The sequence below is a fragment of the Lissotriton helveticus genome, chromosome 7, assembly GCF_964261635.1.
Source record: "Lissotriton helveticus chromosome 7, aLisHel1.1, whole genome shotgun sequence".
Taxonomy (NCBI): Eukaryota; Metazoa; Chordata; class Amphibia; order Caudata; family Salamandridae; genus Lissotriton; species Lissotriton helveticus.
The window spans coordinates 526,130,151-526,274,329 of NC_136068.1; the positions used below are offsets into that span (position 1 = coordinate 526,130,151).

Consider the following 144,179-nt stretch of genomic DNA (forward strand, 5'->3'; position numbering starts at 1 on the left):
GCGCTGTAGACCGCTGGGGAACCCGTCCTGGCTATCCCTGTGAGATGGTCCCTACTGGGTATCTCCAAGGTGAAACTAGGCATCCCCGGTGAATGTGGGGGGCCGTTGTAGAGATGAGGCAAGCTAATGCCCAGAGTTGCCGAGTGGGATCCCTGGTTAGAGTAGGCACCGAGGCGAGAATTATCGAGTCCGCTGACCCTGGTCCACGACCCTGCAGCGCGGGAATTGAACCCTTGTCCCGGGCCATTCTCTGCTTCCGGGTCTGCCGCCTCTAACCAGTGAGCCACACCACTCCACTGCATGAAATGTAATGTGTTGTTTAGGGCCAAGCATTTCCCAGGGGTGCTAAATAATGCCACTGATGCTCCATCTCATTTCAAGATGCAGGTGTTCAGTCCCATGACCCATAAGCAGTGGAGCCTCAACGTGTTTTTCAGACCATCTGTGGCAACTTGGCGCCCATACCTATCAGACTTTGTGGCAGCCAGTTTAGCACACCAGGATGAGGCGGGCTTATGAGGGGGCATTCAGTGCTTAAAATGTCTGTAGGTCCACCGAGGAGGTCCACCTATTCACGTCAGCATTTGCGTTGGTCATTTAGGGGGCTTTCAGGGTGGGGGAACTGGTGGCAAAAAACAAGAAGGATTGACAGGGAGGGCTGCAGTTGGCTCACCTGCTTATGTCTGAGGGTTCATTGCCTATCACAAGACCATGCTCAAAAACAGACATGGTTGTCCGGGATACCACATCATCTTACACAGGGCGCACGGTAACACCTGCTGTCCCATAAGCAACCTCAAGGTGTTCTTGGCACATAGGCCTAGGGGGGGAGGTGCCCTCTCCTAGTGCATTTTGATGGCACCCCTTTGATGAGGTTTCAGTTGTCCAGGGTATTTGGGCTGGCCCTGAGGGCGGTGGGGATCGACCCCACGGAGTTCAGCTCTCATTCTTTCAGACTTAGGGAAGCCCCAGAGGCTACAGCGATGGGACTCTCAGGGCAGGCAGTGCAGAGTATTGGCAGGTGGTCCTCAGAATGCTATAAACGCTAAGTTAGGTTGCACATGCTCTAGGCTCTAATAGGGTGGTCAATAACTGTTTTTCCTTTGTTTTTCTCACAGTTTTCTTGTCCTGTGATGGAGGAATGAAGCCTGCTGGGCCGCGTCGATTGCCAGATTCCTCTGCAGCCCGTGTGCACGCCATTGTGCCAGAGCCAATAGAAGTCTTGGTTATAGGGCATTCGAAAGTGCAATGGGTAAAACATGTTTTTCCGCATGCAACTTTGCTGATCGGGCCCGCAAGGTGGGCTTCCATGGGCAAGGGGAGCTCCATCTAGGAGCTTTATCTAGGGGCAATGATTTAGTACAACTGGGTAGGAGGGGCTTTTTTGAGGCTTTGATTACTGAGATGGTATGGTTGGCAAGGAGAGGCCTGCAGGCAGTCCTAGCATGGTCCGACATCATCCCACAGTTGCAATGGCGAGGTGGGTTTTGAAGAGGCAAGACACACATTTAGATGGTTTACCAAGTTTATTAGTAAACAGGAGCGACCCCTGGAAACATCAGCCACTTTCCACAGCTCTCTCTCTACTGCCTACATTCCAGAACGGCATCAGAGAGGACAGGTTGCTAGTAAGCAGAAAGCATTCCATACATTTAATAAAAATACATATGTAACAAGTTAATGAATGGGAAGAATATAACAGTGGGAAGTCGGTATGGGCCCTAAATCACTCCGTGAAGCAGATTAACAAGAAGATAGACAAGTTGTTCAGGTCTCCAAAACTCCAAATGATTCCGCACGGTTGCATATGGGGGAGAGGTTTTTTTGTGCAGAAAGGGGTCCACCTCTCAATGTTTGGTGATGAGAGGTTTCTGGAAAATATGCTGGCATGGTTGACTCATAGGCGGAGCAGGGCATGACCTTCTTGGGGGGAAGATAGTAGGGGAACTATGCTGGCATTTGGGGGTAAGGTCATGATTGGTGGGGCATTTACGGTCCCTAGAAGGCATCCCTTTTAATGGGGATAGGTGGGGGACAGCGGCCTCTAAGGGCCCTCCGTAGGGTGCTCCCGGCAAGTTAGCTAGAGGGTGCAGGGGGGAGTGCACACTTCCAAAAGGCCTTTATGGCCAATCCCCACACGAGCACGTGGGCGAAAAGCTTGCAGCGCAGCCCCCTGGGGGTATTTGAGGGTGTAGGAGGTGCCCGTGGTAGGTAACCTTGTGGGCAGGTGGGCTCCCTGTGCAAGATCACTCAGGGGGGACCTCACAGGTGGGTGGACCAGTCATGACCTCACGCTTAGGCTCAATTTAGGAAATGCAGGGACAATGTTTAGTTGTGGTTAGGAATGACTATGTATAGGAGTCTATGTTAAGGTTAGCCATTTAAACTATGTAAATAATACTGTATGTGGTGTTATGGGGGTTTCTGCTTATTAATGTGAACATTTATATTTTAGTATTTGATGTTTTATGTGTGTAATAAATACAGCTGTGGTAGTTTATGACCCCTAACCCAAAAGTGTCTGAAGGTGTTTGCATGTAATCTGTCGCACAAGGGGGATGATGGGGGTACAGGCCCAAGTGATGGGGAGGAGTCTACAGGGGTGGTCTGCTTTCAAGTCAAGCTTCGGGGGCTGGGACTCAGCAATACCCGCCCATATGTGTGGTGGCACTTAAATTGGCCCCAATTTGATGTTCATCAGGAAACATAAGTACTAATTCATGTGTGCACTTGGACTGGTTCTACCTACTAACACTGTTGCATGTGCCCATGGGTCAGTGCTTTTACAGGTTCAGGGCAAAGAATCCAACCTGCATCTGAGGCATGCCACTCGGCCACATTCCCAATGTATTGGTTAGCGAATAGCCAGAAAGAGAGCTGCACAGTACTGAGGATTACCAGAATTGCCCCTTTCTTCGTATGTGTTTACATCGCAAGGTTTGACTTTAGAATCTGTGACTCAAGCAGGAATTGCATATTAGTTTACCTAAGGCAATGTTTGTAATGCCCTGGTGGTGGTGAGTTTGAGAGCAGTTGTTTGGCAGGAATAGATTATTGTATACATTAAAAAACATCTTTCACCATATATAACAATCTGTACATTTAAGCTGCTGAATATCAATGTCGCTAAGAGTACATTTAATACAATAACAATTCAAAGTTCAAAGAAGTTTATTGTTTCCAATTATTAAAAATTATTACAATATTACATTTACATTACAAAATCACTCGTTAAAAATGTGCTTGTTTTGTACATTATAGCTTCAGCTGGTACAGAAACTTGTTTAATTATTTGTTTATTTATTTTCTGTTATGTTCTTCTTACTTAGCTGATCAACTCAAACCTGTCCATTTTCCTGCAATGTAATGGGTTGTTATGACCATGCCAAGCTTTATCTTTCAAGTGTTGGATATGCCGTTTTCAATGTCTCTTGTCTCCCCGAGCTCCGCCTGTCGTATGAGGGATTGTACTTTTCTCATATATTTAACCCCCCTACAAGCCAACACGGAAGAAGATCCCTCCAACCATCTAATTACAGCTTGCCTGCATGTACGAATGTTCAATTTATTAAAAATATTTTTTAAAAGTCGTCTCCTTAAGTCTGTGAGAGCTGGGCAAACACATAGCAGGTGGGGTATTTTTTCATTTTGTTAACCGCAAAGGCAACAATGAGGGTTCATATAACTACCTTTCCAGGATGGTAGCAAGTCCTTCGAATGCTGTAAGCCCAGCCAATGTTCTATATATCTATGTTTTAGTTTCTCGTTAAAGTGACTTTTTAAATAAGGCTGCGGCTTTATCCCAGAGTATGAATTTATCACTGTCCACCCGTGTCGTCGTTTCGAGATTATCGATTTATCTTCCAGAAAGGATTCCCAATTGACAGCACTATTTGTTGTTTTGTCAAAGCTGGTTCTATCTGGGATAGAATCCCATGTCGATTGGATTCCTAAGCCCCTCAAGGATTGAGTCAAGTAATCTCCCCAACTACCTAATGTGACCTGTTTCTGCTGGTTTTCAATATCCTTCCAACACAGGCTATCCAGTGAGCTTTCCTCTGACAGACGTATTTTATGGCAAAGTTTCGCGAAGGTACCCATACTGCGAAACTTCTAATTCAGTAGGCCAAATTATAGACGAACCTGTGCTGGTGAGGCAGATTTTGGTAGGTTTGAAGCTGCTTTATATACCTTCTTTGCAGATTATTTAACACCCCTGTCTCTGTACCACACCAGATGACCAGTGCGTATGACAATGTGGGTAAGGTGTGGGCTTTCATCACATTTAGCAGATGTGAATAATTTGGGCAACTCAATTTTTTCTGCAATAACCGGTGTGCATAGATCATGGAGTAGGTTTTTGCCTTTAGGTCTATTTTATGTTCTTTATTGGTTGGGCCTCGCCCCAGTTTTAGACCTAAGTATTTATAGGATGCTTCCTCCTTTATTTGGGTACTGTTTGCGTACCATTTAAACGATGATTTTTTCGGGTCTACTAAGCGGACCACTTTGGTCTTTTCTTTGTTTAATTCCAAACCTTCGTGCTCCAAATAAGTTACAAGGTTGTTAATCATTCTTTGCAGCCCTATTGGGGTTTGACTCAACACAACTATGTCGTCAGCATATTGCAGAAAGGGAATTGGGTTTTTTGCCAAATTCGTTGGATGTCCTTCTCCCACCTGCATATGATTGATGATATCCGCCATGTAAAGATTGAATAAACTTGGGGCCAGGACGCAGCCTTGTTTTAGGCCCTGTTTTGTGCTAATCTCGGCAGTAGTGCTGCTGCCGTCTCCCAGTTTAACTCTTGCCCAGGTGTCACTGTACAGGCTTATAATTGCCTCCAATAGGTTCTTCGGTAGCCCCCATGATCTTAATTTTTCCCATAGTCGGTTTTGATTCGCCCTGTCGAAGGCGGCTCGTAGATCTATATAACAAGCGAACAATCTGGTCTTCTTTGTTTCTGCTTTTTCCTTTAGGAGGGCTAAGGTTGTCAAATTTGTTAATGTGCCCGTCCTTGGCCTAAAACCCGTTTGGAACATGGGTATTATATTTGTGTCTTCCATCCAATCTTGGAGGCGCAGTAACAAGCATGATCCATATAGTTTCGCCTCCACATCGATCAGCGATATCAGCCTACAATTACCTGGGTCATTGTTATCACCCTGCTTGAAGATAGGGTGTATTATGTTCCCATTCCAGGACTTGGGCATTTTGTTCTGGCTATAAATCAAATTAAAGAGTGGTGTTAAGTATTCTGCCCAGAACTCAGGGGAATGTTTGAAGAGAGCATTCGGGTGCCCATTAGGGCCTGCTGCACCCTCTGTTTTTAGGCGTTTTATTATACCTTTTAGCTGTTTAGTTGTTACGAGGGTGTCTGAGACTGGTATTTGTTCTTCAGATGTTTTTGAAGGTGTGGTAATCTCGTTACCAATGTTATCTATGGGCCGAATCTCCATGGCCTGTGATGGCACCCTGATTTCTTTCAGCTGGACTTCTTGTGTTCTTAAAAGAGTTTTAGCGTGCTCCAAGTTTTTGGCGCATATTCTGCATTCTTTTTTGCAATTCTGCTTTTGTCCATTCTCCCTGCCTGTAAACATGTTTTTAACGTGCTGAATCCATTTGCTTTCTCCAATTCCTGCCTCTTGTCTTAGTTGGTTGTCCTTTGTCAATTTGTTAATGATGCCCCAACACGACCGACCATTATTGTTTTTACCAGCTATTAGTAATTGTGTCCAGATTTCTTCTTGGTATGATTTTTTAACTTTACTTAGCAGTATCTTGTATTTTTTTCGAATGGCCTTTAATTTTGCCTTATCCGGTTTCTTTCCGGTTTTCATCATTATTACCTGCTTCCGGACTTCACGTGAGATTTTCCTTTTTTCCTCCCGGAGTGTGAGGTTGAACCAAGGCTTCTTCCTGGTATTGATTCTTTCATTGTTCGGTTTTGTGCTAGGCGGGTCTCTGGTTAAAGTGTTACATAAATATTCCCATGTTTTTATTGGGTTTTCTTTTTCTTTAAATGTCATTTCCAACAATTGTTTTTTCAATTTATCCATTATTGGTTTTATGTCTTTTCCTCCTCATTTCAATTTCCGTAGGTTGAATTTTTCAGAATATTGAATGACCGTATTGATTTTTTGGTTTTTATTGGCCAAAATTTTGATTTTAGTAATTAATGGGAGGTGGTCACTTTCTGTGCGCTGCCCGACCCAAAATGTGCTTACCTATGACACCAGGTTATTGCTCATTATTGTGAAGTCTATTGTTGATTTCCGATTGCCGCTTAAGAAAGTTATTGATGCAGGTCTATCCCCGTTTACCTTCCCATTCAAAATTGATAGGCCCAGCTCCCCGAGCTCTTAAGTTATATAATTGTCCTTTACTAGGTTGCTATTAAAATCTCCTGAGATAATCAGGGAATACAATTCGTGTGAGGTTTGTAATGCTTGGATCAAAGTCATTAAGGTTGTAAGTCTTTGCGTCTTTTGTTTCTTTTCTGGGTGTACATAGACATTGAGCACTAATAGGCTATGATTGTGCAAGTTTAGGTTGGTCCTCTCTGTGATTTTTATTGCTTGCAGCCAATTTGCCCCAGTATTTATTTCTTCCACTTGCCATCCATACAGCTGTGTGATGTATGTTGTTAGGCCTCCTCTAAGGTGCCCAAATTTTGAGAATTTTTCGGCTTGGACATGAAACTATGTAACTGGGGATGGATACTTGACTCAAATTCCAAGTTTCTTGGAGTAATATTAGGTCATGTTGTTCCAAGAATTTCGTGGTTTCATGGTCTTGCCCCATACTGTTGAAGCTGTGGACGTTCCAAGAACAAATGCTGATCGTATGTGGTTTCAACGCAATGGAGTCCTCCCCAGCTTTTTGAATTTTCCCCGGTTCCTTTTGATCATAAAGTGTTATCCGTAGCTGTGATTTTTTGTTCTCATTCGGCCTTTTGAGCTGGCTAGAAGCTCTTGTTGCTCAACACCTTTGTGACCCAAGACCAGTCTGTGCTCTTTTCCAGCATGCTTCCTTATTCTTCTGTAGTTGCCTTGCTCCTTGTTCTTTGTGATAATTTTTGTGGGGTTACTGAACATGCACTCTTTAGGCATGATTTCTGGGTATGTCCGGCTTCCTTTTCCGGCCTTTCCATTTTGATGTTTTTCAAAAGGGGGAATGGGTATTTTTCCCGTTGATGCCGCCTCAGTCCAATGCCCCATGGTTCAAAGGTTTGGCTCGTAGTGAGTATCCTATCTACTACGGCTTTTGAAGACCAAGTAGTTAAGGACTCTTCTGCATTCCGATTGTTTGCGTTGGTTTTGAATTCTACAGACAGAAGATCATGCAATGATATTTCCTCTAATTCTAGAATTTCTTTGAAAAGCCGCATTATATTTCCTCTGTTCAAGTTGTCTTGTCCACTAGTTATCTGATATTCCGGTATGAATGAGAGTTTTTCAGGGGTTTCTCCTTGTGTTTTGGCTACTAGTTTTTCTTCCTTTCCTTCTTGTCGTTGTGTATTTTTTGTTATTTTTCCCTTTGCATTTATTATTCTGCCTAGCCCTATAATGTTTTTTGTTATTTCTCCAGTTGGATTAGATTTTCTATTTGGCTGAAAAATGGGTGCAGTAGGCCTACCTGTACTTGACTTATTCCCTTTGGTTTTTAAATCTTCAAGTTTGTCATTCTTTGTATATTTGATGTCTGTGTGTACGATAAGCACTCATCTTTTTGTTGGAGGTTGCAGGATCTCCCATGTCCATTTGTCTTTATTTTTATCGGCGTTCTTGCACTTCCATCTTCGCTGTCTATTTTTATAATTTGCCTTTGGGTGATTTTATCGCCTTCAATCGGATGTTTTTCCTCATTCCTCCGCAAATTCTGGGTCTGCTTGTCTTGTTTAGCTCTTCTTACTTCAGGAGTTGGGGTTTCGTCTATCCGCTGTATCATTACTACCTGATCTCCGTAGTCCTCTTGTTTAGCTCTTCTTACTTCAGGAGTTGGGGTTTCGTCTATCCGCTGTATCATTACTACCTGATCTCCGTAGTCCTCTTGTTTAGCTCTTCTTACTTCAGGAGTTGGGGTTTCGTCTATCCGCTATATCATTACTACCTGATCTCCGTAGTCCTCTTGGCATGATCTCTTTTCATCACCTTTGGCTTGGGTCCAATATTTGTCTTGTTGATGAGTAGTTTTGTGTTTTTGTGTAATCAAATTTTTTCTACCTTGTGTATGATTTGGCTTTATGAGCATGGGGGAGATCTCTGATTCGTTAAGCGAGTTGCATCCGTACTCTCCTCTTGACTGGTTCGATTGATCCGGGGTCTTATCTGTAAAATTTGAAGTGTTTTTTTCCGTTGTTACTTTCTCTTTCTTTGAAGTTGTTTAGTTGAAAATAGGGTAAGTATGATCATTTGTCGGAGGTGGTTCCTTGGGCTGGGTTTTCCCCTTCCTGGCGCGTTTCCTTTGTCTTTTTGTTAACTTTGTTTTTAGATTGTCAGTTGCGCTTTGTGTGTCATCAATTTGACGAGCTTTCCGGTCTGAGTGTTCCTTGTTTGTCTTTTTTTTCTCATGGTCCTGGGCATAGTTTTTAATTTGTTCTTTATTTTCGTACAGACTCCCATTTTCCTCTTCGACCTTCTCTACCCTTCTGGGGCCACTGTTTTTTGTGTTCCTTATTGATGACTGAACTGCCCCTAGAATATCTTTTAGGATGTCGGGTAGGTTTGACAATTAATCTACCAATTTACCGCATACACAGCTTGGCCGGGAGGTGTCGGTGTGATGTGCCATGTCTGCCCTCCTCGGTAGAAGGGTTGCCATATGGTCCAGCCTATTATTTATACCTGAAATGTGCCCAGCGATTAGATTTATTAGATCAATTTGTACGTCCATTTTATCAGACTGGAAATTCAGGGCCCTAATTGCCTGCTCCAAGGTGTTAAGTAGTGTTTCGCTCCATGGGGCCTTATAAGCCTCTACAGCCGGTATTTCCAAGACCTCTGACACTTCTTCTGACCCGCTCACAGAGGAGATCGTGATTGGGGACGTCAGGTTTAGTTTTTTTGGCCATCCTGTTTTTTGTCCGGGCTTCTCTTCCTTTTTATCTGGATTTTTGTCTAGGCATAGTGGTGTTGATTCTAGCATTTCTTCTCTACCCAGTCCCTTTCCCTGATCTTGTGATGATCTATGTCCACCTTGCGGACTTAGTTTAGTCTTGGAGTCTTCTTGTCTTTGGGTTTGAGTGTTCTTTCCTACTTGATTGTTGGATTCCATAAGTCTGTCTAAGCTTATCTCGTTGGGTAAGGAAAAGGAGGTTGACCATATGTCATCTTGTGCGGTGGTGCGCTCGACCCCAGTATTGTTTTCCTTTATAGTAGGACTATTGACCTTGTCCTTATTCCTATTCTCTATTATAATGTCTTTTTTCAGAGCTGGGGAACCGTGATTGTGTATTTGGGCTAGTACCACGATTGACTTGCGATCTTCTGTATTGCCATTTGACTTGGCAACAACTTCTGAAGTTTTTAACTGTGAGGTTTGCAACTGATTTATTGGTTTAATTGGGGAATTGTTCTCAATAATAGTTTTTGTGCTTTTTTCCCCTCCTTCTTGTTATTTGTTTACGGCTGTTCACTGTTGTTTATCCTTGATGCGGGTATGATTGGACTTGGCAGGTGGGCTTGTTCCTGCGTTTGACCATAGATGGCCGCCATAGGGTCCTTCAAGAATTTTTTTTTTTGAATCCCAATGATTTTTTTCGGACTAGTTGTCGACAATTCTGGGGAAGACACTAGTCTCTCTCTTTGCTGTGTGGTCTTCTTCTTTTTTTTCTGATCTTTAGTGGGCCCTGGTCTTTATCTTCATCATTTCCTTTTGTCTCGTCACTTATCTCCTGCCGCACTTTCCCTGATTTCATGGTTTCCTGCTTACTTGCTAACGGACTCCAGGCTCTCTGGTTTTTTCTCTCCGGCTTCGTTTTTAGAAGGTTGCTTCATCACCCTGTTTTAATCACGTGGCCTTCCCACGCGTATCCGCAACACTAATACGGCCTTAATCCTCAGGCTGCCGCTCCGTTCCGGCGGTGGTCTGTGCGTCCCCCGCTCCTCACTGCTCACTCGCTGCTCGTGCCTGAAACCTCCCAAGCCTGTCTGCTCCCTCTGTGTCCTGCCTTGCGCCTACAACCCGCCAAGCCGCCACCTCCACCTGCACCGCCTGCGACCTCAAGCTATGATGCGGTACAGGGTGGTGTGGGGCGGGCAGAGACGCGGCACACAACGTTGGAGTAGCTACCGTCAGGGAGGGGCAACGTTGCAGCAGAGCGGTAGTGTGGCAGCCCAACTCTGCTCAGAGTACAGTGTTCAACAGTGTTTAACGGCCGGCTCTGCCACGCTCGGTTCAGTAGTCAAAAGTCAGGGATGCTGAAGCCACCAAAACTGCCAAGATCTACAAGTCCCAACTGGTTGGCAGAGTGTAATATAATTACTATATTTTCAACAGAGTGCCCCACCACGGGGCATCTAGTGAGGCTTCCAATGAGTCCCTCAAACTGCACCCAGGCTACAACCAGGCTGTTCACAGCGCCGGAGCAGCGTTGGTGGCCTGAACCGTCGCTTCTTCCCTGCTTCAGTCCAGACACTTCTAACGTAATCCTGCAGATACCTTTCAATCTTAATCTTAATTTAATTTTAATTTCAGTTTATCAAGGGGCCCTTCAAAACTTTCAAGGTTTGAGGTTTAAGGTTTTAACCGCACAGCACAGCACAGGGGTCTGCTCACGAAGCTGCAGCAGCTTCGGTTGACAGAGCCGCTGCTGTTCCCTGCTTCCCTGCTTCAGTCCACTCACATTCAATGTAATCCTGTAGGTGCCCCTTTTTTAAATTTTAGAGTTTATCAGGGGCTTTTTAAGGCTTTTCAAGGTGTAAGCAGCACAGCTCAGCACAACTCAGCACAGCTCAGCGCAGGGTTTTGCGGGGGGTTTTGCGGGGGGCTCACCGTTCAGATCTGCTGCCCTGCTGCCCGGTCACTCTCACTTCCGAGCTGCTGCCGCTTTTTCCCCATTGTTCCGTTGTGCTGTTTTTTTCCCCCCAGCGCTGCCGCCGCTCTGTGCGCGGCCCGCCTGCTCAGACCCCCCGTGGGTCTCCGTGGAACCACGGAACCTCAGGTTGTTTGGAGGTGCCGCCGCCGCCTCACTACTCACGGTTCCCGGCTCCCGCAAGATCTCGATCACCACTTCCGACGTGCACTGCTGCTCTCTGCTGCCTCTACCGTCTACCGTCCAGCGAAAATGCAAAAGATATATCACATTTTATTGTGGCTTCAAAATGTACTATAATTCTGTAATTTCACAGGAGTTGGTTAAGACTTTAAACAAGTATAAGCCAATCTAAAAATGTTCTACAGTTCATAACTATACTCTATGTATGATTTAAATAAAAAAGAACGGTTTCTAGTACAGCTGAACATCCTGTTTCACAAAAAAACGGGTGTAAATATCTTTCTTAAATTTAACACTTCAGGACTGTTGTGTAGCACTTTCTTATAGTAATTCATATACTGTATTGTATGTTGTTCCTTTAATGGCTCGTGGTAGTGCGAAGCATAGAACTTATTGGTATGTCTATAGGGTTCCAATGTTAGGCATTCACTTGCAGTTGGTGCCTTGGACTGGAAGCCGTGCTGTCTGATGCTTGCCTGTTTTCTACATTACTGCCTTATTGGAAAAAAACTGTAGACCTATTACTGCCTCCTTTCATCACTACAATTGGCGACGATCTTTGAAACGGAACCACAAAATTCTGCATTTTCATCATTTTCGGGAAAAAAATCATTTTTTGTACAACATGGGACCTGCTGGTCATAACAGCTAATACTGTGTCTCTTTTGGCCCAAGGAGAAGCCTTGCAGTTGCCTTGCAGTTGCAGCATTTGTCAGGAGGAGGCTGCCCACGACTCGCCGCACCCGCTTTGCGGGTGCCGCTTCGACTCTTTGGACCCTGTGGTGGCACCAACTGGGAGGAAGCTCCTGTTGTTTCTGCTGTGGGGGTGAGAAGGGCACCAAGAGGGCTGCGCTGAACGTTCCAGGGACTCCATTTACCAGGAGTCCCTGCTCGACCTGTCACACCTGGTCCGCGTTCGCCGCCCAGCCCCGCCCCCAGGCACCACGTGTTCTATATAACTGACTACCGACCCAGCTGCACAGGAGCGCGCGGGACCGTCCCGAGAGAAGCCCGGGACAAGGGCGGGACCGTCCAAGGCCGTCACAGGCCGGAAGAGGCCGGGCTGGGCCACCCCCCTAAGACTCGTAACACTGATAGGTGGGACTGGTGATGTATATTGTATGTTGTGGATTATAGTTCATAGTTCCCAGCGCTAAGAGTGACATATTGCTCTGCCTACATTCCTTGTCTGTTGTAACTGGTATAACTGTGTTATAACTGCCAAGATGTTGCCTGTAGGGAAAGGGGAAAAAAGTGCAACTAGCTGCACAGGTGGGTCTATAACTAGGACTATGGACGAATTTATAATCAGGGCTGCAAATGTGTTGGAACGCGAGATAGCTTATACTGAGAAGAGATTGTCGACGATCCCTCATTTTTCAAGCGTTCCTCTCACTCGGCACCATCAGGGATGTAGTTGCACCCGAACAGCTACGTCCCAATACCCACCTGGTAGAAAACAGGATGGATTCCAGTAGATCGGTGGAGGCCATAGATCTATCTGATGATTGTTCCACAGTGGCGACTCCCACTATGAGTCCCGTACATGAGGCTAGTACTAGAAAAATTAACACCGCCCCCAGCAAGCGGGGAAAAAGGAAGCGGGGAGTACAAAGGGGCAGGTGTCCGAAAGTAATTAAAACCTCCAACTCTAGCGGGGCAGCTGCTACATCTGTCCAGCCCGCTACAGATGGCACGCTCCACTCTAGTGAGGTTCGAAAGATCCAGCCTCCCGAACTGGCTCAGCACCTGCCACCAACGGCACAGCCTCCTGAAAACTTATTTGGCCAGATTGAGCACTTGATGAAGTCACTGATGCTCCCCCTGTTTGAAAGAATTAAACTAGTCCTCAAAAATATGGGGAAATTAGAAAATATTGTGGAGGCTAACTCCGTTGCTATACAAAAAAGTCTGGACTGTGGGATAGCCCCCAATTACTCAGCCCAGGGAGGGCCAGTGATACTTCCAGGTGTAACCCCTGTATTTAGTTCAAATCTCAAGCCCCCCATTACCCCCTTGCCCACCCCCCAACTTGTTAGCAGGGGTAATACCGAGCCCAGCAAGTTAAATCTCCCAACTGCCAACAGAGGTGAAGTACTGGGGGGAAAAGACAAGAAGGTAGCGGAAGGACCCACTTTGGTGGAAGAGGAACCCACTAAAGTGAGGGAGGCTATAGGTGTAGAGGACAGGGGGATGAAGAAACACCCCAGCATTGATCTTCCCCCAGAATCAGCTTATTATACTGTGGTTCTGTCAGGGGTACCCGAGATTCCACATGATAAGATGGAAAGCCACAGAGAGCTGAAGAATAAAGTTATTTTCTGGCTTAGTAACTTTAGACCACTTCCTCCCCATGTTAATGGTGAAATACTACTTGTAAGGAGGGTGAGCTGGCTGGGTAGTGGACGTAAGGATCAGACAGGGGACTGTATAATTGTTAATTTTAGAGACCCCAGAGCAGTTAGGTTTATCTGTGATGGAAGGGAACACTGTAGGGAGGGTACGATTAAAACGCTCCACCTGAGTTATTTCTATCCTCGATCTACCACAGGGACACCTCTGTTCCCACGGAATTGGCCTGAATTTCCTTTCACCAAACAGAACGACTATTCTAGAAAAAGGGGAGTAGGTGGCGCTCAGAACGACTTTCTAAGCCCTGATCTTACGTTCCAGCTTGGTAATCGTTATGAGGCCCTTTCCTCGCTTGAAGCTAATGACTGACTGGGTTCACACCCGCAGGCATATATGGTCGGGGGGGTTGGCTTGGGAGGTGAGGCTTCTACATTGCTATCCATTAGCCCCACTCCACCACTGGCGAATGTACTTTCTAGCCCCTCATGTCATGTAGTCCCGGCCCCTGAGGAACATCTAGTGGCTGAAGTAACAACCAATGGCCAGATTGACCCCCATAACCAGGGGTCAACCTTGGTTCTTGCCTCCTGGAATATAGCAGGCCTAGAATCAAGGGCGGCCCCTGACGAATGGGGCTCATTTGTCAAGGGAGTGGAAATCTGGGCCTTTCAGGAAACGTGGTCTATTAACCCTGTGTTCCATGATGGTTACCTACATTTCTCAAAACCAGCTTTAAGAGGGCACAGAGGGAGGCCACTGGGGGGTCTTACGTGCTGGGTTAGGCAGCATGAGGGGATTACAGTAGAGGAGCTAGTACTGGACAGCCCGGACATACAAGCCATTAGAGTCAAATCCATTAAAGGTCTTGACTTGCTCCTGTTTAACGTATACGCTAGAGGCCTTCCAGGAGGGAGATCTTCACAGGTTGTTTGCACTCTAGAGACATTCTTGGCCGAAGGGCCCCCAAAACGCCAATCTTGTTATTGCGGGAGATTTTAATACCTGCTTTGAGCCCTTTGATAGTGAAGATAGTAGTCTTAGTGCTGAGGTTGATGAAAGCTGGGGCATTCCCCAACTGAATCTTCCCCCCAATAAAAAAATGGTCAGAAGCAGCCCTTCAATTAAAAGGACTGTGCTTGGAATGGGGTTTAAGGGCAACAAACGGTAGAACAGGGTCTGACGCTGGGGGAGAGGCGACCTTTGATAATGGCCGATCAAAAAGTAGAATTGACTATATCCTAGTGAAAGTCGAGTTCTGGCACTTAGTCAGAGATATGGTCGTCCAAAGCCACCCTGAGAGTGACCATAACCCCTTGGTCCTTACATTGAAGGATATGAGTTTTTGTTCCCCATGTGAACCCGCAGCTGAGTCTGGCCCTAATCAAGTAATTGTGGCCAATGACATGAGGAGGGTACGTTGGGCCAATGTCGCTCTTGACGAAAAGAAAGTGCATGAGATCAGGGCCCTTGTATCGGGGTCGCTAAAGGTATTTAATAGTTTTAAAAACCAGGAGGATTGTAAGGCTCACATAACAATGGTCCATAATGACCTTTTTTTAAGCTTAAAAAATTATTTTATAAACATCAAGCCAACTAAAAAGATTTCCATCTTGAAACCCAACTCATGGTACAATGCGACGTGTAGAGCCGCCCATAAAGAGTTAGTGATAGCAATTAAGGCAAGGAACCACAGCATTACTAAACTATCCCACCTAGTTTATAAATCTTCCTTGAAAAAGGATAAAAGGGACTGGGATGAGAGGCACTGGCAGGATCTTCTGACAGAATGCAAAGGTAGAAATATGACCCGGTTTTGGGAACTGGTTAAATGGGGTAGCGGGCAACTCTCAACAACTCCCATCAATAATGTAGAGCCCCATCGTTGGGTTGCCTTCTTTGAAGCCCAATTCAAGAACAGTAACAACAATAAGGTTCCCGACCCCCCCCCATACTCCAAGACTCGCCTCTGCTCTTTAATACTAAAGAGGTTGAGATAGTTTTGAAGGCCATTCCTAGTGGCAAGGCCCCGGGGCCTGATTGTATCCCGGCGGATCTATTCAAGCAGGACCCTGATCTATGGATCCCCTATATTACGAACCTTATTAATGGGATAGCCAGGGGAGCGCCGATCCCACCATCCTGGTGCGGTGCGGAAATTATCCCTATTTATAAGAAGGGTGATCGTTCTGCTCCGGCCAATTACAGGCCTATAAGCCTTATTGATGCTCTCCAGAAAGTTGTAGCAAGAGTAATCTTGGGTAGGATTCAGCTTTGGATGGACGAGGAGTGCATCCTCTCCCCGCTACAATCTGGGTTTCGTCCCCATATGGGGACACTGGATCAAACCTTTAGATTCGTTATGCTCTACTGGAAGGAGGTACTGTTAGGTAAGGGCATGATCTTCGCTGCATTCGTAGATTTAAAATCTGCGTTTGATTTAGTCCCACGATCTAAACTTTGGGATGTTTTGTTGAATCTGGGAATGCCCAAAGAACTGGTTGCTCTGGTGGTCAGGCTCCATAGGTCCAACTATGCACAAGTCCGCTGGGGAAAGCCAGGGGAGGTCACCGACAAATTTATAGTGGGTAAGGGTGTCAGGCAAGGCTGTGTCCTGGCCCCTACATTGTTTTCCCTTTTTATTAATGGGGTGGGGCGGTACTTCGACAACCAGCAATCGGATGCACCCATGCTAGCAGGCCAAAGAGTTCCCCTCCTCATGTTCGCGGATGATATGCTGATTTTATCCAAGACGAGACAGGGACTCCAACTAGCACTGTCTCGTTTCGAGGAGTTGTGCCGCGACCATGAATTGGTAGTAAACATCGAGAAGACAAAGTTTACGGTCCTTCAAGGGGCTAGGCCAGTATCTTCAAGAGTTTTCATGAGCGGGAAACTCTTGGAGCAAACCAATGTCTTCACCTACCTGGGAGTCACTTTTGGCGATAGATTCTGCTGGTCTCCCCAGCTGAAATCATTGGTGCTGAAGCACTCCCAACTAGCCGGGGTCCTGCTAAAGGAACACAGTCTATCAATTACCAAACCCATTGTTCCTGTTGTCAAGATGTACACCACTAAAATCATTCCCGCCATTTTGTACGGGGCAGAGATATGGGGCGCATGTAACTTGTTCCAGTTAGCACAGGCCCAGAATAAATTCCTGAGATCTATTGTAGGCCTCCCCAAATCAACCCCTCGGATCCCCCTCTTGCCAGACCTGGGTTGCCAGCCAATTGAGGATATTGCCCGGTTTAGGATGCTGGCGTTTTAGAGGAGACTATGGATCAGTCCTGAACTTTGCTTATTCGCCAGGGGTTTGATCGAAGTTAGGGGGTTGGACAAGGAAAACAAAATTGTATGGCTAAGCAGTATCAAATCCCTGCTTAGCAGGATGGGGATGAGAGATTTATGGGAGTGCCCTGAAAAGGCGTCATTTCCAACTAAATCTGCCTTTAAAGCTGCATATTGGAACCTCATTAAAACCGAGCGGTTCTCGTCTCTGACTGGTTCATCTTTAACCAAAGCTTACTGCGATTTTAAAGATGAACCTTCGATGGAAAGCTATTGGGATCTAATAACCAAACCCAGAGATCGCAAGCTTTACCACCAGTTCCGAGTCGAGACTCTTCCTACAAGGAAATTTACTAGTAAATGGTCCCCCGGGGCAAGTCCCATGTGCCCGTTCTGTCCCGAGCATACTGAAGATATTAACCACCTCCTATATGTCTGCCCAGCTTACCAGCTCCCCCAAAGTACGTGGCTCAAACCTATATGTAGATCCTTGGGTACCTGTCTCGCAATGGCCGCTAAAAGGCTATTAAAAACAGGTTGTAATGAGACTACTGTTATTGGGGTGTCTAAATTTTTGAGCTGGGCTTGGGCTATTCGGGGAAAAAAGAGTGGGCTCTTTGAGCTAAATGAATTATTGTATTAATTGGCTTGACTGAATATTTTTATAGGCGCTGCCTTTTTAGTTCTTATATAAAAAGTCTTGTGATTATATCAGATTTAATCTTTTCTTAGTATGGTTCTAAAGTATCTTCGCTATTTATATTTTTAATCATGGATTTTTACTGACAGTTTTAAGATGAGTTTTGACCCTTGTACACTATTGTATCTAATTCTCTGTCTTTTATGATGAATAATCGAAATAAAGACTTTTTTAAATTAAATTGAACAGCTAACACATTTCTTCAGGATACACAGGACTTTCAGACGATTTCCTGAAATTCATCATCTACCATCACAAAAATAAAATCAGTTTCCTAAGGTAAGATTACCTTGATAACTGGATTTGTGACGGTTGGGAATCATCATCGGCTGCATCTTTCAAGCAGCGGCGTAGTTCCAGGCTTGAGTGCCGCCCCGCGATCTGGATGACGTCTTAGGGCATGCCTAGCTGAAGCATATAGGTGGTAATGTCATCACGCAAGGTCAGGTTACGTGACCTTGCGTAGCTGCCATTTTAAAATAGGAAAATATTTCCCAACTGAATAAACAAGAGTTTACCGTAGCTCGTAGGAGTGTCAGAGCTCGAGTTCAACTCTTGCAACGTGGGATATTTTTATTGGCAGCACTTTACAGAAGTAGAAACAGGTGAGATAGTCGGGACACAACTACATTATTTTCCGCTACTATTATCCATTTGGCATTCTTATAGTTTTTGTGAATCGGGACTCTAAAGTTGAACCCCATCATCATTTATTTTATATATACTGTTAACATATTCTCTTATGGAACAAGGGGATCAAGGTGCTGGAGTAGTGGAGCAAACCATGGCACAACAACATTTCACTATCAGTTCTCCTCATCCTTTTTGGGCTACAGGTTCTCAGCCTAGCATCATCTGGTTGGAGTGGAAGGAGTATATTTTGAACTACATATGTGCTGTTGATGAGTCAGGGAAAATGAAACAGTAACAAAAGAAAAGAGTACTTCTCCACTCTTTAGGCCCTGTGGGGTTAAAAACATACTCTCATATGCCAAAAATTACTGATGCTGCGATGGATGTTTTTGAATGCACACTTAAAGACATGGATAAATATTTTGCTCCTAAGGTATGCATAGGCGTAATAAGACATAAATTCTTCCAAAGGAAGCAAAATAAGGAAGAGCTTGTAGATGAGTGACTTGATGACCTAAAAAAATTGGCAACAGACTGCAAGTTTGGTGACCTCCATGACGATTTGATATGTGACTAGTTGGTCATGCATAATAACAATTCACCTATACAGGACCGTTTATGGGTGAATAGAGATGCACCACTAGAGGATGTTTTGGCCATATTGAGGAAATCTGAAATGTCAGGGAGATGTGCCACCGTAATTAAAGAGTCAGAGAAAGACTTGGTGAAAGCTTCTGGAGGTGTTTTTAAATTACAGATTCCTGTTAAAACCCAAACTGAACAAGCTCCTGGACGTTGGTTAAACCAACCTCAAAGGAACTTAGGGAGAGACAGGAAACCAGAAGAGAGAAGATGCTATTGACGCGAACAGCAGAGAACATTTGGCTTTCAGCAAACAATGCCCTGCCTTAAAAAAGAAATGTGGCATATGCGTTCTTTTAGGTCATTTTAGCAAAATGTGCCGTAGGCGTAGTAATGTGAAGTATGTATGAAATGAAAAGGAGGGTACTGAAGAGGACCTTGATGTAGAAGAGAATTATATTAAGAATTTACAAGGGAATTTTGTTTTGAATGTTAGGGACGATTCATTGAAAGATAAATCTATATGTGAGATATCCTTAGGTGGTGTTACTGTAAATGTCTATGCCGACTCAGTATCACCTTATACAATTGTAAACGAAGAAGTTTGGAAAACAACGTTTGTTGGGAAAATTGGACATCATTTGACTGTTTCGAATGTGAACCCGGTAAGTTTCACTGGAGAGAGGATAAACATGCCGGGGTTCAGATGGCTCACTTTCCTTTTTAAAGGGAGGTCAGCCAGACGTAAATTGTATGTTGCTAAGGTTGGACCTTCTGTACTAGACTGGTTAGATCAGAAAAATGTGCACATTATACTGGATCCTAATAGTGACGTGAAACTACTTATAATAGATGAGACCAGTAAATTAGGCAATGTTTTATATAACAAATTTCCAGGTGTCTTTGGTAAGGAATTAGAGGCACTTAAGGGGTTCAAACACAGGAATGTACTCAATGAGAATGCTGAACCAAAGGTGCATAAGGTAAGACCCATTCCTATGTTAATAAGAGAGGAAGTTAACAAGGAATTACAGGGTTTATTATCCAAAGGGGTTAATGAAGAGACACTTCGGAATAGATTTCTCCAGTTGTGGTTGCAGGGACATCTAATGGAAAAATCAGTTTCTGGATTTAATTATGCCATCTTAATAATATTATCGTTATTGAAAGATTTCCCCTGCCAAGAATTAATGAGATGGTGTCTTCTCTGAGGGGGCGACCTGGTTTTCTACCATAGAGCTTTCCACAGCTTATCATCAGGTAATGCTGGAACCGGAATCAAGAAGGCTTACAGCTTTCATTACGCCTTTCGGGTGCTACCAGTTTAGGTGTATGCCTTTTGGTCTTGCAACAGCCGCTGCTGTATTTCAGTGACTGATGCACAGACATTTTGGAGAAATGAAGGGTGTATGTTTTTTTCAAGATGATATCTTGATCTCTGCTAGTGGAAAAGAAGAAGATGACTCTATCTTGAATGAGGTACTGGGGACACTACAAGTTGCTGGCTTAGTTGTTGAACTCTCCAAATATAAATTTGCACAAAGAAATCTTTCATACTTAGGGCAAATTATAAGTGAAGAGGGGGTGAAGCCAAAGCCTTCACTTATAAACACTATTGTTGGATCACCCACTCCCACTTCTAAGGAAGAAATCAGATCTTTTCTGGGTATGGCTGAATATTGTGCTAAGTTTATACTGAATTTCACATCCAAAGTTTACAATATACATTCTCTCCTTAAAAAGAATGTGAAGTTTGAATGGTCAACAAAGTACGAGAGAATTTTCCTGGATTAAAGTTGATTTACAATGTGTGAATGCTCTGAGTAGCTTTGACCCTAACTTAGAGTGCTTGTTAACTACGGATGATAGTGATAAAGGATTGGGCGCAGTTCATTCACAGAGAGGGAGAGATGGTAAGGAGAAGATAATTTTGTTGGTATCCATGGCTTTATCTCCTTCAGAGAGCAAGTACCCTATCATTGAAAGGGAAGCTTCGGCCTGCGCCTGGGCTTTAGAACATTTCCGTGCCTTTGTTTGGGGCAAGCCTGTGGTCATCCGCACCGAGCATCGCCCATCGACCTTTGGTATGCATTCTGACCACTGAAGGTAGTATGGGAGCTTCTGCCAGGTTAGCCAGGATATCCATGAGAATGAAAGAGTATATTTACAAGATCATTTATGTACCAGGTAAAGACAATGCGGTTGCCGACTGTTTGTCAAGGCTACCTATTCCTTTGGAAGAATGTGTGGATGACCCATGGGGAAACTTCAGTATAGCTTTCATTCATGATTCTGGTACACCAGCCATCACCAAAACAGAATGGGTGGACATCTAACATAATGACAATGATTTAAAAATGGTTTCGGGTTACAAGGGTGGCCTAGGAAACACAACATTAGTGGTGATTTGAAATCCTTTTGGGATGTATGTATGAAGTTGTTAATGAGAGGAGACAGGATTATTCCTCCTAAAACTTTACGCAATAAGGTGTTACAATTATGCCACAAAGGCCACTTTGGGATCATCAGAACAAAATTGATTGTTAAAGGCATCTTTTGGGGGCCTGGAGTTGATAAAGATGTCGAAAGGTTTGTGAAAGGGTGCTCTATTTGCTGCTCTGCAGATACGTCTTTTAAAACTTTGAGACCCCCAATGAGTGAGGGGTTAATCCCCAGTCTTCCCTGGGAGACTATTGCAGTTAACATTTTTGGACCTGTGGGGGATTTGAAAGAGTATGGCCTAGTGGTAATTGACCTTTTCACTAAGTGGCCCATTGTTCAGATTGTGGAAAGAGTAGACACACACGTTGTCCTAGAATTCTTGGACAAAATATTTGTCTTGGAAGGGTTGCCTGTTTGCGTGTTAAGTGACAATAGTGTACAATTTATGTCAAAGGTGGATAAGGACTATTTTGAGAGGTGTGGGGTGAAGCACAAAACAACATCATTATATAAACCCAGTGGCAACGGCACCGTGGATCGCTTTAAGTGATTAAGGGTGTGATTCAAGCAGCTATGAGTAAACAATTAGACTGGAAATTAGAAATACAGAAAGCTGTTTGGGCTTATAGAGTTACGACACAAACCACCACAGCGTTATCCCCTTTCATCATGATGAAAGTTTAACCCAAGTTGGCTTTTGGAAGGGAGAGTACAACAGTGGTCCCCTACCAAAGTGAAAAGAGATTTGGAATCTGTACACATGAAAAGTAAAGAATATTATGATAAACGTCATGGTACAAAAGAAGTTCCAGTTATAATGGGTGACTGGGTTCGCATCAAAAAAACGGTTAAAGTCCCCAAAGATGAAAGCAAATTTGAGACACCACAATAGGTGGTGGAGGTAATACGCAATTCCATTAGACTTAGAGATGGCAGAGTTTGGAATCTCAAGAATGTTGTTCTTGATTTTAATCAACAATGTGTAGAGGGCACCCACGAGCCTGAACGTTCCACCAATTTTGAGTGGGTGGAAGACTATTTTGATAATATTATTCTCCAATCTCATTTGGGTTCAGATGGTTACCATGCTTCGGAGGTCGCTCATGGTGGTAAAACAATGGACTTTAATCTATTCACCACGAATGTCACCCCTAGTGTTTCTGCCTCTTCCTTAATGGGTGGGGATGGGTCTTCAGGAGCTGGTAATTCTAATATTATTGAACCATTCAATAGTATACTAACTCTGGTGCTGATATGAGTTACTACAGCAAGAGGAGGAGAGTCCTTCCGGGTTGGCTGAAAGAAAATGTCATGAAACTTCATTCATTTTTTAAATGTTTCCTATGTTGTGCCTTTCCCCTTCCTTTCATTTTTTTTCCTGTATCCGCATTCCCTTGCGGTACCTCATCCATTTCCTTTTTGGTTTTGCCCTTACCTTGTTACTTGTTCCTAAAGAGGGGAGATGTGTTGTGTAGCTCTTTCTTATTGTGATTCATATACTGTATTGTATGTTGTTCCTTTAATTGCTCATGGTTGTGTGAGGCACAGAACTTATTGGAATGTCTATATGGTTCCAATGTGAGGCATTCACTTGCAGTTGGTGCCTTGGACTGGAAGCCGTGCTGCCTATTTTCTACATTACTGTCTTATTGGAATAAAGCCTTTGAACTATTACTGCCTCCTTTCATCACTACAAGGACAGACACTATTTTCTACTGTTTCATTACCTTTATTTTTTTTACCCTAGTGAAAATTTCCTTGGCTGTGCCTCTCATTGGTTTACATGGATCATTCATACCACTGCAGTTGCTTGTGGGAAATATGAACACTGTCTGAGCTTTCTGGCTGTCCACTCTGATGTCAGATGACAGAACACTATACATCACTTGTGAGGACACAATGGAAGTAACATGTTCTGGGATAATGGTTGTAGAGGATCCTGCATCAATCTGCAATGGATACAGAGGCACGTATGAACTCTTTTAACTCATCACGCTTGGGCCACTTGATGGAACTTAAACAAACATTTGCAATGCAATAGGTTTCGCATTTGCGAGAGTTCGAGCTATTGGCATTGTAAATGACGATGCTTTTTATTTATGTGTTTTGAAAAACCTGGAAGCAGTGCATAAACACGCACTTTGTACTTACAGTCCTTGCATATGAGAAGCAAGGCTGGTAGTAAAAGAAGCTCAGTTACTGCCAGACTTGCTTCTCGTAAGCAACTACTACAAGAATAAAGGGCATGTTTACACACTACTTACAGGTTATCAAAGCGCATAAATAAAAGGCATTGTCATTTACAATGCCAATAGCTCAAACTCTAGCAAATGTAAGACATTTTGCATTGCAAATGCTTGTTTTTTACCACTCTTCCTTTCTTAACTGTAACACTATCCCCCACACAGAGTACCACTTTCTTCAGATCATGCGACTCATCATAGTTGCTCTTATAAGTTGCCTGTGTTAACTCCAATTTGTGTTTCGCCTTCTCAGGTGACTAATCATCTTTACTCACCTTAACCATCCACCCCACATTATCCATGGTGCATGGTGTCCGATATCTCGTTGAGGTAAAACGACTACGTCCAGTGGCACCACAAGGAGTGACTCTGTATGCCGACAATATTTTTTGATCTCGTTCTCTGTTAAATTAAGCATCCGGAGATTATTTCTTCAATTAGACATACTTTATTCTCATTCATGCAGGCAGGTACAGAAGCACAACTGATCAGCTGGCCACCTCTTGTCTAACTGCTCCCAGCCTCGCCAGGCTTCGCGTTCCATGTTCTATGGACCTCAAAAGGGCCGAGTGCAAGGAATGAATCCAATTAATCCAGTGAAATACATAACATAACACATCCCCATCCTGAATAATACAAAATGCAAACATAACATATCATCCCCATCCTTTTTTCTTTTAAAAACATAGAAAAACAAACAAACAAAAAAACATCACAGCTAAAACAAAAAAAATATGAATAGCAACCACAATGCAAGTAATGCATGGTAAAATTACAAAGGAAAACTTTCTGAAATATAATCGCATAACCAAACAGGAGGTCTTTTTTCATGCTTGGAATGCCTGGAATCCAAAGTGAGTTCATTTTGAGTGGAAACATCCGAACTTTCTTAATCAGTTTCCAAAATAGGTGATCCTGGAACTGGGGAAACATTGACAGCATTGTCCTTAATGATTACAGGTGAATTTGCATAGGTGTCATTTTCAGAAATTCCATTAAACAACAAGTCATCAAAATCATACAAGTTAGGTACCTTTTCAGAACACATTGAAGGTGCAGAACATTTAGCAACCCTTTTGAGGTTCCAAACTTTTCCATCAGTGAGACTTACTGGTTGTTAATAATTTCAATAACTTGCATAGGTTCATAAAAGCTACTGACCTCTTTAGAGATCTTACCATGTTTTTTAACTCTAACCCATTGTCCAATAGCAATGTCAGCACTTTTCACACCGTGCTTGAAATCATACCATTCTTTTCTTTTGATTTGAAGAGCATCTGCTCTTTCTCTTACATAAACTTCGGATCAATGAACAACATTGGATTTAAATAACCAACCTGGAGTGAACTTTGTTCTTGGATTCGTACCACTCATAAGAACAAATGGTGGATATTCAGTGGCATTGCAAACTGAAACTCTGTCAGCCCAAACCATTTTCAAAACCTGGGTTTCCCAATCACCACTTTTGGCCGAAATTTGAATTGTGTTCTTAATAACTCTATTAAAGCGCTCAACCATGCCATTACTGTTTGGGCTGTACAAAGAGGTAGTTCTGTGTTTAATTCGCAGTTTGTTAAAATATTCCTTGGCTTTAATAGACATAAATGTACACCGTTATCACTTAATAAAATAGAAGGAATGCATTCCATTGTAAATGACTGGTCAAGAAAATGAAGAACAGTATCAGTGTCAGCGTTGTTGACAATTTTGACAAAAGGCCATCTAGAAAATAAATCCATGAGTACTAAGATATATTTCTGCTCAATTCCAATAGGGTCCATAATGTCAATTGCAGTATGTTCCCACGGTGAACTAGGTCTAGTCATGACACCTAAAGGAGGCTTGAGAGTGACCAACGATTTGTCAGCAGCTTTACAGGGTTTACAATCACGTACAAATGCCTCAATATCACCATCCATACCAGGCCACCAAAACGAAGTTTTGACTGTTTGTTTGGAACGGACAATACCAAAATGGCCTTCATGACACAAAGCAACTATTGATGTATGCAAACGTTTAGGGGGAATAACTCTTTCACCTCTCTAAATGTTTTCACCCTGAACACTAAGATCAAACCTAACTTCCAAAATGTTTTAGAGGATGGCCTTTGCTCAATTTCCTTGGCCAAGACTGTGCAAGATGTAATTCGACTTGTGATAAATCATCATCTTTTGAATATTCTTCCTCCCATTTCTCTTTCATAATTCCAGAATCTCCCAAATCCTGTACATGAGCAACTTGAAAAGAATTCCAAATTTCATCCTCACACATATCATGTTGTTTAAGCATTCTAGAAAGAAAATCAGCTATACAATTTTTCTTTCCAGGAAGATACTCCATTTTATAACAATAGTCTTGTAATCTAATTGCTAGTCTAGCAACTCTTGCTGAAGTATTAATAGTACCTTCAGTGGTTAGAACTTTGAGTAAAGGTCTATGATTACTGTGCAATGTGAACTGTTTACCCCATACAAATGCTCGAAAATGATCAACAGCCCATACACATGCTAAGGTCTCTTTCTCAACTACTGAGTATTTCTCCTCCGTAGGTGACAAGGATCTGGACTAAATCTTCCAACAACCCACCAAAAGCACAATCCGTTGCCAATTTTTTCAACTCACTTACGTAATCATCAATAGATTCACTTTTTAGTTGTTTTCTTTGGAAATATTTGTATCGAGTAATACCTATACAGACTTTTGGAACAAAGTATTTATCTAGATTGTCCAAAGCTACTGTGAAAACATTGCTGTCACCACTACCTACAACAGGTTTGTTCATTTGATTGTATTTTTTAAGTCCTTGCGGGCCTAGAGAATATAATAAAATATGTTTGTTATGTTGAGCTGACATCTTGCTGTCTGAATCCACAGTTTCAATATAGTTTACAAAATATTCTTTCCATTCTGTCCATTTCAGAACTGGATCAGAGCCACTAGACCAAAATGCTTCAGGAGGACATAATGAAAAAGTTTGCTGACTCATGTTGCTGACATCAAAAGGAACATGAATAAGGTTCTAGGAAATACTGACTGACACAAATACAGTGGAATTTCTCAGCGTAAACCAAGGCAAAACACTGTCCTTTCTTCACCACCTCAATCAAAGTCAGAAAATGATGAAATGTCCCCCAAAAAAATAAGAATTAAAATCACCTGAATGTAAAGATCGTATTAAGTAATCCAAGGGCTGATGAGGAGTTTCCTTATTTCTTGAAATGGCAGTTAAAATGCATTTAATTTCCAAGACACTCTTCACAAATCGAGGTCGGCCTTCCCAATTCAAAATGGCAGATATGCGTCATGTGACGCACAACGTTCCGTTATCCAAAACATATGATGCGTACACTGAATGCTCCCAGAATCACCCGAAGATTGAGGAGGCAGACGTCAGCCGCTGGCGAGCAGTGAACACTCTACGCATTGCTAGGGAGCTACTGTTTGAACTGGAACATTGAAACGGTAAGGCCTAGCATAGCGTATGTTCAAATTCAGTTCTCGTAGAAAAGTAATTTTGATAATTGCTCACTGGTACAATTGCGTTGTAATCCTCCACAGTATGAATCCGTCAACTCAAATAAATGAGTACATGGGATACATCTATTTCAGCGTCACGGCAACTCTGCCTGCGTTTTTTATATCCTCCGTATTTGGCCTGTTTGAAGTCCCGCTCGTCGCCACTTGTTAAATTAAGCATGCGGAGATCATTTCTTCAATTAGACATACTTTATTCTCATTAACGCAGGCAGGGACAGAAGCACAACTGATCAGCTGGCCACCTCTTGTCTAACTGCTCCCAGCCTCTCCAGGCTTCGTGTTCCATGTTCTATGGAACGCAGAAGCGCAGAGTGCAAGGAATGAATCCAATGAATCCAGTGAAATACATAACATTACACGCTCCAAATTCAAATTATTGCTGTTATCTTATTCAATAATACCTTTAATTACCCAATTGAAGCATTCCATGGTGTCATTCATTACCTTTGGGGTGACCAATCGAAGTTGCTCTGTGACTTGCATCAATTTTACCAATAGATTCTTTGAATATTTCCGATGAAAATGTCCTTCATTGTTGCTAATTATAGTCTGGAGAAAAGCTTTGCTTTGAAAAACCTACTATTAAGAATTGTACTACAACATGTGCATCTGCCTTATTTACTACTTTGATTTCCGGCCATTTGAACAAATGGTAAAACAAAAGCAAACTTAGTAACACCTCCTTTACTCTGCACATGCCAAAAACATCCACACCAATTCTCTCCCATGGGATCAGTGGAGACTCAATGTGATTTAAAGGTGGTTTAAAAGTGATCTGTGATTTAAATTAATTGACACATTTTATGTAATGACTGTTTGATGCATGGCACAGCCCTGCACAAAACAGTTTTCTTTTAGTAATGTTCAATATACTTTAACATGTACATAGAGTAGCTGTTGGTTCCTCTCCAAAGGAATGTTACTCATAATTCTTTATGTCCTTTTATACTTTAAAATCTTTTTTATTTTTTTAAGATGGTGATTTTGTTGTACAACATTGGCAAAAAGTAATAAAATGAGATCTGGTAATTATAGTAGTGCGTTTACACACTTTTACTGATAATGCTCAAAATAAATGTTTATTTATAATTCAAAACTGTCTTCTTTTTGGGATTTTCTATTCACCACAGTATAGTTCATGGCTTCATTGTCCAACAACATCAGCTCCTCCCTTGTCTGTGTTTCTCTTTAGGCTGGGCCTGCGCCTTGTTTATTTCCATTACTTACATCAAGCTTCTGTACTTGCTCTGAAGGAAGCTTAATGACTGGATTGCCTGCATTAGAGAACTCATGAAAAGTGTTGTTTAATTGAACTATATGCATGCTAGCGAACACATGTGTGTTCAAGGTTAGGAGCATTCCGCTTAGTTTCAGGGTGTAATAATTGCGGAGCTGAACAAACATAAAAAGTCTGGGGTAGTCAGAGTGATGCCATGTGGTCTTTGTCAGCAGAGCATGTGGTGAATACAAACTATCTCGGATCTACCAGCAGAGACAGTATTCCAGTAGTGGCAGGCACGGTTCGTGGGTGGTGGGGGGGAGCAGTCATGGCGGGGGGTCACGGTGTGGAGGGAGGTCGAGGGGGTATGCCGGTCACAAATAAAATAAGCTGTTTTATGCAACAAAGCTCGACCGTGCCACACATCCTACTTAAATTTCACTAGCTAACCTTGTTATCTATCTTACAGTTTTATTAATTAGTCCAACATTTAGTTAACTTTCTCAGACTTACGCATTTAAAGCTTGCTTGTTACTTTTATAGCAATTATTTACATATTAGGGGGCAGATTTATGACGGCCTTGCGCCGCCGGTGCGTCATTTTTAACATGGGAAAAAGTGACGCACCGGCGGCGCAAGGCCTTAATAAATCTGCCCCTAGGTTTTTGGCTAAGCACACATTTATTTAGGCCTTCCTTTCAGTTTCTCTGCCAACACACATTTGTTCGCAAGCTGGCACCGTAGACTTTAAAATTAATCTTTGCAAGCCTTTGGCATTTTCATCTTTAAAATTCATCTATGTGTGCCTTTTGCACTTGGAGTTGACAAATGTATGCTTAGTTTATTTTCTGTGCCCATACATATCTCTTTTAAAGGTTAATCTACTAGCATCAGTTAACATTTTAAACAAGAGGAAATGCAAACGTTTTAGAATGGTAGAGCAGGATCACACATATGCTAAAACCTACCGCCTAGATTACATAAGGGTTGCATGGTTGCACGTCCAAAGCGGACAACTTTAAAACTCTTAAACCAACTTAAAGTTCTCAGCCCAGGCTTATCATCCAGTATTTTTGGTCAAATTATTTAATCTCACTGAGCCAACAATTAAAAATGTGTGTTGTTTGACGTAACTGGGGCTCATGTAAAAGCGCTCCTATACCTTCGGGTGGAGTTCACTCTATAATAAAAATGTGAATGCAACAAAACCAAAAACACGTGCCATGGGCCTTTACTGGTGCATCGTTTTGGGAAATGTGCTTCTAATATCTATGCTTTTATACACGTTTGGGCCTGGGATTCCTTTCAAGTAAAATAGAGTGGTTTAAAGCATGCTGGCAAGCTACATAAATTGGTTAGGAAACCGCACATTTGATTTATTTGCTTTCTAGCATACATTTGAAGCGTGCATTATAACATTTATAAGGAGCAAGATCATACATACATTAAAGACTAGCGCTTACATTTACTAGAGGTTGCATGGTTGCGAATGCGCCTATGAGCATGTTGCACTCTCATTTTTGTAGACAGTGAGATGACTTGAAGGTATTGAATCACTTTATTTGAGCACCAGTTACATTAGACAATGACAAATACAATTTTTGGTAGGCATGGGGAGATTATGTAATTTGCCCAAAATTACAGGATGTTGATACATAGAAGAGACTCCTCAACTCCAAAATTGGAAGCTCTGGCCACTACGGCACATCCAAGCCAATACTCACTCCGAGACTTGCTTTCTTCAGCCGTCTGACAGAGGGCACTTTAAGCGCAGCATGCAGAGGTGTAGCAAGGATGCATGTGCCTGCCGGGGGAGGTATCCATCTCTACACTTGGGCTGACCTCCAGCACTTGTTAGCACTGTCTGGGCATAGGTCGCAGCTAATTAGTACCGGTTGAACACCCAAATATAGCAATAAACAACAGAAAGGTGACCAGTTAACATTTGCAAAGGTCATTCCACTGCGCGTCCCTGCATTTTTAGTATTTTTTGAACCGTATGAGCCAGAATCTTATTTTTTTTTAAATCTTGAGATTATGCATCTGATGAACCCTGAGCGGTAAACCGGTAAACTCCGCTTCCTGCACTCCGTGGTAAGCAGAGCTCGTGTAATTCTGAAACACTTTGCTTCGCGCAGCAGAGTGGAGTTTTTTTCCTCGCTCGTGTTCACCAACGTCAAGTTGGCGAGCGCGAGCAAGAAAATCCACCTCCCTGCAAGATTTTTCCTCATTTGCGATCGCCAACATCAAGTTGGAGAGCGCGAGTGTGGAACATAAATCTCCCGGGGAGATTTCTCAACGAGGGGGGGGTCAAGTTTCTCATTGCGAGTGGTTGTGTATGCTTGCGACCGCTTGCATTGAGAAACTGCCCGTTCTCGTTGAGAAAGCTGCTGCTCGAGTAAATAACTACTTGAGCGGCAGAAAAGGTACGCTTGTGCTGTGCAGGGTGCTGTTCACAATGATTGCACAGTGCAGATAAGCACTGCGCAATTACTGCAAACAGCGTTTTTCGACCATATTCCGCTGCTTGCGGAGCTCTGCGTAGTGCGCCTGAGGTTTTTTTGCACTTCGCGTAGCTCCGAATAGTTAAAACTCTGCGAACTCCGCCCAGGGTTACATCTGATGATGGATTATGTGGCAAATGCAACAAATCCATAATAGTGTGAACAATGCTGTTACTGCACATTTTGCCTTTCTCATTAAACCAGTCATAACACTTTTTCAAAGTTTCAGTAACTTGCATTGCAAAATTACTCCCCAAACTAAAATTACAACCAACAAAAAAAACGTATTATTAATCACATAGGCGAAACCTAATGCATTTAACAATGCTTGTTTGAAACAGGTGTGATGTTGAAAAGAAAAGGTAGTGTCATTTCAATGCTATAACACCATGGTTCCCAAACTGTGCGCCGCGGCATCCCGGTGAGCCGTTATGAGGTGCCAGGGGCGCCGCGCTCACGTTGTGGGGAAGTGAAGTTCCGTGCATCGTGGGAGCCTCTCCTTCACATCTAAGGTTAGGTACATTACAAGGGCCTGTTGGTGTTGAAATTGCAATGGGAGGGATCCCTGTGTGGTCCGTTTTGTGTTTGACTTTGCTTTAACTTTAAGTCGCTCCGTGCAGCCCGCCTTTTTACAGTAAAATTATTAATCAAACGCCATGCTGATTTTCGGCCCAACCTCCGTTTTACACTCGTATCACCAGCATTATTTTTACTGTAAAAATAATGCTGGTGATACGAGTGTAAAACGGAGGTTGGGCCGAAGATGGGCATGGCGTTTGATTAATAATTTTACTGTAAAAAGGCAGGCTGCACGGAGTTAAAGTTTAACTCGCGCTCGCTGGACATATGGGCCTTTGAATTCTGTTTGACAGCCAAACTCTGACAGCTCACCTCTACCATCAAGTGTCCTGAGGAGTTTGTAATTGGTGTCGTTTTACATCTTTAACTGGGGGAAGTTATGAGGCTTCGAAACCCCAACTTTTATGCCTGGGTGCAATATGAGTCTGTAGCTTTTAAATAAATAAATATTGAAAGGCGAATGGCCTCTCTGATTCAGCTCCACATGCAAACTGTCAGCAGAGCTGCCTCATACACACCCAACTAACTCATTTTACTCAGGTAGGACCAGACGAGCTTCTAGGCGCCTCAATCTCTGAAAATGACTGCACCTGAAGAAAGGGGGCCTGGATACAAAAGCTAGGATCAAGACGTGTAAAAAGGAAACTATACTGAACCTAAACACACAGAAAATGAAAGTAATCATATCTAAGAGTTCTGAAAGATGTAAACAAAGTCCCATCGCCCTACATTTTGAAATTGAATATATCAGCCCCTTACTTCAAGGACATGACTGCAGGCTGGAGAGTGTGCGTGAACGCCTTGGTGGTCCAGCTCGTTAGATTTATGGCTTGCTAATTAGGGGTGACACAAGGTGAAAAAGAGAAAAAAAATCTTCATTCCAGTAGTACAGGCGGGTCACTCGGAACCAGGGCTGTATCCTATTAACATTCTCCCTACTCTGGGATACAGGACATTTTAACAAAGGATGCTCACACATTCCAAAGATGCTTTCTTAGTCGTGAGCTAGAAGAAGAAACCAGCCCAGCCACAAGCCTGCCACTGTTATCTTTTTATTTTGTTACATCCCAATTACTTTAGGAAGCTGAAAGAACGGAAACCCCTTCTTCAGATGTCCTGGCCTCTATAGGTCTGGGCAGGTAACAAAAGTGGAGCTCTGGAACATTTCAAAGTCACAGGCCAGGTTAGGAGGAAATAGGGCGCCTGGCATGCAAGGTGCCAGACATCAAAATACACATGATGAGGATGGCAGGGGCGAAAAATGGAGCAAACTGACGCTGCAGGCGCAGGGTACTGACCCTGTAACCAGCAACTCTTGGCTTCCGTTAACAGCAGGAATGCTGCACACACAACAGAGGGACTCAGTGCGAAAACCAGTTGCAAGGATGTTTTATGCAAAGGAACCAACATGAAAGCAACAAGCCTCACATCAAGACACTGCTGCGTGGCAATGTTCTTCAAAGGTTTGGCTGAAATCAAGTAACAGCTGAGCATGGTCACTTCCTGAAATATGTACGCAATAAAGCACCGCAAAAATGATGTAGAAAAACAAATCCCCATTTATTTTAAATTGGGGTAAAATAACCGATTCCCAGAGTTCTGCTCTCTTTTAGTAACAGCAGTGAAATAGACACAACGTGGTTCGCATGAACCGGCCGAAAATGCTGCTTGAAGGAGATTGCAGTAGCAGCTTCTCTCCTCAATATAATGTAAGCATCAGCTATACATTAGTCCTCCCTTCTTCCTTGCTGCCAGATGTGTGCTGGTCCACGCAAAGAACTATCTGGCCACGCTACAGTCCCCATCCACAGGGGCATCGTTGTGTTTAGCGCGGCAGATGCAGTGGCTTTGGCCCCAGCTGTGTGGGGCGCTTTCTGCACCCCAACTGTGTGCGACGGCCAGCTTCTATTCTATCACATTCACCAGCTCCGTGCTAGTCAAAAACAATTTTTACGCCTCATCACTTTCATGTCACCATTCGCCGCTAACCACAGGGCACCAGAGGCAAACTACCTCACCCACCATGGCTGGGGCCCAGTAGCCTCCTGAATGAGATCTGACCACCTATTTTAAGAACTGCTTTATCCATTTACAACTAGATTCATCAAAGACCCGTTCTGCGAGTCTTTAATAGCGATTCATAAGGAATCGCTATTAAGGACTTGCAAAACGGGATTCATGTAGGAATTGCAAAAAATATTGCGATTCCTACATGTTCCTTATTTGCGATTAGCAAATTGCTAATCGCAAATAAGGATGCGATTTCAAGGGTGCAGGGGTGTCCAAAGGACACCTTGTAGCACCCCTGAAATGTGAATTTACACTGATGTTGTGCACACACATGTCCAAAGGACATGTGTGTGTGTAACATGCAACTTAGAAAAATGCATTTAAATGCATTTTTCTAACTTTTCGCTATTTACCACGAGGTTTGACTTCGTGGTAAATAGCGGTCCTAAATTGCGAATTCGCAATTTTTAAATGTTTCATGAATAGCATTTAAGGAATCTCTAATAGAGATTCCTTAAATGCTAATCCTCGCAAATTTGCGAATTCTTTATTAGCGATTTTTGCATTTAGGATGATGAATCCCAAATGCAAAATTTGCACTCGCAAAGGGCCAGACTCTCAGAATCTGGCCCTTTTGCGAGCGCATTTCGCTTGATGAATCTGGCTGATAGTCCTTTAAATCCTTATTTACTTCACTCAGGAAGGACCTTGGGTACCATTGTTTTTTTTTTTTTCAAAACCTTTATTGGAGTAAGCATAGAAAAGTACAAGAATGGGCCTACAACCTCACGGGCTGGCCGCTAATAACAAGGCACAGTGCATGTAAGAAAATGTACACCCGTGGATGGTACAGCTCAAGCACAAAGCATTACTCTATAGACATCACAGAACAATTTGTATTTTTATTTTTTACAAAAAGAAACACAAACACTAAAGGCGAATAAATGATACTTAAGGTCAGCCCAAAGAGCGGAGGGGACGGTTCCACGATCAGGAGAACACACCCAGAGCCCGGAGGCTCCAATCAAGTCGGGGAGGGGGGGGGAGGGGAGCAGCGGGGAGAACCGGAAGTATAAAAAACCTTACGGAAGGGTTCCGGGAACTCTAGTCTAGGGAGAGAGGACAATCTCAGCTGTGTTGTCAAGGGGAGGGGTGCAAATATCCCCACGATAATCATTCCACTGGCCCCAAACCTTCGTCCACGCCCTGGGCCTGCCTCTGGCCACATAAACCGTCTTCTCACGAAACATGGACCAGTCCATATTGTCTTCCCTCTTTGAGACCTCAGGGGGCCTGGAAGCGCCCCAGAGTTGCGCGATATCCCGCTTCGCAACCATGTAACCAAGGGTAGCCCATCTGGTCTGGGCCACCGAGTAGTCAGTGGGCTCCCACACATTCAACAGACATCTGCGAGGCTCCGGTCGCAGGGCAACACCCGTAACAGCAGTCATCACCTCAAGCACAGCAGTCCAATAAGCAGCTACAACCGGGCACTCCCAAAGGATATGCAAAAAGGTCGCACTCAAGCCACATCCACGCTTGCATAGCCCATCCGAAGAAAAGCCCATCGCAACCAGACGCGGACCAGTGACATAGACCCGATGAAGAATCTTAAGCTGAACCAAGCGGAGACGGGCAGGAATGGCCACCTCCTTGGGAGAAGAGAGCGCCGATTGCCAATCTTCGTCGTCCAGTTCCAACCCATCGCAAACCCAAGCCTCCCGAAGTCGGACCAGTAAGTCCGTCCGATTATTAATCAATTTCTTGTAAATAAGAGAAATAGTGCTATCGGGAAGATGCCCATCAAGGACACGGTCCTCGAGGGGGGAAGATTCAGGCAGGGCCTCATCAGGGACCAAGACTGAGGCGAGGGCATGCCGGACCTGCAGGTAGCGAAAAAATTCCCTACCACTCAAACCATATTCCGCCTGGAGGGCCTGGAACGACTTCACACAACCGTTCGAGTACACGTCACCCACCTTACAGATCCCAATCACATCCCAGCGGTCGAAACCCTTGGTAGACCAGAGCCCGCCCAAACGTTCGGATGCATAAAGCGGCGTCGCCAACGTCAATCGATCCTCCCACCCCAAACTCACACTCGCAGCCCGCCACACCGTTACTGCAATCCTGGATGGGCCCACAAGATGGCGCCCGGCCGATCGGGAATAAAGCGCTCTAGTAAAGTCCCCACCCGGAAGCTGGAGTCTGTCCATCTCGAATGCAGGATTACGACCCGGGGAAAACATCACGTGATTAATGGCAGACAACTTGTAAGCCCAGTAATATCGCTTGATATCGGGGAGCGCCATGCCCCCGTCATACCAAGGGATGGTGAGCTTTGCAAGCGCTATACGCGGACGCCCATCCCATATCAGTTGCCGTTGAAGACTCTCAATCTCTTGGAAATAGGTCTTAGGAATAGCGTCATAGGAGTTTTGGAGCGCGTAAAGGAATCGCGGCAAGGACATCATTTTAAACAGAGCCGCCCTGCCCAGAGGAGACAAAGGAAGCTTACGCCAACGGGCCACATCCAGGCGCAATCTAAGCAACGGTGGGAGGAGATTACGCTCAAAGCGGAGCGTCGGATCCAACGTAATAAAACTCCCTAAATACTTGAAACCCGAGTGGACCACCTGAATAGGAAGTCTGCTCGGCAAGGGGGGCAAAACCCCCGAAAGAACATATACACAGGACTTGGTCCAGTTAATAACAAGGCCCGAATTGGCTCCAAAGGAAGCAAGAACGTCAAACAGAACAGACAGAGATTTACGCGGGGAGGTGAGATATAAAAGGATATCGTCCGCGTAAAGCGAAACACGGTCCTCAAAGTCCGGAGACCAGCGGATCCCCTTGAGGGAAGGTTCCCACCGAAGCCAAGCAGCCAATGGTTCCATGGCGAGCGCAAACAGTAACGGAGACAGGGGGCATCCCTGACGGGTACCCCTACCAAGGATGAAAGGAGCCGAGACCCTACCATTCACCACTACTTGCGCCAGAGGTTCCGCGTACAGTAACTGGACCCAACCAATAAACTCAGGCCCAAAACCAAATTTCTCAAGAGCCGCCCAAAGATAAGGCCACTCCACCGTGTCGAAGGCCATGGAAGCATCCAACGATGCCAAAATGGCCGGCTCCGTCAGAAGCCCCGCCCTCGCGCCGTGAAGACGACGTAGGTTCAGAGCCGTGTTGCGATGCGGGATAAATCCAGATTGATCCGGATGGACCAAGTCACTAATGACCGTCAAGAGACGGGATGCCAGGAGTTTCGCCAATACCTTGGGTTCAACATTTAACAGGGATATGGGCCTATAGGAGGAACAAAGATCACGTGGTTTACCCTCCTTGGGGATGACAACTATTGTGGCCAGTCTCTGATCATAAGGGAGAATACCCCGTTCCCGGGACTCCAGAAACATGGCGCGAAGTGACGGAGCCACCCTATCGGGACGCAACTTGTACAATTCGATTGGCAACCCGTTCGGGCCCAATGCTTTCCCGGAACGGAGGGAACGGATGGCAGTAGCTATCTCATCAATCGTAAAGGGGGAGTCCAACGCCACACGGTCTAAATCGGAAACAATGGGCAGGGTTATATCACGCAACAGAAGGCGAGAGTCAACCACATCCCTCACAGACACAGGGGTATACACCACACGGAAGTAATCGGCAAACCGGTCAACTATTCCAATCGGGTCCGTTACACTCACACCACTCGCAGACTGAATCACGGGTACCACACGATTAGCTCTCTCCTTCTTATCCAGCCATGCCAGCAATTTACCCGCTTTGTCACCCACATCATACAAACGACCCTGTTGCTCCCGAAACATCACTTTGGCGGCATCTGTGACCATGGACTTATAAGCAAATTGTTTCAGACCCAGGGCATGGAGCTTCTCAGGCGTGACACCAGATTCCAAACCTTCCTCCAATGCAGAAATCTCCCCCTCAAGATCAACCACCTCTCTATTTCTCGCTCTCTTAGCCTCAACAATAAGGGAGAGGGCCTGCCCACGAATCACGGTCTTAAAGGCCTCCCATAGGGACACAGCAGAGGAAACCGACCCCTCGTTATCCAGAAAATACGAGTCCAAGGACTTAAGCAAAAGGGTGCGGGTCTCGGGGGAGGTGAGGTACCACGGATTAATGGGGGCCACCCGGCCCACTGCCTCCACCCCAACCTCAAAACGAAGCCAGAGCGGAGAGTGGTCAGAGATACCCCTGGGCAGGTGCACAATCTCACGCACCGCTGGGGACTGAGCCGCAGGCATCAGGAAATAATCCAGCCGAGACAGACTCCCATGGGCCCCAGAGTGAAAGGTGTACTGAAGCTGCGTAGGATGCAAAAGCCTCCAGCAATCCACCAGGCCAAAGGTATCCAAAAATCCACCAACCACTGCTGAGCCGCAGGGGTATCCCTAGGGGGGTGGCGATCGTGGAGGCCGGAGACTACCGAATTAAAATCACCAGCCAGAAAGAGAGTACTATCAGGGAGGTCCAACAAGACACGGCCCAAATCTGAAAAGGTAGAAGTCTGCAAGCCGGGGGGCACATAAACAGTTAATAAGGAGAGGGCACGGCCTTCATATCGACCCACAAGAACAGCATACCGCCCCCGGTCATCCTGAATAACATCATCAATAGCCAGGGGGAGGGAAGCCCGGACAAGGATACCCACACCCCTGGAACCCGAGGTAAACCCCGAATGCGCTACGAGGCGATAGCCCCACCTATTCATTGCATGACAAACATTGCCTATCAAATGAGTCTCCTGCAGGAAAACAATGTCAGGAGATAAACGTCGTATACATTTCAACACCACACTTCGTTTGATACGATCTCCCAGACCATTAACGTTCCACGAAACAAATCTCAACCCGCTACCCCCCATCCCACCCGAAAAAGCCCAAACCCCCCACCAATGAGCACGACCATGAAAAGCAGTACAGATACAGAATAAAGTCGCCTTGAACACAAAACACACAAACAACGAACTTCCCAACCACCCACCCCCCAGGTAACAAGAAAACACCCCCCACCCTGCACCCCTGCAAAAAGCTAAAAAGCCACCCCAACCTGCAGTGTGCCTGTCGCCCAAGAACCCCTATTCTACACAAAGACCCCGGAGGAGGAAAGGCTCTGTCCCACCCGCCCCCCGATCAAACCAATGACGAGAATAGAATCATACATCAAAACACAAGTGAGGTAGAGGAACATAGGCTTACATCCCTGGAGAAGTTATACAAAACAAGGCATCAGTCAAAGATGAAATGTTCAGCTCTCTACGCCACCTTCAGCACCGCCCGGGTGGGCTTCGGACTCAGTCTCAGGAGGTCGATGAGGCAGGGAGTCTAGCCAGTCATTCACAGCATCTGGCCGATCAAAGAAGAAAGTTCGATCATTATACTCCACCCGCAGCCTGGTCGGAAAGAGCATTGCGTAACGCATCCCCATGTCCCTAAGACGCTTCTTGGCACCACGAAATCCCATACGCTGCTTCTGGACCTGTTGGGAAAAGTCCGGATAAAAGTTCACCGTGGCATTCTCAAAGGCCACCGGGCCCTTCACCCGCGAGGCCTGCAGGATAGCGTCCCGATCTCTATAGTGGAAAAGCTTAGCAACAATAGGTCTCGGCGGGGCGCCTGGCTTGCCCTGGCCCCCCGGAACACGATGTGCGCGCTCCACTGCGAAAAATTTACTAAGGCCAGACGGAGAAAGGTGGTTCTGGATAAGGTCTTCAACCAGGAGATCAACCGAGTGGGGTTCTGGGTTCTCCGGCACACCAACCACGCGAACATTACAGCGACGTGCCCTGTTCTCAAATTCCTCCAAGCGCCGGGTCATGAAATCGTTCACCCTACGGAGATTGCCAATCTCCGTCTGAATATCAGAGACGTCCGTTGTGAGGCTGGATGATTTGATATCCAACGACTTTACCTTTTCGTTCGTCTTGGAGAGATCGGCTCGAATCAAATTCACCTCAATTGCCACAGTGTCAAGTTTGTGGGCCAAGGTTTCGTACTGTTGGCCTATGGATTCCCTCATGCCAGAAATGGCGCCCATAATGTCCTGCAAGGAGGGCTCCGTCGACGCATCCACCACTTGGTCGGACGCAATGGGACCGGGCAGGGCAGCTCCGGGGGACCCTTTAGAGTGGGTATAACGATCCATAACATTAGATTGAACCGGACCCCCGCGCAGAGGTGTCTTCGTCTTGCGCGTCTCTCGGTCCCCTCTGCCCGCCATTTTGAAGATGCGTCACAAGTAAAGTCACCAGGGTCGACGGACCGGGCACCAGAAATGGAGGCCCCGGGACCAAAGGACTACAAGAGGGGGAATCACCAGGATCGAGGCAGCCCACTCCAGGAACCGTGCAGCCAAGGCCAGACAACCTACTCGTGTCCCGGCCGCAGCTCCGGTCCGACCCTCTCACCAGTGTCCCAGTCTGAGGCAGAAACGAAACCGAAACTTAAGAGGGGGACCCACAAAACCAATCCCCCTGCCGTTGTTGTTCAACTCCAAGACGGCCATCGAACCTCACCCAGTCCCGGGCGCACTTCGAGGGCGGAGCCCAAAAGTTCAATTGAACATAATTCAGGCACCCGATGTCCAAATCAGTTTCTGAAAGGTCCAGGTAGATCAGCCCAATGTCCTCTATATGAATCCTCAAAAGAAATCAGGATTAAAGCAGGATATTAAGCCGGGAGCGGCGGGGGTCCGGAGAGCGCTGTGCTCACGCGGCCATCTCGGATGCCCGCCAAGCTCCTCCCATCTTGGGTACCATTGTTAGTGGATCAATTCATAGTTCCACCTCTGTCCTCCAGCTGTGTGTTGCACGGTTCAGAATTTACCGACAGGTGTGTATGATATTTCAGTGTTCCATTCTTTCTCTCATAGAAAGGGATGCTCTCTTTTCTACTCCCTTTCCCTTCGCTGCCAGCTCGCCTACTTCAGTGTTTAAGGCCTCAGAAGGCCTAGTGTGTGGTGGTAGTAGCAAGCCTTATGTAATTTTTATGGAGTTCCTAATTCATATTTAGGCTTCTGCATCCATAGTTTCCTTGATGCCCTGTTCACTCAATGAATGTTGGTGATTGACAGATCTACGTATTTGTGAAAATTAGTTGAGACTTTTCAGACATGGTTCCTTCAGTACACCAAATAGATTTTTATTCATATTATAGTACAACAATAAAACTTCAGGTCATCTTGGCGAAAGGCTAATCTGCCGCCAATGCCCACACACTCATGGAATACTGAAGAAGTAGAATGGAGATAACGGGTATTTATTGTAGCCCCAGATATGAGGAGACCGAGCCTCAACCTCTGAAGCTGGAAAGTCATGTGTCCTCCAAGGCTGTCTGTACACACGATTAAAACCATGGACTTCCAAGAGCTTCATGCAAGACAATGGATTGATGCAGCCTTTTCTGGTATACCCCTTGTTTCCCAACATTCCAGTACTCAATTGCATCTTTACATTTGGATTAATAGTTTATTCTCTCATTATGTGAGATGCTTGAATCCCATTATAGCACATCTGCTCTCCCAGCCTTTAGATGCCCTCCCCTTGTTATACAACCAAAGTGGCATGTAAAGCACAATACAGATTGTGGCTGCGGGCAATAACGCAATATTAGGTCATCGTCCTAGTTGTAACTATGTTCTACCAGGGACAAGTGAGGGTTATGGGATATCAGTGTATTCAGATTAAAATCACTTACAACAAACTTGTGTGATGGACGTAAATTTAAAATGTTCCATGATTCTGTCAGCGGAGATAGTAGACAGTGAGGCATGAAATATCATGGTTAGAAGTAAGCACTAGGTAGTGTTGGAAATGTCTTGTTCACGTTGATGTGTACACAGAAGCTCCTCAACAGCAGTAGTATCAATCGTTAGACGAAGTTTCTGCACTGGAAGAAGTGTTGTGTCTAGATCCCAGAGGAGTTCCACAATGGAGATGAGCCATGACTTGACCGCTACTAAAGGTGCCCCAGAAGAAAGGTCAACAGCAGATGCAGTGGCAAAAGTGGACAGATCCAACCTCTGATGTGGCCAGCATTTGAGGAAAAATGTGCCTCCACAAAATTTACTTCAGGAACCTTTTGCTGAATCCAAGAAGTGTAAGCGGTAACCCTGGTGTACACCCCGGGGCGATTCTTCACAGCACATTTATCTCCCCAGCTCACAACGCCCGCCAGGTACCAGGCACCGTCGGAATCAGATTTACAGACCAAGGGCCCTCCGGAGTCTCCCTGGAAAACAAGACAAACAATGCAATGAGTGTCCCCAATTCACAGTTTAAAAAAAAACCTCTGCAGGCCTGAGAAACAGTAGAGCCAGATTGGTCTTACCATCAAAATATTGAGTTATAAATGGTAACAAACAAAAGTATAATCAGAAGATCAGATATACTGTACTTAACTCCACATCTATGTGCCATGATGATGGATCTATCCTCAAGATTTGCAGTTGTGAAGTTGAGATTAGTAAATCTATCTGCAAACCAATATAATCTTACCTTCGCGGCATTTTAAGTGTCAAAATTCTGACCATGGTGGGGGCGTGGCTAGCAGGCCAACATGGCGGACGGAGTTTGCTAGTGCTCCGGTGCCGCCGGGGGTAGAACGATCCTGTAACCCACACCGGGGGGCTGTTTCTGCCTGAAAACGGCTGCATCCTGAAGCTCTTCACCCCCAACTGCCCCGCTGAAAATCCTGACACTCTGGCGGCGGAGACCCCGGAGTTACGCCGTGGCTGAGGGTGAGGCCTGATATCACGCTGCAGACCGGGGCCTCGAGTGGCAGAAGTGCCCGGGGAGCGAGGGCCGGAAGGTGACGACACGTCGGAGGCTCCGAGACCGGAGGTGGCCCCCGGAGCAGAGACCCCTACTCCGCGACGGCCGAGGAGAGCGGACGACACCCTGGGACCCCGGGTGCCGGGTGGAAAGGCGGAGACTGCGAAACGGCCCTGTGCGCTGACCTAGGGCTCCGGAACGCGGGCGCTGTGGCCCGAGAGCTCCCGCCGATGGTGGCGATCACTGGATGAGGTGCCCCGCTGCCTGGCCTGCCCCCTGCCCGCGAAGATAGACGGTGAGAGGCCCGGAGGAGTGAGAGGGGGGCCTCAGGAGGCCCTGCGCTGGGCGGAAGACCGGGGCCTTGAGAAGCGTTGATGCCCCACGTCCCGGAGACAGCAGACTGGGGAAGGCGGAGGGCCCCCTGGGCTGGAGGCCGGGCCGGCCGAGATGCCCTGACTGCCCAGCTACGGAGCAGTGGAGCTGAGGGTGTATGGGCCTACCCCACGAGGCGGGCTGGAGACCGGGGCACCGGAGAGGCCTGAACCGGGACCGATATTGCCCCCGAAGCACCACAACTGCACCAATACCGACCGGGCCCCAACTCCACGTCACCTGTCCATTGCTGGAGGCTCGGGCGGGGTGCTACCCATTGGATCCTGTCACTGTCATTGGCCCCTGACGTTCGCCGGATAGGGGGGAAGGCACAGCACCTCGGGGTGGACGGCACCGCGGGAGGCCCCGACGCCCCTATAAACTGAGCAGGCCCGGGAGCGCACCACTTCCCGGCGGAGTCGCGGCGACCTTCATCGACTGCCTTGGGCTGGGAGTGCTGGGAGAGGCTGCCAAGAGGGCTACTGGGACGGCAGACGCGCTGCGGGCGGCTGGTATTCACCCTGGGACGCGCTCCTACCGCCAACTGGACACCTGGCGCTTACCATGGTGCGCAAAGGCGTGAAGAACACGGAGGGCAAGGAAGGACCGATCATGGGCCCTACTCTGGATGCGGACCCTGGGGGCTCTGCGCCGCTGACCTCCACCCCCTCAGAGAGTCAGCAGGGCGATAAGTTGGACCTTATACTCAAAGAGATCAGGGACTCCAGAGCTGTGATGGAGACGCAGATGGGCACCCTCACCACTAACCTCTCCTTGCTTAAGGCGGACCATGAGAAACTAGCAGACAAAGTTAAGGATCAAGGCCTATCGCTGGCTGAGATTGCCCCGGCGGTAGCGGAACACACGGACTCTATCCAACTGATCCAGCGTCAAGTCAAAACCCTGATGGAACGCGTAGAGGATGCGGAAGGGCGCAATCGACGCAATAACATTCGCGTTATTGGCCTGCCGGAAAGAAGCGAGGGATCCCGTCCGGCGGAATTCATGGAACAATGGTTCCGAGATAACGTCGCCCCTGAAGGTCTGTCGCCGTTCTTTTGTGTCGAGAGGGCCCATAGGATCCCAACTGGCCAGCCTAAACCGGGACAGACGCCACGTCCGCTCATTGTCCGGGTCCTAAACTACCGGGATAGAGACATGCTGCTAAATCAGGCCAGAATAAAATCGATCATACCGTGGGAGAATAAAAGAATTTCACTGTACCCGGATTACACCACTCAAGTGCAAAAACAGCATTCGTCATACTACGAGGTGAAACAGAAACTCCGGAAGGCGAAATTGCGCTACGCCTAACTGTTCCCTGCGCGCCTGAAGGTAATCCATGACAAGAAGACCCACTTTTTTGAAAGCCCCACAGATGTGGAGGAATGGATGGAGGTGATGGACATTGAGGAACGACTGGACCCGACACAAGACTCCACGGATGGTGGGTCCAGGGAAAACCAAACTCAGGGGGAAAACGGGAGCGGCGCCCGACGCAATCACCCTAAACAGCGTAAACCGACTGCCCATCAACAAAAGCAGGGACAGGTGGAGGCGGTGGCAGCGGTGGGCTCCTTCAGAGATGACCGAGAGACAATTAACACGGACACTGAGGATAGCACAGTCCACTCGGACTCGGACAACAGTATGGTCCTGTTCCCGACGGTAACACCGAGAGCCGCGGACGAACTTATGGACAATGCCCAAGAGTGATGCCTCCTATGGACCAGACCTGAAGGCTGAGTACACCACGATATCCTTTTCTGTGTGAACTGGGGGGGCAGGGGGGGGGGAGGGGCGAGCTGTGTATGCTCGGAAAATATGGGTGGCCCTTCTTTGCTGGCGAACACTACGTGGCCTAACCAGGAGCGGGGAAGAAGACTTAGAGACTGGGATCGCGTGATGCGACTCCTGCATCCCCTGTGCTCCTACGGCCCTTGGCCGCTGTTTGCTGCCTGTCCCGGCACGGGACCGCCCTTGTTTCCCCCCCCTCCCCTGCCCCTTCTTTTCTCCCCCCCCTTCCCACTGGACGTGATTACATACACCAAACATTCCTGAATGACCTCTCCCGGCGGCGCCGTTGAGCCGGCGACTTGACCAGGCATGGCTCCATGGACACGGCCAACGCTTGGCCGACCCCCCAATAGCGTATGCAACGTTACCTGTTTAATTAAGTTACAAAGTTTATGGTTCGGCACAGCGGAGTTCAGAGGCTGCGCCTCCACAGTTGGGGTTTGGGTTAGGGAGGGTACTGTCTCCTGGTTAACTTGGGCGGTTCACTCACTAGAACACAGGGGAACACTCCTGGCGACACCTACACGGGGGTATGGCTGAAGTACAAGACAAGTATAGGCTGGTCACCTGGAATGTGAGAGGGCTAAAGGCAGTGCAGAAGAGACACAGGGTGCATGCTTTCCTGCTGCGACAAAAGGCACATATAGTGTTCCTACAGGAGTCACACATGACACACTCTGAAGCACTCCTGCTGCGGAAGAAATGGAGGGGCACTGTATTCTCTACCACATACTCTGCCTTCTCCAGAGGGGCCACGATATGGGTGCGGCACGGCACTCCATTTGTGGAACTGGAGAGGCGGACTGACGAACAAGGGCGCTATGTGTTGGTGAGGGGCACCTTGGACGGGGAGGTGGTAGTGTTGGGCAGCATATATGCCCCAAATTTTGACCAAGATAAATTCCTAGCTGCCGTGGGCCGGGCACTGACGGACTGGGTAGACGTCCCCTGGATTTTGGGAGGTGACTGGAACATGATCTTAGACATGACCCTTGACAGATCGCACCCCCCCCTTCAGGCGGCGGGGATACATAAACTGTCTGAATGTTTTGGGACATGGCTCCGGGGCTGGGGGTTGGCTGACATCTGGCGCACACTGCACCCGACACATAAAGAATACTCATGCTACTCCCCTGTACACAACCTGCATACCAGACTAGATAGATTTGTGTGCTCCAACTCAGTCGCGACTAGATGCGACACAGCAGATTACCTTGCTAAAACGTTCTCAGACCACCGGTCGCTAGCGCTTGACCTACACTGGGGTAGAGTACCCTCACCTATCCCTACCTGGAGGCTTAACCCTGCGTTACTTGCGGATGGCCTGTTTCGGTCACATATAGCTGACGCCTTAACTGGTTACTTCGATACAAACTGGGACTCTGCGTCCTCGAACCTAGTGGTATGGGACGCAATGAAAACTGTAATACGGGGGGCTGCTATAGGCCGATTGGTAGGAGCCAGACAGGAGATCCATAGTAAACTATGCGAAGTGGAGAGGCGCCTGCGTGACCTTGAAAACGCGGTAGGGATGGACCCTGACCGACAAACTGACCTGCAGCAATGTAATATCGAACACGCTGAACTTCTAGAGACCCTGAGGGTGATGGATTACGGGGCCTATTTGAAACGACAACAGTCAGAGGCGGATAGATCTGGTGCTCTGCTTGCCCGGCTGGTCCGGGATGCCCCTGAGAGCCCTACGATAACGTCTATCCGGAACGCAGCGGGTGACCTGGTACACACTCAACTGGGAATCAACGCTGTGTTTAAGGCCCACCTAGAGAACCTCTATGCTCCCCCCTCTGTTGAGGACAGGGACAGAATGACGGAATTCCTGGGGGAACTGGCGCTCCCAGTGCTGGCCCCTGGAATCCAAGCGGCTCTGGCCGGGCCTATAACACAGCAGGAAATAAAGGTAGCAATTCACTCACTTAACCGGGGCAAAACCCCGGGCATGGATGGCCTACCGGGGGAGTTCTATCAAACATATGCTGATGTGCTGGGGCGCTAGAGGGCGCACTGCGGAATGGCTGGCTAGTGTGTCAGCTCCGCCGGACGGTCGCGCGCCTAGCGACCTTTATCTCCTTAAATCCCCGACAAATGAGGTAAAAGACGGTGTTTTGAGCATCGGAACACGAGACCTACATTGCCCTACGATGCAAAGGCGCTGACTGGGCTGCTTAGGAGTGATCCGTCTGAAATACCGAAGATCACGAAACGGCGCCGCAAAATGGCCGCTCACGAAGATCGCCGGACTCAGTGACTGCGAGGCGGCCGGGTAGAGTGGGGCTGGGAGCCGACTCGGCGCTGTGAACACTGCGGATGCTGACCCGCTTATTTGGCTGTGCGGGGCTTTAAAGCTGAACGGGGCGCAAACTGAGGAGATCTGCCGTGCGTTCCACCTGCGACAAGATGGCGGCGTCCTTGGAACGCAAGAGTCCGGCGGCGGCAAATGGTCAAGCCGAGCGCCGGACGTGATAAAGAACCCCATAATTGCCTGGCACTCTTGAGGATCGTGTATGATAGGAGCCTATGTGGGACACCCTGCACATGCTGCGGGCTGCACAACATTGTGGACCCTTGGACTGCACTCCGGCAACCAAGACCTGGCGAGGTGAGAGAGGCGGGCTGCGCACGACTAAGAGAGCAAGGCGCACACGCTAGATACGCTGTCCAGGGTCGCACCACGGACATATGGGCTCTGAGCATTACCGTACGCCTTCACAGTACGCTAGCGCACCAGAAGTAACGGAAGCCGGTCTTTCCAGCAAGAGAAAGCGGCTCCTGCGCCACCACAAGGGATCCCTAAGCGGGTACACCCGCTGAATTCACAAAGCACTACTTCGCCACGGACCCCATCACACCCGCAATTAAAGTAGCCAGCTGATGACTACGCGTACAGCACGGTGGGGGGCTGCAGCAACCACACATCGCGCCAACTCTGCGACTGGTGCGACGACAGCCAGCAGCCCTAAATTGACCGGGAAAACTACGCCGAAGCAACACCACGAAATGGGGAAACCCGACCGGCAGCAGACCAAGCTCCAATTCGAAACTCGTAAACAAGGGAAAAATACCGCGACTGAACACGAGGCAGTAGAGGGCAGTGAGCCAATGGAAAGCACGGGCATGGAGTCGGTACTGCGGGCGATCCAGCAGAGCCTTCAGGAAATGAACGGGAAACTTGACAACGTGGTGCAGAGGGTGGACAACATGGCGGCGAAAATAGAACAACATGACGGGCGCATTGTGGAAGCCGAACAGCGAATTTCACAGGTGGAGGACGACCAAAAAACCACGTCCAAGACTTGCGGTGACCTGGTAAAAACAGTGGAAAGCTTACGAGCCAGGGTGGAGGACCAGGAAGCCAGGTCCAGGCGGAATAACGTCCGAATTTCGGGGCTGCCGGAATCCACGAACACAGGGAAGATGGAGACCTATATAGAAGCGCTGGTGAGAGAGATCTTTGGCTCTGAAAAACTGTCCTCAGTGTTCCTGGTGGAACGTGCCCATAGATCACTGGCGCCCGAACCAAAACCGGGTGCTCCTCCGCGTATGGTCATCGCCCGCATGCTTAACTACAGAGATAGAGACACGATCTTGAGACTGGCAAGAGAACTGGGTAAAATAACGCATCAGGGCAATACGCTGGAGTTCTATCCAGATCACACCATGGCGGTGCAACTGGCTCGGAGAGAATTTGCTCCAGTTAAAAAGAAGCTGAGGGAACTGGGTTTGGAATATGCCATGTTGTACCCGGCGAAACTCAAGATCTTCACCGGCGGGAAACCGATCATACTCCAGACGGTATAGGCGGCACAGGAATATGTCAGGCAACAGGGGAAGCGACGAAAACAACAGGATCGGAATGAACCGACGAGTGATGTGGAATAAACCAGATTGTTTGCAGATGAATCGAACTACGATACAGTGCTCACATGTAAGTCTCAGCCAGATCTAACTGCACCCGACTGCGGACACTCGAACGGGAAATAGAGACTACGTAAGTAGCAGATGATGGACCGGCGGGGCACTAGCGAACTTAATGTGAGCACGGATCTTGGTAGCGATGTGCCGCGGAACAGACAAACAGACTGTGAGTATCAAGAGTGCTGGAGGCAGTGGGGGGAGTTGTGGGGACCGGCTAATGAGGGTGTGGGGCCGCGGGTACATGGCGGGCACCCTGGCTGGGCCTGCTGTTCTACACCTCGACCAGCAAGAGAGACAATGTCCATGACACGTCCCCTAATATCCGATGCATTAGCACGCATGTATGTGGGTAGGTTGCAAACTGTTAACACACTGTTTCATCGATACTGATTGTCTTGGAGGGATTGAGGGGGTAGAGGAAATTACACACATGACATACACTGTAGCATGTGCATGCGACCGTCCACATCCACTCTGTGGATGGTGATGTGTGAACCTAGTGACACCCCCAGGAGGGTGTACCCCGAAATGTGCTCGATACCAAAGTTAAGGTTTGTTCTGGGATGGCTTTGGCAGAGTTTGGGTGCTGAAGTGGGTGGGGGGAGGGAGGGAAACGTAGGGTCTATCAGGCTACATCCTCTGTGTCTGAGAAGCATGGCGAACTCCTTAGTCGTGCATTGTCATGCAAGTTTTGTTTGTACACAGCGTACTCCACTGTCACTTTTTATTGCTGTAAGATATAGCACTGCGCACACACTTAATGGGACGCAGACTCAGGATCTGCGATGCATGTCTCATCTCCACGTCCACGCTCATGGCTGGTATTAGTACGCTGAAATTTCTAACTTGGAATGTGCGAGGTCTAGGCAATCCGAAAAAGATCAGGCGATTGTTTGCTTACTTTGACCGATTGCACATTGACATCGTTTTTTTACAGGAGACACATTTGGCAAGTGATAGCACATCCACATTGGGTGGTAAATGGGCTGAATCAGTAACCAACTCGAGCTACTCATCTTATTCGAGAGGTGTGAGCATATTGATAAGAAAGGGTACGGGCTTTGAGATTGCGAACATACATAGAGATACAGGTGGGAGGAGCGTGGCTGTAGCTGGCACGATTAGGCGACAAAAGATATTATTGGTAAACTCATATGGTCCCAATGTAGATGACCCGGGGTTTTTCAATGGGATATGGCGAATCATCACCGACATGCAAACAACTCATGTGATCTGGGGGGGAGATTTCAATGTTACAATGCAAGACACTTTAGACAGAGCAGCGCATACGTTGGAACAACATGGGAATGCTAGGACTATGCTAAGGGACGCTATGGAAGACCTACATATGGTGGATTTGTGGAGGACAAGTAACCCAGGGTTGACAATAGCGACACACATAAACGCGGCGAACAACAGCTGGTCTAGGTTAGACTACTGGCTGGACACGCAAGATGTACTATCATGGGTACGAGATATCAAACATTTACCACGAACACTATCCGACCACAATCCGGTACTGCTGGAGATAGCAATCCCGTATTACGACCCGCCGCCCTTTACTTGGCGCTTCAACGCGGCTGCACTGCGGGACCCCATATATGTTGACACCATACACAGAGCGATAGTGGAATACTTTGATCTTAACGGACCGACAACTGAGGACCCAGGTCTGCTCTGGGAGGCCTTTAAGGCCACAATTCGGGGAGTCTGTATCAGTACTACCTCAGGCATCCTCAAAGATATCCGTCAGCAACTACACACACGAGAAATGGCCATTCAAGCACTAGAACAGACGTACACGCAAACGGGAGACACTAAAGTATTGGGGGATATTCAGACACTTTTGACGGAACACAATAAATTTGCAATGGACGAGCTTCAATATGTGACCAAGCGAGCTACAGCTAGAAGGTATGGGGAGGGAGGCAGACCCGGCAGAGAACTAGCAGCGAAAATATGCGCAGGTAAAGCACAGCAGAATATAGCGTCCATCTGTTCCGACTCCGGGGAGGTAATTACTAACACCAAGGGGATCATGGCGGAATTTATGCACACATACGGCACACTCTATAAGGCACGCCCATCACCATCACAGGCAGACTTACTGAAATATATGGAGGATGTTGAAATGGCATGGCTAGCTGAAGGACATAGGAAATACCTAGAACGCCCCATAACGGTGGAAGAGGTTACAGACACCATTAGGCGCTTACCAAATAACAAAGCACCGGGGCCGGATGGCTTCGTAACAGAATTTTATAAGACATACGCGGATTTACTTGCCCCGCACTTAGTGCGACTATATGGGGCGGCACATGAGGCCCAGACACTGCCAGCCTCTCTGAGGGAAGCCCTACTCATCACGTTGTTGAAACCAGGTAAAGAAATAGATAAATGCGATTCATACCGCCCCCTTTCATTGTTAAATGTAGACACCAAAATCATAGCCAGTCTGCTAGCGGACAGGTTGAAGCCACTTATGCCATTATTGATTAGGCCGGATCAGTCTGGATTCATCCCCGACAGGGCCACCACACATAACACTCGCACATTGTTCGCATTGGCGCACTATCTGGCTCCGGAGACGAAGGCTGTGGCAGTGCTGCTGGACGCTGCTAAAGCGTTCGACACTATCGGATGGCCCTTTATCCAAGCTGTTCTGGTGCGTATGGGATTCCCAGTGATATTTCTGGGATGGATAGCGATGCTATACACAAACCTAACTGCACGCATCAGAGTAAATAGGCACGTATCAGAACCCATACAAATATGCAGAGGTACTCGACAAGGGTGCCCGCTCTCGCCGATGCTCTTCGCGTTGGTGCTAGAGCCACTAGCCTGCAAAATCCGGCAACACCATCATTACTCGGCGATTCAAATGCCCTCCAGACCCATCCATATTTCGCTCTATGCAGACGACATGGTGCTGTATGTTAAACATCCTGAACTGCACCTAAATCCGCTCCTACGTGAATACATAAAATTTGGCCTACAATCTGGACTGCAGATAAACTGGGACAAATCCCTTGTCCTATCCCTGACGGACAGCACTCGTCCAACGAAATTGGACTATCCGCTGGAATGGCAAGAGGAACCCACGAAATATTTGGGCATATGGTTCCACAGGGACCCAGAATTGGTCATTAGGACGAATTACGGGCGGACCATAACGTCCCTGGAAGACAAAATTAAAAGATGGAACAGACTTCCTCTGTCATTGGCTGGCAGGGCCGCGATCGTTAAAATGGTGCTTCTGCCGAAATTCCTGTATCTGTTTAACAACATCCCCATAAAGCCTCCACCTGCAGTATTCCGTAATATCAAAACGCTGGTACTTAATTTGCTATGGGCCGGGAAGCAGGCGAGGATGGAACTGCGCACCATGACGCTGCCATATGAGAGAGGGGGCTTCAAAGTACCAGACTTCTACTTATATTACTTATGCGCTCAGGCGCAATACGCACACTACTGGTACCACGAGGTGCCCTTTCTGACACATGTAGCTGTGGAAGCGGGTGACACTGACCCGATCCCACTAGCCAGTATATTGACACATAAACGCGCTATGCTACACGGCCGTGACATCAATCCGGTCAACGCAACCTCGGAGGCATGGAGGCTGATGGGTAAAGCGGCAAACAGCCTCCCACTGTATGCACCCACGCTCCCACTGGCACATCACCCGGCCCTTTCAGTAACGCAGGAGCAGGTTGGCATGGATCTGTTTAAGCGAGCTGGTATTGATACACTGGGGGACCTGTACACTGATGGGGTATTCCAAACAATAGATAAGCTACAATACATCAAGAACCCATCTCCACTTTTTAGATTCAACTACTATAGGCTGCAGAGAGCACTTCGGGAACACTACCCGACACATCCGGAAGAGCCATTGAACCCCTACGATTACTCCTCACGACACCCACAGCTTCTCACCTGGTATCCAAGCTATATGCGAAAATACAGGAGGCAGTGGGGGCTAATACACACAAGGCTAGGGAAAAATGGAGCGCTGGGCTGGCAGAACCCCTAACGGATGTAGAATGGGATTCCTCCTGTATGCTTACGGGTATGCTGACACCTAACGGGAATTTGAAAATCATACATTACAAGTATTTGCATCAGGTATACCACACACCCCAGAGACTATATCAATACGGCCTGAGAGAGGATTCCCAATGCTGCAGGTGTAAACAGGAGGCTGCGGACTTCATGCATCTAGCATGGCACTGTCGCAAGGTGGCGGGATATTGGGAACAAGTCATACAAATTTTGAATGATATGCTAGGGGTCTCCTTGCTATGTGACGCCAAAGTCTGCCTGTTGGGTATTGTTCCGCAACTAAGAGCCTTGAAGCGCAAATTCTGTGTCATTGCACTGCTGCTAGCTAAGAGGAGGGTGTCTCTCCACTGGAACAGCAAGAGAGCCCCGGAGGTTAAGCGCTGGATTGAGGACATGGTTTATTGTAGAGACACGCTTACCACATACGAGGAGGAGTTGCCGGGCAGTTCTAGGCCCAAGGACTATTGGGGGTACCTGCGTGCCTATTTGCTAATACATGGTGAGTCCGAATCAGAGGCGGAAGTGGAGTGAAGTACGTATCTTGCGGTGACACCACAAAGCGAACACTTATATAATACTGGTACTGAGGAGGGAGGATGCTGTGATGCAGAGTGACTGTAGCAAGGGGAGAATTGCAAGTTGGGTTATACACTGTTATGTTTGTTTCCGGTTGGTAAAAAAATAAAAATGTAAGACTACTGATGTATAAGTGGGCGAATACAGCACTGACATACAAGTGGGAGCTCTCAAATAACACGCCGCCGGTCCGCTGGATGTCGGCTGATGGGCCGTGTACAACTAAGGTTACTGATATCGGTTGTGATTACATGTAGCCGGCCCGCTGTGGTTGTAGGCGGATACAATGTATATGATTTTCCTGTTAATATGTGCTGTAAGGCGCAAAGAACTTCTTACACCAATAAACAAATTTAAAAAAAAAAAAACATATGCTGATGTGCTAGCCCCTGTCCTGGAGAAAATATACGCCATTGCGTACGAGGCGGGCCATCTCCCGGCTACCACCATGCAGGCCTTGGTGATTTCTATCCCGAAACCCGATAGAGACACTCGAGATGTAGGTAACTACAGGCCCCTCTCCATGCTCTCCACGGAGTATAAGATCCTAAGTAAAGCCATTGCCATGAGGATCCAACACCACCTCCCTGGCCTGATCCATACTGATCAATGTGGCTTCCTCCCAGAAAGGAGTACCTCCCAGAACTCGAGGCGGCTCCACGCCCTCATGACGACTACTCCTCACGACCTGCCACACGCTGGCTGTATAGCCCTGGACCTCCGTCAGACGTTTGATTCCCTGACGTGGAACTTCATGTTCGAAGTCCTGCATCGCTTTGGTTTCCCGGAAGCCCTTATAAAGTGGATCCGCCTCTTATACAAGGGCCCGACGGCCAGGGCACGCACGGGGAGACACACATCGGACAGTTATGAAATCCATAGGGGCACCCGACAGGGCTGCCCACTGTCGCCATTATTGTTTGTGCTGACGCTGGAGCCCCTGGCTATTGCACTTCGCAATAGAGCTGCGGAGGACGGCATACCGGTGGAAGGCACCGACCATATGCTCTCAATATACGCCGACGACATCTTGGTGTTCCTCCGGAACCTGCGAGGAGACCACTCGTCCCTGGCGAATATCTTCAAACGGTTTGAGGTCATATCTGGGCTGGCTATACATCCAGGGAAGTCCCTGGGCTTCTTCTTCTGAGATGGCCAGCGGCCCCCCCTCATACAGTTCGGGACCTACGAAATCCAAGTGGCGCCATCCACGTTTAAATATCTCGGAATACAGGTCTACCGGGACCCGGAGGCCCAAATTGACGGTAATATCCGTAAGGCCATTACTGGCCTCCGAGGCAGCGTAGGCTTCTGGACGTCCTTACCCCTATCGGTAATGGGACGAGTGGCGGTCTCGAAGATGGTCTTGCTTCCCCGCATACTGTATTATTTTGTGAACCTGCCGGTTATGCTCCCGCGTCAGATATTTACCACACTAAATACATTGCTGGTCAACCTCATATGGGGCTCGGGGAGAAGGCGGATCAGCCTTAAAAAACTGCAATTGAACACCAGACAGGGCGGCCTGGGAGTGCCGGACCTGCGCAGCTACTACTATGCCAGCCAACTCCAATGGCTGACCCGGTGGGTGGCGGGCAGGGACTTGCATCAGATCGCTTACACGGCGGACAAATTAGCGCGTGGAGACCTGCACTCCCTCCTCTTACCCAATGCTAGGATCCCTAGAGATTGCCACCCCCTCCTACGCGTGGCCCTGACCTGCTGGAAGAAAGCACTGTCATACTCGACTGGGACCTCCCCGTATGCGGACAATATACCACTGCTGGGACTCCCGACACCACAGGGGACTCTAACACAACGTAGATTACGACCCTGGACGGAGACTGGGGTGGATAGGGTGGGAGACCTGTTCGGTGACGACACCATGCTGGACCACACCTCGTTTGTACTAGCCACGGGAGCACCTTCCCGCTTATACCTAATACACGCCTCGGTGACGCACTATGTGCGGCGGGCCTGGGCCCCACAACGAACGAAACCAGATCAACATGAATTGGTACACCTCTTGTACCACATGGGCATGGGGGGACACCTAGTGAAATGGTTATACGTTGGCATCAGGGAACACGTCCCTTCGCCGATTGCTACACTCTGGGAGACCTGGGCTGAGGACTCCGGTGAAAACATAACGGACGGGGAGTGGAAAATCATTCTGGGCCATCATAGGCGGGTGTCCAGGAATGTTAAGTTTCAGTTCATACAGGCCATGGTTCTCCACAGAGCTTACCTTACACCCCAGAGGCTACATCGGATGTTCCCTGCCACCGCACATAGCTGCCCGAGATGTCACCAGGACGAAGCACACATTCTCCACATGCTATGGACATGCCCGAAGTTACACACTTACTGGGGAACGATCAAACATACGCTACACTCCATAACTACACTCCAGATCCCTGAGGGAGCATTACCATGCCTTCTGGGGAACAGGAAACGACCCAAGACACGCAAGGCACAACTGAGATTTATGGATCTGGCACTGGTGCTGGCGATCAGGGCACTCACCATGAGATGGAAGTCACCCAGGGCCCCGCAGATAGAAATGTGGCGCAGCGATTTGCTGAAATGGGGCAAAGCAGAATCCGTGGCATTGCGAGATGAGGAGAGCAAGGAACTGCGCAAATATCCTATAGCTCAGGAATGGGATTCAATGTTGATAGAACTGGAGGAGATAGACCTGGACAGTTCGGGAGACACGGTGGGGTGAACTCACATATATGGCGGGAGGGGACCGAGACTCACGGACACCACTGCGACTCACAAAGGCTAGACCAGACCTAGGGCTTTTACCAAATTCCAAATAAATAGAATCACCTGACCCGGGTTGTGGAGTGTATAAGTGAGAACAACCAGGAGACAGGGGGTGGGTGGGCAGATGGGAGGGGGGATCAGTCGGGGCGTGATACTTATGTACGACGCGATCCTGGATTTTACGGACTATATTTGAGAAACATTCGGGATATGCTCTGACAAGCAATTTATAACTAAAATGTACTGCTCCCGCAAGTTAATGGTTATGAACACGGAAAAGACTGATGCATGTAATAATAAGGAAATGTACAGAAATGTATGATATCCTGTAACAGTCACGAATAAAGAGTTTAAAAAAAAAAATTCTGACCATGGTATGTTTGCATTTTGCCATCATTCTGAAATACAACTGGTTCTAGAGCTGGTGTGTCTACATAGGTCCAATACGGTACATTCAACCCACGTTTGTAATATGTAAGAAAACTATTGACTATATGAATGATTTCGATTTCGATTTGTTATATAGATGCATCATATAAGGCTATCCTAACATTTAGCATGCACACAGATGTCTTGGAACCGCATTACACATCCATGGTTCAGAAAGAAGGCTGGGAAACAGGTGGGGAAAGGAAAGCGATCTATAGGGAAAACCAATTTAGGGTAAAGTAAAGATGGGTTTAGGAGGAAAAGAGTGTTTTGAAACGAGGTTAGAGATCGAATTTTGACAATTTTCCCAAGGAACACATTTCATCAGGAACCTTATGTTCTAACCATAGGATTTCATATAAAATACGATATGGATTCCTGGAAGGGAGGTCCTTGGTCTCTTTAAATGAACCAACTAAATTCTAGATAATCAATGACATAAAAGAAAAATCTAAACTGGAAAATGGTGCTGCAGGTGCCTTGGAGTCATCCAGTAACCTTAGGTCTTTTGAGAGGTGGATTCAAAGACGAATCAAGAGCGGACCGGTTTAAACACTATTGGGCACATGCATCATTGTAGGATTTTGAACTTCCTAAATTGGGAAAATTAAGGAATCGCAATTTAGGAATTTTAAAATATTATGCATCAAGACATCCTAAAAGTTTTTAGGATTTCTTAATTTTCGGAAATTGCGATTCCTTAATTGCGAATCGCAATTAAGGAATGGCATTACATTGATTCCTATGGGCCTCTAGCCGTTTTGCATTTTTTTTTTTTTTTGCACTCGCAATTTGTTGATGCATTGTTGATGCATTGCAAGGGTGCAGAGGGGGGTCCAAAGGACCCCCCCCTGCACCCCTGAAATGTATTTTAAAGTGCATGTTTCACACACACATGTCCTAAGGACATGTGTGTCTGTAACATGAAAGTTTAAAAAATGCATTTTTTTGCTTTTTTAAAGATTTTCGCAAATTAACACGAGGGTCAACCTCGTGTTAATTTGCACTTCCTATTTCAAAATTCGCAATTTTTAAAAAAATGATGCATTGCATTTAAGGAATCGCACAAATGCGATTCCTTAAATGCATTCGCATTTTTAGGAAATGCAAAAAATAGCGAATTTTGAAACTCTGTTTCATGCATCCCAAAAACGTATTTAGGAAGCGCAAACGGCCGAATTTACCGATTCGCACCGTTTGCACTTCCTAAATAGGTTGATGCATGTGCCCGTAGATCTTTTGGCACATGACACTAGAAATGGGACCTTGAGGGAAAGTCCTGTATTAAAGGGCATACAGAGTCGGAATAGGTGGCCGTTAGAGGGGTGTGGTGAGAAAGATTATAGAGTGACTGAGTGATAAAGAGGGCAACGCTAGAGAAATATTTAGAGTGCTGATTGGAAAAGAGTCTAGGGGTGCCAGTTAGACACTGAAAATATGTATGAAGAATTCAGAAGTGAGCAGCAGAAAGGATGGGTAAAAGCTGCCATTGACAGCTTCCGCTTCTCTGACCCAGGTCATGGTCTTCCTTGCTCTTGGTTGCGATTTACAAGTAAACTTAGCCAATAAGCAGAGACATTTGGATAAGGCATTACCCCTGTGTAAGGGCTGAAGAATATATCAATCTTAGCAGCAGGCTGCTTTCTTACACACAGATTATGTGCAGGAAGGGGCAACAGCTCAGCCCCTCTTTAAATACACTGAATACAATACACATGTCCGAGGTAGAGCTTAGCTAAGGTGGTGAAAAGAATTCACACCCTCATCTTAGCTTCTGCCCTCCAGAATGTGATACAAAAGCATAGTGACACTCCCACTGTGTCCTAATGAGAAAGCAACTACACCAGTAAGAGGCTTTATGCTGACTGAATAGAACTTGAAAATGTTCATCAGGTTCCCTGCTGTTTGTCCAAGTTGTTTTCGGGTGACAAAGCAGTGTCAGTTAGATTCAGACGGAAAAGCAATCTGCTGACTCCATTTGGCCAAGCTGAAAGGGTTGTATGACAACCATGCATGCCTAAATCACATGGTCTTTACAACAACCGCGTCTTTACCACTCTGCCCTGAGCCTTGAAATTCGACCCTCCTGCTTTGTAATCTACCCACCCAAGCCCTATTACCTACACTGAACCCCTAACCTAAACTCTAAAACCTGGCCCCTTAGCCCAAAAAAACTACAGCCCCCAGTACCACCGCCATGAGCGCTAAATATGGGCCCCAGCCCTGAAAACTGCCCCTTCACCCTCTGCCCTGAGCCATAAAACGTGGCCCCTGCCCTAAAAACTACCCCGATCCCAGCCTGAGCCCTAAATCCAGCCCCATCCCTAAAGCCTACTCCCACCTACCCCCGGGCCCTAGCCCAACTTACCAAGCAGAGTCCCGGTCCTTCCTGCCGCATGCATTCTGCTTACTCTCCCTGCCCATCCGCTAGAACGCCTACTGCCTTAATCACGCATATGCAAAAAAATGATGGATTTAGGCCCAGATCTCTGTACTGGGGTGAATGTGTGACATTGCTCTGCATTCTGTCCATCAATTGTTCTTTTTGCATTTGTCAGCCCGAGTGGGGCGGGTATGCCCAGACGCGGGTCCTGTGCTCTACATGCCAATGGAGTCAGGCTATCCTGGCTGATGAGGGGTGAAACCCTGAAACCGGTCCTAGGATGCTTGTTTCCAGTTCAGGGAGGACCTGACCTGGCATTTCGGGCTGGACTGTTCCCATTGGGCGCAGGGTCAAGACTGATTTGAATATGGCTGGGTTCAAACTGGAATGTCATGGGGATCAACATAATGATGGATTTAGGCCCAGATATCTTTACTGGTGTGAATGTATGACATTGTTCTGCATTCTACCATCAATTGTTCTTTTTGCATTTGCCTACTGCATGCCCCAGACCCATGTTCAGAACAGATGCAAGTACTGTCCGGTTGCATCTAGCAGTGCTTAATCTGAGCCACTGCTTGCAAGCGTGGCCCACGAGCACTCATTTTTAGGAGCTGGAACGTATTTATTCCTAATCAGACTTTTTTTTCTGAGTTTTATATAGCGCCAACTTGGCCAGAAAATATCATGTATGAGAGCACTTTATATGAGCACCAGTGGCATTACACAAGGACACATGTATTTTATTTTGTTAGGCACTTTGCATCAGCTATATGGGCAAAACATATTTTGAGGGCCCTTGTTGGAAATACCTTTTAATTTTAATACCCACTCTATGCTAACTCAATCCCGCAGATGCCAAGCAACCTTGCAGAAGTAGGTCACTCAAAGCTGTTGAAATATGTCTGGCCCAAATAAAAATTACATTCTTACTACCAATAATTTTAAAATAATTCAAAGTGTTTATAAAATTAAAAATAAATGTGCCCTACCCAGGACCCCAACATCCGTTAGGCGATTAAAGGCAAAGAGAGATGCAACTAGAGTAAGGCAGAGAAAAGAAATGTTTTTAACTAGAAATAGACAGCAGATAGAGACATAGATATAGTGGTAAGGTTCACTTTCCCAAGGGGTTTCTTTAGAAGGTGGGGGCCCGAGTAATTGCTCCCTTTGCTCATGCCTTGAAACATCTCTGAAGGGGGGAAGAAGGAAAGTGAAAGGTAGAACAATTTTGGCAAATGGAGAATGCAGGGATGAAAAAGAATCTGCAGGAGAGATCAGCCAGGGGCTGTCTGGTTGTGTTTGAACAAGGCATGAGGGGGTATTAAGACTACGCATCCTGATATTCTTAGCTTTTGAGCAAAACTTTAGTCCCCGGGGCTTATTGTTTTACAAATTAAGCACTGAACCAACTGCTTCCCATATTTCCTAGCATGGTATTCAGACTGCAAGCACTCAACATACACCAGTCATCTGAACATCCATTGGGTCACACAGACTTCTTGGCTGAACAAAACAAGTTAAAACTGACAAAGATCTGCTAGGAGACAGAAGGCCGCTCCCTCTAAAGCTTTCATAAACACGTGACTTTTACCTTTTACCCATCAGAATGGGCACATTTAGGATTTCCAATATAGATGCAGCAGGAAAAGCGAGAAAACCATTACACATTTTCTGCTGTATTATTAGCATTACACATTTGGAAATCACATTACAAATGATCACTAGTATCGCCCAAAGAATGCAGTTTATTTTAAAATATGTCAATTAAAGGAATATATCGTAAAAAAAAATTCATGTTTTTTTTTGGGTCCCAAATGTATTTTAAGGAATGGAGAATCTAAGGGGCATAGGGGGATTTTAGTGCAAATACAAACTGTGAAACATGAACCCCAACCTTGTACCAGACTGCTTACCATTATGATTTAACCACAGGACGTATTTCCATTACCCTGCTTGGCGGCACTCAGATACTTCAAAGCCACTCACCTGGCAAGAGTCTTTTCCTCCAGCCGCATAGCCAGCGCACATCATGTCATTGAGAATTATGGGTTGGCCTGAGCTCACATCTGAACCGATATGGTAGAGGTCATCACAGGTTGATGTGGCAATGATTGGGACCATCACTTCCTGCAAAGTCTTGGGCGATGGGAGAGGAACTGTAGAAATAGTAATTGACAATTTGTTTTTGATTACACAGACCATGTTCATATGATCCTTTAACTTGTCCAGATGTGTACTGAGATAATGAAAAAAACGAGCCCACGGTATTGGGTTCTAAGACCTAGCTCTTGGTATGGTTGCTGAACCAATTTGTCAGGAAACCAAGAAGGAAAGAAAAATTTCTTTCTATAGTTCCCTCACTCACCGGAGTTGCCTCACGGTGACATGCTTCATCATAGAGGGTTCCCAATTCTCTACAAAAAGGGGCGTGCTGCGACAGACGAAATACGTAGGAGCACTCTTTTTATTGAAGGACTATGTGTAGTGCAAAGGAAAATGATGTGGTGGAGTGGGTGTGAGTGAGTTAAAAATACCGCGCTAGTGGGCCTCAACACATTTATTCTGCTCCTAGGTTGGTATGTTAAAAACGGGGTTCAGTCACTGTGTTCCAACCTGTAATGTGGGTTGGATCAGTGAACGGTCGACATGTTTCAAGCTACCCCTAGCTTTTCTTCAGGACCATGCAGGGACCAGCCCTGTATATGCCACTCCTGTCTGCCCTGTTTGGGCTTTAATTAATTAAATAGACAACTTAAAATGCTACTAATAATAAGTGCATGCAATTAGATAGGAAATACGTACGATTGTATTCAATTCAAGTTTTGTATCGGTGCCTAATAGCACTCCATGGTCTCAGAGGGGAGCGGTGTCACCCTTCGGAAACTTTGTTCCATTCTGGTGTTACCGCGTAGAATTACCGAACAGTCGCCCCACCGGACCGCATGTACTGAGATAATTCACCCGCGTGAGCAATGTACATAATTCATAAAGTGGGATTTAGTGTATTCAAAACCCAGTTGTAAGGTAGTTTAGTTGAAAACCAAAATTAGAATTAGCACTTCCTTAAAGAGAAAACATCTATTCTCAGAATGGCTAAACAACTTCATGCCCTCCATGCCAGCAACTTCTGCCATTCCAGCCTCGTCGGGAGTCAGTGCTTTGGAGAAGGTGGCTGGAATCTAGAATGGATACCATGACTTTGGGATAGATTTGAGCAATGAAAACATAAGATGCAGATCTGTGTCCATATTTAATTACAAGACCATGAGAGGAATCAGATCTAATATGGAATTGCCCATCAAAGACCACTTGAGCCTGAAAGTTAAGGCCGCAGATGTGACCCATAACCCTGGCGAAGTGAATTTGGTCAGCGAGAAAGGGAAGTCAAATAGATCATAAAAATCAAGCAGATTTATCTCACCGCTTACTCCTTTAATGTATTTGTTAGAACTACCCATTTCATACTAGTGCAGACCATCATGATGAACTCTTGCATTCCTATCCCATTTTGGTTTCTATACTATATTCTTCACTATTTATCCTTCTTCCTTTAAAATAGTTCTTGCCACCCTTGATCAGTGTACTACAGTATTGTTTGACCTAATTTCCTTTTTAAGGACTCACCATATGAAAGAACTCCCAGTTGTTTTGTGGCCCCAGATAGCAAGCTGACAGGAGCGATCTGGGAAGGTAAGAGCAGTGGACAGGGCAGGGGGGGGGATTTGTCAGACGACGAGGGTAAATTAAAGAAAATAATTGTTTTTTCCTCGTCTGTCGAGAACACCCTCCTCACCGCCTCACCGCTCTTACCTGTGCAGCCGCTCCTGCAAGCTGAATGCAGAAGACTGAACGTATTAAAAGTTCCACCCTAAAATAATCATATTTCTAGGTCAACATCAAATATTTCTTACCATGCAATATTAGGCGAAAAAGGAGTTAGTATGCACACCTTATGTATTAGGCCCCACATGGTTCGGTCTCACCATATCGTTATATCCCAGTCAAAGATTGCTATGTGTTTCTACTCCCACCCCAGGGAGACATCAATTAGCTGGAATGTATCAAATGAAGTCAAATAAAAGCACATGAAATGCATACAAAAATTCAGTTGCTTTCTTCCTTGCTCATAGAATGAAGAGCGTCTATACCCACAAACAGACAACAATGTCTTGTGGAAAAGATTTATTTTTTTATCCCACCACTGAATTTAGATTCCTTCATTGTTAATACAGTTAGTCCATGTCCCTGAAGTGTGTGCATGGACCAGATGACTGTTTCACTGCCATTATTTGTTGTCAGTGGGCTCCCATGCCTTCATTCAGGGAGGAGAAGAGTAAGGTGGTTTCTCTCTCTCCTCGGTGCTTATCATGATTTCACCTTTCCCTTGTTTTTTCCCTGACAAACTTCCATAGTGATTTTGAGCCAAAGGGAGACAATGAAACTGTGGTGTGTCTTCTAATACATCCCAGGAATAATGACTGTCCCCTCGGGCCCCCAGCGAATCCCTCAAACATTACCTGTATCGAGGCCCAGCACTACCCGTGGGCAGGCAGATAGACTTGGGGGGGGGCAGGGGCTTAGCCCAGACCTCTTTAATAAGGGCATCCATCTCACGTAGACACAGCCAATGATCAGTGTAAACCTCCCACTGGATCTGTTCCACCCCAGGTCCAGCACATGTATAGCCCAAGGAAGCCGGGTCCTTCTACGGTCAACATTCCTAATTGAAGGCCTTGCTCTGTGGCTGGCCTGAGCCTCGCTTTACTTCTTTCGGATTGGGCACAATAGCCGGGCAGAATCGGACCACTATGTAAATTAATATTCCTAGAAGAAGGAGGTTGCTTTCTAAGGGGGAAATGGTAGCCTTTGGTTAAGGCGTCTTGGGTTCTTCAGTGATTAACTGGATGCTGTTTATATCTGGTGGTTGGGAAAAGACAGACGTGCTCAAGCTCCTCAAGCCATATTGAGGATGAAGAGCTAGAAGGGGTCTGTGCATCTCTCTACTTTTCCGGCCCCACCCTTTTCTCAGGAAGGGCGGGCGAGAGAGTCAGTAGACCCTCTCCTGAAAGCTTATCTTCTCTACAGCAGTCTGAAGCCTTAGAAACCAACTCTAGCTACTACAAAACCTATTCTAAATTCACAGCACTGGCTACCTTTCAAACTCCACCCACTTGGGTGCCACAACAGATAGCCAACTTAGAGTGTTAATGGCTAGTTTCCTGCTCCAGGGGAGGAGCTCCTCAAAAAAGAAATGAAGACCTATAAGCATGGGTTAGATTGATTGAAATTAACATCCCTGCAACACCCAAAGGCTGCATTGTAATGTATGGTAAGTTACACACCAAGCCAGTCTGCATTGTAACCTTTCTCAAAGAACCAAACAACTGTTGCTTTTGTCTTAACATTGATACCAACACGGATAAATCAATGACGTGGTCATCTCCCAACAACACTCACTTGATGAGCCAATGGCTCCCCAGCCAGTGACCCAGCAGTTTAAACCAGATGGAAATGTGACCGACGAGGCTGGCAGGCAGATGGGCAGGATGAAATCAGTGAAGGCCACTGTGTTTGTCAGCTCCAGCAGCAGGATGTCCCCAGGACCTTCTTCAGAACTGTAGAGCGAATTGACGATGATCTGCTTGACTGTAGAGCACTGCGAGTTAGGGTTGGAGTTCGAAAGCTGGTACATTCCCAGGCAGACCGTGTAGGAGGACTGGGCATTGTTCCTACATGAAAGATAACAAGATTTAGCCAGCATGGTGAATAGAAGCTAATATCACATCAATTAATAATAAAACACTACTAATAATATGAAGTGAAGGTCTGGGTCATTTGGGAATCTGGTCAAAATCAAAAAACAAGAGTTGAGCACAAGAGGTGTGGTTTAACATGTGTATGCTGCACATTTTATCAGCTGGCTAAGAAAATACACAACCACATATTTCACAACACCCATCCAGCCAGCATTTCAGTCTCCCTATCTGATACACAAGGGGGCTTTTATTAGTAACATTCCTTTCGTTCAAAGTCATAAAAAATAGGCTTTAATGAGGCTTTACTTGCCTTCCAACCTTTATTCCACATAGAAATAACAACTAGACTGTATGAAAAGGAAGGGGGCCTTCAAATCAGTCAGCACTTAAACCAACAACTATTGACTTTGGCAATTCTCATTGCCTCATGCAGCAACACCAGCAATATGTCAGACGCAAGGCTTGCCCTTATTTGCATGTGTCCCCCCTACACCATAATGAGAGAAATACCGGACGACATTGTGTGGACGCAAAATGTGCTTCCAAGAAGTGCCGATTATAGAATGATGTTTACTCGCTTTATAAAATTGGACACAAGGTGGTCCCAGCAAATTTACTTTTTTACAATTGATACTTTTCTGATAGAAGCTGTAGGAAATGACCAGCTTTTGCTTGATGGCCCCTCAGATGTCTTACTTGTCTTACCTGTTTTTTTGACTTTAGAACTAATAGTAAAGTGTCTGTGCGCCCCCTTTTAACATGGTCGAATTGCCATACACATAACTGGAATATTTAACTTGTCTATGAGTCCCTAGTATGTGGTACAACATACTATCAAGGCCTAGATGTTAAATGCCACCAGTGAACTGCAGCATCTATTGTGCTTTCTACTGTACTTGCAGTGCACACATGGCTTAGACCTACCTATGTAGCCTGTGACAATGCAAAAGCAAACATGTAATTTGACTTGTCAAAATAAACCCCTTTTAACAGGTCAAACCTTTCATTTTAAATATTAAGGCTACCCGTATGTAGACCTCATACTGCACATGGCAGGTGTACGGCATTTAAAGGTAGTACATGTAGAAATGTAATGTTAGCATGTCCTTACAACGGCTAGGACCCAAAATTTTGTTTCACTGTGTAGAAGCCGTCTTTCTTATGTGATACCAAATACAATAAGCTTCTAGGCCATGTTAAGTTGACATGAGAATCACGGCACGAGATGCTTGTACTTTTCCTTACCCTTAGAGACACAGCTTTAGTAACGCAAGGTTTGCTCAAAAACACATACGTGGCAAAAGAAGATGCTTGCTTCCACAATTAATGTTCTAGCATATCACATTTCGCAATGTTTCTGGGCACTGTTATTATGTTGCAATTATTATCTTGAAAGGATCAGAATAGATATCTTACAGTAGAGTGGAAAGTCCCAAAAGCTGCCCTCGCTGGACATGTGGTCAGCAACAGTAGACTTAGGACCTTAAATGGTAAAATCGCACTGTAGGCCCATAATTATTGAACAAATGAATTGTGCTTAAGTTGTGCTACGTATGATATGAGGCTGCATCCTTTGCGGTTTGAGCCTATATAAACTGTTACATACGTCACATCATCGGACATTCAGTATCTATGCTGTCTGTCTCCATGCCGCACGTATTCTGTATTGTTTGTTAGTCTCCAATAAATTCTGCTATCTTCTGTGCTGACAGAGAACTGTATTTGTGGTATTATTTCATATTTCTATTTCAGCATCCACATTTGGTGTGAGAATGTGGCTCCAGGATCATGGACGACTTCAGTAGCTGGCGGTTGGACTTTGGCTTCCATCGGAGTTCGGAGACCTGAGGTTCGATAACATTTATGTTTCTTTTCTCTCCCGCTCTCTTGGATCCTGGGGGACTGCGTACGCCTGTAAGTTGGACTCGTCATATCTCTGGCTCCTGCTAACTTTCTCTCAGCACAGCTGTTTAGCGTCTACTTAATGACTTCTCTACTCCACTCTCTGCCACACTTTTTGCTCCTTGTCAAGGCCTTTCTGCATGCGCCACTATGTTTGTGTCCTAGTGATATCTACAGGGCTTGCTTTTGTTTTTGCAGGGAAATGTCTCTCGTTGCTATGGTACTTATCACTTTTTTTCTCTGCTTGCAGTGGCCTTTTTCTGGCTCTGATCACTTATCTTTTCTGCTGCTATCACTCTGCCAAGGGTTTGCCTCTGTTTGACGCTCGCATTTCTTTATCCTCCTCCATTTGCAGTCGTTCTTTGACCTCTGAAACTGCTACCGATCTCTCCAACCTCCCTTTAATGTGCAGCTTTTGCTCCACGTTTTATTATCTGGTCCTGGCACCCTCCCCACCTGGCCGGTGACGGCAAACTTCCGCCAGTTCCATGCACACAGGGACTCCCTGGTGCTAAGCAGCACTTGGCTGACGACGTTCCAAGGAGGGCGAACCACTGCACCACCCTGTCTCGCCTGCAGAGAGTCCCCGGCCGATGGGGAAGGGGGACGTTCAAAGTTACTTCAACTGACGGGAGCAGAGGTCGGTACGCTTTGCCAGGTTCAACGTACGGTGGTAAATCTGGATTGGGTTTTTCTCTACCCTTTGGGTTGTAGCAGGTAGCTACATATTTTATGATTTTGGCAGTTTTGCTCCCCTTGGTACAGGAGGCTGTGGGTGAGGCGCCCCTGTGGCTGCACACAGTTCGTGTGCAGATACAATATCGTCTGGTTTGTGGTCAGTCAGGCTGCTCTTTGAGGTTGCAACATTTTTCTTTTTTTTCTTTTTTCTCCCTTGAGTAATACAGTTTGAAGTTCTTATGACCACTGAATCTGGTCCAGCTAACTCCCCTCCCCTCAGACCCTGGCCCCGTATCTCACCCTTTATGAATGCACAGCTGAGTCGGCCTGATTCAACACTGAGGAACTGGCAGCCTCCGGCGGGATGCCAAAGGAGGTCTCCTGTTGTGTCTAGGGTTACGCCTAGTCACAAAGAGGAGGGAGTGTCAGTTGTTCTATTATCTATAATAGTGGGTTTCTCTGCATTTTTTTATTGTGTAGTGAATCATTGCTAATGTCTGTATCTTTCTAGTGGCTTACCATCTGTACCATTGCTAGCTAGCAGCCTGTCAGCGCTATCCTTTTCACTTCTACATCAATAAATGTGTTTCCTTTTGATACATAGTCTTTCAATGAAGTGTGTGCTGCACATTTTAAGATAGCCCCTTCTAATGGTAGTAGTAAGGCTTGGAGGAGATCACTGATCAATTGTGCGTGTTGTATTTGTTGACCTGCTGACGTGAGGAATCCCCTCATTGACCATAGTTGGCCAAAGTCAAGGACCCCCCCGGAAGGCATACTGGCTGTCTGTGTATATGTTTGCTCTTTTTCCTTTAGTCAGTGTGCATGCCCTCGTCAGTGCCACGAGTTCGGCCACTTGTGCACTTTTAGCGGCCATCAGCCTTCCCCCTTCCCGTAGTATGGTAGCGGTAACTACTGCATAGGAGGCCTGCAGCGTCCCTCTGTCATCCCTCAGACAAGACCCATCTACAAACAAATCCCTTTGGGCATCTGGCAGTGGTGTATCCTTTAGGTCCGGACGCACCTTTGTATGCCTGTCTATAGCCAGTGCACAATCGTGAAATGCATCATCTGAGGTCCTCTTGCATTTTATTCCTTATGTACTCTGGAATACCAATAATATTATTCCTGTTTCCTCTGTTAATATTCTGGGATTAGCACACTCACTCGTCACCCACTCTCATCACTTTTCATCAACAGCGCTGCTGCGCAGGGTGCAACAGTGCTGCTTCCATGTTTTTTGTGTATTGTCTGAAATGCATTTTGTGTTCACCTCTTCTGCACTATTCCTTTGAATGACTGGACCTCTTGGCGACCAGCCATAGAGTCTTCAATTCTGTCTAGCCACCCCACTCACCCACTTACGGGATACTGGGAGATTGCAAGGAGACGGAACGACTAATCTTTCTTCTAAATACTTTCCTGTCACCGCTCACTCCGTTCATGGGACGCCAGTAACAAGCATCCAGAACACTCTCTCATTTTTACTTGTGAAAGCTGTGAACTCGTATCAAATTAACTGTCTGATTGCATGATGAAAGGCTTCCTCTGCTATTTGCGAACAGCTGAAGTGTGGCTGAACGGCATTTGATAACGTTCGTCCACCCAGTGTACCGTACATCTGTAGTATAGCGCGACCCCTGTTCCCAACAATCTGTCTGGTACATTTGAGTTGTAACCATAAGGCAAGGAAGGTTAGTGCTTGCACTTCAACATGCACACACACTCTCGCTCACCATGGGTAATTGGACAAGTAAAAATGATTTAAATAGCAGTCAGCCAGCTCCCCCGAACGATTCCCCCGCCTACATTGTGGCCCTACTCCTAGGACTCAGTTCCATACTATTTATACACAAATGGCATGACCTGACAGCTAAAAGACTGGACTTACACTTCCCATGTAACAGGACTTACGATCTGAACAAGTTGTCATATTTGAGACAAATGTTAACATTAAGAGGGAAAAAGATAAGGCCCGCAGAATGGGAATCCTTTCATCAATGGGACTTGGTCTTAAGCGACATGCGTGCATGTAGCAACATAAAGTCAAAGGACCATAGAGAGTTACTAGACGTTACAACAGAATGATGAGTGAGATGGTGAAACAGAAAATAAATGAGGATAGGAGTACGGTAATATTGGATGTGGTAGGAGTATATCCATCCATCCAGGTAGAGAAAGAAAAGCAGGGAGATAAGGAAGACAAGGGAGACGACGATTGAAAAGGGGGGGCCCTCGGCCCCCCCGCACGCATGGCGGCGCGGCGACCGTCGCCCCCCCTTTTCCCTCGTGGTCATTCGACGGTGGGGGCGTGCCCTGGGGGTGCGGCCCACCGCCGATTGGCCGGCGGCCCTCCTGACCCGGATTCAATGTAGTGGTTCCGGGTCAGGGGGGGCGGGCGATAGGAGGGGCCATCCGGCCCCTCGGGAATAAGAGGTAGGGAGCGCCCAGGAGACCCCCTTGTCCCTGGACGCTCCCTCGCTGAACGTTGTGCCCCGCGTTCGGGGCTTCTTTGTTTTGTAATTCTTTCCCTTTTTATTTTCAGGTTCGAGGGAATCCCGCTCGAGCAGCGCTGAAGTGACGAGCACCAGCCGTTTCGAGGACAGGGAGCGTTCGTCACGGAGATCGAGTGTGGAGTGTGGGCTTCGACTGCTTTCAGGCCGCGGAGAGAGACACGGAGCGTCGCCTCGCCGTTTGCGGTCAGCCGAGAGTCGGGGCTTTGAATCCGGTTGAGGGCGTCACGCCGCAGGTGCCGGCGCCGGTAGAGGAAGCGTGGGACAATCAGGTATCGGGTGGGGGCGGCGGTGACTTGCTGGCCAGGACGGAGAGGGATTTGGGTGAGTGCCTGCAGAGGGGCGGCCAGACAAGGGAGAATAAAGCGCCGCTATTGTTTTGGGCAGGGAATCTTGGCGCGAACTGGGAGGAACGGTTGAATCAGACTACTAGCGCGCGCATTTAATAGGGGAGCGAAGCAGGGTCGACCAGGGCAGCACCTGGAGGGGAGACCTTGCAAAGTTTACTTAATCATTGCGCTGGATGTAACACACAGTGTACAATTTTCAGAAAACGAGGTGACATGTCTGAAATGTTTGTACATTAAGGTTTTGTTTAATTATTAAGTGATTATTTGTGCATAGCCTTACACAAAGTGAATTAAGGTCTATGGATCTTTTGAATGCTGCTTGAGGTGTGTGATTGTCACGGCTTTAATTGCAAGCCTCCACTGTTTTAAAAATCGAGGGGTCTGTTTTTTCCTACAATCTGCCCACTTATTATTACAGGCTGGTGATAAGTACATTTAACGACATTAATGGTGCAATAGGTCGTTTGTAGGAGGGATATTGTGGTGATTTGGGGTGATTGTACTGATATAAATTTTTGTGGTACACAGCAACAGTGAGGTGAACTGGGGGGTTCAATTGTCTCCCTGTACTCACACTGGGTTTCCCTAAATCTGTACCCTTGTTTCTTTACACAGTGCTAATACATATCTCACTTTCAGGCAATTTAACGTGATTTTGGGGTGCGATTCACTAGCGGACAGGACCTAGGGCCATCCAGCACTCAACGTGGTGTGGACGGGGACCACTGACCGACCGCCAACGAGGACCGACGGACTGATCGGTAAGAGGGGTACGGGGGGCTAGCACTCATCGCTCCTGGTGGCCGCCGGGTGGGTCTACATTAGGTTTACTCACCCCTTACATAAGCGGACAAGCCGCTAGTGTTGCGGTCGCCGTTGCATGGTGCTGAAAGCCCCCTGGTGACCCTCCATCTGAAAGGTACACAGAGTTGGCCTGTTGTGATATTGAGAGAGTAGGCTGCTGTTGTCGGGGGTAGCATCATGCCGGGTCCACGGGGTGGAAAGAGGGGGTCCAACATGGAGGCTATGATGCGGGCCATGATGCGTGACATGAAAGATATGAAACAGCAGCTAGGGAAAGTAAATGAGCTGGAAGCACGGTTTAATGAGAAGCATGGTGACGCCCCAGGTCCATCGGGTAGGCCTATTCGCAAGAGGGTTGCACCAGTGCCAAGGGGGGATTTTATCACCTCACCTACGAAGTCTAAGTCCAAGAGACCCAGGGATGACACCCCCACCCCAGGGCCAGTAGAGCCGGTACATTCTGTGCCGTCGGCGGTCATGCCACCCCCGCATATACCTATGCCTACACCCCTTGCCCCCGTGGTGCCGGTACCTGTAGGTCAACCAGTAGACGCTGGGCCTGCTTCCCCACCGGTGCCCACAATCCCGGGTACAGGTGTGCCACACCCGGCACCCGCCCTGCCAGCTGTGTCAGTACCACAGGGCATAACCCCTGTGGTACCTGTTGTCCCTGTGGGTAATTGCGAGTCAACGCCCCCTGAATTGGTATCCCAGATAACGGCCTTGATGCCATGGCTCCAAAAAGGGGGAGCTTTTCCGAATTCGGCAGACCATGCAGCAGAAGCGGCGAAGTTTGTGGAAAAAATCAGATTGGCGGCGGTCGCCAACAGTGTTGTCTTGCCAGTATCTTCTCCCCTTGCAGGTCCAAGTGTTCCCCAGCTGGACGGATTGAATGGGCAGCCGCCCCCGGTGCCCACACTTGGTAAGGAAGTGGCATTGCCACTCTTGGGGGACGGTGTTGTACCTTCCAGGAGCGAGAATCTGGCTCAGCATGTGTCATTAGCTGTGAAAGAGATGATTTGGGCGGATAAATACGTTTACATTTATTCTTTGTTGTTAGATAATAGGGAAATGGAGCAGGCAAAAGCACTGAAGGAGTGGATGCTCCCAAGTGAATGGAGGGCGCAGTGTACTAGATTTAGGGTTGAGGAAAATCTCAACAACTGGATGCAAGCATGGGCTGTATTCACTGCAGTTAAAGCGGAGCGTCCTCCAGATTTACAGGCAGCATTGGCATGCTACTCGAGCAGGATTGTGGGGTGGAGTCAACAGTATTCTGGGGAAGCATGGAAGGGTTATGATGTCAATTTCAGGAAGGCATTGGAATTCAACAGATCATTGCCATGGGACACGGTAGATTCCATGGCGTGGCACAAACAGTTCTCCGATACTGCACCTCCCCCTCAGTTCGGTGCGGGCAAGATGTTCACTAGACCGCAGCAGCCCTTTCGGCCCCCCCAAACGAGTGAGGTACCTGGGAAGTTTAGGGCAGGTGGGCCAGAGAAAAAAGGGGTGTGCTGGGATTTTAATAGGCGCACCTGCACAAGGGCCGCGTGTAAGTTTAGACATGCATGTTCCTCCTGTGGGCACCCCTCCCATCCAGAAACTACCTGTAGGTCCAAGCAAGGTAACACAGGTCAGAGGGGTAGGGGAAGGCCAGTATAATTCAAACAGGTCAGGCCCCCCCACACCAGTGGATGTGGCGGCAATGATTCCATGGTTGAACAGATACCCAGACCACACATCGGCCACCCTACTTCAAGAAGGTTTTTCTAAGGGTTTTAGGATCCCGGCCGGGGGATACACAGGCAGTGCGCACTGTAGAAATCAATTATCAGTCAAACACAATCCGGCTGTTGTGGCCGCCAAAATTGACAAGGAGCTTTCATTAGGCAGGATAGCTGGCCCTTTTTCTGAAGTGCCAGTACCCAATTTTGTGTGTTCCCCACTGGGAGTTGTCCCCAAGAAAGAGAAGGGGCAATTCAGATTGATTCATAACCTGTCAGCACCGAGGGGGACGTCACTGAATGATGCCATTGACGAGGGTATCTGTAGTGTTAAGTACGCCTCTTTTGATCAGGCTGTTAACTTATTGCAGGCCACGGGACCCGGGGCGCTGATGGCGAAATCAGACATAGAATCAGCCTTCCGCCTCCTCCCAGTCCACCCGGCGGACCAACATCTTTTAGGTTTCACCTTTGGGGATAGGTTCTACATGGACAAATGCATGCCTATGGGTTGTTCTATTTCTTGCGCCTACTTTGAGATGTTTAGTTCCTTTCTTGAATGGGCCATGAGACAAGTGACGGGCCATCAAGGGGTCATGCATTACTTAGATGATTTCCTCTTCCTCGGTACAGCGGGATCTCAGGAGTGCGCACTGGCATTGCAGGAATTTTGCGTGCTCATGCGGGCTTTTGGGGTCCCGCTTGCGCCCGGGAAGACGGTGGGCCCGACCACCTGCTTAGAATTCCTTGGCATCGAGATTGACTCAATGGAGAGATGTTTTAGATTACCTAAGGACAAGGTGTGCAAATTCAAGACATCGCTACAGTTATGCCTCCGGAAGGAGAAGGTCACTTTGCAGCAATTACAGGAGGTGGTAGGGCAATTGAATTTCGCACTGAGAATCATCCCAATGGCTCGCCCCTTCTCTCGCTCCATCGCCCACGCGATGAGGGGGCTGAGGGAAAAGCACCACCGCACGCGCCTATCGTCTGAAATTCGCCAGGATATGCTTATTTGGATGGCATTCCTGGAGGATTTTAACGGTAGGGTGGTCTGGCCCGGCCCGCTCACAACATCGGCGGAGTTGGGACTATGGACTGATGCGGCCGGTGGTGTGGGCTTTGGCGCCATCCTAGGGAACAGGTGGGTCGCTCAACAATGGCCAGAAGAATGGAAGACATGGGGTCTGATCAGCAACATTGGCTTCCTTGAACTCTTCCCAATATGGGTGGCACTGATGGTATGGCCCGAACACCTATGTAACCAATCAGTGGTGTTTTGGTCAGATAACATGACAGTGGTGGAATGTATCAACCAGCAGGGGGCGCGGTGTCCTTTCATACTTCGTCTGATCAAAGAAATTGTTCTGCGGTGCCTTAAACTGAATGCTAATTTTAGAGCCAAACATGTCCCTGGTGTTTTAAACAATGCGGCTGACTCCCTTTCTCGCTTCAAAATGCAGGTTTTCAGGGAACATCTTCCCACAGCAGACCCCTCGCCAGCACACTTCCCAGCAGTACTTTGGCAGATTGGTGCCCCAGATTACAGGACCTCGTGGTCGCTAGCCTAGCCCCCAGGACCAAGACGGCTTACGAAGGGGCGTTTCTGTCTTATTGTTCTTTCTTGGGGCCACAGTGGGAAGTGCTTTGGGCGAAGGAGGATGGGTTTGCAGCCTATTTAGAATGGATGCACAAGGAGGGGCGCTCGGTGGCAGCGGCGACCAGACATAGGGCAGCAGTATCATTCTTCGCTCAAGCTAGGGGCTTCCGGGATCCCACTAATACCTTTATGATACGTAAGGCTTTAAGGGGATGGCGCCGTATTCAGGGACACCAGAAGGATAAGAGGAAGCCCATTGGGTTGGCCCGGCTAACAGCCTTACTGGGCACGCTGGAGACTGTTTGTAACTCGGAGTGGGAGGTGCTTCTTTTTAAGGCGGCATTCTCCCTGGCATTCTATGGGGCGCTGAGAATTAGCGAACTTGTGACAGGTTCCAAGTCAGACCTACTAGGCGGCCTGCAAAAGGCTGGGGTGACGATAAGGGGTGACACCATGTGGGTGACTATCCAGAAATCAAAAACCGACCAAGAAGCTAGGGGTCACACCATAGTTCTGCAACGGGCCCCCGCCAACCCGTGCTGCCCGGTGAGGCACGTAGAATCACTCCTCGGACTATTGGTAGGTTCAGCGGGCAGGGCATTGCTCTGTCACGCCGACGGGAGCCCCTTGACCAGGTATCAATTCAGAAGAGTGTTCGAAATGGGGGTTAGGAAAGCAGGTCTTGACCCTAGAGATTTTGGCTCTCATTCCTTCAGGATTGGGGCAGCAACTGAGGCGGTGGCGGGGGGCCTCCCGGTGGAAAGAGTGAAGACAATTGGGAGATGGTCTTCAGAATGCTATAAACGTTATGTTCGGATTGACATGCTATGATTACTTGTCACTCACGCCTGGTCTCTTTCCGCTCTCTTACAGTTTCTCAGACCTGTTACGCAGGGGAGGAATTTGTCGTCGGGCACCGCCAATATTCATCGGCACGGAGCGGCGAACAGGAAACAATGAAGAACAATGTCTGGATTGTTGGTCATTCATATGTGAAGCGAGCAGAATGTGTCTTCCTGTCAGGTGACAAGAGGAAAAGGGCGGCACAACTAGGGTTGGACATCACATTCTTTGGCAGAGGGGGGTTATGTCTTCACGAGTTTAGGGGATTCTTCCAAGGGCTGTTAGCACGCCAGCAGTCTCCACCGTCAGTGGTGATACTTCACCTTGGGGAGAATGATTTGGCAACACTGGGCAGGCGCATCTTGATTGAGGAGATTATCTCAACGGCGGGTTGGATAGCTAGGACCTGCCCCGGGTGCACACTAGTATGGTCACAACTCATACCTCGACTTCAGTGGCGGGGGGGTCATTCGGTCAGGGCGTTGAATCACTCGGTAAAGAGGATCAACACACGGTTGGATAGGTTGTTTCGAACCCCCTTGTTACAGTCAATACCTCATGGGTGCATCTGGGGTCACAAGTATTACTTGAAGGACGGGGTTCATTTGACAGAGGAGGGTAATGTCCTATGGTCTGACAATATCTGGGCTTGGCTAGAGGGCTTTGAGAGGAGGAGGGTGTCCTTAGGCAGGGGCTAGAGGGGGAGGCCAGATCGTCGGTTAACAATGCTGGCCTGTGGCGGTAAGGTCATTATCGGTGAGCACATATTTGAGGTCTGAGGGGGCGGGCATCATCCTATGGAGGTTCCCGCCCGGGGGGAGGGGCCTGCGGGCCACTCCCAGTACTCCAGGGGCAAGGTAATATGCAAAGGAGCGCGGGTAGGAGTAGTTCACGCTTTCCTTAGGCTGGTAGCCACCCCGCGCGCGTGGACTCATGACGCCACCGGCGCAGAGTAAGGGCCCTCCTTTAGTGGGTAAATGGAGTTTAGGGCGTAGACCGGGCAACTCCCGGGGTAACACTGCGCCTGCGCACTTCTAGGGGGGAGGCGCAGCTTGTAGGACCTGACACCGGTAGTGACCCTGCCATATGGCCAGAAATGTACAAAAATCAAGTGTAGGATGTTTAGTTTAAGCTAGGAACAACATGTATTAGAGTTTTGTTAAGGTCAGGCTCTCAAACTTGTTGATAACAATTGTATAACTGAATGTCCTGCTGATTTTTGTATTCATTGTTGATTATGCAATTAAAACCTTTTTTAATTTCATACTTTAATAAATACGGCCGGGCGACTAGCGCCCGCCTTCCAAAAAGTAAAACACGTCTCGTGTCCACGTTCCTGGGTGTTGGGTGCCGGATTGGGGGGGAGGCGGCAGCTAGTCGCTGACCATGTGAAAAGGGGGGGCCCTCGGCCCCCCCGCACGCATGGCGGCGCGGCGACCGTCGCCCCCCCTTTTCCCTCGTGGTCATTCGACGGTGGGGGCGTGCCCTGGGGGTGCGGCCCACCGCCGATTGGCCGGCGGCCCTCCTGACCCGGATTCAATGTAGTGGTTCCGGGTCAGGGGGGCGGGCGATAGGAGGGGCCATCCGGCCCCTCGGGAATAAGAGGTAGGGAGCGCCCAGGAGACCCCCTTGTCCCTGGACGCTCCCTCGCTGAACGTTGTGCCCCGCGTTCGGGGCTTCTTTGTTTTCCCACCCACCATCCCTTGGTACAAAGTTTTAAGCAGTGTTATGTCCGGTTTAATGATAAGTTTCGAAGGTACGGACCACGGGAGAGAGTGGGCTGTTGGTGTATTTTGTGATCTGTTGTTTAGGAATTTTTTCCCCTTTGTAGCAAAAAGATGTGAAGTGAACTGTATCTGAAGCTATGTGTCTTTAGGCCTTTTTTCCCTTTGTAGCTATACGTTGATATTGTTATTTTGAGAAACATGAGTGAACCGAATTGTAATTTAATGCCATGTGTCGTTAGGCCTTTTTCCCTTTTAGTTATACGTTGATACTGTTATTTATTAGCCAGTGTAGCTGTCCTTTAGAATTTTTCCATAGGTCGTCGTATTTATTAGGTATGGGGCATGCGGTAAGGTCATTATCGGTGAGCACATATTTGAGGTCTGAGGGGGCGGGCATCATCCTATGGAGGTTCCCGCCCGGGGGGAGGGGCCTGCGGGCCACTCCCAGTACTCCAGGGGCAAGGTAATATGCAAAGGAGCGCGGGTAGGAGTAGTTCACGCTTTCCTTAGGCTGGTAGCCACCCCGCGCGCGTGGACTCATGACGCCACCGGCGCAGAGTAAGGGCCCTCCTTTAGTGGGTAAATGGAGTTTAGGGCGTAGACCGGGCAACTCCCGGGGTAACACTGCGCATGCGCACTTCTAGGGGGGAGGCGCAGCTTGTAGGACCTGACACCGGTAGTGACCCTGCCATATGGCCAGAAATGTACAAAAATCAAGTGTAGGATGTTTAGTTTAAGCTAGGAACAACATGTATTAGAGTTTTGTTAAGGTCAGGCTCTCAAACTTGTTGATAACAATTGTATAACTGAATGTCCTGCTGATTTTTGTATTCATTGTTGATTATGCAATTAAAACCTTTTTTAATTTCATACTTTAATAAATACGGCCGGGCGACTAGCGCCCGCCTTCCAAAAAGTAAAACACGTCTCGTGTCCACGTTCCTGGGTGTTGGGTGCCGGATTGGGGGGGAGGCGGCAGCTAGTCGCTGACCATGTCAATACTAGAAGACCTTTTAATGGGGCAAATAAGATCCACAACAGTCTCACCCTCCGCACCCACAGAAGAAGCCCCTGAGCTAACACAAGCACAGCAGGCAGACGCGATAACTTTAGTACGAAGAGTTCTCAATGGGGACGCAGCCAAGATAAAAGTAAAGTCCACATTTGTAAAGCACACAATCACCCGTAAGGGTCTCTAGGCGCTGGGGGCCGTCGGGAAGATTAAGCGAGCTATTGCCCAGAGTCACATGGTGCTGGGCTAACCTGCCGCCGGAGCCGGGGATCGAACCGTGGTCCCCAGATTCCAGCGTCAGTCGCCCTGGCCGCGGCGCCACACCCAAGATAGAAGTGGACAGCGTCCAAGACAGTGCAGTATTACAACTAATGAGGACAGAAGCTGTCAGGGCCGCATCCAAGTATTGTAATAAAAAGGAACAGTTGTTGGCAGAATGTACACAGAAAAGGATGACAGCCCCACGATTATGTGAATGGAAGTAGCTATTTGATGACACAACAGCAGACGATGGCTAACCATTACTCAGTGGCAGTAATTAATTTGGGAGGCGTGCAAATATGCACTCCATACAGCCCATGATATCACCGCCATTAAACAAGTATTACAAAGGACCCAGCAGGCTAGGCAGGACAGTATAAGTAAACCGAATAGTGCTCCTTCTTCCACACACACCTCGTCCACACTACCAAAGAAGATGCTGAAATTAGATGTAGCAAAATGCAACACACTGTTACAACAGATGGTGGAAGGAACGTTACTTGTAGACACTTTCACTGAACGCCAGGACAGACAATACTTAGAAAAGGTATTAACATTGGCTCGAGCACAACTGACGGATAAAGGCCCACACGCACACAACACATACGTCCAGCAAATGAAGAAGGCACACCCCGACACAGTAGCTGACCCTCCTTTACCGGCACAGTATGGCTGGGATATGGCAAAGTTCAGCTTCACAGACTCTGACCTACTGATGTGGGAGGAGGTGAAATTAAAAAACACACTACAAAATGAAATAGTAAATTACAACAATGGAAGAATCTGGTGCACATATTTGCAGTGTTAGAAGCAGTGCAGACTCTCATCCCTTGCATAGCAACACCAGCCCTCATTATGCCCCTACGAGAAGTACCTCCGCCACCAGGTAGTGGGGACAATGATTTGGCATATGTCCATGTCCCCTGGTCCGGACAAGACATCATGTGCTTTACCAAAGACTTTCCAAAGCTCAGAGAAGGACCAAGGATATGGCATGTTGAGCTGGATAGAATGGCAGCATTGGGAGGATTATTGTGGAGAGACTTTGATACATTACTCAACATATTAGTGCCCAAAGCTTTGTGGGAAGATTGTAAAGTGAAAATGAAGTGGCCAAAGGGGGAAACAAAGAGAGGAAAGGAAGGAGTACCAGGGGGTGAGGTGGAAGAGAAATACAGAGAGGTAGTGGAATATTTAAAAGAGAAAATACCAGAAGACAAGGTTAATTTGAATAAGATTACATATACAAAACAGGAAAAGGATGAGAGTGTGAACTCCTATTTTGACCGCTTTCTGCAAATTTATCAGCAGAACAGCGGTCTAAATCAATCCAATGGGAGAGGCAATGCCAGCCTTTGTCACAATGTTTATCCAAGGCCTGAGACCACTGATTAAAACACACCTGCAAACATCTTTTGTTTGCTGGCAACAAGCGCCCATAGAAAAGGTACTGGCAGCAGCCAGATACTGCTCTATCAGTCCAATGCACAGACAATTGAAGCAGAAAAAGTAAAGAAAGAGAAAGTAAAATGGATGGTAGCTCAGGAAAGATTTTATACAAGCCAGCAAGTGAGAGGAAAGGGCAGGGGCAGAGGGAAGGGTACAGGAAGACAACACACCGGCAGATCAGCTTCCCTACCTTCATTCGGTACAGCTTGCTTCTACTGTAAAGACCCCACTGCTGGAAGGCAGACTGCCCGATATTAAAGAAGAAATATGGGGAACACAGGCAGACACAGAATAGAGGACAAGGACACCAATACCATCATATTGCTGAGTGTACAGGGTTTAGAGACAATGGCCAGCAAGGATATATGTCAAATGACACGCCCCAAGCACAGCAGGACTGGACAGGAAGGGACGGGTGGGCGCAGCGAGGCACTGACTTCCCTCCACGGCCACAATATTCATTCTAGGGATGCCTGAAAGTGGAAGACTGCCTAATAGCTCCAGCAATAGCAGTGGATCAATCTGGCCCATATGTAATGGGAACACTGTTGGGCTAAATAGTACCATTCTTGATTGACACAGGAGCTCAAAAATCAATGCTAAAGGCATTCGATACACCTGAGGCACCACTTTAGGGAGTATAGGTAGCGGCAGGACAAACTATAGATGAGTACCTAACACAGCCGCTACAATTAGTCGTAGGCAGCATAACTGTCAGCCATCAGTTTATCCTCCGCAGATTCTGCCCAGTGAACCTACTAGGAAGGGACTTGCTCTGCAAATTACAATGCAGCATAGATTGCTCACCGACCGGGGTCTTTCTAGACACAGGTCAAATGGCCTGATGTTGCAGGTTTTCATGACATGCACCAACCCCGCCATACCCTCAGAACTGCGCAACTGCATGCCCCCTAGTGCCCCCTACCAGTGCCAATGATGTAGGACAGGTGCTAAATTATCCACCAGTACAATCAAATTGAAGTCAGGAGCATGCCTCCCAAGAGTGTCACAGTACAAGATTTCCCAAGAAAGGGAGGAAGACATAGCACCAGTAATACAAGACCTCCTGAAGCAGGGAATAATAAAGGAGACATGCTCCAGCCCATGCGATACACCAATACTCCCTGTTAAGAAAGCATCTAAGGGCCCCTGTATATCGTTTTACCCAAGACCGAAATAATAGAACAAAATAGTGGTACCATCCTTCCCAGTGGTTCCAAACCCAGCAACAATATTGTTCCAACAGCCCAGCAACAGCCACACACTTCACAGTGTTTGACCTTAGCTCCGCTTTCTTTACCATTCCCCTGCATCCTGACAGCCAATCATATTTCTCCTTCAGTTTCTGGTCTAGACTGTTCACATGGTGTAGACTCCCTCAAGGCTATACAGAGTTCCCCCTCGATCTTCACAAATGCATTAAAACAGATTGAGACTCCCTGGTGCTAGAGGAAGACTCCACACTTATCCAGTACATAGATGATTTACTACTGGCCTCACCGTCAAAAGACGCACGTATAAAAGGACACTATTGCAGTTCTGTGCCATCTGGCACTGAAAAGTTACAAAGTTTCCCCTCTCAGTTCTGACTCACTGCTGTGAAGTATCTAGGCCACAAACTCTCCGAAGGGCCCAGGAAATTACTGCCTGACAGGATATCCACCATCACACACTTTCCCCGACCACACACACAAAAGGAGGTCAGGGCTTACCAGGGGGTGGCAGGATACTATCGGCACTGGATCCCAAACTTCTCCCTGATTGCCAAACCATTGCAAGCACTAACACACAAAGAGGTCCCAGATGTGGTACCTTGGTCACAGGACTGTGACCAAGCATTTCACAAGCTCAAAAGTGAACTTAGCGAAGCACCAGCGCTAGGTATCCCAGATTACAGTAAAGACATCCACCTGTTCTGCCATGAAAAAGGAGGGTGCTCATTGGGGGTACTGAGTCAGAAGCATAGTTCATGCTACCGCCCAGTGGCATACGATTCTGCCACACTAAACCGAGTGGCCTCCACGCTCCCACCTTGCCTTCGAGCAGTGGTGGCAGCAGCACTTGCAGTAGGACAATCCGAAAATATAGTGTTGGCACCCACCATGGTTCTGCACGCTCCCCATGCAGTGGACATGCTCCTCACATCCACTAAGACCCAGCATCTAACAAATGCACAACTCACCAGGTATGAGCTGACACTATTAGCACCACACATTGTAACAAAAAGATGCACCACCCTTAATCCAGCATGCCTTCTGCCAACAGAGAATGCCCTGGATGATCTGACCTCAGATGATGCATTTCACGATTGTGCACTGGCTATAGACAGGCATACAAAGGTGCGTCCAGACCTAAAGGATACACCACTGCCAGATGCCCAAAGGGATTTGTTTGTAGATGGGTCTTGTCTGAGGGATGACAGAGGGACGCTGCAGGCCTCCTATGCAGTAGTTACCGCTACCATACTACGGGAAGGGGGCAGGCTGATGGCCGCTAAAAGTGCACAAGCGGCCGAACTCGTGGCACTGACGTGTGCATGCACACTGACTAAAGGAAAAAGAGCAAACATATACACAGACAGCCAGTATGCCTTCCGGGGGTGTCCATAACTTTGGCCAACTATGGTCAATGAGGGGATTCCTCACGTCAGCAGGTCAACAAATACAACACGCACAATTGATCAGTGATCTCCTCCAAGCCTTACTACTACCATTAGAAGTGGCTATCTTAAAATGTGCAGCACACACTTCATTGAAAGACTATGTATCAAAAGGAAACACATTTATTGATGTCGAAGTGAAAAGGATAGCGCTGACAGGCTGCTAGCTAGCAATGGTACAGATGGTAAGCCACAAGAAAGATACAGACATTAGCAATGATTCACTACACTTTGACCCCATGCACATACATGAAGGGGTTGAGGAACATGAAAAAAAGGAATGGGTAAAGGGAGGATGTGTGCAAACAACGGAGGGGTTATGGACAGGGCAAAATGGGAAAATATGCCTGCCTTCATCAATTCTTGCCTCTATGGTACGCCTCTTTCACGACCCCTCCCACGTGGGCCGAGACGGCATGATCAGACTGTTTTCCCAATGTTGGTACAGCAGCAAGTTTTGCCAAATAGCAGAGAGACGTTGGAGGCAATGCTCTATTTGCGCACAGTATAACACTGGGAAGGGTACACCAACTGCACCTGGCCATTTCCCTCCGCCCCACGGACCCTTTGAAAGTCTCCAACTAGACTTTATTGACTTGCCTCCCACCCAGAAGTATAAACATGCTTTGGTAATAGTATGCATGTTCAGTAAATGGACCGAGGCTTACCCGACAAAGAACTGTGATGAACATACTGTTACTAAATGCCTCCTGAAGGAACTTATCCCGCGTTTTGGAATTCCAGCCCTTCTGACCTCAGACAATGGACCTGCGTTCATTTCCCATGTGATAGGGGGAATATGCAAGGGGCTTGGGGTCACACAAAAACTATACTGTGCCTATCACCAACCAGCAGCGGGTGCGGTGGAAAGAAAGAATGGGGTGTTGAAAAATAAAATTGGAAAGATTTGTACATCAACTGAACTTTCATGGGTGGGTGCACTACCACTATCCCTGCTGGCAATGATAAGCACACCAGATAGGATAACAAAGCTCAGCCCACACAAAATTGCCTTTCGTCGACCCATGAACATTATAGGCCACATGTCCACTGCTCCACTGTCAATAACAGACAATTTGCTTTTGTGTCATTGCAAGAAATTAACAGAGACATTACGTTATCTTCATAGCCAGGTTCTACAGGCCATGCCAGAAGCAGCAACTCCACCACCACATGATCTGCAGCCCGGTGATTGGGTTTGGGTAAAGGCCCACACCAGACGACACTGCCTCCAGTCGAGGTGGATGGGCCCCCACCAGGTCCTGTTGACAAAGGCTACAGCCGTGAAGTGAGACGGACTGACATCCTGGACTCACAGCTCCCACACGAAATGAGCGCTTGGGCCAGGCAACAAAGAGCAAGCTCCACCAATACCTCCAGCGGCATCAGAGGCACCCCGCAGGTACAACCTTCGATCCAGCAGGAAGGAACACACCGAGAAGGAGTAAGAAAGAGGCAGCTCCCTGCTGGCTGCAGGCCAGGCCTCCAATGAAAGGAACTACATACCAGAGGTAGCTCCCTGCAGCACACAGCAGACCAGGCACCTGGATAATTTCATGCCAGAGACACTGGTTGTTTTCAGAAGCACCAACTGTCATGTGCTAGTAACCTTGGACAGTATATCGTAAAGGCACTAATGTCACTTCTTCACAAGTGCTGCTAGTTACTGTACCATTAGGAAGATAGGGGTACAGAACTCGCTAGTTAGCATTGCTGGCGCCTGTACCAAAAGACACTTAGCAGTACAGAACCTGTTAGTGAGATACCCGGTTACAATAACTTCAGGTACAGCTCCAAGTGAACATTGTAATAAGGACACCAAATGTCAGTAACAAAAACTGGAAATTTCAAGTCCATAACGATTCAAGTAGAAGGAACACGGCTGCGACTAACAATAAGATCAGTGTTACTGGTATGGTCCACAGGAATATAGATAACAAGTGTTATAAGATTAGCTGTGCCAAACCCCCCCGCTGTTAAGTAAACTGAGACTTCTGATACTGTACCTTACTTCACTTCCAAATTTCGGAGATATCCAACTATCAGAAAAAGACACAGTAGCAACTCGCCTTTTTTTTTTACAGTTTGTGGTATATCCACTTGAGAACAATGGAATATGCATCATCAGAGATATCCAACTATAGAAAGGACACACATTTTCCAAATGAATAGAATATTGGGCTATACAGTAAATTCGAATAAGAGTGGGAGCTGTGTCCTGAGACTTGAGATCATCCTGAATCAACTTGAAATACAGAAGAAGACTGGACTTCGACATTCTGCTGCACAGAAGACTGAAGAGAATCTCCCTTGTGGCCAAGGAGTGACCTCCCTGTGAACACAGGCACCAACCAGCAACTCGACATCTGCTTTGCCGCCGCCTCCCGCCGGAGCCCGAGCCCAGAGCCTGACAAGACCCAGACTCCCAGACTTCTCACCGCCCGATCCACAGTCCCTGCAAAGAAGGGACCCGTGGAGGCACTGAGAGACGTGGGACCGGACCTCTTGGAAGACCCCCGAAACGCTGATTGCGCAGCATCAGAGGCACCCTCGATGCTGTGCTTTGGGGTTTGAGAAGCCCCAACCTCGCGCAGCTCTTGCACCGAAGATTAGCCCCCCAGCATCTCCACGATCTGCGTGGGGCCCTTTTGCACTGTGCCACTCGACGCGCCATCCCGTCCACTTGCCACGTGGCTAGCGGCCATCTTGGCGACGAAACCTTCAACTTACACTGCGGGTCTGGTTGCTCCAGACTTGCCCTCGCTCCTGTAAAAAGGAGCACCGGCTCTGACCTTGCTGGTCCGAGTACCAAGCCTTTTTTGATTCCTGCGTGGCTTGCATTAGCCAAGGCCTGTTTGCTCCAATCAAGTTGCCGACACCGCCAACAGCGAGAAGCCTGCGTGGGACAGCTCGTGACCGACTCCTGGACGTCTTTGACCCCTCGTGTCCACGTGGCTGCCGAGAGAAGCTACATGACATCACCTGTTTGCACCCGACATCGCCTGGTTCCAATCTGGTTCCACGGTAGTCACTGGCTAGTGACTTTGAACATTGTCCCCTCTGCTTTCAGGTTTTCACCTCTTCAGATCCACCCTTGGATCCACCGGAACTCTTCACATCGAGTCGCCTGCAGCATCTTCAGCTCCAAGCACCATCGACCTGCGTGACGAAACCCGACACTACTTCGACCCTATGCACCCGCTTCCTGTGGGTGAGGTAACTCAGCTCCGCCGGTGTTCCCACACTGGTATACACCTCTAGTGTCTGTGTCTAAAGTTTCATCCTTCTAGGTCACTCGGAAGGTTCCTTTTTAACTAACTTTGTAACTTTTACGCACCATTGACATTGCATTGGTAAAGCGTGCACTTTCCACACTGCACCCGAGTCCCGCGGGCCTTTCCCGACTTCTTCACTGCTAGTCCCGAACAGCTCCAGCGATACCCCAGGCCCTAGGCCTCTTCACTTTCCCCATAGTGGTTCTTATACCACTATTTCAGTATATGGTCTAGGTGGCCCCTAGGGCTCATCCAAAATTGTGCAACTTTTGTGTATTTAAACTGTGTTTTGTTTTAACGCATTTGCTTCTGTGCTCATAAAGAGTATCAGGGATATTTGTAGAAATAAATCTATATATATTTTCAATATATATCTGTGTGGTGTCCTTTCATTTGGTATTCAAGGGATTGTGTATGGTAAAACAGCTTGCTTCACATGCCTTTACAGAGTTTAAAGACTGCTTAGTCCATGCTACCCCTAGGATAGCTTGTCTATAAGGTTGACTTTACAACCTGCACCATAAGGGTTGCTTGGCATGGTACAAGGTGATCACTAGAACTAGTGAGCATCATATACCGGGCCAACTTCTCACATTGGTGAGCAGCGGATTGGGATTTGAGCTTGCTGTTGTTTTACCATTACAATCTTTGAAAATATCATTTGAAAGATCATACAGGTACCTGATAGGAACACTAAAACAAGACTAGATATACTTAAGTTCTACTGAACTTAGTTGTTGTAGAGGATAGGGAGTAGCACACCCTGACTACAACTACTAGATAGGTTTTGTAGGAAAACACAAGTGTAGGTAGATTGCAACACATCCACCACACTATAGCAATGTCTGGAGCAGAGGGATCCACTGGAACCACCTATGTTGAGAGTGACCCTCCAAGGGCACCATCCAAAGTTGCTATCTTTCCATTTAAGGAACTGAGGCAACTGTGTTCCATGAGAGGAATCAAAACAGGTCCTACTCCTACAGCAGGACACCTCAGAGAGCTGTTAGACCAGTCTGAAGCTCTAAAGAACTCCAAACCAGGCCCCTCAGGGACTGGAGATGGAGGATCTCTCACTGAAGATGATAACCCTGATGCCCCTGCCCCTGTCATCCAGATAGATGAGGAAGACCAGACCCCTGGGAATTCTCAGCCTGAGGAAGAAGAGGGAGAGGAGGTGGAAGAAAGTGATTCTGATGATGATAGAGATAGCCAGGTGTTAGTCAGCAGGCTTAACCAGGCTAACTTAAGCTTATTTGGGACTGAAGGTGGGTCCAACCCATTCAGACCCCCAAATGGACTTAACCAGGAGCATAGGAGGAGGAGGAATCACTCTGATGAGTCCAATACTTCCCATGTTTCTAAAGGTTCTCATGGCAACTCCAGAAGGGAGTTGGCTAGCCCTCAGAGAAGGGAACATGAGGCCAAAATGAGAGAGGCTGAACTTAGGATCCAGAGACAAGAATTAGAAGTTGCCCTGGCCAAAGAGAAACTTGCTAGAGCAAGGCAGCCTAGAGAGAGTGGATTAGAATCCACTGGTGGCAGCACTATCCCTAAGGATAAAGACAGGTCCTATGACAATAGAAACCTGAGTAAGATTGTGCCCCCCTACAAATTTGGGGATGATATCCACAAATGGATGACTGCACTTGAGAGAGCTTGCAAAGTACAGCAGGTCCCTCAGGAGCAGTGGGCAGCAATCTTGTGGCTCTCCTTTGAAGGTAGAGGCCGAGACAGACTCCTCACAGTTAGTGATGGGGATTCTAGAAACTACCTGGTCCTGAAGAGTTCTCTGATTGATGGGTTAGGCTTAACCACTGAACAGTACAGGTTAATGTTCAGAGACACCCAGAAGACACAGACTCAGGACTGGTCTGAATTTGTTGAATGTGCCACTAAGGCTCTGGAGGGCTGGTTGCTGGGAGGTAAGGTTACGGACTATACAGGATTGTATAATTTAATTATGAGAGAGCAAATCTTAAGTAATTGTCAAAATCAGCTTCTACATCAGCACCTGGTTGACTCTGATCTGACCTCCCCACAAGAATTGGGTAGGAGGGCAGACAAATGGGTCAGAACCAGGATCAGGCCTAAGAACCAGGGTGGTGACCAAAAGAAAGAGACTACCAAGCCTCAAGAGAAGGGTGGGGATAAAAGTAAGGAAAAGACTTCCCCAGGGCCCCAAAACTCCAAGGATGGGGGTGGGTCCCAAGACACTTCTTCAACCCAGAAAAAACCTTATTGTCATGTCTGTAAACAGGTTGGGCATTACAAAACAGACAGCTGTTGTCCCAAGAATGGCAATAAAGAGAATATACCTCCAAAGCCAGCTCCAACACCTCCTGTTACTGTCAGCAGTAATCCCCCAGGAAGTGGGAGCACACCCAGGAATCTGGGTGGGTTTACTTTTGGAGGACAGGTGGATTCTGGCCTAACCAGGTCCCCTACCTCAGATACTCTTGTCTATGAGACTGGCATGGGGTTTGCCAATTTCACTACCTGCCCAAACACTTTGAGCAAGTATAGACAAGAACCCCTCATCAATGGCTTGAAAGTTGAGGACTTTAGAGACACAGGGGCTAGCATCACCATGGTGGCTGAATGTCTAGTCCCCTCAAGGCAACTTTTACCTGATGCCAGATATCAGGTGACAAACATTGATGGAGTTCAGAAAAATCATCCCATGGCAGTGGTAAATCTCAGCTGGGGAGGAGTCACTGGCCCAAAGAGAGTGGCAATGTCCCCAAACTTGCCTGTAGATTGTCTACTGGGGAATGATTTAGAAATCTCAGCCTGGTCTGAGGTTGAACAACAAACCCATTCTAGAATGGTAAATCTCCATGGAAAGGTTAGTGGGGCTGTGATGGCTACAGCCCCAATCCAAGATGTCCTTCCTGAAAAGGTTGGTAGGGCTGAGCACCCCTCAGCCCCATCTTTAGCTAACTTCCCTCCTGAAAAGATTAGCAGGGCTGTGATGGTAACAGCCCATACCCAAACTGAGTCTCCTCCTGAAAAGGTTGGTGGGGCTGTGATGGCCACAGCCCAAACTCAAGCTGATACATGTGTTGTGAAGCCTGAAAAGATGGATCACTCCACACAAACAGAGAGCATTGAGGAGGAAGAGAAATCTCCCTCCCACCAGACTTTAGGAAAGGATCAGCCTCCGGAGGGAACTGATCTTACCCCTGATGAAGGAACTGTCCCAGAGGTTGTTAGGCCTGGCCTGACAGAGCCTCTGATGACAGTGGACCCTTCTCAGGTGGGACCCAGTCTGGAACAGGTAACCTGCCCCTCTCTACCTTGCCTTAGCCAGCCCAGGGCTGCAGAGGACAAGAAGGACAGTGAGCCCCAAAGGGCCCCCTGTCAAATAAAGCACCCCCATCAACAGATTGGGGGCACCGAAACTAGTAACCCTAGTGAGGTAAAAACTTTACAAACTCCTGAGGGAGCCCCCTTAAAAGTAATTAGGGACCTCCCACAGATGGATTCTGGTGGGCACAGCCAAACCTGGGACACCAAGGCCCCAAACCTGACCTGTCCCTCCAGTAAGCCAACAAGAGGGACCCAGCCTCCAGCTTTAGGTAGCCAGAGGTTGACCCTGAGAGCACAGTGCAACTCAGTCAAAGAAAGAAAGGCACACATGGTGGAGAGTGATTGGAGGAAGCTGAGCCCTACAGAGGAATCTCACTTCAGTACTCCATCCCAACACCAGCCTTTAACTTTGCAAACACACACCACATGTAGAGATTCCCTATGGTGGAGACCCTCAGATACCCTTAGGGTGAGGGATTGCTTAGTGGACCATGAGACAGGGGGTAACCAAGCCAGAGCTGGTACTTCCGTATATGGCCACTTAGGCAATATAGGCTTACCTGGTCAAGGATAGCCTTATCTCCTTTCGTTTGGGGGGGGGTTATGTAGGAAGGTGGATATCTGACTATGGTTACCCCCAAACTTTTTGCCTGGTGTTTAGCTGGTTTTTGACATAGTTGGCCTGGGATCCTGCTATTCAGGGCCCCAGGCTAATTGCTCTCTCCTTAAAATAGACTCCATGTACCTTAGGTACATACACAATTGGAATTGGTTCACCTTATTGGCCCCTGTAACAGTGTACCCAGGTACCCAGGGCATAGGTGCTTCCAAGGCCTACCAGGGGCTGCAGCATGTATTATGCCACCCCTGGCCTGGCCTCCATATTTTGACACAACTGGCTGATCACTCAGCTGGGGTAAGTCGGTGTAACCACCCCTTACTTAGGTGTAGTATGCCTATACCTAACCTAAAATGGACACATATGTTCCTATCAGTCACTCCTATGGAAGACCTCATCAATCCTGGAGGCAGAGTGCTTGGAAATATGTGAGATGGTGCTCTGGCATGAGCTGAGCCTGTCTGCAGCTTTCGGAACCCTGTCCTTTAGCTGTGTCATGATATTGCCATACCATATACTCTTAAGTGCATTATGAACCTCGCGGTTAAATGCTATCTTGGGTTTGGCTTTATCAAAACATGTCGAGTAAGGTGTCATACGAATTGGAATACTACCCCCTCGCCAATTCTGGCGACGGGGGTAGCATTCCACCCTTCTAGAGGGACACGACATGTACCTAGCCTGAACCCCGGTTAAAGTTAAACAGAGCCTTAGCATCACAAAATGGATGCTGCCACCACAGACACAAGTCTGACCTCCTGCTGCTGGGAGTCCTTCCAGCGAGGGCAGCTTGGACAAAGGGTTTCCTGCCTGGGGAGGTGCTAGCACCACTCCAGACAGGATTTTGTGTATTGGGTAGGACAGGGCTGAATAGAATCAGACATGCCTGGGGCACACAAGGTGTCCCTGTGCAGAGGCCAGTTCAAACCGGTGCTGGGGCTTTCCAGCCCCAGTCCTGGCGCGAAACTGGACAAAGGAAAGGGGGTGTAACCACCCCCCTTCCTGGTTCCACCCAGAGGAGGGACCTAGTAGGTGATCCGGCCCCCCAGATTCGAATAAGAGTGGGAGCTGTGTCCTGAGACTTGAGATCATCCTGAATCAACTTGAAATACAGAAGAAGACTGGACTTCGACATTCTGCTGCACAGAAGACTGAAGAGAATCTCCCTTGTGGCCAAGGAGTGACCACCCTGTGAACACAGGCACCAACCAGCAACTCGACGTCTGCTTTGCCGCCGCCTCCCGCCGGAGCCCGAGCCCAGAGCCTGACAAGACCCAGACTCCCAGACTTCTCACCGCCCGATCCACAGTCCCTGCAAAGAAGGGACCCGTGGAGGCACCGAGAGACGTGGGACCGGACCTCTTGGAAGACCCCCGAAACGCTGACTGCTCAACATCAGAGGCACCCTCGACACTGTGCTTTGGGGTTTGAGAAGCCCCAACCTCGAGCAGCCCTTGCACCAAAGATCAGCCCCCCAGCACCTCCACGATCTGCGTGGGGCCCTTTTGCACTGTGCCACTCGAAGCGCCATCCCGTCCACTTGCCACGTGGCTAGCGGCCATCTTGGCGACGAAACCTTCAACTTACACTGCAGGTCTGGTTGCTCCAGACTTGCCCTCGCTCCTGTAAAAAGGAACACCGGCTCTGACCTTGCTGGTCCGAGTAACAAGCCTTTTTTGATTCCTGCGTGGCTTGCATTAGCCAAGGCCTGTTTGCTCCAATCAAGTTGCCGACACCGCCAACAGCGAGAAGCCTGCGTGGGACAGCTCGTGACCGACTCCTGGACGTCTTCGACCCCTCGTGTCCACGTGGCTGCCGAGAGAAGCTACACGACATCACCTGTTTGCACCCGACATCGCCTGGTTCCAATCTGGTTCCACGGTAGTCACTGGCTAGTGACTTTGAACATTGTCCCCTCTGCTTTCAGGTCTTCACCTCTTCAGATCCACCCTTGGATCCACCGGAACTCTTCACATCGAGTCGCCTGCAGCATCTTCAGCTCCAAGCACCATCGACCTGCATGACGAAACCCGACACTACTTCGACCCTATGCACCCGCTTCCTGTGGGTGAGGTAACTCAGCTCCGCCGGTGTTCCCACACTGGTATACACCTCTAGTGTCTGTGTCTAAAGTTTCATCCTTCTAGGTCACTCGGAAGGTTCCTTTTTAACTAACTTTGTAACTTTTACGCACCATTGACATTGCATTGGTAAAGCGTGCACTTTCCGCACTGCACCCGAGTCCCGCGGGCCTTTCCCGACTTCTTCACTGCTAGTCCCGAACAGCTCCAGCGATTCCCCAGGCCCTAGGCCTCTTCACTTTCCCCATAGTGGTTCTTATACCACTATTTTAGTATATGGTCTTGGTGGCCCCTAGGGCTCATCCAAAATTGTGCAACGTTTGTGTATTTAAACTGTGTTTTGTTTTAACGCATTTGCTTCTGTGCTCATAAAGAGTATCAGGGATATTTGTAGAAATAAATCTATATATATTTTCAATATATATCTGTGTGGTGTCCTTTCATTTGGTATTCAAGGGATTGTGTATGGTAAAACAGCTTGCTTCACATGCCTTTACAGAGTTTAAAGACTGCTTAGTCCATGCTACCCCTAGGATAGCTTGTCTATAAGGTTGACTTTACAACCTGCACCATAAGGGTTGCTTGGCATGGTACAAGGTGATCACTAGAACTAGTGAGCATCATATACCAGGCCAACTTCTCACAAGGAGTGAAAATACAAAACTGTTGAGGTAGTCCATTTCCCTACTGGGAATGGACTTTATGGTGGAATATCGCCCTGGCACAGAACACGCCAAAGCTGATAGCCTGTCCAGGTTCTTCCGCCTTAGTGACAAGAATTCCCAGGAGGTTGGGTAGTTCTCCCTACTTTCAGCTGGAGGGGACATGTGTTAACGTTGGCATCTTTTGGTGTGTATTCCCTGTCTTTATGCTTTCTGACCTCCATGTTTTGGCACTGTTGTGCAAGTGCTCCTGTTGTAAATTGTGGTTATGGATTGGTGATTCCATGATTGTTAATTTGATTTACTAGTCAGTACCCAGTACAGTCCACTGTGTGTGCCCAGGGCATGTAAATTCAATCATGCTAGTCGGCTTGCAGCAATGGTTATACCAGCAACACAAGCAGCCATTCGAAGGTAAACTCAGACCTGCCACTGCAGTGTCTGTGTACACACACTTGCCAGGCCCTCACATTCCCTTTCCTTGCATGTGAGTCACCCCTAACATTGGCCCAAGGTACCCCTGTGGGCACGGTACAGTGTATATGAAAGGTAGGACATGTCCTGATGTGTGTGGCTTGTCCTGATAGTGAAATACTGCTAATTTAGTTTTTCACTATTGAAATGCTATTGGGCCCATTGGAAAGCATGGGAGTTAATTAATAACATCTCCGCTCGCAGTCGGGGATTTCACACGCGAAAGAGAGTTACCTGCTCTGACTTGCCATTGCTCACAGGAACTGACCTGTAACCTGGGAGCCCGTGTGCTCGGTTACTAACCTGACTGGGTGCAGCTGAGGGAGAGCCTACGCCTGACACTGGGAGCGGGACTGCGAGGACCAGAGGTGCTTGCGCCAGGATATCGCGCGCACCTGGTGCCTCTTCCCACCCCCTCCTCCCTGTGGGCTATACAACGACTCGCGGCCCCCGCTTCGCGGGAGCTGCTCGCAGTCGGGGATTTCACACGCGAAAGAGAGTTACCTGCTCTGACTTGCCATTGCTCACAGGAACTGACCTGTAACCTGGGAGCCCGTGTGCTCGGTTACTAACCTGACTGGGTGCAGCTGAGGGAGAGCCTACGCCTGACACTGGGAGCGGGACTGCGAGGAGCAGAGGTGCTTGCGCCAGGATATCGCGCGCACATGGTGCCTCTTCCCACCCCCCTCCTCCTACTTAGCCCAGCCCCGAGACGCGAACGCGGGACGCGCGCGGACGGTAGCGCGGGCGAAGCCCGGGACAAGGGCGGGACCGTCTGTGGCCGTCAGGGGCCGAAGGAGGCCGGGCTGGGCCAGGTCACTGTCATTTATTGATTATTGACTGTATGTTATTGTTGTGCACCCTTGGAGTAGTTAGTTCGGGTTTGAGACTGGTTCACCATATATTGTTTAGCAGTTGACATGTCTAGCTCACTTACGTCTTGTGTGGGTGTTTCTTTCCTTGGGCCTCTCGATCAATATTTCGAGAGGGCACACAAGGACATAGACAAGGAACTCCTTTTAAGTGAGAGACGCGCTGAGCGTCGTCGCTCCATGGAACATCTTAAGCAATTACCACTGTCTATTCAACCACATTTAAATAACACGCAGGTTATGGCTGCTCAAGGGAAGACAGCCAACGAGGCAGATACTTCTAGTACGGACCAAATCCCCAGTATATTCAGGGCTCCTAACGTCTCCCCAGCACGCTCCAGCACTCATAGTGAGGATCATACAAATAGTCTTTCCTCTGCCTCCATTAGCCTAATTGATCTTAACACTCCAATCACTCAGAGTATGGCACCCAACCTGCACTCAACACTTACTAATCGGTCTTTAGGCTGTGTTGGTACTTGCGAGAACATTTTGCTACATAATAATAGTGTTAGCGGATCCAAGCCTACTAAATCAAAAAAGGTTGTGTCTTCCCCCCCTAGGAAAAAAAGGAAAAAGGGTGGTGTCAAAAGAAAAGGTTCTTGTCAACAAATTCCCTCTCCTTTTTTAGCTAACCCTATTACCGATTTGATGGCGCTGCCTGTGGTTGAGGCTCCTATAGCATCACCGCATCACCCAACCCTACCCGAGGTTGTTGCATCTGGGTTGAACAAGGAGAGTTTCGATATTTTTGAGAAACTCATTAAATCATATATGTTACCCTTGATGGAACGAGTAAGGTCACTGGGAGAAAAAATGGATCGTTTATTGGCTCCTGCTGCTATTCCCCATCCCATTAATTCTGATGGGCAGTCTAATCCTCCACTTTTGCCTAGTGACACAAATAATGCTCTTAGTAATCAACTTAAAAATAATAAAACTGTAGGTTCTACAAAATCTAAAGCCCCGGATTTGGTATCCAAACCCCCTTGTGTCACCAATCTCGCTAAAGCAAAGCCTATGGTGGTTTCCAATAAACCATCCAAAGAGGGATTATTGCCACCTGCTAAACATGGGGCTGTTAAATCTGTCATCCCAAATCATAAACGATCTACAAACCGTAGGAATACTGTGGAACTCCCCCCTGACTCAGCCAATTTTGTGATTATACTGATGGGAGTGCCCCCAATTTCTAATGGGAATCGGGAAAACAATGAAAATTTAAAAAATAAAGTCATTTTCTGGCTGAAAACTAATAGACCCCTTCCTGTCCATCTTAATGGGGATATTATCTCAATCAGAAGATGCAAGTGGGTGGGTTTACGCCCCAAGGATATAGAGGGGGAAACTGTGATTATCAACTTTAGGGACCACAGAGTCGCTCCCCACCTGTCTGACTGGTATGTGGGAAATAATGAGGGAGGGATCTCCACGCGGAATCTCAGCTACTTTTATCCCGAGACTCTTCTTAAACCACCCGGCCAATATTGTTTCAAAAGAGAGCACCAGTCCCTTAAGTGGACAAATTTTACACCCAGTTTCTATGGTCCACCAATCAATCAAGAGGCCCTGTTTCGTTCCTATACACAATCAAGTTATAATAGCTCCTCACATACCCCGAACTGGGTTAATCCCAAGCCCCAGTTCTTAGGTCTACCCCCTACGTCAGTTTTTCCACACTGTAACCAGCCCGAAAGTTTTTACCCCGTCCGTAATAATCAAATTAAACACTCCCAGCCCAATGAGCATTGGAGCATCCCGCTGAGGAATCTCTATGAGCCCTTATCAGGGCTGGCATTTAATGATTGACCAGCTATTTTATCTGGGACTACGGAGGGTAACACAGATTGTACGGGCTTTGTAGACACCCTAATTAACCCACTGTGCCATACGGAAATTTTAAATGACCAAGCAGACCCAAGTGATAAGGGGGGCTCTGTCTATTCGTGTTCGTCTGGTGATATGGAGATGGTACCAGAAACAGTGTTATTTGTTTCCCCAACTGTTGAGAGTGTTAAAACAGGGCTAGATATTCAGGGTGGGTCCCCTGGCACTTATACTGAGGATATAAATGGAGTTGCCCTTACCCATGATACAGTTGCTCCCATGAACGACGAAGCTCACGTCCCTGCTATAGATATTGCCAGCGTCCCAGTTGATAGAAATGGTACCATCCTGGGTTGTTGGAATATAGCTGGTCTGGAGTCGCGCATGTGTATTCCTGACTGGATCAACTTTATACGTCAAGGCGACGTTTGGTCCTTTCAGGAAACTTGGGCGCTCCTTCCATTGTTCCTCTCGGGTTATCTGAACTTCAGCAAACCTGCAATTAGAGGACATAGAGGTCGAGCTATGGGTGGCTTGTCAGTCTGGGTTCGTCAATATGAGGATGTGTCAGCTGAGGAAGTTTATATTGACAGCCCAGATATATTAATGGTTAGTATTAAATCTACTAGTGGGTTAAATATTCTGTTGATTAATGTATATGCCAGGGGCATCCAGGGCGGCAGGGTCTCACCTACTCTCCTCTGCCTGGATGCATACTTAAGTGATGCTCCGACAGTTGGTCATTTGATTGTAATGGGTGATTTGAATACCTGCTTTGAACCACTGAGTCTAGATGATGGCCTCCTAACAGAGACTGAGGATCTGGTATGGGGGATACCTCAACTTGATTTAGCCCCGATCAACAAATGGTCTCAATCGGCTATTTTTATTAAAGGGTTATGTTTGGATATGGGATTACGTGCCCTAAATGGTAGAGTGCGCTCTGATAGGTTGGGCAAACACACCTTTAGTAATGGTAGATACAGTAGCCGTATTGACTATGTATTATTGGATGTGAAACTATGGCCTAGGGTAGTGGACTTGGAAATAAAGCCACGTCCGGAAAGCGATCCTGATCCCCTGGTGGCGGAACTACGGGATTGTAGCTTTTTGAGGCCGGCCAAATGCCTGCCAAATATAGTCCAGGAGGCAGTTGTTCTCACTAACGATATGAGGAGGGTACGTTGGCCAAAGATCTCTGTAGATATTGAAGCTCGCAAAACGATTAGATCTTTGGTCTCTAACTCTCTGGTTGAGATTTCCAAATGTGTCTCACAGGAGGTGATCAACACAATGATTACAGACACGCATACCAGCTTGTTTATGTCTTTAAAAGAACTATTTGTAAAGTCTGTTTCCAAAAAGGGTAATAGGGGGATTAAAATACCTTCTAACTGGTTCAACAAAGAGTGCCGTCGGACCCATGTAGAACTGTTTAAAGCCCTAAAACTTAAGAACCCTGCTCTTATCAGGTCTTGCAGGAAGGCCTTCAATGCTGCTAAACGTTCTGCTAAGGCCACCTGGGATGAAGAACGGTGGTCAACTCTAACCGAAGCATGTGGCTCTAGGAACTTGCAACGGTTTTGGCACCTGCTTAAATGGGGTTTGTCTCAGGATGACCGCCCGAGCCCTGCCTCGGTGGATCAACAACAATGGGTACTATATTTTGAGAAACAATTTAGGTGCCTCAGTGACGCACATGAAAACATCTGCTGGCCATTGCCGGTTGAGCCCCTAGAGTTTACGGCTAGAGATGTCGAATTAGTCTTGCAATCTATTCCAAGGGGTAAGGCACCAGGGCCCGATTGTATTCCAGCTGATTTATTCCAACATGATCATGACCTTTGGGTACCATATCTAGTCCATCTGGTAAATGCTCTGGCCACAGGTGCCAGAATTCCTGAATCCTGGGCAGGTGCAGAAATTTTGCCTATCCACAAAAAAGGTGATCGGTCGGTTCCATCTAATTACCGGCCGATCAGTCTTATTGACGCGGTGCAAAAAATTACAGCCCGCCTGGTTCTTGCCAGGATCCAGGAATGGATTGAGGATTATAATATTCTAACCCCTCTCCAAGCTGGTTTCAGATCTCATGTGAGCACTCTAGACCAGGCCTTCCGTTTCATGCTTCTTTATTGGAAGACGGTTCTCCTGGGCAAAGGCAACCTATACGCAGCCTTCGTGGACTTGCGGTCTGCTTTTGATCTCGTCCCGAGGGCTGGGTTGTGGAAGTGCTTATTAGAACTGGGCATGCCACCTCCCCTTGTTTGCCTCTTGGTGAATCTACATGCACACACCTACGCCCAGGTTCGCTGGGGAAAACCAGGGGAGGTGACGGATAGGTTTCCTGTGGCCAAAGGTGTTAGGCAAGGGTGTGTGCTGGCCCCCACCCTCTTCTCCTTATACATTAACAGGGTTACCCAGTACTTTGAAAACTATCCCACGGATGCTCCAACCCTAGCTGGAATGAAAATTCCGTTGCTCATGTTCGCTGACGATACTCTTTTGATTTCAAAAACCAGACAGGGTCTTTAACAAGCCTTGACGAGGTTTGAGTATTTCTGCAGCGAACATGAGCTCGAGGTGAATGTGTCAAAGACCAAATTCATGGTCTTAAGAGGACACAACCAAATCACCGCAAGGGTTACTATGGGGGGGACCCTAATTGGAACAAACCAAGTACTTCACTTACCTGGGTGTTACATTTAGTGAGACCCTTAATTGGTCTCACCAGGTTGAGCTTATGGCTTTAAAGCACCTGCAGATAGGTGGTGCCTTGATTAAAGAGCATAAAGGTTCCTTTACTCAGCCAATCTCACCGCTACTTAAGATTTACGGGTCCAAGGTTTTACCCTCAGTCTTATATGGGGCGGAATTATGGGGCTTTAGCAAATTGGATTCCTTGAGAACAGCCCAAAATAAATTCCTTAGGGTGGCAACGGGTCTCCCACAGTCAACCCCACGGATCCCGCTTCTGTATGACCTTGGGTGCCAACCGGTGGAGGATCTAGCGAGGTTCCGCCCATTGGCATTTTGGCGACGCCTATGGACAACGCCGGAACTTCTTTTTTATGCTAGGGCTTGCTTGGAGGTCAAAGATCTTCATAGTTCCTCCAACATAGGCTGGTTTAAGGATTTAAGTTCTTCCCTTCTTGCCTTGGGGTATGGTGACCTGTGGACAGGCCCCAAATCTGCTATCTTCCCCTCAAAAAAAGACCTAAAACTGCGCTATTGGGACTGGGTGGTTCACAAGAGACATTTGAGACTGTGCTCAAGCAATCTTACAGGTCTATTTATTGTCCATAAAGACACTCCCAAGCTTGAAAAATATTGGGACATGATTACAAAGCCCCTGGATCGCAAACTGTTCCACCAGTTCAGATGTGGCTCGTTGCCTCTAAGGGATTTCACCAAAAAGTGGGGTTCTGGTGGGTCTGAGCACTGTCCAAAATGTCTAGGCCAGGGTGAAAGTTTAGACCACTTCTTGTTTGTGTGTCCTTTGTATACCGCCCCAAGAGCTAAATGGTTAAGCCCGGTTTGTAGAAGCTTAGGTACCCGCTGAGCTGTTGAAGCAAGTCGAATTCTAAAAACTAACTTGACCCCATTAACTGTTGTTGGGGTAGCAAAATATTTAGGCTGGGCTTGGTTACTTAGAAGCAGGTTTATTAAAAATACTTAGCCGGGGTTTTAACATTGTTTCATGCTTACCTGCCTACGAATAGCTTATTATATTATATCCGTTGGTTATGCTTGTATTAATGTTATCTTGTTCCCAATCTTTATGAAGTCTGTATATGTGATTTAATATGGTCTTAGAGTATTTTACCCATGTATATATTGTATTTTATGTCTTTTATGATGCATTAATCAAATAAAGACTTCTTGAGTAAAAAATAACATCTTATAAATATAACTTCCCATTGGGACCAGATAGGAAAATAAAGTTTAGTATGCCTGAACTCAGAATAAAAATATGAATCTTTTAGTAAAGATGATTTTTATATTCTGTGTTTGAAAATACCGCTTTTAGAAAGTAGGTGTTTTCTTGCTTAGCCATTCTATGTGCCTCTGCTGGTTTGTGTATTGACTGCCTGGCTTTGGAGTGACATGGGCTGGGGATGTGCAGTGGCTCCAAGGAGTCTGGATGAGTCAGGGCAGGATTGAATAGACCTGGGCTGCATTTAGAGTAGTGGGAGGAGATTTCCTTGCACCTGAATGGGCATGGTCTGCTGTAGAAAATGCTGTCTCAGCCTCTTGCTGGGAAGCTGGGCTCGAGAGGAGCAAATTGGTTTGGACTAAGCACATACACTCTCTGCCTGAGAGGACAGAGGAATTTGGAGTATAAATATTGGGGACCAACCCCAGAACTTTAGAACTCTTTTGGGCCAAGAGGACTGCCAAGAAAAAGACCTGGAGAAGCTGAGGAGGACTTACACTTTGCGGAGTATTTTGCTGTGTTGGCCTGCAGTGACTGCTTCTGTCTTGGGCAGTAAATAGACTGGACTGAGCTCTCTGCAACTGCTTTGTTGAGTTTCTCCAAGGGCTTGAGCTGGAGCTTTCCCCCTGTTCAAGAAGTCTCAGGAACAGCAAAGACTTCATGTTCTTCTGCCACCAGCACTGGAGACTGTGTTTTGTGCTGCAACTGAAGAAACAAAGTGAGGCCGTCTTTGATTTCGCTGCAGACTCTGTGTCCTGAAGGCACCGCAGAGGGAACCTATGCATGCTGCACCACAACCCTGGTCTCACTGCCACCGCCGCCACCGAAACACTGCTTGTACCACGACCTGTGGGCATCGCACTTTCCACCGCCTCGCTTCACGGCGCCACCTTGGCATCCTCAATGACAACGCTCCATGCAAACATCGATGACACTGCTTGCACCGTGCTTGTTAGTTACACAACGCAGCGTCCTCATCCCACACCGCAGCCTTGGCCTACCGACACCATCGACTCCAGTTTGTCAGCCGATGACAGCGATTCAGCAACATCACTGCTTGCACCGTGACCTGCCAGCACCGCGACTAGCACCACATTACTTCGCACCGCAGCCCTGGTCTCACCTACCCCACTGGATGACCGTCACCCAGCCGCTGCCTGCACCGCAACATGAGGGTACCGCATGCTGCACCGCTGCACTTTACACTGCAGCCCCAACGCGATTATCCTGACTTCAAACGTGAGGAGTTTGATCTGCAAAGCGTTTGACTTCAAGAGCCCGAAGACTCCTGCACCAACCTCTGGAACCGGCGCCTGCAAATTCAGCCCTTCGGGGCTCATCGAGAAGTCGCAGACGCCCTACATTTCTAAAGGTCCTGTTATACACGTCTTCCCAACACAGTAGCTGGCCCGCAACGCAGCGGTCAGCCAAAACCGTTTGGATTTGTTGTTGATGACGGCATGATATCCCCAGACAGAGCTATCAACTTCGAGGAACTGTATTTCAAGTCTATTTAGATTACTGAAGATTTCTGAGAACTGTATGGTGGATGTTTATCCTTTTTGGTCACGTTTTGGATATATAAAAATATTGGATATTTTTCTAAACTCGTGTGGTGTCCTTTTGTAGCGGCTTCACTGTATTACTGTTGGTTATGTGCAAATGCTTTACACGCTGCCTCTAAGATAAGCCGGACTCCTCGAGCCAAGCTGCCAAGGGGGTGAGCAGGGGTTATTTTAGGAGCGTAACTCCCTTATCCTGAATAGAGGGAAGGGTCGCTACTTGGACAAAGGTGCAAACCCTTGCCAACTAGAGACCCCCATTTCTAACATCCACCTATCTGGCAATGCTAGTTTTACTCAATTTGACACCGCATTAAATACCGTCTCTCATTCCATCTTGGTCCAAAGACACTATGATATAGGCATCCATAGGAATGCCCTGAACTGGCTTAAAGATTTTTTGGATAATAGGGCACAGATAGTTTCACTGGACTTGTTCAAATCTTAGATAATATTCCTGTACAAGGGGGTCCCTCCAGGACACTTCTTTGAGCCCTACTTTTTTAACATCTAAGTGGCACTGCTTGCCCAAATAATTAAATCTTGCAGCTTTGAAATAATATCCTATCCAGATGATACTCAATTAGTCCTTTCTTTTGAGTGCAATCCAGAAAATGCCAAAAAGTAGGTTTACTGGCTGCATGAGGAAAGCTGCCACCTGGATAACTTCAAACTGTTTACAGCTCAATGGAGATCACAACAAGATTCTGCTGTTTAGCAGGGCTCAGGCCTATTAGTCAGAGGACTGGTGGCCTCTTGAGTTAGGCTCTGCCCCTTATCCCAGGAGGACAGTTAAAAATCTCAGCAACCTGGGTGATGAGAATTTTTTCAGGAGCGAACAGATTAGGTCAGCATGTGGCGCATGCTTTGGTATAATGTGTATGCTCAATAGGGTTTTTCAGAGGCTCTTGCTAAGGTCAAGGAGACTGTCATTCAAGTTCTTATAATGAACCACCTTGACTCCGGAATTTCGGCTGTCAATGAGTCGCTTCTCTCTAAATTGCAAGTTGTTCAAAATATGGCCGAGCGCCTGGTCTGTAAAGTTCTTCATTGGCTCCCAGTTAGAAAAAGGTCTCTTTTCAAGCTTCTTTGTCTTGTTCCTAAAACTTTGTCTGGCAAGGGTCCAGTCAGCCTGTGAGAGAAACTTTCCTGTTACTATCCTATTCGAAATCTTAGATCACAAGATCAACTGTTGTTATGCCCCGCCACATCTGTACTGTGAGATATGGGAAAAGGTCATTCTCCTATTCAGCTCCTAATCACTGGAATACACTTCCTCTTCATATTTGCTCCTGCTCAGATTTCAACAGTTTAAAAAAACTTTTATAGACCTTGCTATTCTGATTGACTGTCTTGCTTAGAGCAGATTATAGATGGTCTCAATGCTTGCTCCATCGTACCTTGGCCTTTCATAAAGACAGCTTGGAGATAACTGAGAATGTTATCGGATACCCATTCTCAGATACAGTATAAGAGGTATTTCCTACAGATTTTCCCCGCCCGTAAAAAAAAATTGATCGATAAGTGGATGGATGAGAGTGCTTGCCCTTTTTATGTACCATATTGTGGTCTTATTTGATCTTTGGCTGGTATTTTATTTCATTAGTAGTGATCAGTATGGCTTGGGATTGCTTACTTTCCTTATTTTTACTTATCCTCATCATATATAGTTAGTTTGGAGAAGTGGTCTATCTGCTCGAGGGATCCAGCCTATTCCAAGTAATTTGGTCTCCATCATATACCCTCAAAGTCACAATTTCCCAAAACCTTTTCCTGTTATTCTTTTGCTGCTGCTGTCAATGCCCCCATCATTTCTATTCCATTTGTTATTTTTGTTTACTATGAAATATTTATAGTCATTTCTGAAAGAATGCAAGACCAGATTTCTAGGAGGTCTCTGGTGTCATGTCCTCCATTCAGTTTCGCTTTCTTCTTTGATCACTGTTGATTGCACCATACGTACACATGTCTTTTGATTTTGTTGTATGGATGCTGGTCAGTGAGGTAATATTGTGCATCTTTTTCATCCGTCTTCTCGCATGCCATCAGCACTCTTCCTCCAGGAGCAGCAGCCTGTCTCAAAGACCATTTAAATCATCTGATTTATCTAAAGCTAAATTGTATTTTTCTTGATTTCATTTGATTGCTCTGTACTTCTTCGCTAGGTCTAAGTCAGATGTCTTTATTATTGATGCTGATTACAATGAGACAGCTGTAGATTCAGACAGGTTTCTGAGGCCTAGTGGTCACTTTCTGTACTGGGCTCTATTATGATATCCACAATTTAAGAGCTAGACTTCTAGATTAAATTAGAATGTAACCTGTTGGGCTTGATATTTCCTCAGCTTTAAGCACATTCCTTCCGAGAGCATCTGATTTTTGTAAGGTCATTCAAATATCTAAGGCCACAGATGGCCATCATGTACACAAGCCGGAACCCGTTCAAACTATTTTTCCCCAAATAGATGTGCGTCTTTGGAATATCTCATGCACACACTATCATATAATGATGAAAACTGGAAATGGAGATGGTAACTGGTAAAGAGATGAGAGAAGGACAACTTGATAGGCAAAGATAAGGATTGCAAGGAGCCAAAATAACCACCAATGGAAGAAATTGTGACAATAAGGAGAGACCGTTGCTTGAAATCTGAGTACAAATCCACTGGTGGTGGATGCTATCACAAAATGAAAGAGATCTGAGTATTAGAGTAGGTTGTACTATAGTATATGACAATTTTAAAAAGGAACTGCAAAGTTTTGCAAATTAAATGAAACCTAACACAACATATGTGCCCATCAATATTTGGCCATTACAAACTAATGGGGTAACCCAGAAAACAGAGGACCTCGGTGCAATGCAGTAATAACAATTGGTCCCGACTACCTCTTATGAAAACACAAGAGGTAAACAGACTTTTAAAAAGGTGCATGCAGTCATCAACAGAAATATACCATAATTGCTTAAACAAGAGTCAGATACTATTTAAACATACATCAGGGAGAAACAACAAAAACAACAGATTTAGGGATGAAATCTTTTCACATTTTTGTTTATAGTAATCTCATATTCACTAAAACATTTAGAGTTTTTTTTTAAAGATAGTGCAGGAAAAATGCTAGAGGGTGTAGTGGGTGGAAAACGAAAATTCAGAAAAAGAACAGTTTGGAGATCATAGTGTCTTAATTAAACATTGATAACAGTGGTTGCAATATTGATTTCGAAAAGTAAACCAGTGTTCATTGGCCTGTTCACAGCACAATTCAATTTTAGTCTTGTGTGTCTTGTTTTTTGAGAGATGCTTCTGTTATTAGGAATGCATCTTCTTGTTACGTGAGGGATAGATATACTGTATTTCAGGCCATAGAGTAGGGGTGTCCACTTTTCGACCCAACCTAGGCGAATAGGGAAAGTTTTAACCTCTGCATGCTGGTCTTCATCAGGACCATAGAAAGGACAACCTAAATAAAATGAAAGGCTATTAAAGCCCTTCTCCCTAGTGTGTGAATCGTAATATAATCAATATTGAGTAATTTAAGTAACTGACTGTGGTTAGTGCCTGAAAGCCAATCCTGGTCAGTTCAACACTCCCAGCGCGTGGGTAGTCCTTAATACAAGAACCGATCAGGTCAAATGAGTGGGTGGTCTGTTAACACAAATGTATCATGGGGAAAAAGACCTAAAAAGGGGATAAGGACTTGGAAAATAGAAGTCTGATGGCTGTAGACTTACCACCGCACTCAAGGGGAACCACATTGCTCCATCAGCGGTTGTAAAGGAAGAACTGAGTTATCACTTAGCGTTCAGTTCTGGGCAGGAGATGCTTGCCAGTCACGGGTGATATCTGAATGATTAAATAGGAAAGGTCCAGATAAATACTGGGGTGGGCCTGCACCATAAATGTGTCATGAGGTAAGGGACAACCTTAAGGGTAGTAGTCTCACGGCTTGAAGACTTACCACCGCATTAGTGAGGGACCCTGTTGCTCCATTGGTGTTTGCGAAAAAAGAGGAGCCGAGTTATCTCTTAATTTTCAGTACATAGCAGTGGTGTCTGACCAATAGCAGGTGATTCTAAATGATTAAATAGAAAGGATCCAAATTTGTCATTGTTTGGAGTTGTAACATCATAAATTCACAGGGCCAAGGCCTGTTGATCTGCTAAGAGAGTGCCAAACAGTGCTATTACCTGATTCTCTGCTTACGATAGGTGCTGAGCGGGAGCTCTTGTCCATGTCATGTCGGGAGCTCTTGTCCATGTCGTGTCTAAAGAGAGAGATGCCCGTCGGAAGATCAGCGGTAGAGGTAAAAGCAATGTGCACATTTCGTGTGCCCGCCGACCACGTCAATTGTCAATGGGAGTGACCTTGCCAGTTTTCATGAATTGTATTGTTTGGAGATTAACACAGCTCCGCATCATGATCAGAATAGGACGCTGATTGGCATGTGCCTACCAGCATTTACACTATACTATTTTCCTAACAGCTAGAGAATTAAGTCTTTATTTCTTCGGACCAGTGATGATTACAACAGTTGTACGGCTGCCATTTCCATTGACAATTGACTTCATCTACATGCAGGGAAAAGTGCACATTGTGGTTACTTCTACAGCTGGTCTTATGACGAGCATCTCTCTCTAGACACGACACTGACAGGAGCTCCCACTCAGCCTCGATTGGAAGCAGAGAATCAGGTAACAGTGCAGTCTGGCACTCTCTTAGCAGATTATTAGGCCTGGCCCTGTGACTTTACGATGTTACAACTCCAACCCATGTCTAATTTGGATCCTTTCCGATTAATCATTTAGAAATGCTCACTATTGGTTAGCAACCACTGCTATGTTCTAAAAACTAAGCGTTAACTTCGCTCCTCTTCCGGAACTGTAACAATGGGGTTTCTTACAAATGCTGTGGTAAGTCCACAAGCCATGAGACTACTACCCTTAAAGGTGTCTCCTACCCCGTGGCACATTTATGTTTACAGATGGTGCAGGGTCACAGCAGTATTTATCTGGACCTTTCCTATTTAATCCTTTAGATATCACCCGTGACCGGAAAGCATCTCCTGCCCAGAACTGAACGCTAGGTGATAACTCAATTCTTCTTTTACAACCGCCAATGGAGCATCGCAGATCCTCTTGAGTGCTGTGGTAAGTCTATAGCCATCAGACTTCTATTTTCAAAGTCCTTACCCCCTTTTTAGGTCTTTTACCCCATGATACATTTGTGTTCACAGACCACCCACTTCTTTGACATTCTTGTATTCAGGACTACCCACGTGATGGGAGTGTTGAACTGATTAGAATTGCCTTTTCAGGCACCAACCATGGTCATTTACTAAATGTACCTAATATTGATTATATTACGTCTCACACACCAGGGAGACAGGCTTTAATATCCTTTCATTTTATTTAGGTTTTCCTTTCTATTGTCCCGATGAAGACCAGCATGTGGAGGTTAAAACTTTCCCTCTTCACCTAGGTTGGGTCGAAACATCGACACCCCTACTCTACGAACTGGAATACAGTACATCTATCCCTCACGTAACAAGAAGATGCATTCCAAATAACAGAAGAATTTCTCAAAAAACAAGGCATGCAAGACTAAAATTTAATTATGTTGTGAACAGGCCAATGAACACTGGTTTACATTGTGAATTCAATAATGCGACCAGTGTTATCAATGTATAATTAAGATACTATGATCTCCAAACTGTTCTTTTTCAGAATTTTCTTTTTCCACCCACTTTACACACTAGCACTTTTCTTGCACTTTCTTTTTAAAACCACCGTCTTAATGTTTTATTGAATATGAGATTTCTATAATCAAAAATATAAAAAGAAGATTTCATTGCATATTTCTGTTGTTTTTATTCTTTCTACCTGGTGTATGTTTGAAGAGTATCTGACTCTCTTGTTTAAGCAATTATGATAAATCATGGTTGATGACTCTATGAATCTTTTTAAGAGTCCATTTTCCTCTTGTGTTTTCATATGGGTACGTTGGGACCAATTGTTGTTCCTACCGCATCAATATTTGGCAACATTAAATGCATCTCATTCCCTGACTCAGAAAAGTAAGATCAAAGCAGTGGTGGATAAATGTGTCCAGGAGAAAAACATTGAACAAGGACAAAAGTATCAGATTTGAGGAGGGCTATTTCGTCTGGCTGAGGAATTTCCATGAGAAGAAAATAAGCTCTAAATTGATTAAGGTGATTCAGGAAATACAGGAATAATTGGAGAAGCATTTGTCCAAGTTCGGACAGGCGACTGTTGGACCAGGAATCTCAAATTGAGGGTGGACCAGTAGGTCAAAAAGAAGAAAGGGGGTGGTCAGGTCCAACAAATCACTCGTAGACCCAGATAAAGATAAAAGGTAAAGAACATGAGAACATATTCAAAGTTGTGGAAAGGGAAGACACCATTAGAGTCAACTGGTGGAAGGCAGATTTGTTCACAGATAATGAAATTATGTAACCTTTATCATGCCTTTGAGACCATGCAATGCCTTTAACAAAAAAACAACCAAGGGTTGTCAGATCATTTACACTGTTTTGCCATGCACTTGCTTTCACGACTCTTTTGTAGACAATTCTGAAAAGGCATGGGTTTTATTTTACACCCACTGTACTTACAACCCGTAGTAGCAGTGCGCCGCCGACACCACCCAATTGTTTGTGATTAGAGTCCCTCCACAAACATGCCGTCCGTCCACCTGCACACTGGCCTGCCATGGCCACGTCCCGTCCACGGCATCCTGTCCGCCCACAATCCGGCTGGAAACGACTGGTGTGCCGCAAACTACAAAAAACAAAGCAAAGAATGGTAACATGGCAGGGATCAGATCAAGATTCATAAGGGAGACTTGGGAAATCAGTCTTCATTTGTGTAAAGGCAAATGCGCTTTAAACACAACTTAACTTGCTGTGCTCCCTAATGTTAAAAACCTTGGGCCTTATTTATGAAGGCCTTGCGCCGCCGGTGCGTCACTTTTAAAATGGGAAAAAGTGACGCACTGGTGGCGCAATTCCTTCATAAATAAGGCCCCTTGTTCCGATTAGAAGGCAGGAATTGACCAGTCATTGGATGAAAGCAAAAAAATGTAATGGCTTCAGCAATCATGAATGTCTGCAACAGTCATTACTGCATGCCGCAGTGCAGCAAAATCACCCCAAAAAATATTTAATAAGAAAAACAGTCAATTACAGTTTTAACAGCAACTATGGGGTGAAAAAGTAAACAATGGATGCAACAATCGTTAAGTGATGCAACACTGACTGGTCCATGGAGCAGTCAAAAAGGAGCACGGAAGCCAAACAGGTGCAACAGACAGTGATGGGCAGAGCAAACAATCAATATATTGTGAATTAAAATCAAACAATATTTTTTCAAAACATAAAACCATTTAGTGGATCAAATCTAAGGAGACAATATTTAATGTTTGCGGAAAAGCAATCAACGTGCAAGGATTCGATCCTATTAAAACAGCTAACTAAACAGACCCCTCGAAATTAGTTCCCAAAAGGTGCGCGCAGCATTCATGATAATTAAATGACATTTAAAAATGCTCATAACTCACTGCAAACTGCAAAGCCTCTTTCATTTGGTGGCATCCTTTTTAAATTAAAAGAGACCGGAGTCATTTTCGTCTTCCTTTTTTAAAAGAATAGGACAAACTCTTAGTATATAAATGAGTGGTTCTTGTTTGGAATCGCATAAGCTGCAGGCGTGTCCGAATTGCCTTAACAGGATGCATAAAAAGTGCATACGAATAATAAAATGTCCAATTGCTTTTGACTTACTCGCGAAAAGATAGCTTGGAGGAGAGGTTAAGGCACAGCTTTCCAAACTTTTCATGTTGGGGACACACTTTTTGGAGATGTATCATTTTGGGACACATTAAGGCAGTGTCTAATGAGAGAGCGTAGTGTAGCAAGCCCGAAACACCTAAGGGGAGTTCGGGGGGTTCTCACTCACTCTGTATGTCTCCCTCTCTCTCTCTCTGTCTCCCTCCCTCTGTCTCCCTCCATCTGTCTCCCTCCCTCTGTCTCCCTCCCTCTGTCTCCCTCTGTCTGTCTCCCACCCTCTGTCGCCCTCCTCTCTCTGTCTGTCTCCCTCCCTCTGTCCGTCTACCTCTGTCCGTCTCCCTCTGTCTCCCGGACTCTGTCTCCCGGACTCTGTCTCCCGCTCTCTGTCTCCCGCTCTCTGTCTCCCGCTCTCTGTCTCCCGCTCTCTGTCTCCCTCCCTCTGTGTCTGTTCCTCTGTCTCCCTCCCTCTGTCTGTCTCTCTCCCACTCCCACTCCCTCCCCCTCTCTCTCACTCTCTCTCACTCTCTCTCCCTCTGTCTGTCTCCCTCCCTGTCCCCCTCACTCTGTCTCTCTCCCTCTGTCTCCCAGTCTCTCTGTCTCTCTCTGTCTCCCTCCCTCTGTCTGTCTCCCTCTTCTTCCCTCTGTCTGTCCCTGACTGTCTCCCTCTTCCTCCCTCCCTCTGTCTCCCTCCATCTCGGTCTCCCTCTCTCTCTGTATCCCTCCCTTTCCCTCCCTCTGTCACCCTCGGTCTCCCTCGCTCTCTTCCTCTGTCTCCCTCTCTGTCGCTCTCTCCCTCTCTGTCTCAGTTTCTGCCTCTATCTGTCCGTCGGTCCTTCTCTGTCTACCCTGTCTCCCTCTCTCTGTCTCCTTCTCCGTCTCTGTCTGTCTCTGCCTCTGTCTGTCTGCCCCTGTCCCTATTTGTCTCTGTATGTCTCTGTCTCGGTCTGTCTCTTTCTCTGTCTGTCTCTGTCTCCCTCCCTCTCTCTGTCTCCCTCACTGTCTCCCTTCTCTGTCTCTATATCTCTCCCTCCCTCTGTCTCACTCAGTCTGTCTGTCCCCCCTCTCTCTCTCTCTGTCTACCTCTCTCTGTCTGTCTTCACCTCTCTCTCTCTCTCCCTCTGTCTCCCTCCCTCTCTCTGCCTCTGTCTTCCTCCCTCTTGTCTGTTTCCCTCGTCTGTCTCCCTCCCTGTCTGTCTCCCTCCCTGTCTGTCTGTCTCCCTCCCTGTCTGTCTCCCTCCCTGTCTGTCTCCATCTATCTATCTCCCTCTATCTGTCTCCCTCCCTCTGTCTCCATCTCTCTGTCATCCTTCTCCCTCTGTCTGTGTCACTCTATCTGTCTCCCTCCCTCCCTTTGTCTCTCTCTGTCTCCCTCTCTCTCTCCGTCTTCCTCCCTCTATCTCCCTCTGTCTCCCTCCCTCTGCCTGTCACCCTCTGTCACCTCACCCCAGCTTACTGGGCACATATCTATGTCATATACTACTTCGACTCCAAATCCTCCTCTTCAAAACTGGTTCACTCACCCACCCTCTTCTGAGACCCGACAAGCATCCCTCAAATGCATTTCTAGGTAAATAAATACCCCTGCCAAATTCATATTTTAGTGCTTCACCACTGACATGGCACCTTCCTCAAGGGCCTGGATTCCAACTTTATAACAGCCCCCTCTCATCCGCCCCATATTGTGTTGGGTGACTTCATCTTGGATCGTAACAGACCACACTATTCATCTACTCTTACTGGACAACTCAGTATCCAGAACACACAGGCCGCCCTCACATTTTGAAGGAAATATTTTCAATATCATACTAATAATTAGTCCACCCCCTCACTCAATATAAAGTCCTCTCATCTGACCGCTCCTGAACTCACATGCTTTATGCTTGTGAATATATGCATCCGAGTACTTTGCAGGTCTTTAAAAGACCATTTACATGTTAATGGGGCTTTGTTGTGAATCGTCGGCCCCCATAGAGCAGAGTGTCTCAGAGTCCGAGCTGCTGCGGCAGACTCCGAGACACTCTTTCAAAGGAATGCCTCTTAATTAGCAGCAGTTACGTGCTAAGTGCCCTGTCATCCTGCGACACACCCACCACTTGCAGGCGACATAGTACTGTGTCGGGAAACACAGTTTGGAAAGCTCTGGGTTAAGGAAACTCTTCGTCATATATATGGCTATTTTTTGGTTCCGTGGTCTTAAGAGTCTCTTTTAAAAAGGTAAAAAAAGAATTTAAGTGTTTTTTGACTACAGAAATTATCCTCAGTTGTCAAGGAGTTCCAGAGGGATAAATATTGTGGCGTGCTCAATAAATTGTCATGTAGTCAGAGAGGGCACGAAACTTTGTCACGGCGAAAGGGCAAGAGAGAGAACAGATTTAAAACCTATCCCCCACAATACCGATTTCTATAGCAACTAAGTAAATAATGAAGAATAGGTTTTAATGAAGGCTACTGCAGATTGAATTCTTGTTTGATGTGTTAACGCCTCATAGAAATAGGTAAACAAAAAATGTGCCTGGTTAAGTTGGATTGTGGGCTGTCTATCACACAGACAAGTTTCCCTGGGAATGCCATTCCAGACAACTTGCCTGAATCACCGATAGTATTGGGTTGCCGAAGAAATTTATTGTAGAGTCGAGAGATGGTGTATGCTACTGCTAGAGACTTGGTCTTTAGATCAGGGGGTCTCTAACCATTTCTATGGTGAGAGCTACTTCTGATCAGTGTAAATCCTCGTGAGCTACAAAAGGCCAAGAAACGCGCACATTTTTCCGAGAGAACCCCCACGGCTAGCTTCATGAACTTTATGCCTAATTTCTTAAGGGCCCATATTGTGGTTTGAACTAAATACTTCGATAAATACTTTTTTTTCGTGGTTTGACCTAGTTTTCCAGACCTTTAACTTAATTGCGCGAAAGGAAATGATGTGAATTTTGCACACCCCACTAAATCACCAGACAATGCAAGATGTCAAGAGCAGCCATTTGAAAGATGTCCGACTATTCCTCTGAAAAGTAGATTCCCCCTAGCCTAAAGAACATCACTCTGGTGTTCAAGGAAAGGCAGGCTGCCAAGCCGACACAAGCGCTGAAGGTGGACTCCCAGGATTCCAGATACCATATATCAAAAGATACTGAGTGGCATAGGGAAGACTATTCCATAGTGGAAGATGATGGGTGTTGGACAGAATGTATGAGCCTTGGTTCCGAATGGAATTGAAGGGCCATGACATCCAACATTATAGACATGTGGGACGTACCTCAGACAAAACAGTGAGACAACAAACTGAAGGCACAAGCCAGGAAAGCAGACGCCACTGCTGACCTCTAGAGTCGGACTGCAACAGAGAAGAGGCATGGGCACCAAGGTAGAAGTAGCCTCTATTAGCAAATCCAATAGCTAAACAAGCATTTACAATGCAATGGTCTCGCCTTTGCAAAAGTTAGAGCTATTGGCATTGTAAATGACAACATTTTTATTTATGTGTTGGTTTTGAAAACAGATAAATAAATGGCATTGTCATTGACAATGCCAATAGCTTAATCCCTCGCAAATGCCACACACAGACACTCAGACCCCCCCACACACACACAGAGCCCCACACACATACAGACACACACACACAGCCCCACACACACACAGACACTCACACACAGCCCCACACAGAGCCCCACACACACTATGTTTACCTCCAAATTTACCTTTGTGAATCTGCCGGTAAATATTATTCAAGTGCCCTGCCATCAGGTACGTTAAGATTATGTCCCTTGCTCACTGTGCATCAAAGACTGAAGAAATATCTCACTGATGAGGCCTAACATAGCCAAAACTGTCCTGGGTTTGCTTGTAATCCCAATCATGGGAAACAGCACCTAGCAATTCGGGCTTAACTGTTTTTATTGGAGCAGGACCAAATCTGTTTGCATATAGATAGTTCGTGTCTGATTCATATAGTGTACGTATATACAACATTTAAGACATCAGCCCTTAAAAACATATGCAATATGTTTGTGATTATTTTTAAATATGGGTATCCGACTGAAATAACTGCTGCTTTACAAATACTGCCTGTGATAGAATAATGAACACTACGAACAACATGTTTCACTCTCTCCACAATCAAGAGATGGCTCAGATGAAATATACTATGTCAATCTACTACATACATCATTTCTCTTTCTCCTCTCCCTTAAACAAAATAGCAAGATTTGCAATGACTGTCCAGCTAATTAACTTTCTATACTGACCATAATTTTGTCACTATTGTTAAATTCCTCAGGTTCACCCAACTCTATGTACCACGTGAAATCCATGCCACGGGCTTAAGAAACCAAGCCTAGATGTATGAACATTACCTTTTGCGATTTCTTAATAGCGATTTTTAAGGAATCGCTATTAAAAAAATCGCAAAATGTGATGTATGTAGGAAATCGCTATTTTTTAGCGATTTCTTTTATTCCTTATTTGCGAAATCGCAATTTGCAAATTCGGAAATAAGGAATAATTTCCCATTCATTCCTATGGGCCAGTAGGCCCATAGGAATGATTGCGAAATAATTCTCAAATTGTGATTCGCAATTTGCTAATCGCAATTTGAGAATTATTTCAAGGGTGCAGGGGTGTCTCAAGGACACCCTGCTGCACCCCTGAGACTTACATGTGTGTGCATATGGCGCACATACATGCCCTGGCTGAAATTCTGCGAATTTCGGCCTTAACGAATCGCAAAAGGCTTGATACATCTAGGCCCAAATCAGGATGATATAGAATGTGAAACCGTGCCTTTCTTACGCCCATATTAAGCTAGCTGTTCAAACGGTGGTCTTTAAATTTAAAATTCACATAGGAAATTATATGCTTCCTGCAATTCCTCAAAAACGAGTTGCATCTCTTAAAGATGCCCTTCACACTGCAGCTCAGTTTACCAGTAATGGTGACAATTTCGGTCAAATTATTCCAGCTTCTGTCAATTCAAGCAGCTACCCCACAATCTAGTAGGAACTATAAACAGCAACTACTGCACACAAAGTAAAGCATATGAACAATTCAGCCTACTCACAAAGTAACAAATTAGGAGCGTGCGAAGTTTGATATTTACTTCTGCATAATTAGATAACATTTCAAACAAATTATGCAAAATTAAGCAAAATGCCAATCCTTATAGCTACATTTTAGCACAAAATGTTTCTGTGTGTTCATTTTTGAAGGATAGGCACATGTTGCTGTAAAAATATAGCGTGAAAAAACACAAGTGACGTGAAGTAACAGCCACTTGCGTTCTGGCCGTTCGCATTATTCGTGAGCTTGGACTACAAAACATTACTGCGAACGGCACGTAAATATGCTATGTGGTGTACTGTAGAAATTGTGCAAATTTCAATAAGTGTAACATGACGTCCACGAAATTACACCTGCATTTCACCCGGACCTAGTACAAAGCTCCTGCGCTATGAGGAAAATGATTTATATGTCCCCTCTTCATATCGAACCCCGAGTTCAGAAACAAAATCACTATCAAGCACTTATTTGCTGGCAAATATCTGGAAGTGGAAGCTCTCCCCCCCCTTGCAATAAGCTAAGCAAATTTCATCAACCTTTTCAGAAAATGCCTCTATAACTTTATTTGTCATTAGCTCACACTTACGGACTATGTTAATTGATTTTCCAGCTATATATCTTAACCGTAATTTGCACTGTACTTTGACTATTATTTTTCAATGTATTGTACACCGGCATGACAAGGATTCTGATATATGAATAACTACTACACTAATTCCAGCAGAGATTATATTTGGAAAGTTATTTTTGGAATAGAATGCCCTGAAAGTACACTTGCTTAGACTGCTACCACGCAACTGGGTGGCATCACGTATCACACCTGTGCCATGACCGGATAGCTTAAAGCATTATCATTCAAGGCTTATGTGTGTGGAGGGTACGGGAGCTTCCTGCCTTCCCTTTGTGATGGATGGTGAGCTGGACTAGGGAGGGAGAAAGGGTGGGTGGAGGGGGTGTCACCGGCACGGTCCCAAAGGGGGGGGGAGCAGGGGCACGCAGTGGCGAAGGAGGGCCCGGGATACCTCTGGTCTGAAAGCAGAGTAGGTGACAACACAAGGTGACACGCTTGTGATCCCGCTACACACCCGGTGTTTCTTGCCACAGGCACTGTTCCCCCCCCCCCCCCCCCCGGCCCAAAGCCGCTCTGCCAGGCTGTACTCACCAGCAGCTGTGCGGGTCATAGGCTCGCTTTGGTCCTCCAGTCACTTCACTTCCGCATCGCGTTGACTTTCTCAGGACTGAAAACCAAAAATAAGACCCACCCTCTCCGAAAGAAGCACACAACGCGCAGCACGGACTACCGAAAGAAGCCCAAAGCAAGTCCAGCCTCCCAAGCTCACGAAGAACGCTTAAAAGTTGATGAACACCAAAGATATGTGTGCCAGGGTAGGATTGGTAAATCGGGCACTCTGGCCATGGGCCGGTATCGGAGTTGCAGCTGTGGGCCGCTATTTTTTGGCCAGCGTGTCAGCAGACTGTCGGTAACTGCCGTAGCTCTGTTGGCCATACTGCTGGCTGGCTTGTTGCGAATACCCCTGGCTCAGTTGGGAAGGATAAGCCCCGTAACTAAAAAGAAGAGTTGCACATTAGATGCTCTACATTGCGTTTGCCAAAATAGTAGCTCCCCATTAATAGCGATACATCACAATAACGGCTCGAGTTAAATATCACACAGAGACCACAATGATAAGAACGTTCCCCCGCAGCATGCATCAGCGTCTAGAAACCCTTAACTCCCGACATCCCCGAATCATCCCACCCGCCCGAGCTCCATGAAAAAAATGGCGGCCGCAAACATCCAGGCAAAAAAAACAAAGTAAACACCCACAATGGGCCCACCTCTTCATGACGGTAAAAAAAGGAGCGGGATGAGTAAAAATCACCGGAACTCCCACGAATCTGCTCGGGCAATGACTGACAGATCTCTCTTCCAATGGCTAGCCTCCATTTATGGAGCTAGCCAATGGAAGAGAGAGGCGGGACAAAGCCCCGTACTGTTCTAACATAAGATTTCGCCTGCGCAAACACTGCTGCGCAGTGCTACGCCAGGCGAAACCTAAAAAGTGGGCCACATTTGCAAATTAATTAAGGTGTAAACTTGTAAAGACATGTTGTATAGGTGTTTTTACAAGTTATAGGGGAATCTATTTGTACTTGCTGCAGGCAATGTTTGTGGTAATATCCAAGAAATTAACAATAAAAACCAGCCCACAAAATTGGCCAACAAATAGCCAAAAAAACAATCAATGCGCTTATCTGTCAGGCCAGCCCTTCAGGCACGGCCTGGTTTACCTTCATGCCAGTCTCCTCTAACTGGCCTCTCGAGTCCAGTCCTATAAAATGACGTCACTCCCACCATGTACCAGGTTCCTCACTGGTGCCACCTAATCCACTCCTCAGTGTTACCCCGAGTAGCCTGACGTACGCTGTGAAGAGGGCAACAATGAGGCTGTCTGCTTGATATGTGACGTATACGAGGCCATCACTTTTATAATGCCTTTCCACTTCAGCAGCGACATGCTGGAATGCTCCAGAGTCCGCTAGAACTTATTAATAATGGCATTCAGAACCTCATTTAAGACTTAACACTCCTTGATTAAGACGACTTGTCCTTCAGGGATTTCACAGAAAGAGAATTCCCAAAGTCAGCATTATGTTTTTAAAGGAATTTATTTTCCGCAGTTCTAAGAGTACACTAGTTTGCAAAACTTATCCTGCTTTTTAATTTAACACTTTACACAAATTAATGTGGCCAACCTCCCTCTCCACCCCCTCCCCTGTGCCTGGGGTAAAACCAGCAGAGTGTATACTACAAATTGTGTGTTTGTGTTCGGCGCTCCTTGCAACTGAATTGGAGGCTTGGAAAGAACTTAAGTGGTCACTGCTTTAGAACCATACATGGCATTCGTAAGGAAACATCCAGGGACAAAAGACCCTTGGGACAAGCTTGGGTGGCCTTTAGAGGTGTATGGAGCTGATCAGGCCAGGGCTGTGCTTACCTGCTGCTCCCTCCTATTCAATGGTGGCGGGGTGAAAAAGGCATATGACGGGCGTCCCAGAAGCAGTTCAACATTGCTTGCACCATCTGCCCGCTTTCCTGCACTGGCTGCTCCACTCTGGCTCCAGCACACGTGCTGCTCTACAATGGCACCCGTCAAGCACAATCAAAAGCACGGTACCGGGGTGTGAAAGGCTGGTAGCGCAGAGACAGATGTGTAGCGAGGAAAAACAACCTCATCCTCTTCAGCCCGTCCCAGTTAAGCTCAGTTAAGTCAGTTTGAGCGGCTGGCTGTCTGAGGGAAGGCAACATCACCTAAGAAATACTAAACAACAGTAAAGGGCTACTAAATGGAGACGCTACCGGCTCAAGCTACTCATGGGGCCTCGGGGAGCTACCGGTACCTCACAATCGACAGGCTGGACACCCTGAGTGTTCTTTTGGAGAGCCTTGGTCACCGAAGCACACTTCAAGGTAACCATATTACTTTTGCCTCTTTCAACCCATGTTTCTTCCATGTACCATCTGATCAGCTTGCAAAGGTGGTTACAAAAGACTAACAATGTAGATGTATGTGTGTTTATAATTAAGTTGTTAAAAGCCTTGAACCTAATCAGCGTTCTCAGAATTCTGCAGGCTGGTGGCTATAAGATCTAAAATACTTGTCTTTGTCAGCATATTACAGAGACTGAAGGACTAAGGAGCCTAGTTTTGGAGGGTGGGATCCCTGGGTCCTGATGGCTCTGGACACATTTACTTTATATAGAGTGAAAAGCAAAGGGGCCAAGATACAACCCTCTTATAGTTCTCTGTTGGTCTTTATCTTTCTTGAAGTGTGGCCTTTTTGTGCTAGTTTGACCTGTGCCCATGTGTTCTAGCAGGGCGACTCTGAGCCATGTAGGCAATATTATCCATTGTTAAAATTTGGATCATAATACTGTTTGGTCTACCCCTTAGAAGACCTTTCAGTAATCTATAAGGCATACAAACAGGCTACTTTCTACCTTCCTTGGCTCATGTAGTAACATTGAGATCACAAGATATTTTCTTTTGTGTTGCTGGTGCCACTAAAGCCCATTTGTATCACTCGGTTTAAGTTTTTAGTTATGGCACATAATTGTAACTTTTTGAACAAAAGTCTTTCAACAAAAGAGGAAAAAGTAGTCACTCATGGGTGAAGCAACTACAATTGTGGTAACCTGCTGCTTTTGAATTGGGCTCACACTGCCTTTTGGCTGTTTCAGACCTCTAGCACTGGCAATGAGAAAGAGTTAAACCAGCAGAGCGGAGTAAGGTACAATTTGAACAAGCATTTGCAATGCAATAGGTCTTGCATTAGTAAAATTTGAGCTATTGGCATTGTAAATGATACATTTTTTATTAATGTGTTTGTTTTGAAAATATTGAATTTAATTGCTTTGTCATTTACAATGTCAATAGTTATAATGTTCCCCAAATGTGACACCTACAGCGTTTGTAATGCAATTTGTGTGGTATTGACGTGACTTCGATGTATTTCTATTACAAATAACAATGGTTTTTAAATTCTTTTAATATGTAATATGCAAATAAAAGTTATTGTAATTTATAATGGCAATAACTTAAGGTTTTGTAAATAACTTTTGTGAAGATTATGTTCAGTGTATTTTATTGTGACTAAAATCCAAGAACAGAATTGAAATATTAACATCTTTTTGTGACATTTATAATAAAGCTTGAAACATTGAAAGAACATATTTGAACCAGTTGTTGTTGAATGGTTACACAGATTGATGCTGTGGTGTCGCTAAGTGATGTGTTGGTGACTAGTGATGCTGTGTCGTTCAGTGATGCTGTGGTAGCGCATAGTGATGTTGTGGTGCCCCTGAGTGATGCTGTGGTGTTGCTGAGTGATGCTGTGGTGATGCGATAGATAGAGTGCAATATATATATATAAAGTGATTGCGATAGATAGAGTGAGTGCGATAGATAGATAGAGGGAGGGTGATAGATAGATAGGAGGGCGATACTTAGATAGGAGGGCGATAGATAGATAGAGGGAGGGCGATAGATAGATAGAGGGAGGGCGATAAATAGATAGAGTGAGGGCGATAGAGCGAGGGCGATAGATAGAGTAAGGGCGATAGATCGATAGATAGATAGATAGATAGATAGATAGATAGATAGATAGATAGATAGATAGATAGATAGATAGATAGATAGATAGATAGATAGATAGATAGATAGAGTGAGGGCGATAAATAGACAGATAGATAGAGTGAGGGTGATAGATATATAGATAGATAGGATAGATAGATTAAGTCATGGCGATAGAGTGTGATAGATAGAGTGATGGCAATAAAGTGCGATAGATAGACAGATAGAGTGAGGGCGATAGACAGATAGAGTGAGGGTGATAGATAGATAGACTGTTGGTGATGGATAGTTAAGAGTGAGGGCGATAGATAGAGTGCTTGTGAAAAAAAGACTGAGTGAGGGCGATAGCTAGATAGATAGAGTGTAGGGGATAGATAGAGGGAGGGCGATAGATAGATAGAAAGATAGAAAGATAGATAGATAGATAGATAGATAGATAGATAGATAGATAGATAGATAGATAGATAGATAGATAGATAGATAGATAGATAGATAGATAGATAGATAGATAGATAGATAGATAGATAGATAGATGTGAGTGCGATAGATAGATAGAGTGAGTGCGATAGATAGTGTGAGGGTGATAGATAGATAGAGTTTGGGCGATAGATAGATCGAGTGAGGGCGGTAGATTCATAGAGTGAGGGCGATAGATAGAGTGAGGGTGATAGAGTGAGGATGATAGATAGATACTATGCTTTGTTTTGCTATGCTATGCTATGTTTTGTTGTGCTATGTTTTGTTGCGTTTTGTTATGCTATGCTACGCTCTGTTTTGTTGCGATATGCAATGCTATGCTTTGTTATGCTATGCTATGTTTTGTTATGCTATGCTATGTTTTGTTTTGCTATGTTTTGTTGTGTTTTGTTAGGCTATGCTACGCTGTTTTGTTGCGATATGCTATGCTATGCTTTGTTATGCTATGCTATGTTTTGTTATGCTATGCTATGTTGTGTTTTGCTATGTTCTGTTGTGCTATGCTATGTTTTGTCATGCTATGCTTTGTTTTGGTATGCTATGTTATGCTATGCTATGTTTATGCTATGCTCTGTTTTGTTGTGTTTTGCTATGCTATGCTTTGTTATTCTATGCTATGTTTTGTTATGCTATGTTTTGCTGTGTTTTGTTATGCTACGTTTTGTTGTGTTTTGCTATGTTATACTATGTTTTGTTATGCTATTTTTGTTTTGCTATGCTATGTTTTGCTATCCTGGTGTGTGGTTGTGTGTGTGTGGTTGTGTGTGTGTGTGTGGGGTTGTGTTTGTGTGTGGGGTTGTGTGTGTGTGGGGTTGTGTGTGTGTGGGGTTGTGTGTGTGTGGGGTTGTGTGTGTGGGGTTGTGTGTGTGTGGGGTTGTGTGGCCTGAGGCCCTCTTTGAACCCTGACTGGCTGTGTGGATTGACCCTCTCCCCCCCTGGACCAGACGTGCGGTGCTGCCCGGACGCTGTTTTTCCCGCTTGGTGAGTGTTTATCACGGTCCCCCCCCCCATCTTATCCCTTTCCTGGGGCCTTCACTGGGTCCTCGATTTCGGGGCCTTTTTGCACTGGTGTGTCTGTTATGCAGCGCAGGCTTGGAGGGGAGCTGGATGTTCCTTCCTTGGTGTGGGATTAGGGGTCCGGTCGGCCCCCCTCGCGTTAGTGCTGGTGCTCCATGTGAAAGGTGGGCCCCATAGGCGGGTGTCGTGCTGGCTAGGGGGGTTGGTTTCGATGCTAGTGTCGCCCTGCGCTGTCGTCCCTGTGAAGACAGGTTGGTCCTTTCCTATTTTTCTGCATGTGGCGCGGTGGTGGTCATGCACTGCTTTTTCGGGGACCACCTAGTATGCCGCGGTGAAAAGCTCACCAGTGGTCCGTGAAGGGGGGGCAGTTGGTGAGTGCGGGGCCTTACCTTATGCTTGCCCCATGCCCGTTCTCGCCTCCTTCGCACCGAGCCTCGGCTGCCCCACCCCGGCATTCTGGGGTGGTCGCGCTGCTTCTCGTCTCTCCTGAGGTTCGGGAGCCACGCTGCACCGGCCGGTGGAGTGTCGACACTAAGTGCTGGAGCAGGTCTGGCGGCGTGGTGGCGTCATGGGGAACTGGCTTCTGGCGTTGTCCTCCAGTAACATCCCCTCGGTTGGTTCCGGGGGAGAGCGGCGCACATCGGGCGGGTTGCGCCCGAAGGGTCTTGGAGCTGGTGTGCCTGCCATGGGAGCGCCCCCCTTGCGTGGGTCAGATGTAGGCTGCGCGCTACTGCGGGCTTCTGGGGCGAGGGAGAGGGGGGAGGGCTGGTTGTGGTACGCATGTGTGTAACTTGATGCCGGCTTATCAGTCATTCCGTGAGCTAGATCTGTTATCCTGCAGGGAGATGGGCGGTCGTAGTACGTTCTGGTGCTGGTGAAAGTAACCGCATTCCCACCTCCCGGTTGTGATAGACCCCCGACACGATAGCTCAAGCTCCATTCGCAAGCGGCCTAAAAAGCTCAGCTGGGAGAAGGTTAGACTGCAGATCTAAAGGTCCCTGGTTCGATCCCGGGTTACGGCAGATGCCGATTATTGATAAATAGCTCAACTGGGAGTAGGTTAGACTGCAGATCTAAATGTCCCTGGTTCGATCTCGGGTTACGGCAGATGCAGATTATTGATAAGTATCTCAGCTGGGAGAAGGTTAGACTGCAGATCTAAAGGTCCCTGGTTCGATCCCGGGTTATGGCAGATGCCGAATATTGATAAATAGCTCAGTTGGGAGAAGGTTAGACTGCAGATCTAAAGGTCCCTGGTTCGATCCCGGGTTACGGCAGATGCCTATTATTGATAAATAGCTCATTTGGGAGAAGGTTAGGCTGCAGATCTAAAGGTCCCTGGTTTCGTCCCGGGTTACGGCAGATGCCAATTATTGACTAGATGAGCAACGATTACACATTCAGAAACGTAAAAAAAAAAAATAATAATAATTATTTCCATTTGAGTCGCTATCACAGTATGCGACCACAGAGACACGCGGTGCATCAATGTATCTTTTGCGTCCCTATCAGTATACCTTACGTGATATCTGGGGTGTGTTCGCTCAACCTTTTGTTGTATATATGCGCGGTAGCTCACAAAATAAACCACCCGAAGGTGTCTTGTGGCTATGGTGGAGGTCCAGCAGAAGAGCCAGTACATATCTTCTTACTTATTTAGTGTGGATGAGATGTCACGTGACAATTATACGGATGCAATTGCTAATATAGCACTACACCATGGGATTAATTTGAGGACATTCTCTTCAGGGGTGGACTGGTAACCCATCCAGCACCCCCCCCCCATTACTTGATTTGATGTATACGAGGGGAGGGGTCGGGGTTTTTGACGTCTTGCTTTATGTCCATGCAGGCAATCAGCCAGAGGATGTCCGGCCACGCCTCACGGAAGGTCACTGGAATGACCTTGGGTAAACAGGTGGCGGCACACTGGGGGTCAGTGGGCCTGAGCTAATGGAAACAGTTGTGGTTTGAGGCTAACGTGTTTTTCTGATTTCAGATTGTCTATTGCCTAAGGAATACACCACAGGGAGGACTGTTGGAGCTGGATCTGGAGCAGGTATAGCAGAGTACGGGGTGGGCAATGGGGGGTTGGCCGATTGCAGGAGAGACCGGGCCCTATAGGCTCCAAGAGTTGTGTGTTATTTTCTTAGGCAGCGAACAGCGGGAAACATCCTTTACGACGCAACTTTTACCACGCAGTGCCTTTACAACGCAGGTTTTTCAACGCACGTCATTACAACAAATTGCGCTGAGGGGCACTCTAGGATAGGTAATAGTTTAATTTACCAACCAACACCTTCCCTACTATCCACGGGGACTGGAGTTGGAATAGTAAATTAAACTATTCACTATCCAGCACCCCCCAACGCAAGTCGTTGTAACGACTTGCGTTGAAAAACCTGCGTTGTAAAAGCATGCGTGGTAAAAGCATGCGTTGTAACAACGTACATCAGCGAACAGCCACTGACAAAGCCAAATAATCCTGACTATAGGTATGATACTTGTATTATATAGCTGGGGGCAATGACAGAAAAACTACAAGTGTGGGGCACACTAGGCTAGACCCCAATTTTTGTCATTTATAGTCGCTGCACCTTCTTAACTTTTAGGTCACTGCAGCGGAAAGCCATTAAGGGATGATAATATGGCGTTCAATGGCAAATAATACCGTGGTGGGCCTATTAATGAATTCAGTGTGATAGGTAATCATGGTAGCACACGAGGGTCCATAACAACTTTAGACCGTGAATACCCCAACTGTCCGCAAATGTTAGGAATGTAACTTCAGTAATGTATGGCAAACTCACTGCTTACTTTTGGCTACAATTTAATGCCTGGGGAAGTTTTACATAATGTTCAAAGTACGCACTTATATTCCAATTAATTTCATTAATGGCTGGTTCCGTCACCGGGCAGGAGGTATTAGTGATGAATGCATCCAATAATGTTTGACCTCTTATCACGGATTCAACTCCCAGCAGGGTCACAACCCTTTGAGTCCCTGTGGTTCTAGTGGTGTGGGTGTCAAAACCACCTCCAGGAATATGAAATGTTTTAAACAACAGCACGGGGAGAGAGTTTAGTGTGAGATGTATTGGCTAATTACCGGTGACTGTATAGAGTTTCCCTTCATTTGGTGGTTTGTAGAGTTATTTGTTCGCCCATGGAAGGGCCCCGTGAACAACTTGACTTGGATCAAACAATACAAGAGGTATCAAATGGTGCATTACAGGAGGAGAGGTGACGTGTGCAAGTTACAAAAGCTTGCAAAGTACAAGTAGAGGTATAATACTCAATAAATGGAGGACACTCATACACAAGAACAAACGTTACATAGGCAATGGTGGCACTTGAGCAAGTACCGGAACCAAACACTATGTAAGAGATAGCAATCAGTGTGTTACTAGAGAAAAGTGACGTGTACATGTTACAAGAGAGTACCAAACACAGGTAGAAGGATAATACTTCATAAATGGCAGACTCTCAAGCCACTAGAACACTATGGGAAGTCACTTCCATAGTCAAGGAGATTTGAATTTTATTTATTAAAAGTTCTTCCGTCAGATTAGAGAGGGCATGAATTAAATTGGGAGGTGTCTTTGAAGGAGGAGAACGTTGAGGTCAGTTTTGAAGGCCTGGGAGGAGGAGGCGTTTCTGAGAAGAATAGGAAGGGGACGAGTTACAAAGTCACTCGTATTCACACACTCCAAAGCGCATGGGTCATTATCAGACTTAGCATGTGAATAATTGACATCGTTTCAAGACACTACACTTCGGCATAAGTCGCCGGAGGTATGCAAGTATGTGCCTCTCCCAACTTCTTACGAGAATGTATTGTGGGCAAACTAGTTTGCGTAACTAACAAACAAGCCTGGCCTCATTGGCGTGGGGGGCATTGATGGCCCTGTCTCATTGCAGAGAATCCATATGGATATACGGAGGGGGGCAGGGCTTCTAATGGATATTTTATGTCTCAAATGCAGGAACCGTGCTGGAGAACCACCCTACTCACATGGGGGTCCACCTCAAATGTCAACAGGTATAAGGGTCATAGCACACTGGGGGCAGTGTGCTAGGGTCTGGGACACCCAGGTTCTCCCCAGGTGTCAGGACTGTCCCTGTTGTGGGGCACACAGGTCACACCCCATGGAAGTCTTACATTCATAGTCAACTGGTGAATCTGAGCGTAGCTGGTAGCTCCTGTTGAATAATTGGATGTTTTCTCTTGTAAAAACATTGGATGACCCTGGGCAATTTGTTGATTTACTGGGCAATAATTGCGATGTTCTGTCATAAGCAGTGGGAGACTGGGCAATTCATGCATGCCCTGTGACAAAATATTGATATGCATTTTCTTTACACAACTGAGGGGTCTGGGCATATCATGAACACTGGGGGCAGTGTGCTAGGGTCTGGGATTCCCAGGTTCTCCCCAGGTGTCATTACTGTCCCTGTTGTGGGGCGCGCAAGTTACACCCCATGGAAATAATACATTGGTAGTTAACTGGTGAGTCTGTGCAGAGTAGGTAGCCCCTGTGCAATAATTTGATGTTATCTCTTGTAAAAACAATGGATGCGGCTGGGCAATTGGTTGTTTTACTGGGCAATAATTGGGGTGCCTTCCTGTAAGCAGTGGCATAGTGGGGATAAATCATGCATTCCCTGTGACAAAAAACAAAAGGTGTTTTCTTTGAAACGACTGCTGTATCTGGACATATCGCGCATCCCATGTGCAATAGGGGAATGTGGGGTTCTGGGGCAGCACGTCCAGGATTGGAGTGTAACCTGTTTTCTAATTTCAGGACAATCGGATCAAGTACACAGGCACCACTCTGAGAAGGTCAGGTGGGAACGGAAGCAGGAATGGCCAAGGGAGCTCCGGGCTCGGAGCCTGAATGCTGTTCCTGGTTAAGGCTCTTGGGGGGCAAGGTGACAACCCGGTTCTGACCTCTTGCATGGGCGAATAGTAGCAGTGTTAAGTATAGCTGTTGGGGCAATTATCATGCCCCGATTACACATCAGCCCCAGTTGTGCTCAAGTACCTCCTGCAACTGCTGGCCTCGGCTAATAGGTGATAGGAGGGGTAAACACAAGGGTAGATGGGCAGTAGACTGGTATGGTTTTCAGCAGGGGGGGCACTGGGGGCTTCTTCAGAAATTGTCTGAAAGCCAGCACTTGTGACACTATAGGGTTTGCGCACAACAGGGGAGAGGGCCATTCCAGGTGGTCAGAGGCTATGGTATTGTCAAGTCTGGACTTCCGTAAGCACAGCTAGGGCCTGCAAAGATCATGAGGGATATTTGCCTGTGGCCCAGGGCATCCTTTTAGAGATGAGGAGGCCTTGTTGCTTATTTTGACACTCTGCTATGGGATACATTTGGGTCAGTTCTGTGGGATGTATGCTCCGTTGATTAGAGCTCCTTAGAGTAAGGCATGTGCAGCATGGACCTGGGGTAGCCAGCTCAAGCCTGCCCCTGGGTTTGTAAAAGTTGATGTGATGGAACAAGGGGTGCTGCACCATGTGTAAGGATACAGTACAGCATCTAGTTTACAAGTTCTGTAAGGGACTAACATTAGCAACAGCAGCTGCTCATATGGATGGCAGTATAGGCTCCTTTAGTTCGCCCAGGGTTGGGGCGGGCAAGGTCAGCAACTTGGCAGCCAGAAACAGGAGCAGAGAAAAATCATATCCGGGACAGAGTAATGTGCACTCGGCAGCCAAGAAAACCATGTGTCAACAGAACCCTGACACACTGTCTGGAATAAAATCTAGGATATGGGCTACACATAGATAGATCTGGCTTTGTGCAGGGTGCGTGAGTGAGCCATTCACAGGGGGGAGCGATTGGCCTTGACAGTGCTGAAATGGAGGGGATGGAGCACTAATGGGACCTCTCCTAAGCATAGATTGCAGTGATAGTTGAGAGGTTCAGGGACATTACTGAAACAGTTCACAGTCCTGTGCAGCGGCAGAACTGATAGGGCATTTTGGCTGCTGGATAGCACAGCGGTCCAGAGGTGGAAAGGACATGTCCTTGCTTGAGCTGAGGGAAGCCTCCGGATGAACAGGCTGTAGGTCACTGGGTCTAGTGGGCCACTCACTCCGCTTTTGAAGCAGCTCTCTTTTCAGCTACTTTTGCGCTGACTTTCTGTGGTGCATTTAGAATGGGGGAGCTAGTGGCGAGTTCCAACCAGGACACATCAGGAGTAGCCGTGTGCGAACGGGATGCTGTCCTGACAAGCGAGGTCCTGACTCTAAGGTTGAGGAAGATCTAAAACGGACCAGGAAGGGGCAAGGAAAGTTATATTGTTGAACAGGTTGGAAGTGCGAAGTACTGCTCAGTGCGCCTAGTTGCGAGATACCTGGCGCTGCGCTACCCAGGCGAGGGGCCTCCTGATGCATGCTGTTGGGACCCTTTGACCTAATACCATGTGCAGCGCATGATGGAGGTGTGTTTGTAAGTCGCAAGCAACGAGGTCCAGGGCAAGCGCTTTTGCAGCCACGCTGCTAGAATAGGGGCATCAACCACAGCTTCCCAGGCAGGCAGCATAAAACAAGTGGGGCGTTGAGAGTCAAGTTGCTACAAGAATTACATATGTCCTTAAGAGGCAGGTTTGGGCACAGATCTCAATTGTGATGTTGTGGTAAATAAATAATTAATTACGGTACTATTTTTGAATACATTAATAATAACAGATAGCTCAATAAATAAGAGGCAAGATCCGATGTATCTGAGTCGAACGGGCTTTATTCAGGCAAAAGGGAAGGGACAGGATCGAGACAGCCTGAAATAAAATAGAGAGGCAGCTGCAACGTTTCATCAACAGTTCAAGATATATATAGTAAAATATCACAATTACATTACATACAGTAGGCGTAACTAGTGACAAGCGTAAGATAAGAAGACATGGGCGTGAAAAGAAGGCGTGCACAGGGCGTGCACGTAGACATGTGATGAGAACGTCACAGAAGTGTCATGAATGGGCAGAAACATGGAGGGGGCTACCTGAGCAGCTGGGACCTTTAACCTAGTGGTGCGCGCAAACGGGCAATGACGTGTTACCGGGGGGAGCTGGGGGCTATGACTTCTGCACTAGAAGAGGAGACTAAAGTCTGCGGTGTCAGGACGACATGTACCTATAGCATATCTGGTATCTCGTGTTTGGAGTACATGTTGATAGAGTCTAACAGTTATCAGGGCAAAAGCTACTTGACACTAAGGCTGGTGCATGCATATATTCTACATGTATTGCGTGTGCTATGAATCGTCCAGGAATATTAATTCAGTAATTCTCTTGCCTGGAGACAGAAAGACTAGACTATGACTGAAACTGTTTATATGGTTCGCTAGCTTAGGAATGTGAAGACGAAGAGCTGAACTGATAACTGGAGGCATAACATATTCTTGGCAGACAGGCAGGCAGAGCCAGGCCGGGCACCGCGCTGCGCGGCAGGAAGTAAGTGAAGGGTCAGGGATGCAGGTGGGGGCTGTATCGCTCCTCGGAGTGGGTTCAGGAGACAGGAGCTTGAATCTGGTGTTCAGGCCCTTTTGAGGCCTAGAAACGGGGACAATTCAATGAATTAACGTGCACACTGTAAAACGTGGCAACATAGGCCTAATACTCGTTGCTTTCACGAGAACTGGAAACTGGCATACTAGAGTTGGACACAACTATAATTGCGTCTTTAATCGATCATAGGGGGATATATGCATATCGATCATGCACATATAACATAGGATGGGGAACACGTAGGCACATATGACAAGGCAAAATTCAATTTTCCTCATTCCCTCCTTGTGCCCTACGTTTCCATCAGGAAACATCAATATTCATGATACCATCTATCTGTTCATATAGCATCATTTGCTCGTCTCGAATTGTCTTGGAACGGGACTTAGGACTAGGAATACAAGAGGTAGCACACAAGCCGCAAATCGCAGGGCCACATTGTAAACAGAGACAGCAACTGAATATGATCATTACTGCTATACCTAGGAATGACAATATTTTCCATCCCCAGGCAGATATTATACTCCAGAGCCAACCGGACCATGTCCAGGTGCCTGGATTCTGGTGTAACTGATGGGCAATTTTATGAAGTCTGGTTATAGCTGAATAAACAGACGGTGCGTTATTAGGAATGAAAATGCAGCAACTAGATCCGATGACTCTACAAGCTCCTCCCCTATCGGCCAGTATGACGTCAAGGACGAGACGATTTTGGAGCACAACAAATCTCATAGCAGATTGCTCTTCAGTTAAGTTACCTAGGGCGGAAGTAGTCTCATTCACTACTGCTTCAAGGGTTCTGGTTAGCCTACGTATTAACTTACTATTCTGGACAGGACCTATGAAGAAAAAGAAACCTTTATTGAAGTCTTGATACTGTTCTAAGGCAGTTTCAGTTTGATCGACAATTGGGAACTCGATCTCCCTTCTATGTCTAACGTGTACTAGATGTGTTTTTCTGTGATAATCAGATGGGGCTAGAAAAACTGGTGGCAGTAGGAAGGCAATGTAACATGTTCCATCCCAATCGAGGGGCAGACGAACATATGCGGTCTGACCACACACAAAATAAGAATGACGTGAGGCTTTGAAAATAGATTTTCCACTGTCACTATACTCGACCACAGTAGTACAATCACTATGTCCTACATGTGCGGAACCATTCTTTCTGACACATAATTCGCCTTTAACTGGTAGAACTGAAATAGCAGGCAAATCTGGAGTAGTCTCGGACTGAACATTCAAAACCATGAAATTCGAGGAATAATTACCTAGATCATATACTTCAATTTTCTAGATCTAACCCTGTTCTATGGGAAAGTCCTTCCTTGTCTGGGAAACATGTACTATTCAGAAGGGACATATCATTTGAGGATGACGTTAACGTGGACCATGCTCCACACGAACCATTGTGCGAAAATGGATAGGGAAAGAGTGGCAGAACTCCCTTCGGTGTCTGGAAAGGGGGGAGTCGACCACACACCCAACAATTAGTGGCATTGCTGGTCTGGTGTGAATAGTGCAGCATTCGGATAAACGTATTATTACGCATAGCAAGACGATAGGATAACTCGTGAGGAGGCAGGTCACTAAACGTGTGCTCTACTGTAACATTAGAAAACATATGTACATGTGAAATAGGAAAACATAAATGTAAGGCATAACTTATGCAGGTAACCATAAGACTCAGAAATATCATGAAAAGTAAAGTAACAATGCATCTACTTTGAAGATTCTTTTGATAACGTATTCTCTTAGAGTTTTGACTAACTCTCTCACTGTGTGGGTCTATCTCATACATGTCAGGAACCTGTCTAACCCTTTCACCCGAGAGGGACTTAGACAATTAAACTGGCTGACTTACTAGACCGGAGCTTATCTTTATACTCCTGCTGCGGAGTTTTCTCTAACAGGGGAAGTTTCGATTCAGTGTCTGGGCAGTCCTTGAGAACGGGGCAGTCTTTGAGAAAAGTCTTTGGTTTGAGTCCATGAAATCTTTTTACATGACTGGAATGCAGCCACCCCTTCCTTCCTTCAATCTTCACGGCCGTCCTGGTTGTAAGTAGTACTAGTTGGGGCTCCTTCCAGCGAGGCTCCAGCGGACTTGAACGATCAAAGTTACGAATCAAAACAAAGTCGCCTGGTATGACCTCATGCGGTTTCACTTCGGTGTTGTCTGGAAAAGCAGCGGCAACCTGTGAACGACAAGATTGTAGTGCAGACATCAAGGAGGCTAGGTAATCTGTCAGCATATTACTGTCAACATCTGTAACTGTACGTGGTCTAGGTGTACCCCACATATTTGGGGGGCGACCGAACACTACCTCATACGGAGATAGACCTGAACGGGAATGAGCGACCATTCTCATGTAGAAAAGGGCGACTGGCAGTGCTACCATCCAATCTACACCTTTCTCTGCGCATACCTTTGCAATGCGGATTTTCAGGGTCTGATTATGTCTCTCTACGAGACCGGCTGCTTCAGGATGTCGTACACAATGGAACTTCCACTGGTACCCTAACAGAAGGGATACTTGTTTCATGAGCTCGGATGAAAATGGCTGGCCGTTATCTGAATACACGACCCTAGGTAATCCATAGCGGGGAAAAAACTCACGAACCAACTGCCTGGCAGTGGTCGCAGCAGTGTAATCTGGAACTGGATATGCTTCTGTCCACCTGGACAAAGCGCATACAACTACGAGGACATACTTGAAACCTCGACATCGCTCCATCTGAATATAATCCATCTGGAGGACTTCAAAAGGGTGGTCGGGAGGATGGAATCCACCTTGTTCCACCGGGACACCTTTACCTGGATTGAACTGACAACAGATCATGCAGGTACGCACTTTCTGCTTGGCTGCTGCTCGTAAATGCTTGTTGAACCAGAGGTTCTGAATACTGTCTAACATGGCTTTTTCTCCTAAGTGTGCTGGACTATGTGCGGTGTTAATAATGACTTGAACCATAGAGTCGGGGAGAAACCATGTGGCTTTTCCCTTCGTCAACCATCCTTGATCTGTCTGGACCCCTCCTTGTTCAGACCATTTCTTGATTTCATCGTGAGTAGCATGTAACTGTATATCTATTACGTCTTGTGTAGGGTCCTTAACTGTCATACAAATAGACTGAACTGGAATGTCTGTCTGTGTCGGGTTAACTGGAATGTCTGGAGTCTGAGCTGTAAGCTTGGCTGTTCGATCTGCTAGATCGTTACCCTGGGAAATGATGTCAGTGACTTTCGTATGTGCCTTGCACTTCATGATAGCGATAGCTGTCGGTAAATGTATTGCATCTAACAGAGCTTGAATGAGGGGGCCATGCTGAATCTTGGTTCCATGAGAAGTCATAAAACCTCTTTCTTGCCAGAGCACTCCAAAGTCGTGTACGACTCCGAATGCATAACGTGAATCTGTGTATATGTTTACTTTCAGGTTCTTGGCACGTATGCAGGCTTGGGTCAGAGCGACAAGCTCTGCTGCTTGAGCAGACAGGGTATCAATACAATGTGTTTCTATAACTTCAGTTTCAGTAGTCACTGCATACGCGGCTACTAGTTCTCCTGTACTTGTTCTCATACATGAACCATCCACATAAAGTGTCAGGTCGGGATCAGGTAATGCAATATCTGTCAAGTCTTGTCTTGGCTTTGTCATGGTGCTAACAACTTCCACACAGTCATGTGTGGCAGCATTTGAAGTAACTGACGGTAACAGTGTAGCGGGATTTAAAATGTTGCAGCGTCTGATTTCTATGTGTGGCTGAAACAGTGTCAGTTCATAGCCTGTTAAACGTGCAATTGTCAAGTGCTGAGTCTGTGTTCGGTTTAAAAGAACTTCCACGGAGTGTGGAACTTGTACTGTCAGGGAGTGTCCTAACACTATGGAATCACTTTGTCTGATAGCTAGAGCTGTGACTGCAACTGACTTGAGGCACGCAGGCAGAGCCTGGGCCACTGGATCTAATGTGCTAGAAAAATAAGCACAGGGCTTGTATTGTCCTGCTTGATCTTGTGTGAGAACAGATAATGCAGTACCATCACGTTCAGTGACAAAAAGTATAAAAGGCTTACTGTAGTTTGGTGTTGCTAGAACAGGTGCTTGGCATAAAGCTTTCTTTAATTTGTTAAAAACAAGTGTATGTTCTTGGGTCCAAGGGAGGACAGTCGATACGGCTGCCTCCTGTGTCGTTAACTGTATCAGTGGCTTGGCTAGAAATGCATACTGAGGAATCCATTGTCTGCAGTAAGAAGTGAGGCCGATAAAAGCTCGTACCTCCTTCTGAGTCTTGGGCTGTGGAAGATGTGCTATTAACTGGATACGGTCAGGTGTCAACTGCCTACCCCTCTTGGACAGTAAGTGTCCAAGGTAGACCACTTGCTGGACACAGAATTGCAATTTGGAAGGGGACACCTTGTGCCCCATCTCGGCCAAGAAATACAAGACTGTAAGTGACGCACGTTCGCAGTCACGTTCAGAACGGGCTGTGATCAATAGATCATCGACATACTGGAGCAGAGCAGTGTCAGTTGGCATGTGAATATTGTCTAGTTGTCTTTTCAGTGCTTGACTGTAAATGCTAGGACTTTCTGTGAAACCTTGAGGAGCTCGTGTGAATTTATAGCTTCTTCCATTTAAACAGAATCCGAAAAGGAACCGGCTGTCTGGATGAATGGGGACACTAAAAAATGCGTTCTTGAGATCGATAACAGTGAAGAACGTAGTTTCAGAATCAATGGCTGTCAATAGGGAAGAAATATCTGGGACCACTGGGTACTGGGGTATGATACATTTATTAAGTTCTCGAAGGTCAATCACTAATCGATAAACTGGAGGTGCATTGGGATCTGTACGTTTTAGAATCGGAATGATAGGAGAATTACATACATTGGAGTCAGTTTCTACAACTACTCCTTGAACAATAAGCTCGTCAATAATTTTGGATAAGGCTGCTACAGCCTCAGGTGGCAATTTGTACTGTCGGATTCGTGGTAATACAACACCTTGCTTCAGAGTGACACGATGGGGTGTGATGTGCATACAACCTACATCAGTTGGACCTTGCGCCCATAAATGCTGTGGTATATTCAATAATCTTGGATCAAAATCACGTAATACATAATGACCTTTAAAGTCTCTCAAAAACAGTCGTACCCCTTCTGGGGAGCAACATATTACTGCGCCTAATTCTTTTAGGGTCCTAATGCCTAATAAATTTTCTGGACATGATTTCGTTAGTAGTAAGTCTGTAGTTCGGGACAATGGACCAACTTCTAGAGTAACTGGTTTCGATATTTCATTAACAATAGGCTTTCCTGAAAATCCAAGGGAAACATTTCTAGAGCCTGAGAGTGGAGCCCCTGGAACCTCGTCATGACTGATGGTAGTCCTACTTGCCCCTGTATCAATCAGAAACTTTCTGTCTTTCCCTAATACTTGGCTATGTACATAGGGACCCTCTTGATCTACAGGAATCTCGATGAGAGGCAAGCCTACCTCCCTCTCTAGGCTGTTTCATGAATATGGCTGATAATCTGGATACTCTGACTGTGCGTACTGGTACATCTGCTGAGTAACGTGCTGTGTGGCAGCTATAGGCTGCGGTACTGTAACTGTCTGTTGTGCATTCTGCGGCTGGGAAGTCTGTGAAACTTGTTCTTGTCTAGGCGGACGTGGTCTTTCTTTCGTTTTACCAGTAGCTATGTTGTGCTTCAGAACTGCACATTCGTTTATATAATGACCTGGCTGTTTACAGTAATTGCATGTCCCTTTAACGGGAGCTGTAGGATGACTGGCTTGATTCGGACCCCTCTTCTGACTGTCTTGCGGAACAGACTGTGCAACTAGTACTTTCATTTTCTAGTCTTTCATACGTCTCCTTTCGTGTTCCTGCTCTTCCCTAATTCTGTTCTGGTGGTACTGTAGCATCTGGAGCATCTGTGACGGAGTATTTGCTTGCCAGGTACTTTCGACTTTCAGTACTCGATTTTTAACTTATGGACTTGAATTCTCGACTAGTTTGGTAACAAAAAGATGTGGATATGATTCACTACTTGTTTTCAGACCACTATTAATAATGAAACATTTCTCAAATCTAGAATAGAAATCACTAGTATCTTCGTCTTGTTTCTGTTTGCAGGCTGAGATGGCATCCCAATCTTCCTTTTTCGTGGCTAGTAATCTTGGCAAAACTTGTATCAATAACTCGGGCAATGCTTTAGCTTTATCCCCAAGACCGGTACCTGGAACTCGTGTGTTATCTTCAGTTTCTAATGCGGTCCAATCTATCTTTTTCTCTCCCACCTCCCATTCTTTTTCTTTAAGTTTTTCATATGTGCCCGCAGGCAACAGGACCTTTAACATTTTAATGATATCAGGATACGTGTATTCTCCCATACGGAGCATGTCCTTTAATTCACGGTGGAACCCTGCTGGATCTTTATCGTGACATGGTATTAACTTTTTCATTTCCAGAAGTTCTATTTTCATGATAGGGGTGTAAACAAATACTCGTTCTAGACCACCCCCCTCTACCTTAACTGGATGTACTTCTCGTAATGGATTCTGTCTATCTATGTAGAATGATTTTCTTTCTGGGGGTGAGACGGGAACAAAATGTGGATTCAGAAACGTTCTGTACTTGTGGCGCTGTTCTAATATGACACTAATTAAATCGGTACCTAGACCTTTCCATCTGTTTAGGAGTAACTCGTTTAATACATCATGTAGAGGACCTGGATCAGAATGCTGATCCTCATACAGTGTAATGAGGTGTTGGATCATATACGTACCCACCAGACTTTGCTCGGCTGGGGGCAGTTTCAGAAACATTTGGGCCACTATTTCATCTGGAAACGTGGTAGAATCACTAGTCCATCGGACTGCTGATTGGGCTAGTTCTTGTTCATGCATTGTACTAAGCTCGCTATAACCTATTCGTGATTTCAAAATCTGATCGGTGGCCTGGAATACTTGCTCAAGAGAACACTGTTCTGGTGCTGGGGGAGGAAAAACTTTCTTGTAATCTAGGCGTGAATGTCGGTCGGAAAGTCTAGTTCTACCTACATACGCTATTCTGGAAGGATTCTCGCTGTCTACCTCTTCACTTGAAGAGTCACTCTCTTTCTCGGTTGCTCTTTTTGCTTTCTCTTTCTGGTGTATACTTATAATTTCCTTACGAATTTTCTTGTACATACTGTCTACACTACCTTGTGTCTTGTGTTTTCCCTCGGCTATATTGTCACTCCACTTAGTCAGACCTTTCATCTCTTCTTTATCTTTATCAGGATAATCTTGTTCTCTTATTAAACAGTTAATCAAGAACTGTAAAATCATATGTTGAGTCTCGGTTTTTCTGTATGCCATAGCTTCGTGAATACTTCCTGGATTCTCTCCTGTACGGATGAAACGATATATTCTGTCTAGATGTTCCCTCATATCGGGCAGGGTGGCCAGAAAAGTGGCAACCCGTCTTAAACGTAATTAATATATTACCATGTGATCTTCGCCTGGGACTGGATCATATATACAGTCAGTAAGAAGTCGCTTGAGGTCTGCGTGTGTAGCTAGTTTGGGCGTACTCTGTAACGCTGCGTCGTGCGGCGTCAGTCGTCTTGCTTGAGGCGGGGTGTTAGGAGCACTTCCCCCCACTGCTCCTGAACCAGAATCGTCGGTTAATACTGGACGTGCTGGTAAAGTGACTGGCAAAGCGGGTACATTTACTGTGGGCTGGTCCGGGGGTACTGTCACATTAACTTGGCCCCCGGGACCAGTGGCTGGAGGAACAGGAATTACATTATTAACAGGAGGCTGTGGGTGAGCAGGCGGAATAGGATTTGCATATTCTGGGACTGTGTCGTCCAAGTAGGACGAGAGGAAAATTTCAGCTGCGGTCGGTTTATGACGTAGCTTAATCGGGACCAATGGTGGCGGTAGATTACAGGGTGCTTCCGGGGTTGCCTTCGGCAAGCCCTCGGCAAGTAGAGGATACATACCTTTAATAAGGGCATTTCTCTGTCTGTCTGACTGTTCTGCTCTAACTCGTTCACCTTCTTCGATTAATTCCCTTTCTTGGGCTTTTTCTAAGGACTCTCTACTTAATTCTGTTTTTCTGAATTCTTTTTCGGTTCTTTTATGAGATTCTTTGCGCCATAACTCGATGGCATCTTTCTGGGACTGTCTAGCTTTCTTTTTCCATAACACTTCTTCTACTCGCATGATGCACTCGGCATCCCATGTACCTGATACAGGCCATCTATATTTCTCTTCAAGATCTTTAGTATAATCCGCCCATAAGTCTAGATATAATATGGCATCTAAGCCATGCTTGTGATACATAAAATGTCCAGGACTGTCCCTAGGAGGAACAGGAACTGCTTCTTCGAGTAACCCTTTTCTGGTTTTTATCTGACGTAATTTCGAGAACAGAGGCATTTCGGAATTTTACTTGCGAACACAATACACAATAATCACAGTAATGAAATGGCAAACAAATCACTCATACCACGACATAGAAATACCGTAATAACAGTTTGAACAGAATGCTACCTGATACACTGAAAACAGAACACATGATTTTCTCGAGAACGGACTTACTAGATTTACTGGATGCACTGCTAAAACAGTACAGAACATACCAGTCTCTTAAAGAGACACGTCATACCGTATCCACCTAGGTGAATACTTTGGACTGGATCTGTGTACCCAAACCCATCGGACCAGGAACAAACTAATGATCCTGTCTAGATACTTCCCCCGCAACGGTACTCACCGGGAAGCAGAAACTGGAAGGCCTCGGACTGGACTGGACTGCTACGACGTCGGACTACGAACTTCGGACTTCAGAAACAGGTGGGCCTCCGGATACCTCGGACCTTGCTCTCTCGGCTTGGGCTCTGGTCGGGACGAACCGCATTCCACACCGCCTCGTCTGGATGCCGGACCGCAGTTTCCGTCTCCTCCGTGGGCCTGAGGGAGACTTGAAGCAGAAATATCTGCACGTGCACGGTATAGTTCCGTCACGGCTGCAGAGGGTCAGGGGGCCTGCGTTACATCGCCAGCGCGTGGGGAAGGGGCTCGTCCCTATTCGGGCGCCATTTATGTGGTAAATAAATAATTAATTACTGGTACTATTTTTGAATACATTAATAATAACAGATAGCTCAATAAATAAGAGGCAAGATCCGATGTATCTGAGTCGAACGGGCTTTATTCAGGCAAAAGGGAAGGGACAGGATCGAGACAGCCTGAAATAAAATAGAGAGGCAGCTGCAACGTTTCATCAACAGTTCAAGATATATATAGTAAAATATCACAATTACATTACATACAGTAGGCGTAACTAGTGACAAGCGTAAGATAAGAAGACATGGGCGTGAAAAGAAGGCGTGCACAGGGCGTGCACGTAGACATGTGATGAGAACGTCACAGAAGTGTCATGAATGGGCAGAAACATGGAGGGGGCTACCTGAGCAGCTGGGACCTTTAACCTAGTGGTGCGCGCAAACGGGCAATGACGTGTTACCGGGGGGAGCTGGGGGCTATGACTTCTGCACTAGAAGAGGAGACTAAAGTCTGCGGTGTCAGGACGACATGTACCTATAGCATATCTGGTATCTGGTGTTTGGAGTACATGTTGATAGAGTCTAACAGTTATCAGGGCAAAAGCTACTTGACACTAAGGCTGGTGCATGCATATATTCTACATGTATTGCGTGTGCTATGAATCGTCCAGGAATATTAATTCAGTAATTCTCTTGCCTGGAGACAGAAAGACTAGACTATGACTGAAACTGTGTATATGGTTCGCTAGCTTAGGAATGTGAAGACGAAGAGCTGAACTGATAACTGGAGGCATAACATATTCTTGGCAGACAGGCAGGCAGAGCCAGGCCGGGCACCGCGCTGCGCGGCAGGAAGTAAGTGAAGGGTCAGGGATGCAGGTGGGGGCTGTATCGCTCCTCGGAGTGGGTTCAGGAGACAGGAGCTTGAATCTGGTGTTCAGGCCCTTTTGAGGCCTAGAAACGGGGACAATTCAATGAATTAACGTGCACACTGTAAAACGTGGCAACATAGGCCTAATACTCGTTGCTTTCACGAGAACTGGAAACTGGCATACTAGAGTTGGACACAACTATAATTGCGTCTTTAATCGATCATAGGGGGATATATGCATATCGATCATGCACATATAACATAGGATGGGGAACACGTAGGCACATATGACAAGGCAAAATTCAATTTTCCTCAATGTGCCGTTGTTGTGCGACCTGAAGTCATTGTAATCATGTTTGAGGTGTTTGAAGAATTTGGTTGGTGTACATAATAAACTATGTTTAATACATCTTCCTGGAGGGTAGGGGCCTGCTGCACTTGATGAGGAGCACTTTTGTGCGAATTGAGCACCTTGCTGGGGACTTGTGAGCTATGGTGGTCTGAAACTACCCCGAGGCGTTAGTGGCGGGGCGCAAGGACAGGAGAGGCGATGGAGACCTCTCGCAGGCGGGTCAACAGCGCTATGCACAAATGCACCGATCAACGTGGATTTGGTATTATAAGACAGGGGTTGCTACATGCGGTATGCACAGGGTGCTTTGACGAGGATGGTATACTCCTAGCAGAAGGGGGGATGGCCCTCGTCCTGTTAGATTCAGTGGAAGCACTAGTAGCAGCAGGTTGTAAAAAAAGAACTCTAGAAGGTGGGGGGGCACTGGGGCGGCGGCGGCAACACCCAGAGCCATGGCAGAGTTACAGGGCGATCCAACGCAGGAAGGTACAGAAGGGTACCCTCTACAGGAGCACTATAAGGGTGCGAAGTACTGCTCAGTGCGCCTAGTTGCGAGATACCTGGCGCTGCGCTACCCAGGCGCGGGGCCTCCTGATGCATGCTGTTGGGACCCTTTAACCTAATACCATGTGCAGCGCATGATGGAGGTGTGTTTGGAAGTCGCAAGCAACGAGGTCCAGGGCAAGCCCTTTTGCAGCCACGCTGCTAGAATAGGGGCATCAACCACAGCTTCCCAGGCAGGCAGCATAAAACAAGTGGGGCGTTGAGAGTCAAGTTGCTACAAGAATTACATATGTCCTTAAGAGGCAGGTTTGGGCACAGATCTCAATTGTGATGTGCCGTTGTTGTGCGACCTGGAGTCATTGTAATCATGTTTGAGGTGTTTGAAGAATTTGGTTGGTGTACATAATGAACTATGTTTAATACATCTTCCTGGAGGGTAGGGGCCTGCTGCACTTGATGAGGAGCACTTTTGTGCGAATTGAGCAACTTGCTGGGGACTTGTGAGCTATGGTGGTCCGAAACTACCCCGAGGCGTTAGTGGCGGGGCGCAAGGACAGGAGAGGCGATGGAGACCTCTCGCAGGCGGGTCAACAGCGCTATGCACAAATGCACCGATCAACGTGGATTTGGTATTATAAGACAGGGGTTGCTACATGCGGTATGCACAGGGTGCTTTGACGAGGATGGTATACTCCTAGCAGAAGGGGGGATGGCCCTCGTCCTGTTAGATTCAGTGGAAGCACTAGTAGCAGCAGGTTGTAAAAAAAGAACTCTAGAAGGTGGGGGGGGCACTGGGGCGGCGGCGGCAACACCCAGAGCCATGGCAGAGTTACAGGGCGATCCAACGCAGGAAGGTACAGAAGGGTACCCTCTACAGGAGCACTATAAGGGTGCAAGAGCAAAATTATCCCCAGGGAGATCCTTGGTGGGATCCTGGAGGAGTGACGGCGCCCCGTTAGTCCTTCGGGCGGTTGTGGACCTGAGCAACCGGGGTTGCCTGCAACGCTCTGCCCCCAGAGGGGGAGGGGCGTGAGTAAGGGGTGGACTGGAGGTCCGCCGTGGGAGGGGGTTAGACCTTCCGCCAACATTGACAATGCCCCTGCGGCCAACACCACAGGTGTTTATGGCTCATCAGGTGGACCAGTCGCGAGAGGCGGCTGACCCTGGATCGCCCGTAAGATAACCCAACATGTTGGCATAATGTTTATGCAAATAGCTGCAACAACTTTCTCCATCAAAAAACAATGTGTGGTGTCTGTTATTTGGGAAGTTGTCGTGAGCAGGTTGGGGTCTGGGCCAATATTGGCACTATGCCAGGCTGCCCTGGGCCACCGAAGGTGGCCACCAAAGAGGGCGGCCACCCTTAGTGCCACAGGATGGAACAGACCCAATAGAGCGGTCTAGAGTTTGGGGACTCGGAGGGCCCCCCCCCCCCGTGATGTCACTTTTAGCGAGGGAGGGGTCAGGGGCTGAGGGTATATGGCCTGGGGTCGCGGGCCTGACGCCCTCTTTGACCCCTGACTGGCCGTGTGGACTGAACCTCTCCCCCCCTGGACCAGACGGGCGGTGCTGCCCAGACGCTGTTTTCCCTCCCTACCGCTAACCCGGCTACCGGGCAGCAAGGGGGGGGGGGGTCATTTCTAATACCAATTTGCTTTGTGTTGCAGGGGGAGTTACAGGGTGATCCAACGCAGGAAGGTACAGAAGGGTACCCTCTACAAGAGCACTATAGGGGTGCGAGAGCAAAATTATCCCCAGGGAGATCCTCGGTGGGATCCTGGAGGAGTGACGGCGCCCCGTTAGTCCTTCGGGCGGTTGTGGACCTGAGCAACCGGGGGTTGCCTGCAACTCTCTGCCCCCCGAGGGGGAGGGGCGTGAGTAAGGGGTGGACAAAAGGTCCACCGGGGGAGGGGGTTAGACCATCCCCCAACATTGACAACGCCCCCGTGGCCAACACCACTAGGGTTTATGGCTCATCAGGTGGGCAGGTCGCGAGAGGCGCCTGACCCTGGATCGCCCGTAAGATAACCCAACATGTTGGCATAATGTTTATGCAAATAAAGCTGAAACAACTTTCTCCAACAAAAAACAATGTGTGGTGTCTGTTATTTGGGAACTTGACGTGAGCAGGTTGGGGTCTGGGCCGATATTGGCACTATAGAAGGTGCATACGCTACAATATAAGCACCCCACGCATGCTGACCTCACAGGCGTACCCAGGCAGCCACCTTATGGTGAATGCTCAAAGCCCAGAATATCTGAGCCTGAGAGAGCGCTCTCTGAACCTTCCCTGTGGTGCCCTGGCTTCTAGGCGCTGCGTGGCCCGCGGGGAGGGGGAGGTGGGGACATGCACACATTCCTTTATCCTTTATCCCTTTGACCTACGCAGTCTGCAGGATCCTATCCAATTTAGAAAGAAACTGAAAACGTTCCTTTTCAACTGACATGTTCTCCTCTCTTTTTGCCTTTCTTCTCTCTGCTTTACTCCTCTTGGGCTCGCGTCGTGACACTCTTTGAGTAGCTGTGACCGTTATAAGCTCTGTTAACATGACAGAACATAACAATTTTTGCACACAAAAGTCTCGCAAGCGAGCACACGAGCTAGCACATGCGCATACAGGCTTAACCTAAAAATAATGATGCACATAAGAGTTAGAAAATATGCCGTTGCAGCATACTATCCTTTCTACACAGTGGTCGTTGCTCGATTATGAGCAAAAAATGCAGCACTTTGCATGATAAAAATATCACTTTGCAAAAGTATAAACGTCAATCAGATTTCCTGGAGTCTGCATAGGAAAGGGCTGGTGAGTGGGACAATAACCACCATTGCCAATTCCATAAAAAGGAAGCCAAAGGAAAGATCACACGTTTGTAGGTCAGAGTACAACAGTTAAAAGAATATCAATAGGACGCCTATAAGACGACGAAGGACTCCCTGGAGATGAGTCGTCTTTGTCAGCAGAGCATGTGGTGAATACAAACTATCTCGGATCTACCAGCAGAGACAGTATTCCAGTAGTGGCAGGCACGGTTCGTGGGTGGTGGGGGGGAGCAGTCATGGCGGGGGGTCACGGTGTGGAGGGAGGTCGAGGGGGTATGCCGGTCACCAATAAAATATGCTGTTTTATGCAACAAAGCTCGACCGTGCCACACATTCTACTTAAATTTCACTAGCTACCCTTTTTATCTATCTTACAGTTTTATTACTTAGTCCAACATTTAGTTAACTTTCTCAGACTGTACGCATTTAAAGCTTGCTTGTTACTTTTATAGCAATTATTTACCTATTAGCTTTTTGACTCGGCACACCTTTATTTAGGCCTTCCATTCAGTTTCTCTGCCAACACACATTTGTTCGCATGCTGGCATCGTAGTCTTTAAAATTAATCTTTGCAAGCCTTTGGCATTGTCATCTTTAAAATTCATCTTTGCGTGCCTTTTGCACCTGGAGTTGACAAATATATGCTTAGTTTATTTTCTGTGCCCATACATATCTGTTTTAAAGGTTAACCTACTAGCATCAGTTAACATTTTAAACAAGAGGAAATGCACCGTTTTAGAATGGTAGAGCAGGATCACACATATACTAAAAGCTACCGCCTAGATTACATAAGGGTTGCATGGTTGCACGTGCAAAGCGGACAACTTTCAAACTCTTAAACCAACTTAAAGTTCTCAGCCCAGGCTTATCATCCAGTATTTCTGGTCAAATTATTTAGTCTCACTTTGCCAACAATTAAAAATGTGTGTTGTTTGACGTAACGGGCTCATGTAAAAGCGCTCCTATAGCTTCGGGTGGCGTTCACGCTATATAAAAAATGTGAATACAACAAAACCAAAAACACGTGGCATGGGCCTTTACTGGTGCACCGTTTTGGGAAATGTGCTTCTAATATCTATGCTTTTATACGCGTTTGGGCTGGGATTCCTATCAAGTCAAATAGAGTGGTTTAAAGCATGCTGGCAAGCTACATAAATTGGTTAGGAAACCGCACATTTGATTTATTTGCTTTCTAGCATACATTTGAAGCGTGCATTATAACATTTATAAGGAGCAAGATCATACATACATTAAAGACTAGCGCTTACATTTACTAGAGGTTGCATGGTTGCAAATGCGCCTATGAGCATGTTGCACTCTCATTTTTGTAGACAGTGAGATGACTTGAAGGTATTGAATCACTTTATTTGAGCACCAGTTACATTAGACAATGACAAATACAATTTTTGGTAGGCATGGGGAGATTATGTAATTTGCCCAAAATTACAGGATGTTGATACATAGAAGAGACTCCTCAACTCCAAAATTGGAAGCTCTGGCCACTACGGCACATCCAAGCCAATACTCACTTACTCCGAGCCTTGCTTTCTTCAGCCGTCTGACAGAGGGCACTTTAAGCGCAGAATGCAGCGGTGTAGCAAGGATGCATGTGCCTGCTGGGGGAGGTATCCATCTCTAAACTTGGGCTGACCTCCAGCACTTGTTAGCACTGTCTGGGCATAGGTCGCAGCTCATTAGTACTGGTTCAATATCCAAATATAGCAATAAACAACAGAAAGGTGACCAGTCAACATTTGCAAAGGTCATTCCACTGCGCGTCCCTGCATTTTTAGTAACTTTTGAACCGTATGGGCCAGAAACTTTTTTTTTTTTTTTAAATCTTCAGATTATGCATCTGATGAACCCTGAGCGGTAAACTCTGCTCGTGGAGTTTGCGGAGTTTCCTGCACTCCGCGGTAAGCAGAGCTCGCGTAATTCTGAAACACTTCGCTTCGCGCAGCGGAGTGGAGTTTTTTTCCTCGCTCGTGTTCACCAACGTCAAGTTGGTGAGCGCGACCAAGAAAACCCACCTCCCGGCGAGATTTTTCCTCATTTGCAATCGCCAACATCAAGTTGGAGAGCGCGAGTGTGGAAAATAAATCTCCCGGCGAGATTTCTCAACGCGGGGGGGGGGGGGTCAAGTTTCTCATTGCGAGTAGTTGTGTATGCTTGCGACCGCTTGCATTGAGAAACTGCCCGTTCGCGTTGAGAAAGCTGCTGCTCGAGTAAAAAACTACTTGAGCGACAGAAAAGGTACGCTTGTGCTGTGCAGGGTGCTGTTCACAATGATTGCACAGTGCAGATAAGCAACCAGCACTGCGCAATAACTGCGAACAGCATTTTTCGACCATACTCCGCTGCTTGCGGAGCTCTGCGTAGTCTGACTGAGGTTTTTTGCACTTCGCGTAGCTCCGCATAGTTAAACTCCGTGAAATCCGCCCGGGGTTACATCTGATGATGGATTATGTGGCAAATGCAACAAATCCATAATAGTATGAAAAATGCTGTTACTGCATGTTAGACCTGGCATCATTGGCATGAGTCTCTCCTCCATTTTTTCTGTTTGCCTCCTCTGTTTACGATGTTTTTGCTGGTATATTGCTTTGGTCACTGTGCCACTGCTGATCAGTGCCACAGTGCAAGTGCTCCCTATGTGAAATTGATGTATTGATTGAATTCCATGTTTGGCTTATTTGGTTTACTGTCAGTCCCTAGTAGAGTGCACCAGGAGTGCCAGGGCTTGTAAATACAAATGCTGCTAGTGGGCTTGCAGCACGTGTTGTGCCACCCACAAGAGCGGCCTAGTAAAAGTATGTCTAAAGGTCTGCCATTGCTAGACTTACGTGCAGTCTGGTACTGTCACGCAGGCTGCGCAAGTACACCTACTTGCCAGTTCCAAAAACCTTCCCTTAACATCATGTTAGTCACCCCTATGGTAGGCCCAAGGGCAGGGTGCATTGTAAGCATAAGGTAGGACAACCCTGATGAGGTTGGCATGTCCTAATAGTGAATTACAGCCATATTCGTTTTTCACTATTGTAAGGTTACCTGCTCTCCATAAGTTAGAATGGGCTGCCAGGATTATTAATGGTATAATCCTAGCAGGCTTGGGGAGCATGGTGCAATGTCGAGTTTGGTATCCCTGAACTCAGAGTTTAATAACGCATCCGTTTGGGTGGATGGTTTTTGGACTCTGTGTTTGAAAATAGCACTTTTAG

General features: G+C 46.7%; 1 protein-coding gene across 1 annotated transcript; it reads right to left on the reverse strand.

The window, feature by feature from the left end:
- Positions 1 to 40,612: 40,612 nt before the first annotated feature.
- LOC144769143 (serine protease 33-like) lies at positions 40,613 to 112,005 on the reverse strand. Its single transcript, XM_078653151.1, has 5 exons — positions 111,951 to 112,005; positions 106,976 to 107,141; positions 63,895 to 64,166; positions 60,424 to 60,593; positions 40,613 to 41,565 (listed from the first exon to the last, which is right to left on the reverse strand). Exons 1-5 carry the CDS (start codon positions 112,003 to 112,005, stop codon positions 41,293 to 41,295), a joined length of 936 nt encoding a protein of 311 aa, XP_078509277.1. The 3' UTR covers positions 40,613 to 41,292.
- Positions 112,006 to 144,179: the final 32,174 nt, after the last annotated feature.

Coding starts and splice junctions, on each gene's coding strand:
- LOC144769143 (XM_078653151.1), bottom strand. CDS start 112,005: ATGATTGGGATTACAAGCAAACCCAGGACAGTTTTGGCTATGTTAGGC. Junction 107,142..111,950: donor GGCTATGTTAGGCCTCATCA/GTGAGATATTTC, acceptor TGTTTTTTGTAG/TTTGCGGCACACCAGTCGTT. Junction 41,566..60,423: donor GAGGAAAAGACTCTTGCCAG/GTGAGTGGCTTT, acceptor CTTGTTTTCCAG/GGAGACTCCGGAGGGCCCTT.